Source organism: Somniosus microcephalus, chromosome 5, assembly GCF_052327205.1.
Source record: "Somniosus microcephalus isolate GS21.2 chromosome 5, FLI_Smic_1.0, whole genome shotgun sequence".
Lineage (NCBI taxonomy): Eukaryota > Metazoa > Chordata > Chondrichthyes > Squaliformes > Somniosidae > Somniosus > Somniosus microcephalus.
Genome location: NC_140991.1, coordinates 258,294,506 through 258,438,684, shown reverse-complemented (window position 1 = coordinate 258,438,684; position 144,179 = coordinate 258,294,506). Strand labels below are relative to the sequence as shown.

Here is a 144,179-nt window from a genome sequence, read left to right as displayed (position 1 = left end):
CAGTTTAGACGATGCTGACAGTATTTTCTCTTTCTGTATTCCCCAGTTCATGAATTTCTACTTCTTCATTTAAATGGGTGAAAAATCTTAGGCTGGGGAGCACAGAAGTGGAGAATTCCAGCCAAGAACTCTAATAACATTTGGTAGATGGCCCGGGCCTAATGCTGGTGCCGTTGTGGGTGTTTCCATCCCAGTCCCTGCATAACACACTCGCGCCCTCAGTTAAAATTGGGGCTAGAGAGAGAGCTAATGGGGCAAGAAAGAGATTGCCAGATGTAAGAAAGATAGTGTTCAATCTGTGATTCTTAAAGTATGATGTTTTCCAATAACTAGACGGAGGCTGTAAATTAACAATCAACAGGTGTTTACTGGAGGAGGGTAGTCTAAAGACTAACAGTACAGGGGCATGCTCAAAGCTTATATACAGGTGTGGTCACTGCCGGTACTACAGTATACAGGAGCTGTAAAAGCAGTTCTCTCTTAAAGGTACATACACTACAATTCCTCCCCTTTTAGATTAACAGTACCCATAACATTCAAATAACAGTTAACACTTTAACATGCACATTAAACTGAAATAGTCCATTTATAGATTCAGTCTTTGGGGCGGCTTCCTGATCCTTTCTGGATAGCGCCTTTCCTGAGGTTCTTGTTCTTGGTGCGGAGGCGATTCTGGCCCCCTTTCGTCGGTTAGTTCATCAGTTTCCGCTGCTACTGTTTCTGGAGTAGATGCTACTGGTATGTCGGGTTCATCCCCAGGTACGTGAGCCATGGGGTTGACTCGTTCCTGTGACGCTAGGATCTGGTCGACGTGGCATCTCACAATGTTCTCCCCGGCATCCACTGTGTACATTAGTGGCCCCTGCCGTGTGCATATCGTTCCGGGTTGCCATTTCTCTGTTCGGTAGTCGCGGGCCAAGACTGGTTGTCCTACATTGAAGCTCCTTGTCGGCTTCTCATTGATATGCTGGAATTGCTTATCCTCAACATTTCTTCGCACATTTGGTCTGAGCAAATCCAGACGAGATCTCAACCTTCGGTTAAAGAACATCATCGCCGGGGTCTGGTTGGTAACTGCATGTGTCGCATTTCTGTAGGCTAACAGGAAATTGTCCACCTTATGCTGTAGTGGAATTTCATCATCGCACATGGCCCTTATCGGCTTTTTAAAGGTTTGTACGAACCTCTCAGCCAATCCATTTGTGGCTGGATGATACGGAGCGGATGTGTAATGCCTTACCCCATTCCTTCTCATAAATTTCCGAAATTCTTCGCACACAAACTGTGGTCCGTCATCAGAGCAAATCTGCTCTGGCAAGCCGTTCCTGGCAAATATGGTCCGTAGGACTGCAATCATTTTCTCTGTAGTGGTTGAGGACATTTTGATCACCTCAGGCCATTTTGAGTGCGCATCCACTGCTATTAAGAACATTGAGTCCATGAATGGACCAGCAAAATCAATATGCACCCGTTGCCATGGAGAGGAGGGCCACTCCCATGGGTGTAGAGGGGCATGTGGTGGTGCATTTTGGACCTTCTGGCATCCTGAGCAGCTCTTTGTTAGGTCCTTGATTTGTTGATCGATCCCCGGCCACCACACATAAGCCCTAGCAAGGCTTTTCATTTTCACCCCTCCCAGATGGCCTTCGTGAAGCTCATTGAGCACTCTCTCCCTTAACTTGGGTGGAATTACCACTCGGGATCCACACATCACTGTCCCCTGGCATACTGACAGCTGTTCTCGTCTGGATGAGAATGCTGGCAACAGTGAGTCGCCATGTGTTGGCCATCCCTTCACCGTCAAATCATATACCCGAGACAGTGTCGGATCATTGCGGGTCTCCTTCTCTATATTCGCGTTAGTTACTGGCAATCGTTCAATTATCGATGAGTAAAATATTTCGATAGGGTCCACTGCTGGTGCTTCCTCCACAGTAGGCAGTGGCAGGCGTGATAGCCCATCAGCGTTTCCATGCTGTTTCGTGCCCTTATACTCTATTTCATATTGGTTCGCCCCTAGAAAAAGGGACCATCTTTGTAGCCGTTGTGCAGTCATCACCGGAACGCCCTTCTTTGGATTAAAGATGGAGACCAGTGGTTGGTGGTCAGTCAGCAAGGTGAACTTCTGCCCATGCAGATAGTGGTTGAATTTTTTTACTCCCCATACTAGGCTGAGGGCCTCCCTGTCGATCTGGGCGTAGTTGCGCTCGGCTGAGGTTAGTGACCGAGACGCAAAGGCTACTGGCCTCTCCAACCCGTCTGGGAATTTGTGCGACAGCACCGCTCCAATACCATAGGGTGATGCATCACATGCCAACCGAATTGGTAGTGCTGCGTTGAAATGGGCCAACACCTCTTTTGATGTGATCAATTCTTTGCACTTCTGGAAAGCTCGTTTACATTCGTCATTCCAATTCCATGGTACCCCCGTTTGCAGTAAGGTGTTCAGTGGGTGTAATACTGTAGACAAATTTGGTAAGAACTTATGGTAGTAGTTCACCAGCCCGAGGAACGACCTCAGTTGTGACACATTTTCCGGTGCTGGAGCCTTGACTACTGCCTCAATCTTTTCAGGGGACTTATGTAACCCCTCTTCATCAATAACGTGGCCACAATACGAGATCTGCTTCTGGAAAAACTCGCACTTGTGGCGATTAGCTCGGAGCCCATATTCCTTTAATCTAGCAAGCACCTTCTCCAGGTTGGCGAGGTGATCACTGTCATTTTCGCCCGTGACCAGGATGTCGTCCAAATAACACTGGATCCCTGGAATCCCTTGCAGGACTTGATCCATTGCCCTTTGCCAAATAGTCGGAGCCGATGCTACCCCGAACACCAGCCGGTTGTATTGGTAGAGGCCTTTATGAGTGTTGATCGTGAGGTATTGTTTCGAGGCTTCTTCTACCTCCATTTGCAGGTACGCCTGGGCCAGATCAATTTTGGTGAAGTGTTTACCTCCAGATAGCGAGGCGAAAATATCCTCAATCCGTGGAAGTGGATATTGTACCATGTGAAGGACTGGGTTCACTGTCACCTTAAAATCCCCACAGATGCGAACCTTCTTTGGTTCCCCAGGCATATTACTCAACGACCTCTTTATTACAGGAACGATGGGTGTAGCCCACTCGCTCCAGTCTACTTTGGACAGTACTCCTGAACGTTCCAACCCTTCCAGCTCTGCTTCGATGGCTGGTCGGATCGCATAAGGCACCGGTCTGGCCTTAAAAAACTTTGGGCTTGCATTTTCCTCTATTTTAATCGTCGCTGTTATGCCTTTTAGTGTTCCGAGTCCCTCCTGGAACACTTCTTGTGCGTCAGTTAGCATTTTTGACAGTCGTCCAGGTGTGACGTCGTCATCCTTTTTGGCCTCAACCTTCAGTGCTTGTATGGAATGCCAATCTAATTGTATCTTCCGGATCCATTCACGTCCTAGTAGTGGTGGTCCTCCATCTGGCAATACATATAGGTCCATTTTGGGTATTTCCTGGCCTTTGTATATCACGTTCACCCTTATTTTTCCTTTGGGGTAGACTTTTTGCCCCGTGTACGTCTTCAAGACAATCTCTGTAGCTTTCAAGGGTATATGTGAAAATAGCCGCTTGTAGTCCCTTCGGTTTATGACTGTTAGGGCTGATCCTGTGTCCAATTCTATTTTCACTTGGACTCCGTCTATCTTGAGCGTGACCCAGATAGTCTGGTGATCCTCCATTTTGATTACCTTATGTAGTTTCAGACAACCCAGCTCCTTGCTTCCAGAGTCTGTATCACTTTTCTGTTCATCTGAACTACTGTCTATCACCTTATGTACCTTTTTGTACTTCGCCTGTGGAGATTTCTTGCTGCTGGTTTTCTTCCCTGACCTGCAGACTCTTGCTATGTGTCCTGCTTTTCCACACTGTCTGCACACTTGGTCCTTGAACCAACAATCCTTCTGGTCGTGTGTTGTTCTGCCGCAGCGATAACACTTCCCTGCTCCATATGACATTTCATTGGTGCCATATTCTTGCGGTCTCCGTTGTATCCCTGCAGCGCCCCGTGCGGCTGCTTTGTGTGATACTGCCATGCTGAAAGCCTTGTCCAGCGTAAGATCCTTTTCTGATAGAAGCCGTTTCTGGGTTCCTTCACTTTGAAGCCCACACACAAACTTGTCCCTTAACGTATCTGCTAGTCCCATTCCAAACTGGCAGTGTTTCGATAGCTTGCGCAGTTCTGTTAGATACTCAGCATTACTTTCGTCTGTATGCTGGTTCCTTTTGTGGAACTTAAATCTTTCTGCTAGCAGCAGCGGTGTGGGGTTTAAGTGGTCCTGTAGGATTTCCACTATGCTTTCGAAATTCTTATCCACTGGCTTCTCTGGGGTTATTAGGTTTTGCAGTAAGCCATAAGTTTTTGCACCCATGGAATTCAACAAAACCAGTGCTTTCCTAGCATCTGGCACTTCATTCGCCTTGCAGTACACCTCAATGCGTTCCACATATGTCGCCCAATCTTCGACTTCATTGTCGAACGCAGTGATACTGCCACTCTTCGGCATCCCTGGGTGTGATTAAACTGTCTAAAATGGCGTCTCCCGCGCTCTCCCTTCTTCTCCGCTGGCACAAAATGGCGTCTCCCGCGCTTTCCTTTCTTCCCGCGCTCGCCCTTCTTCTCCGCTGCGGCTTCTAAAATGGCGTCTCCCGCGCTCTCCCTTCTTCTCCGCGGCTCAGTGGCATCTCCCGCGCTTCCTTTCTTTCCCCGCGGACGCTGTTCAGCCCTTGAGCCCTGGCTGCGCTCTGCGCGTTCTCCTGTGTGCCTCTCTCGTTGCCGCCGCTCGGTCCTGAACCCCGGCTGTGCTTTACCCTCTCTCTCTTTTTGTTTTCCGTCGACGCCGCTCGGTCTTCAACCCCCGGCTGCGCCCTATGCGCTTCACCCTCTCCCTTACCCCGTCGATGCTGCTCGGCCTTTTCTGTGCCGTCGGTCGGCTCCAGCCGCCGCTGTCCGGGAAAGGTCTGCGCTGTACCTGTTGCCAGTCTGTTGCTGGATCGTCGTGGCTGGAGAACTAAGCTCAGCTCTCAATAGCCTCCCCTGCGATTTTCACTCTGTGCCGGATGACTGGGCGGTTGCTCGTGGTCGACGCCCGTGCTTCTGGCCTCGACTTTCTTCCACCGTCCTCCCGGAGCGAATCCTTGAAAGGAAATGCAGAGTTGCAGGTAGATTCGAATCGACCTCGTCGCCACTGTTGAATCCGTGATTCTTAAAGTATGATGTTTTCCAATAACTAGACGGAGGCTGTAAATTAACAATCAACAGGTGTTTACTGGAGGAGGGTAGTCTAAAGACTAACAGTACAGAGGCATGCTCAAGGCTTATATACAGGTGTGGTCACTGCCGGTACTACAGTATACAGGAGCTGTAAAAGTAGTTCTCTCTTAAAGGTACGTACACTACAGATAGCATTGAAGAGAGTGCGAGGGCTCTGTGTGAGGGAGAAAGAGAGCGAGAGAGAGAAAGATAACAGAAAGTGCAAAGAACAGGCAGAAGAGAAGGCTTGCTTGTGATCAGATTCAAGAGCTACTCTTGTAAGAGAAAAAAAGAAAGGCTTGCATTTATAAAGGCCTGGATATTCCGATGCCTATGGGTGTGTACGCGCTGTGTACCTACCCGTAGGGACATCGGAAATGCCGGTTTCAGGCATGCACAGCACATGCACTGAAAACCGGCATTTCCAATCTGTCAAGAATGCTCTTGACAGATCCTCTGGCTGCCCTGGAGAAGGGCCTCTGCGGGCGGATAGTTCCGCTTTCTGGAGACCCTCCGCCCGCAGAAAATCCTTACAATTCTTACACCTGGTAAAAGCAGGCGTAAGGCCTGCTTTTACCAGGATAAGAGTCGAAAAAAGTTTTTTTTTTAAATTTCACTGATTTATCATTTAAAAATACATTTAAAAACGTAATTTAATTTTTGTTTAAAATACTTAATTTATTGTAATTTCAAGTCATTTTAAAAATATGATTTAAAAAAAATGTATTTAAAGTTTTACTATGTTTTTTCATTGATCTCCATTCATATATTTGACAGGTCTTCCTGTCAAATGTATGAAGGGAGATTCCCTTCTGTGATTGGCCCCCCATGGTCCACATGATCCCAGGGACGCTGAGAACTACATGCGCCCCTGGGATACGTGGGCCCTGCGCACTTGGAGTTTGGAGAGGCCCAGGAGTGGAAGCGTGTGCGTCCTGGGAGCCCTCAGGTAAGGGCGCAGATTTTTCCAGATCGCAGGCCTCTGCCCGCGGGAGGCCTGTGATCGGAAAATATGGGCCATATTGCCCTGCACAACCTCAGGACATCCCAAAGTGCTTTATAGCCAATGTAGTGTAGTGTAGTCATTGTTGCAATGTAGGAAACGCAGCAGCCAATTTGTACACAGCAAGATCTCACAAACAGCAATGTGATAATGACCAGATTGTGGCCGCGAAACTTGGTTTCGTAGCGTCAGGTTTTTCGGCGCTACCGTGCAATTTTCGATCTTTTTTTTTAAATTCATTTTTATGGGATGTGGCATCACTGGCAAGGCCAGCATTTATTGCCCATCCCTAAAATGACATCCGTGCTGCATGTGACATCTCAGTGCGGCTGCACCAGACGTCATTTTGGTGAGGTCGTTAGCGCAGGCGCTGGGAGCGTGTGCCGGAAGTATGCAGAGTATACAGATCGTGACGTCAGTCAGCATGTAACGCTGGTTTGACCACACACTACCATTTTTGACCTCAACGCTCCAGTTAATGCCCTCTTTTAAACACGCACAGCTGAACATGCATTCAGCAGCAGGAAAGACCCCCCACTAGCTCTATTTAAAGGGATCATTAACTGCTTTCAGGTAAGTTGCTGATTGATTTCTACTGGCTCTTGGTGAGTTTGTAGCAGTGTTTGCTGGTTTGTTATCTTATTCAAAGTTGCTGAAGTGTCCAGGGAGTGGTGTGGCAGGTTACTTCTGCTCAAGGCTTCTGCTCAGACCCGTTGCTCTCAGACATGGGTGCTGTAGTTTGTATCCCCCTTGGCCTGCAGCATGACAGGGAGAATGAGCAGAGATGACACAGAGGAAGGCAAACTATTTGAAAAGGGAGGAGGGGGAGACGGGCTCTCAGCAGGAGGCCATATCCACCCAGGGTCTTCAGGGAGCAATTCTCCTACCTCAACCTCAGCGACAAACAGTGTATGTGACATCTCCGCTTCACTAAGGAGGTGTTCACTGAAATCTGCCACCTGTTGCAGGCAGAATTGCAGCCTCAGAGCAGGGCGAGGACAGCATTGCCAGTGGCTGTTAAGGTGAGCATGGCCATGAACTTTTATGCATTGGACTCTTTCTAGACTGGAGCAGGCAACATTTCCAACAACTCCCAGTTTGCCATGCACTGTTGCATAAGGGAGGTCACTCTATCCCCTGTTGTGCCATTAGTATGTCTTCTTCCTGCTCAGAATGTCTTCCCCAGCCACTTCCAGGAACTGCACCTGCCAGAATGCACCACCCCTTTAAGAGATGCAAGCTGGCTTTAAGTAGTGCAGTCTAGCTTTAAGTGGTGTTAGCCTCACACAAAACTTGAGCTCCCTGCTGAGGTGTGCAACCACTCAACAACGCATTCAGCGCTGGGCTACATGCTACTATCATTTAAATTAGCAGGCAGCACAAAGTTTACGTTCTATCTGCATCGGACTCAATGGGCGCAGGCTAATAGCCCCCAATCTGTTTTAGTGATGTTGGTTTAAAAATACATACTGCATTGGTTAATAACCTACAGGAATCATACACAACCCATGATTATGTTTGTAGTGTTCTGAGATGTGAGCTGCAGCTGCGAGTTTAAAACTTGTAACTTGGCAAAACAATTTTTTTTTGAGCCCAAATAAGTTTTCATGTAAAATTAATGCTTTTTTTTACATAAAAAGGGGCAATATTGAACATAAATTGAGGGTTTTTTCTCTGCATTCTCATATGGATTCACATTCTGAAGTCTCCTTAAATCCTGAGCACTTTTGCCTGATTTTCTTAAAAAAGTTTAGTTTGCTCCAGAATGCAAATGCTTCTACTTTTCACATTTAAAAAGGGAGTTGGATAAGTACCTGAAGGAAAAAATGTGCAGGGTTACGGGAAAGGGCGGGGGAGTGGGACTAGCTGAAGTGCTCTTGCAGAGAGCAGGCATGGGTTTGATGGGCCGAATGGTTTCCTTCTGTGCTGCAACCATTCTATGATTCTATAAGGGTTGATTTCCTGAATTCACATTCCAGGTGTGGAGCTTCACACACCACAAGGTGCACACATCAGGAATGCAGGCACCACAAAAATTAAAACTTATGGGGCCGAAATTCTTAGGGTGGGAGAGGGCGCAATGGAGGGGGGCGGTTGTAGGGGCAGGAATTTGGGGCAGAATCTGTATCCACTAGCTTTCGCCACGGAAACATCCCATCCTAAATTCTGTTGGGTGTCTGGGCATGTCATCTGTCCACTGCCAGCTTTAGGTATGTCTCGGAGGCTGTTCCTCAGCTGCCCTGGGAATTCTGGCCAGTGCATCTTGAGAGCAAGCACAGGTTCCATTGTGTGCCTAGAAATGGCTCGAAAAATGTCAGGAGACAAAGGTAATCCATCCCACAGAGATTACTTACCTTTTGCATGCTACCCAATAATAAAAATGTTTTACTTTTCATCTTTGGCACCTTAAGGCCCTCAGATACACCCATTAGGAAACGATGGGACCACTCTGATTCGTCACTGGCCATTCAGGGCGGCCATTCCTGTTGCAACTCCGAGGTGCAGACCATCCACCCTGATCATTAAGAAGACCCCATCCCCAGAATTTGGGACGGGGTCAGTGTTAGATCCGTGTATTTTGATGTTGTGTGTCCTTCAATAACTAGACATGAGACTGCAGGGAACAATCAACAGGTATTTACTGGATGAGGGTTACTCTAAAACTAAACGTACAGATCCCTACTCAGGGTTTATATACAGGTGTGGTCACTGCCGGTACTACAGTATACAGGAGCTGTAAAAAGTAGTTCTCCCCTTAAAGGTACATACACTACAATTCCTCCCCTTTTAGATTGACAGTACCATAACATTCATTTAACAATTAACACTTTTAACATGCACATTAACTGAAAATAGTCCATTTATAAATTCAGTCTTTGGGGCGGCTTCCTGATCCTTTCTGGATAGCGCCTTTCCTGAGTGTCTTGTTCTTGGTGCGGAGGCCCCCTGTCGTCAGTTGGTTCATCAGCTTCCGATGCTACTGTTTCTGGGGTAGATGCTACCTGTATGTCGGGTTCATCACCAGGTGCGCGAGACATGGGGTTGACTCGTTCCTGTGACTCTAGGATCTGGTCGACATGGCGTCTCAAAATGTTCTCCCCAACATCCACTGTGTACATTAGTGGCCCCTGCCGTGTGCATATCGTTCCTGGTTGCCATTTCTCTGTTCGGTAGTCGCGGGCCAAGACTGGTTGCCCTACATTGAAGCTCCTTGTCGGCTTCTCATTGATGTGCTGGAATTGCTTATTCTCAACATCTCTTCGTACATTTGGTCTGAGCAAATCCAGACGAGATCTCAACCTTCGGTTAAAGAACATCATGGCCGGGGTCTGGTTGGTGACTGCATGTGTCGCATTTCTGTAGGCTAACAGGAAATTGTCCACCTTATGCTGCAGTGGAATGTCATCATCACACATGGCCCTTACTGCTTTCTTAAAGGTTTGTACGAACCTCTCAGCCAATCCATTTGTGGCTGGATGATACGGGGCGGATGTGTAATGCCTTACCCCATTCCTTTTCATGAATCTTCGAAACTCTTCGGACACAAACTGTGGTCCGTTATCAGAGCAAATCTGCTCTGGCAAGCCGTTCCTGGCAAATATGGTCCGTAGGACTGCAATCGTTTTCTCCGTGGTGGTGGACAACATTTTGATCACCTCAGGCCATTTCGAGTGCGCATCCACGGCTATTAGAAACATTGAGTCCATGAATGGACCAGCAAAATCAATATGCACCCATTGCCATGGAGATGAGGGCCACTCCCATGGGTGTAGAGGGGCAGGTGGTGGTGCATTTTGGAACTTCTGGCATCCTGAGCAGCTCTTTGTCAGGTCCTCGATTTGCTGATCGATCCCCGGCCACCACACATAAGCCCTAGCAAGGCTTTTCATTTTCACCCCTCCTAGATGGCCTTCGTGAAGCTCATTGAGCACTCTCTCCCTTAACTTGGGTGGAATTACCACTCGGGATCCACACATCAAGGTCCCCTGGCATACTGACAGCTGTTCTCTTCTGGATGAGAATGCTGGCAACAGTGAGTCACCATGTGTTGGCCATCCCTTCACCGTCAAGTCATATACCCGAGACAGTGTCGGGTCATTTCGGGTCTCCGTCTCTATATCAGCGTTAGTTACTGGCAAGCGTTCAATTATAGTCGAATTAAATATTTCAACAGGGTCCACTGCTGGTGCATCCTCCACAGTAGGCAGTGGCAGGCGTGATAGCCCATCAGCGTTTCCATGCTGTTTCGTGCCCTTATACTCGATTTCATATTGGTTCGCCCCTAGAAAAAGGGACCATCTTTGTAGCCGTTGCGCAGTCATCACCGTCACGCCCTTCTTTGGATTAAAGATGGAGACAAGTGGTTGGTGGTCCGTCAGCAAGGTGAACCTCTGCCCGTGCAGATAGTGGTTGAACTTTTTCACTCCCCACACTAGGCTGAGGGCCTCCCTGTCAATCTGGGCGTAGTTACGCTCGGCTGAGGTTAGTGACCGAGACGCAAAGGCTACCGGTCTCTCCGAGCCGTCCGGGAACTTGTGCGACAGCACCGCTCCAATGCCATAGGGTGATGCATCACACGCCAACCGAATTGGTAGTGCTGGGTTGAAATGAGCCAACACCTCTTTTGATGTGATCAATTCTTTGCACTTCGGGAAAGATCGTTTACATTTGTCATTCCACTTCCATGGTACACCCATTTGTAGTAGGGTGTTCAGTGGGTGTAGTACTGTCGACAAATTCGGCAAGAACTTATGGTAGTAGTTCACCAGCCGGAGGAACGACCTCAGTTGTGACACATTTTCCGGTGCTGGAGCCTTGACTACTGCCTTAATCTTTTCAGGGGACTTATGTAACCCCTCTTCATCAATAATGTGGCCACAATACGAGATCTGCTTCTGGAAAAACTCGCATTTGTGGCGATTTGCTCGGAGCCCATATTTCTTCAATCTAGTGAGCACCTGCTCCAGGATGGCAAGGTGAGCACTGTCATTTTCGCCCATGACCAGGATGTCGTCCAAATAACACTGGGTCCCTGGAATCCCTTGCAGGACTTGATCCATTGCCCTTTGCCAAATAGCCGGAGCTGATGCTACCCCGAACACCAGCCGGTTGTATTGGTAGAGACCTTTATGAGTGTTGATCGTGAGGTACTTTATCGAGGCTTCTTCTACCTCCATTTGCAGGTACGCCTGGGCCAGATCAAGCTTAGTGAAGCGTTTCCCTCCAGATAGCGGAAGCGGATATTGTACCATGTGAAGGACTGGGTTCATTGTCACCTTAAAGTCCCCACAGATGCGAACTTTCTTTGGTTCCCCAGGCGTATTACTCAACGACCTCTTCATTACAGGAATGATGGGTGTGGCCCACTCGCCCCAGTCCACTTTGGACAGTACTCCTGACTGTTCCAAACCTTCCAGCTCTGCTTCGACGGCTGGGCGGATCGCATAAAGTAGCGGTCTGGCCTTAAAAAACTTTGGGCTTGCATTTTCCTCTATTTTGATCGTCGCTGTTATGCCTTTTAGTGTTCCAAGTCCCTCCTGGAACACTTCTTGTGCGTCAGTTAGCATTTTTGACAGTCGTCCAGGTGTGGCGTCATCATCCTTTTTGGCATCTACAGTCAGTGCTTGCATGGAATGCCAATCTAGCTGTATCTTCCGGATCCATTCACGTCCTAGTAGTGGTGGTCCTCCATCTGGCGATACATATAGGTCCATTTTTGGTGTTTCCTTACCGTTATATACAACGTACACCCTTATTTTTCCTTTGGGGTAGACTTTTTGCCCCGTGTACGTCTTCAAGACAATCTCTGTATCTCTCAAGGGTATATGTGAGAATAGTCGCTTGTAGTCCCTTCGGTTTATAACTGTTAGGGCTGATCCTGTGTCCAATTCCATTTTCACTTGGACTCCAGCTATCTTGAGCGTGACCTAGATAGTTTGGTGATCCTCCGTTTGGATCACCTTATGTAGTTTCAGACAACGCAGCTCCTTGCTTCCGGAGTCTGTATCACTTTTCTGTTCGTCTGAACTACTCTCAGTCACCTTATGTACCTTCTTGTACTTCTCCTGTGGAGATTTCTTGCTGCTGGTTTGCTTTCCCGACCTGCAGACTCTTGCTATGTGTCCTACTTTTCCACACTGTCTGCACACTTTGTCCTTAAACCAGCAATCATTATGGTCGTGTGTTGTTCTGCCGCAGCGATAGCACTTCACTGTTCCGTATGACATTTCATTTGTGCCATATTCTTGCGGTCTCCGTTGTATCTCTGCAGCGCCCCGTGCAGCTGCTTCATGTGATACTGCCATGTTGAAAGCCTTGTCCAGCGTAAGATCCTTTTCTGATAGAAGCCATTTCTGGGTTCCTTCACTTTGAAGCCCACACACAAACTTGTCCCTTAAAGTATCTGCTAATCCCGTTCCAAACTGGCAGTGTTTTGATAGCTTGCGCAGTTCCGTTAAATACTCAGCATTACTTTCATCTTTATGCTGGTTCCTTTTGTGAAACTTAAATCTTTCTGCTATCAGCAGCGGTGCGGGGTTTAAGTGATTCTGTAGGATTGACACTATGGGCTGGATTTTGCTACGGGGGCGTGTTGGGGTCGTGTTCCCCACATTTCGTGTTTCCCACACGAATCCTGAACGATGTGGGAAATTGATGCAATTTTGATTTTATAGCCCAATTGATTCCCCACGTGTGGGAACCCCTAGCCGGAGAGCTTTTCAGGTGGGAAGCTCGCCTCCGATGACATCATCACTGCTGCTTCATTTAAGGGCTTCCACAAGCCTTGCTCACTTCAGCAGACTGCCAAGCTTCTGGCCCTGGCAGCTGCTGCTACCATCATCAATCATGGTGACACATCGGAGTAAGGAATCCCCCAGATTTGACGAGGCAGCCCTCCAGGCATTGGTGGAGGGAGCGACAGAGAGCAGGGAGGTGCTCTTCCCCTCCTCGGGGAGGAAGAAGCCACCCCAGCAAACCAAGGCTGTGTGGCTGAGGGTGGCAGAGCAGGTGAACGCCAGCTCGAATACCAGCAGAACATGGATCCAGTGTCGGAAACGCTTCCATGACCTTCTGCGCACTGGAAAAGTGAGTATGATGTTCCCATCACTCTTAATCTGATCCCCATTGCCTTTCCTCACCAGCTCTCAGCTTTACCAATCTCTTCCTCCACATCCCACTTGACACTGACATCCATGCACCCTTTCCCACTCCCTCTCTCTCTATGGTCACATTCACCTAACTAATGGACTATGCAGACCTCACACTCCCTATCACTGTCATGCTATGAAAACAACTTACATCACATAGGGAGGGCCCTTGGTCTTGCCATCTCACTCCATCTTTCTCTCCTTCTAAGCATCTATGCCATCGATTCTCTACACTCACTCCTTCATTCTCGCTCAAACTCCACTTGTCTCCCCCATTGCAGGAAAAGAGAGCTCACAACCGAAGAGAGCAAGCCAGGACAGGGGGAGGGGCAGCCTCCTTAGCCCAGCTGACCCCATGGGAGGAGGCGATCCTGGAGATCGTCGGCATCCAGGACGACACACATGTGGGGGACGGAGAGACCGGTGCAGCAGAGCAAGCTGGTGACAGAAGAGTTTTCCAACTCTCTCAATTGCATTGCATGACTCGCTGATAATGACTTGGAAGCTCTAGCAGATGGACCTCTGATCATCTGCAATAAGCACTGTGCAGGTAACCCTGGCCTCTCATCTCTGACACTTTCCTTTACTCCCCCACAGGACCATCGCAAGCTCCCGTCTCCAGGACGCAGGAGGAGGTTCAGCCTCAGCATCCAGACTCCTCAGAGGAAGCTGCAACCTCTGAGGGCGCAGCGTCAGCACCAGCGCAGACACTCACACCTTGGTGGGACCTTCGGGACATAGAGTAGTGTTGTCACCTGGTGTATCACAGCTCACAAGTGAGCCTCAGCAGATGGTGGAGACAGGGACAGCAGTGGAGAGTCCTAGTCGGAGGGCGCAGCACTCTCCCAGCTCGGCTCAGCTGCATGCCGACCCTCTGCCTCTGGGTCCATCCACAGTATCAGCGGTGATGGCACTCCAGGAAAATATGCAGGAGTCTCTGGCAGGTTTTGTCTCCAGGGTTGCTGCGAGTGTGGAACGAATGGAGGAGTCCGTCGCTAACATGAGCAGAGCCTTTGTGGAGTCATTGGCGCATCAACGCATTACCACGGAAAGGATGGCAACCTCCGTGGAAAGGCTGGCTACGGCCATGGAGGAGATAAGTCGCGCGAGTGTTGAAAACATGGTGAGTGTTCAGACTAGACTGACATCTCTGGAGGAGCGATGGGCAGCTATTGAACAGAGAAACCAGACCTTCATGGCAGTCCCTCTGAGAAGGACTGCCAGTCCCGACGCGGGTCCCCATGGCTCCCCTGATGTGCAGCAAGGTGCTCTCTCGCCACTTGCAAGCGCTGAGGGGGACCTGACCCATGAGAGGGATGATGGTGGCAGAGAACAAGGAGGTGGGGGCTCCTCTCCAAGCGCTCAAACTTCCATGCCACTGACAAGTCCTCGGTCAGTGCCCCACCTGAGTCAGCACCCAAGTGAGATCGGCGTTTCAACCCCTGCACAGCCGCAGGAGCAGCAGACTGTTGCGCAGCCCTTACAGGCTCGCAACCCCAGAGGACGCCCGCCAAAGGTGTCCAGACAGGAGCAGCAAGGAAGTGAGCAGGGGGCCTCCACATCTGCTGATGCCACTGGGGAACCACTACGTAGGAGCACACGTAAGAGAAAGAAACTGCACAAATAGTCACAAGGGTAGTCACTTGGGTGGAATTTAATGTGTTATGGTTGAAAGCCATCAGAATAATGGTAATAAATCATCTGTTGGCTACTGCTGTAGTTGTGGCGTGTGTCATTTTGCGAATGGGACTTTCACTTTGAGGTCAGTATGGTGGTCACATCGCTAGAAGTCAGCTGGTTCCTGGCTATTGTCAGTGCTCAGGTAAAAGGATGCGAGGCAATAGTCCCTCATGGGCGAGGCTCAGCAAATCTGCCCAATATGAGCGCGTTCCTTGCATGCCGGCCACCAATGTTCTCGCGCACTGCTGCCGCTGGTTGATGAGCCTCTGCAAAATGTTCGTCTTCGCTCTCCTCCTCCCCCTCCTCCTCCTCCTCATCTGAGGAGGATATGTCAGGAGCCACTTGGTCCTCGGCCATCTGCAAGCCACGACGCTGTGCCATGTTGTGAAGCACACAGCAAACCACAACGATTCTGGAGACCCTGGCTGCTGAGTATTGCAGGGCTCCACCTGATCTATCCAGGCATCTGAAGCGCATCTTCAGCAGACCAATGGTCTGCTTGATCATGGCTCTGGTGGAAAGGTGGCTGGAGTTGTAGTTCTCCTCAGCTGCGTTGGCTGGCCTCCTCAGCGGCGTCAATAGCCACGTCCTCAAGGGATAGCCCTTGTCTCCAAGTAGCCATCCATTAAGTTGGTGTGGCGGACTGAATAGCGGAGGCACAGTAGACTGGCGCAGTATGAAGGAGTCATGGCAACTGCCAGGGTACTTGGCACAAACATGCAAAATTTCCTTCTTGTGGTCACACACCAGCTGAACGTTGAGGGAGTGGAAGCCCTTGCGGTTGACAAAAATACCAGGATTACGATGGGGAGCCTTAAGGGCCACATGTGTGCAATCAACGATGCCCTGCACCCTTGGAAAGCCTGCAAGATTAGCAAATCCAACCGCTCTCGCCATGACACTTGCTCGATCCTTGGTGAAATGGATGTGATTGTGCGCGATGGCAAAGAGGGCATCGGTTACCCGCTTGATACAGGTGTGTGCGGCCGCCTGGGAGATGCCGCTGATGTCTGCCGCTGATCCCTGGAATGAGCCTGAGGCAAAAAAGTTGAGTGCGATGGTGACTTTGATGGCCACTGATAAGGGGTGTCCAGCTGCTCCTCTGGGCTCCAGGTCTTGCTGCAGCATTGCGCAGATGTCAGCCACTATCCCTCGCGAAAGTCGGAGCCGCCTTTGGCACTGCTGCTCAGACATGTTGAGGTAGCTGACCCTGCGTCTGTAGACCCTGTTTGGGGGGTATCTCCTGCGCCGACGGCCTTCCATGCGCTGGCCCCTTCTGGCCTGTGCATCCTCAGGTGGGGCAGCAGCAGCTTGGCGCAACTGTTGTTGCTGCTGCTGTTGGGCGGCCTCATGTAATATCCAGAAGGGCAGGACAAAAATGGCTCCCATGCTTCTGGTAGATGCCTCAGTTGAGGAAGCGCTCAGTGAAGGTGGCGAAAGGGTTTCCCAGGAGGTCACACTGGAGATGGTTGTCAGGCTGCAAACTTCCAGAGCTGTGGGTATGCCTTCTGAAAGATCCCCCAGACCTGAGAGAGCAAAGTTATGCCACCTGCAATTAAAGCCTGTTCAAATCTGCCATTTAATGGTTGAGCTGCAGCTGCTACTCCACAAGCCAGTTGTGCTCCCGCCACGTTTCAGATGTGTGTTTCCCACCAGGCGTGTTTCACGTGGGACAACGATTAAACTTGCAACTGGTTAGGAAATTGGGATTATAGAGCCAATTGAGGGCTTGTTAAGGGCCTTAAGGGCCTATCCCGCCTCTTGGAGGCGGGACGGAGTCGGGACCAGCAGACACGAATTTAGGAAAATTGCGTGGAGGCGGGATGGAGGCGGGTTTGGGCCCGCATGCCAGTTTTGCGATTTTTATCCCCCACACGCCTCCAATCCCGCCTCCCCGGCCCTAGCAAAATCCAGCCCATGTCTCCAAAATTCTTTTCCACTGGCTTCTCTGGGGTTACTAGGTTTCACAGTAAGCCATACGTTTTTGCACCCATGGAATTCAACAATACCAGCGCTTTCCTCTCATCTGGCACTTCATTTGCCTTGCAGTACACTTCTATGCGTTCGACGTATGTCGTCCAATCTTCGACTTCATTGTCGAACGCTGTGATACTGCCACTCTTCGGCATCCCTGGGTGTGGTTAGACTGGCTCAAAATTGTGTTTCCCCGCGCTTTCCCTTCCTCTCTGCTGCGGCTCAAAATGGCATTTTCCCGCGCTCTCCCTTCTTCTCCACTGCAGCTCAAAATGGCGTTTCCCGCGCTCTCCCTTCTTCTCCGCTGTGGCTGCTCGGCCCTTGAACACTGGCTGCGATCTGCTCGTTTCCCTTTCTTCCCCACTGATGCTGTTCGTCCCTTGAACACCGGCTGCGCTCTGCGCATTTTCCTTCGCGCATCTCTCTCTTCTCCCGTCGACGCCGTTCGGTCCTGAACACCGGCTGCGCCCTGTGCGCTCTACCCTCTCTCTTCTCCCGTCGACGCCGTTCGGTCCTGAACACCGGCTGCACCCTGTGCGCTCTACCCTCTCTCTTCTCCCGTCGACGCCGCTCGGTCCTGAACACCGGCTGCGCCCTGTGAGCTCTACCCTCTCTCTTCTCCCGTCGACGCTGCTCGGCCTTTTCTGTGCCGTCGGTCGGCTCTAGCCAGCGCTGTCCGGGAAGGGTCTGCGCCATACCTGTTGCCAGCCCGTTTCGCTGGACCACCGTGACTGGAGAACCAAGCCCAGCTCTCAATAGCCTCCCCTGCGATGCTCAAATCTCTGCTGGATGACTGGGCGGTTGCTCGTGGTCGACGCCCGTGCTTCTGGCCTCAACTTACTTCCACTGTTCTCCAGGAGCGAATCCCTGGGAGGTAATGCAGAGTTGCAGGTAGGTTCGAACATGCCTCGTCGCCAATGTTAGATCCGTGTATTTTGATGTTGTGTGTCCTTCAATAACTAGACACGAGACTGCAGGGAACAATCAACAGGTATTTACTGGATGAGGGTTACTCTAAAACTAAACGTACAGATCCCTACTCAGGGTTTATATACAGGTGTGGTCACTGCCGGTACTACAGTATACAGGAGCTGTAAAAAGTAGTTCTCCCCTTAAAGGTACATACACTACAGTCAGCATCTTCTCCAGGGCATAACAGGACAGGAGCCTCACCTCACCCCACTGCACTTCCAGCAGTGAAGCCGGACTCCAGGAAGTTTAGACCCTTAATGTCTATTTTCAATGTTGCCTACCATTTTTGAATCAGTCTCCCTCCCTTCTATTTCTTTGTGTTTCTCTGATATCCTTCTGCACTTGCATACCCTGTATCTTTATTTCTTTTGACTCCTTTCCTGAGTAGCTATTTTGCCTGCTTTTTAGGTAATAGGAATATGCTGGAAATCTGAAATAAAATCAGAACATGCTCAAAGTGCACTGAGCTCTGTCTATCCATAGAAACATAGAAACATAGAAGATAGGAGCAGGAGTAGGCCATTCGGCCCCTCGAGCCTGCTCCGCCATTCAATGAGATCATGGCTGATCATCCAAATTCAGTACCCTGTCCCTGCCTTCTCTCCATATCCCTTGATCCCTTTAGCCTTAAGAAATATATCTAACTCCTTCTTGAATATATTTAATGAATTGGCCTCTACTGCCTTCTGTGGTAGAGAATTCCACAGGTTCACCACTCTCTGGGTGAAGAAATTCCTCCTCATCTCTGTCCAAAATGGCTTACCCCTTATCCTTAGACTGTGACCCCTGGTTCTGGACTCCCCGGCCATTAGGAACATCCTTCCTGCATCTAATCTGTCTAGTCCTGTAGAATTTTATAAGTTTCAATGAGATCCCCTCTCATTCATCTAAACTCCAGTGAGTATAAGCCCAATCGACCAAATCTCTCCTCATATGTCATTCCTGCCATCCCAGGTATCAGCCTGGTGAATCTTCGCTGCACTCCCTCCATGGCAAGAACATCCTTCCTCAGATAAGGTGACCAAAACTGCACACAATACTCAAGCTGTGGTCTCACCAAGGCCCTGTACAACTGCAGCAAGACATCCTTGCTCCTGTACTCGAACCCTCTCGCTACAAAGGCCAACATACCATTTGCCTTCCTAACTGCCTGCTGCACCTGCATGCTTACCTTCAGCGACTGGTGCACAAGGACATCCAGGTCTCGTTGCACTTCCCCTTCTCCCAATCTATTGCCATTCAGATAATAATCTGCTTTCCTGTTTTTGACACCAAAGTGGATAACCTCGCATTTATCCACGTTATATTGCATCTGCCATGCTTCTACCCAATCACCCAACCTGTCCAAATCATACTGGAGTTTCTCGGCATCCTCCTCACAGCACACACGCCCACCCAGCTTTGTGTCGTCTGCAAACTTGGAGATATTACATCTAGTTCCCTCATCTAGATCATTAATATATATTGTGAATAGCTGGGGTCCTAGGACCGATCCCTGCGGTACCCCACTAGTCACTGCCTGCCACTCGGAAAAAGACCCGTTTATTCCAACTCTTTGCTTTCTGTCTGCCAACCAGTTCTCTGTCCAAGTCAATACCTTGCCCCCAATCCCATGTGCCTTAACTTTACACGCTAATCTCTTATGCGGGACCTTATCGAAAGCCTTTTGAAAGTCCAAATACACCACATCCACTCGTTCTCCCTTATCTATTTTACCAGTTACATCCTCAAAAAATTCCAGTAGATTAGTCAAGCACGATCCAAAGATGTGCGGGTTAGGTTGATTGGCTATGATAAATTGACCCTTAGTGTTAGGGGGATTAAATACGTGGGGTTACGGGGATAGGGTGGGCTATGTGTTGGTATAGGGGTTACGGGGATCGGGTGGGATATGTGTCGGTGCAGGCTTGATGGGCCGAAATGGCCTCTATCTGCACTGTGGGGTTTCTGTGATTTCTGTGATTTACCTTTTGTAAATCCATGTTGACTTTGTCCGATCCTGTCACTGTTTTCCAAGTGCTCTGCTATTACATCTTTTATAATGGACTCTAGCATTTTGCCCACTACAGATGTCAGGCTTACCGGTCTATAATTCCCCATTTTCTCTCTACCACCTTTTTTGAATAGTGGGGTAACATTAGCTATCCTCCAATCCATGGGTACTGTTCCAGAGTCTATCGAATTTTGGAAGATGACCAGCAATGCATCTACTATTTCTAGGGCCACTTCCTTAAGTACCCTAGGATGTAGATTATCAGGCCCTGGGGATTTATCAGCCTTCAATCCTGTCAATTTCCCTAACACCATTTCCCTACAGATACTGATTTCTTTCAGTGCCTCCCTCTCATTAGACTCTATGTTCCCCGACATCTCTGGGAGGTTATTTGTGTCCTCCTTTGTGAAGACAGAACCAAAGTATGTATTTAATTGGTCTGTCATTTCTTTGTTCCCCATTATAAATTCCCCTGATTCTGACTGCAAGGGACCTACGCTTGACTTCACCAATCTTTTTCGCTTCACATATCTATAAAAGCTTTTACAGTCAGTTTTTATGTTCCCTGAAAGCTTACTCTCATACTCTATTTCCCACTCTTAATTAATCCCTTTGTCCTCCTTTGTTGAATCCTAAACTGCTCCCAATCCTCAGGTTTACTGCTTTTTCTCACCAATTTATATGTCCCCTCCTTGGATCTTATGCTATCCCTAATTTCTCTTGTTAGCCACGGTTGAGTCACCTTTTTTGTTTTATTTTTATGCCAAACTGGGATGAACAAATTCTGTAGTTCATCCATGCGATCTTTGAATGTTTGCCATTGCCTATCCACCGTCAAACCTTTGAGTAACATTCCCCAATCAATCCTACCCAACTCGCGCCTCATACCATCCTAGTTTCCTTTATTTAAATTCAGGACCCTAGTCTCTGAGTCAACTACTTCACTCTCCATCTTAATGAAGAATTCTATCATATTATGATTGCTCCGACCCAAGGGGCCTCGCACAACAAGATTGCTAATTAATCCATTCTCATTACATAATACCCAGTCTAAGATGGTCTGATCTCTAGTTGGTTCCTCGACATATTGGTCCAGGAAACCATCCTTTATACACTCCAGGAATTCCTCCTCCACAGTATTGTTAGTAATTTGGTTAGCCCAATCTATATGTAGATTAAAGTCACCCATGATAACTGCTGTGCCCTTATTGCACGCTTCTCTAATTTCCCTTTTAATGCCATCCCCAACCTCCACGTTACTGTTTGGAGGTCTATATACCACTCCCACTAACGTTTTCTGCCCCTCGGTATTTCTCAGTTCTACCCATACAGATTCCACATCATCAGAGCTAATATCCTTCCTTACAATTGTGTTAATCCCCTCTTTAACCAGCAATGCTACCCCACCTCCCTTTCCTTTTTGCCTGTCTTTCCTGAATATTGAATACCCCTGGATGTTGAGTTCCCAGCCTTGGCCACCCTGGAGCCATGTTTCCGTAATCCCGATCATATCATATTTGTTTACCTCTATTTGCACAGCTAATTTATCCACCTTATTATGAATGCTCCTCACATTAAGACACAAAGCCTTCAGGCTTATTTTTTTTAACGCTCTTAGACCTTTTAGAATTATTATTTGCTGTGGCCATGTTTGATTTAAACCCTTGATTTCTCTGACTGCCACCTTTGTTTTTCTCCTTCCTGTCTTTTGCTTCTATCCTTGTTTCCCTTTCCTCTGTCTCCCTGCTCAGGTTCCCAACCCCCTGCCATTTTAATTTAAACCCTCCCCCAGAGCACGAGCAAACACTCCCCCTCGGACATCGGTCCCGGTCCTGCCTAGATGCAAACCATCCGGTTTGTACTGGTCCCACCTCCCCCAGAACCAGTTCCAATGTCCCAGGAATTTGAATCCCTCCCCGTTGCACCATTCCTCTAGCCACGTATTCATCTAAAATATCCTTCTATTTCTGCTCTGACTAGCACGTGGCACTGGTAGCAATCCTGAGATTACTACCTTTGAGGTCCTATTTTTTTTTACACTGCCTCTTCTCTTCCAGTCTTCATAAATTAGATCTCTATTTATGTCTGTTAGCTTAGCATTTCCCATAAGTGTCCCACATTTTGGGTCCAATTTCCATCTCTCTTGCTACCCACAAGACCACATCCAAACCTTAACCTACATCCTCATATTTAATCTACTGACGCAGTTTCACACAGCAGGCATGGTAGTTCTTCAGATCTTAACTCTTAACAGCTCCAGGGAAGTGGGTAAGCACAAACTTGCAGTTTTTAGGTAGCTTATGAGGTCTTCAAGTTGGGTGACGCTCGCCGATACATTTCAATTCCTCTTTCTTGGCTCTTCATTGTAGTATCCCCCCGACCTCGTGAGTACCGTGTACTAAAACCCTTGTGCTGGTATTGCAGTCACAACTGGAAACCAGAGAGTGGCACAAACCAGACAAACAAACATGAGGAAAATGTCCATATTTAGAAGAGTTCCAGACTTGCATTAAGTCTGATCGTGGCTGGTCCTCCTCCAGTTTTTGTACATTTGAAAGAAATGAAAGCTATTGGCGATTGCATCGCAATACACTGGCAAAACAAAATAGGATGATCAAAAATATAACTCTACATGGGTAATACAGAACTGGAAAAGCAAAATACTCTGGATGCTGGAAATCTGAAATAAAAACAGAAAATGCTAGAAACACTTAGCAGGTCAGGCAGCATCTGTGGAGGGAGAAACATTTCAAGTCAATGACCTTTCATCAGAACTGGAAGAAGTTAGAGATTTAACAGTCTATAAGCAAGTGCAGTGTCAGAGAAAGGGGGAGGGGCGGAAAGAACAAAAGGAAAGATAGGGTGGAAGGTAGGAATAACAAAATGGTGGTGCAAAGCCAAGGGGGTGGTAATGGCTCAAGTAAAGAAACAACAGATGGGTCCAGAGGAGGTGTAAATAACAACAGAACCATTACCAGCACCCGCTGTCGGAGAAAATGGGAATGGTGGTTATGATTTAAAGTTGTTGAACTCAATGTTGAGTCCAAAAGGCTGTAAAGTGCCTAGTCGAAAAGTGAGGTGCTGTTCCTCAAGCTTGCGTTGAGCTTCATTGGAACAGTGTAGGGGGCCGAGGACAGAGAGGGTAGAGTGGGAGTGGAGCAGAGAGTTAAAGTGGTACTACACAGGTAAAACAGAACAGGATTGATCCAAACTACAACACTGCACAGGTAAAACAGAACAGCACATGTTACTATTTTAACAAAGCACTACTTTTAGGCAGCCAAGGTGTCCACCAGAAACAGGTGGGTCCTTCATGAATGCATGCAATTCAGGGTCCTGTGATGTTATTAGGGCCCTGATGCGATTTTTATTTGCAAAAATAGAAGTTCGCCAGTAGTCAACGTGCTGAGTAAAACGTTGTGGCCGAGAAATTCGGGGGTTTAGCACCAGCCGTTAAGGCCCATTTTGTGGTGGGTCCCATGGCAGCCGCCATTTTCAGCAGGTTGGCAGCGCTGCCATTGCCAGCTCACGCTGCAGAACTGGAAATGAGGCAGATCGTGATGTCAATGAGTGTGCAACGATCATTTGATGCACGATCTGTCATTTTCGACGTCGCCACTTCACTTACTGTCCTCTCTTAATCACGACCAGCTGACCAAACATTCAGCAGCAGGAAGGAGCCCCCAGCAGCGATATTTAAAGGGATCATCAGCAACACTTGCAGCTGACATGCTTTTTCAGTTCTACTGGCTCTGTGTAAGTTTCTGCAACTTTTGCAATTTTCTAAACTTGTTTAAAGTTCCTGAGCTCACAGGGAGTGTTGCTGCAGTTGAGAATGCCTCCATTCTTATTTAAAGGCTTCTGCTCACACCACTTGCTCACAGTCATGGGGACTCTACTTGCATTCCCCCATGCACTCAAGTATCTTTGGGAGAGGGAGCCGAGGCAATGAAGAAGAGAAGATGCACACAAAGGTGAGGAGGAGGAAGGGCAGGAGGGCTTTCAACAGGAGGCCTTACCCACCTAAGGTCTTCCGAGAGCATTTCTCTTACCTCCACTTAAGCGAAGAGCAATGTATTACCAAGGAGATGGTCACAAAACTCTTCTACCTCCTGCAACCAGACCTGCAGCCTCAGAGCAGGAAGACCACGGCTCTCCCAGTGGCCCTCAATTTCTTCCAGTCTGCAGCAAGAGACATAGCTAACATTTCCAAGTTCGCCATCCATTTCTGCAACCGGGAGATCACAGAGGCTCTCTATCCAGGAGAAGGGATTATATTGTCTTCTTTCTGAACAGAGAAAAGCAGGGGGAGCACGCATGTGGCTTTGCCATGATAGCGGGCTTCCCCATGGTGCAGGATGCTATCGACTCCACACACGTGGCTTTGCGGGCACCGCATAACAAACCTGAGATGATCCGTAACCGCAAAGGCGACCACTCAGTTAATGCGCAGTTTCTGTGCGACCGCGCCCAGTGTATCATGATGGTGAATGCCCGCTATCCTGGCAGCAGTCATGATGCCTTCATCTTGCACCAATCCGGTGTGCCAGCAATCCTCCAGTCACCATGTCGAACCTGAGAGTGGTTGCTCAGAGACGAGGGTTATCCGCTCTGCACCTGGCTCATGACTCCCCTCCGCAACCCCAACACTTGTGTCCAGCACTCATTTAATGAGAGCCATGCTGTCACCCGGAACATCACCGAGCAGACCATTGGGGTACTCAAGCAACAATTCCGCTGCCTTGACCACTCAGGAGGAGCCCTCCAGTATGGAGCGGGTGTCCAATTTCGTGGTGGTCTGCTGCATGCTCCACAACTTGGCCATCATGAGGGTGCAGCTCTTGCCACTAGGGATTGCGGGAGCAGCTCAGGAGGAGTAGGAGGGCAAGGAGGAGGAGGAGGAAGAGAAAGAGGACAAGGAAGAGGAGGGAGGGAGGGAGGGAGGGAGGCAGGCAGCAAATCCTCATTTCGGGCGGGCTGTTCATGAACATCTCATCAGACTGGGATTCCAGTGAATGAAACCCCAGATCCCCATTGCTCACCACTTCCCCATCATACCATCCCTCTGTCACGTAACATCACAGCATCCTACTGGGCATAAAGCTGAAATGAAAGCCACCACAAAACAAACATTCCAAATCAAAATTACAATATCAACTAATCACCCTTGTGCATTCCCTTAGTGCCTTTACCTACTCTAGTGCTCCTATGCAGTGTTTCCCCAGTGGCTGCAGAATGGCAGGTGGAAGGCTGCTGACTTTCCGTGGAGGAGACTATAGATGACCTTGCACGATGACCTCAACCAGCTGTGCACCTTGAAGGCCCGACTGCAGACTGCAACACCATGGCATGGGCGTCAGCAGTCGAGGCTGGCTGGCTGAAAGGCAGTGGCAAGGGCAATGTTGGAGTGGCAGTTGTGGGAGTAGGAATGCTGTCATCATGGACCCACTGCCACTCCCCCGGGACGGCACCTCAGCATTCCTAGCAATCTGTTGGAGCACAGATTACTCGCCTGCTGCAATACCCTGCAAGCCCCTTTCCACACTCATAAACCCAACGATGATGGCAGCAATCTGAGGTTCCACTGCAGCAGTGAGATTTTGGGTCACTTCCGCCTGTGCTGCAATGGAAGCTGTGACATCGCCCATCACACGTAGCATCATGGCAGAGTCCACAAGGTCTCTCCTGGAGTTGACAATCAGTTCCATCCTGGAAATCATGGGCTCCAAGCTCTGTGCAAAGCCCCATCTAATGTTGGAGCTGGACTCCTCTATGCTCCTTGACACTGACAAGAGGGTCTCTGGCAGACTTGCCATTGCACCTAGCATTTCTGTGTGCCCATCAGCCTTCTTCTGAAGGCCACCCCATCGAGGTCATCATCTGAGTCGTGTGCAGCAGAACTCGTGCACGACCTCGCCCTCCGGGAAGCTGGTAAACGATCTACCCTTTCCCCCTGGCCTGGCTGCAGCCCACTCGTGCCCGGTGACTCACCACGTGCATATCCCGCCTCTGTACTACCCTCCAACTTGCACGCAGTGCCTTTTTCTGAGCTGGTGTCTGTGAGTGTCAGATGCAGCACCAGTGTGTCTTCTTCTCCTCCATCACTTTCCTCCACAAGTTCAGGGACAGGTTGGCCTGCTGGCAGTTTTTGAGTATCTGAAATCAGAAAGGGACAAGGGTCGGGTTGTGGTGAAGGGAGGTGGGGGAAGCAAAATATCCATGCATACACCATCAGCAGCTTGTAAGTGAGAAGAGATTGTGGGATGAGGGGGAAGTGGGATGTGAGAAGAAGGAGTAAGTATGGCCATACCATCATTATCAGCAATGGCTTCAACTTCTCCGGTGTCAACGGACTCCATCACTGCCCCTCCAACAATTTCAAGCACCGATTCCTCCAGGTAGGTGAGGTTTTGTATTGCGGCTTGGTCGCCTCCTGTCTGCCATTGCTCCCTCCTGTTATGTGCCACCTTTGCCTGTAAGAGAAAGGGCAGTGTTTCAGTGAGTGTAGTGCAATGTGTTTTGGTGATGTGCCTGCCATAGTTGAATAGCTGTCAGTGTGTGCAAGGTGTTAGATGTGGGTGTGAGTGTTTCAGCAGTGGTAAGGTTGTGAGGGTGAAGTGAAGCTATGATTGTGAGGTCTGAGTGATGATAAGTAGCAATTGTTGGTAGGTGAGTGATGGGGATGTGGTGCATTGAGCAGTGTGCGAAGCTTGTGGTGCAGATGGTGGGATATGGTATTTGCTGAAGCCTTCACTCACCTTGACCTGCCGTGTGAGGTTATTAAACTGTTTTCGGCACTGGATCCAGGTCCTTGGGACCACACTGGTGGCTGTGACGGAGTCAGCTATCTCCTCCCACAGCCTTCTGCAAATGGCCTTGGATGGCTTCCCGCCACCCTGTGGGAATAGGGCAACCTGTCTTCGTTGCAGCGCCAGGACCAAGGCCTCCAGTACAGCATCTGAGAGTCTTCGTGCTCGCTCCCTGGTGGTTGAGCCATGTTTTCATCCACACTGACAATGAGGTGCTTTTGCAACAAAGCACCTCCCCTTTAAGTATTGCAGAGAACCTAGGCCAATCATTATTGGCTATTAGACTGTACCCGATATTGCCCACCCCTCCCCCCACCCCGTTCAGCGCTAAGCCAATCAGCATCGCGTTTAGCGCTGAGAGCAACGCTCCAATAATTATAATGAGCAGCCAGCATGAATTTTGCATGCTGCCTGCACACGTTTGAATGGGCACAGGCAAATAGCACTGGCCCGTGACACCACTCGTTTTCGGGTCATATCCAATTTCTAGGCCGGTGGGTCTGGATTCCAGGGGCAGTTGGAACCAGCTGAAAGCCTGCAAACACTCAAATCATTGGTAGCTGTTTTGTAATGTATTTTTGGATTTCCACCGGTGAGTTTGCCTTGGGAGAGATTGTATTTTTTTTTGCATTTATTCTGCTTACACACCCTCAATAGATGCACAGCCTTTCTCGCTACATTGATTTGGTTGCACAAATAGGAGGAGAAAGAAGAGCAGCAACAGCAGCAGTGTGCCCTACCACAAGGAGCAGCAGTTGGGCCTCTTAGGAACTAGCGGGAGAGGGAGGCTGCTCGAAGAAGGCTGTACCCAGTCCAAAGCATTTACAGGCCCAGAGTGAGTTTCCTGGTTCTGTCAGAAGAGAAGTGTCTGAGGAGGCTGCACTTCTCCAGACTGGGTGTTACAGACTTCTTCAGACGTTTGCAACAAGATCTACTAGCTGGTGGTCAGGTAGCCATTCTTTGCACGTGACAGTGAATCTCACTACTGCCCTTAACTTCTTTGTCACGGGTCCTTTCCAGGGTTTTACAGGGGACATTCACACATCTTGCAATTCATAAGTGCATCAAGCAGGTTACCAATGCTCTCTTTGCCAGGACCAATGACTGCATACCCTTCCCAATGGGGCCAGCAGTCAGAAGGAATGGGCTCTGGGATTTGCTGCAGAGGTTGGCTTCCCTTGTGTGCAGGGGGTTATAAAATGCAGATGTGTAGCCATCAGGGCACCAGGAAACCAGCCACGAGCATTCATTAACAGGAAGGGATTTCATTCATTTAAGAAAAGATATACTTGCTCTCGAGGCGGTTCAGAGAAGGTTCACTCGGTTGATTCCAGAGATGAGGGGGTTGACGTATGAGGAAAGGTTGAGTAGGTTGGGACTCTACTCATTGGAATTCAGAAGAATGAGAGGCGATCTTATCGAAACATATAAGATTGTGAGGGGGCTTGATCGGGTGGATGCGGTGAGGATGTTTCCACTGATGGGTGAGACTAGAACTAGGGGGCATAATCTTAGAATAAGGGGCTACCCTTTCAAAACTGAGATGAGGAGAAACTTCTTCACTCAGAGGGTAGTAAATCTATGGAATTTGCTACCCCAGAGAGCTGTGGAAGCTGCAACATTAAATAAATTTAAAATGGAGATAGACATTTTCCTAGCAGATAAGGGAATTAGGGGTTACGGGGAGAGGGCAGGGAAGTGGACGTGAGTCTAGATTCAGATCAGCCATGATCCTATTGAATGGCGGAGCAGGCCCGAGGGGCCGTATGGCCTACTCCTGCTCCTATTTCTTATGTTCTTATGTTCTTATATGCAGCTGGTCAGTGATCACCACCACTGAATAATACAGGTCTGTGCCAGGTTTGCAGGCAGCTGTCACAATGCCTTCATCCTGCTTCAGTAAACTATTCCCCTACTATTCCACCCATCAAGGAAGGTCAGAGGATGGATGATAGGGGACAAGGGAGACCCCTTCCTCATGTGGCTGAAGACAACCCTCAGTAACCCCAGCACAGATGTGGTACAACCAGAGCCATGGGACCACCAGAATAATTACTGAGCACACAATTGGGCTCCTGAAACAAAGGTTTAGGTGCCTGGATAGGTCAGGGGCCTCGCTGTAGTACCACCCAGAGTCTCATGTATTGTGTAGTGTGCTGCACAACCTTGCTATCCAAAGAGGTTTGCACATTGAGGGGGAACAGCAAGAAGAACTCCCTTCATCTAACTAGGAAGACTTGGGTAAAGGTGAGGAAGAAGCAGAAGAGGGAGGAACACTACAACACTTTGCAGCCGGAGATGCCAGGAATTAGATCATTGCTGAGTGTTTCAGTTAGCCTGCTCATTCCCCTGAAATGTTACACAATCTCCCTTTACATTAACAGACCTTGTTACCGCCTTCAGCACTCCCTCAACCTTGCAATAAAGAACAATTAAACCATTCAATCAACTATCATATTTATGACAATGCAGACTCATAACCTGCTAAGAAACCACACAGCAGGCAAAAGTGCCCAATGTGAACAGGTTAATTCTTTAATAGCAAAAACAATAATTGTCAGGAAATCAATTTTCACTCAAGTGTCAAACCCCATATGCCTTTCTTCAATTATTTTTTACTAACTCTACTCCTCATATGAGGTGCTCCACCACTGGCATGAGCATAGCTGGTGCAAGGCTCCTGTTGCTCAAGGACCCTAGAGATACTCGTGAACAACTACCTCTGGGATCTTGGGCCTGAGTTTGGCCTGGCTGCAGACTGCAATACCTTGGCTGCAGCTGGAGCAGTCTGGCCCAGTTGGCCTCCTGGTGGGTGTTGGATCCGTGATTCAGAGGATATGCTGTTATAAAATAATCACACGGATGCTGTACATCAACAATAAACAGGTCTTTACTGGAGGAGGGTAGTCTCACGACTGGGGGTACAGAGGCATGCGCAAAGCTTATATACCGGTGTGGTCACTGCCGGTACTACAGTATACAGGAGCTGTAAAAGTAGTTCTGACTTAAAGGCACATACACTACAATTCCTCCCCTTTTAGATTAGTAGTACCCCTAATATTCAAATAACAATTAACATTTTTAACATGTACATTAAACAACAAAAGTCCATTTATAGGTTCAGTCTTTGGGGCGGCTTCCTGACACTTTCGGGATAGCGCCTTTCCGGAGGTTCTTGTTCTTGGTGCAGAGGCGATTCTGACTCCTTTTCATCGGGTAGTTCATCGGGTTCCACTGCTACTGGGTCTGAAGTAGATGCTACCGGTATGTCAGGTTCATCCCCAGGTACTCGAGACACGGGGTTGACGCGTTCCTGTGACGCTAAGATCTGATCGACGTGGCGTCTCACAATGTTCTCCCCGACATCCACTGTGTACAATAATGGCCCCTGCCTTGTACATATCGTTCCGGGTTGCCATTTCTCCATTCGATAGTCACGGGCCAAGACTGGTTGCCCTACATTGAAGCTCCTTGTCGGCTTCTCATTGATGTGCTGGAATTGTTTGTCCTCAACATTTCTTCGCACATTTGGTCTGAGCAAGTCCAGAAGAGATCTCAACCTTCGGTTAAAGAACATCATGGCCGGGGTCTGGTTGGTAACTGCATGTGTCGCGTTTCGGTAGGCTAATAAGAAATTGTCCATCTTATACTGTAGTGGAATTTCATCGTCGCACATGGCCTTTATCGCCTTCTTAAAGGTTTGTACGAACCTCTCAGCCAATCCATTTGTGGCTGGATGATACGGGGCAGATGTGTAATGCCTTACCCCATTCCTTCTCGTAAATTTTTGAAGCTCGTCGGACACAAACTGTGGTCCATTATCAGAGCAAATCTGCTCTGGCAAACCGTTTCTGGCAAATATGGTCCGTTGGACTGCAATCGTTTTCTCTGTAGTGGTTGAAGACATTTTTATCACCTCAGGCCACTTTGAATGAGCATCCACTGCTATTAAGAACATTGAGTCCATGAATGGACCAGCGAAATCAATATGCACCCATTGCCATGGAGAGGAGGGCCACTCCCATGGGTGTAGAGGGGCATGTGGTGGTGCATTTTGGACCTTCTGGCATCCTAAGCAGCTGTTTGTTAGGTCCTCGATTTGTTGATCGATTCCCGGCCACCACACATAAGCCCTAGCAGGGCTTTTCATTTTCACTCCCCCCAGATGACCTTCATGTAGCTCATTTAGCACTCTCTCCCTTAACTTGGGTGGAATCACCACTCTGAACCCACACATCAACTGTCCCCTGGCATACTGACAGCTGTTCTCTTCTGGATGAGAATGCTGGCAACAGTGAGTCGCCATGTGCTGGCCATCCCCTCACCGTCAATTCATATACCCGCGACAGCGTCGGGTCATTTCGGGTCTCCTTCTCTATATCCGCGTTTGTTACTGGCAATCGTTCAATTATTGACGAATAAAATATCTCGATAGGGTCCACTGCTGGTGCTTCCTCCACAGTAGGCAGTGGCAGGCGCGATAGACCATTAGCGTTCCCATGCTGTTTCGTGCCTTTATATTCTATTTCATATTGGTTCGCCCCTAGAAACAGGGACCATCTTTGTAACCGCTGTGCAGTCATCACTGGAACGCCCTTCTTAGGATTAAAGATGGAGACAAGTGGTTGGTGGTCAGTCAGCAAGGTGAACTTCTGCCCATGCAGATAGTGGTTGAATTTTTTTATTCCCCATACTAGGCTGAGGGCCTCCCTGTCAATCTGGGCGTAGTTGCGCTCGGCTGAGGTTAGTGACCGAGACGCAAAGGCTACTGGCCTCTCCAACCCGTCTGGGAATTTGTGCGACAGCACCGCTCCAATACCATAGGGTGATGCATCACATGCCAACCGAATTGGTAATGCTGGGTTGAAATGGGCCAACACCTCTTTTGATGTGATCAATTCTTTGCACTTCTGGAAAGCTCGTCTACATTCGTCATCCCACTTCCATGGTACCCCTGTTTGCAGTAGGGTGTTCAGTGGGTGTAATACCGTAGACAAAGTTGGTAAGAACTTGTGGTAGTAGTTTACCAGCCCGAGGAACGACCTCAGTTGTGACACATTGTCCGGTGCTGGAGCCTTGACTACTGCCTCAATCTTGTCAGGGGACTTATGTAACCCCTCTTCATTGATGACGTGGCCACAATACGAGATCTGTTTCTGTAAAAACTCGCACTTGTGGCGATTAGCTCGTAGCCCATACTCCTTTAATCTGGTGAGCACCTTCTCCAAGTTGGCGAGGTGATCACCGTCATTTTCACCCGTGACCAAGATGTCGTCCAAATAACACTGGGTCCCTGGAATCCCTTGCAGGACCTGATCCATCGCCCTTTGCCAGATAGCCGGAGCCGAGGCTACTCCAAACACCAGCCGGTTGTATTGGTAGAGACCTTTATGAGTGTTGATCGTAAGGTATTGTTTCGAAGCTTCTTCTACCTCCATTTGCAAGTACGCCTGGGCTAGATCAATTTTGGTGACGCGTTTACCTCCAGATAGTGAGGCGAAAATATCCTCAGTTCGTGGAAGCGGATATTGTACCGTGTGAAGGATAGGGTTCACTGTCACCTTAAAATCCCCACAGATGCGGACCTTCTTTGGTTCCCCAGGCACACTACTCAACGACCTCTTCATTACAGGAACGATGGGTGCAGCCCACTCGCTCCAGTCCACTTTGGACAGTACTCCTGAACTTTCCAACCCTTCCAGCTCTGCTTCAACAGCTGGTCTGATCGCATAAGGCACTGGTCTGGCCTTCAGAAACTTTGGGCTTGCATTTTCCTCTATTTTAATCATTGCTGTTATTCCTTTTAGTGTTCCTAGTCCTTCCTGGAACACTTCTTTTGCGTCGGTTAGCATTTTTGACAGCCGTCCAGGTGTGACGTCGTCATCCTTTTTGGCCTCAACCTTCAGTGCCTGTATGGAATGCCAATCTAATTGTATCTTCTGGATCCATTCACGTCCTAGCAGTGGTGGTCCTCCATCTGGCAATACATATATATCCATTTTAGGTATTTCCTGGCCTTTATATGTCACTTTCACCCTTATTTTTCCTTTGGGGTAGACTTTTTGCCCCGTATACATCTTCAAGACAATCTCTGTAGCTTTCAAGGGTATGTGTGAAAATAGCCGCTTGTAGTCTCTTTGATTTATGACTGTTAGAGCTGACCCTGTGTCCAATTCCATTTTCACTTGGACTCTGTCTATCTTAAGTGTAACCCAGATAGTCTGGTGATCCTCCATTTCGGTTACCTTATGTAGTTTCAGACAACCCAGCTCCTTGCTTCCGGAGTCTGTGTCACTTTTCTGTTCGTCTGAACCACTGTCCATCACCTGGTGTACCTTTTTGTACTTCTCCTGTGGAGATTTCTTACTGTTGGTTTTCTTCCCAGACCTGCAGACTCTTGCTATGTGTCCTGCTTTCCCACACTGCCTGCACACTTGGTCCTTGAACCAACAGTCTTTCTGGTCATGTGTTGTTCTGCCACAGCGATAGCACTTCCCTGTTCCATAGGACATTTCATTGGTGCCATATTCTTGCGGTCTCCGTTGTATCTCTGCAGCGCCCCTTGCGGCTGCTTCGTGTGATACTGCCATACTGAAAGCTTTGTCCAGCTTAAGATCCTTTTCTGATAGAAGCCGTTTCTGGGTTCCTTCACTTTGTAGCCCACACACAAACTTGTCCCTTAACGTATCTGCTAGTCCCGCTCCAAACTGGCAGTGTTTCGATAGCTTGCGCAGTTCCATTAGGTACTCAGCATTGCTTTCGTCTTTGTGTTGGTTCCTTTTATGAACTAAAATCGTTCTGCTATCAGCAGCGGTGTGGGGTTTAAGTGGTCCTGTAGGATTTCTACTATGCTTTCAAAATTCTTGTTTACCGGTTTCTCTGGGGTTATTAGATTTTGCAGTAACTCATAAGTTTTTGCACCCATGGAATTTAACAGAACCAGTGCTTTATTAGCATCTGGCACTTCATTTGCCCTGCAGTACACCTCAATACGTTCCACATATGTCGCCCAATCTTTGACTTCATTGTCGAACATAGAGATACTGCCACTCTTCGGCATCCTTGGGTGTGAATTAACTGTCAAAAATGGCGCCTCCCGTGCTTCCCCTTCTTCTCCGCTGGCACAAAATGGCGTCTCCCGTGCTTTCCTTCCTTCCCGTGCTCGCCCTTCTTCTCCGCTGCGGCTTCTAAAAATGGCATCTCCCGCGCTCTTCCTTCTTCTCCGCGGCTCAATGGCGCCTCCCGCGCTCCCCTTTCTTCGCCCCGCGGACCCTGTTCAGCCCGTGAGCCCTGGCTGTGCTCTGCGCGTTCTTCTTTTTATTTTTTTTGACGCCGCTCAGTCTAGAACCCGGCTGTTTCTTTACCCTCTCTCTCTCCGCTTTGTTTTCTTTTTCTCGACGCCGCTCGGTGTTCAACCCCCGGCTGCGCCCTGTGCTCTTCACCCTTTGTCTTACCCCGTTGACGCTGCTCGGCTTTCTCTCTGCCGTCGGTCGGCTCCAGCCGCCGCTGCTCGGGAAGGGTCTGCGCTGGACCTGTCGTCGGTCTCTTGCTGCTTGTCGTGGCTGGGGAACCAAGCCCGGCTCTCCACAGCCTCCCCTGCGAAGTTCAATCTCTGCCTGACGGCTGGGCGGTTGCTCGTGGTCGACGCCCGTGTTCCTGGCCTCGACTATTTTTTTTTTAATGTTGCAGGTAGATTCGAATCGACACTCGTCGCCACTGTTGGATCCGTGATTCAGAGGATATGCTGTTATAAAATAATCACACGAATGCTGTACATCAACAATAAACAGGTCTTTACTGGAGGAGGGTAGTCTCACGACTGGGGGTACAGAGGCATGCGCAAAGCTTATATACCGGTGTGGTCACTGCCGGTACTACAGTATACAGGAGCTGTAAAAGTAGTTCTGACTTAAAGGCACATACACTACAGTCGGCATTGGTTGAGGGGGTAGCGAGGGACCAGAGAGCTCAGATGTTTATCGCTAAACATAGACTGATATTCTTTGGTTTCAATCAATCAGTTATTACATTTCATGAGATCCACAAGAAGCTATCATTGAATAGAAATTCCTGTCCTTCATGAACAGCCTTTAAGCAAATACAGAGATGAGAAAAGGAGGGCATGGAAAGAACAAAAGGGAGAGGTATGTGATAGGGTGGAGGTTTTTCTTTCCTGATCCCCCAACCCTTCCCCTGCCACCCCCTTTTTCCTGGCTCTGTATTTGCTTAAAAGCTGCTCATCTCCAACATCTTCCAGTTCTGATGAAAGGTTATTGATCTGAAACTATGTTTCTCTCTCCATAGATGCTGCCTGACTGGCTGAGTGATTCTAACACTTTCCATTTTTATTTCAGGTTTCCAGCATCCACAGCAATTTTGCTTTTGTTCTCTGTTAAAAATCCTGGACTTGAAAATGTAAATAAGCCATTCCAGGGAATTCTTCTGAGGCTGTACTTTTAGGGATCATTTCTACCGTTTGTAACTTGAGAAATATGTTCTAAAGTGTCTAAAGTTCCTATTTTTTTCAGTTCCATAATTTTCCACCAACATGGCAACAACTCCATAGATCTTACTTTTAATAAAAACACCCCATGTATATTTTTTGGATTTCCTTGCAAAGTGGTCACATTTCCCACAATAAGGTTTCTATTCAGTCGCTGTCCACGTGAACAGCTGAGAGCGTTTGTGTCAGTCCACTTCCAGTTTTTTTTGTGTTACTCCAGGTCAAGTTGGGTCCAATTCAAGTTTAGGTTTATGGAAACTCTGAAGAGAAATAGAAGGTCCCGGAGTGTACGGTACCTGTGTTCATCCTTTTAAGTGAACTGCCATATTTTCTTACCACTGCTCTATAAATAGCTTGTTTACCAGCAGTCACAGTTTAACCAAATGCTAACACTTAACTCAAGCATTCACAAGCTTGATTTATCTCTCTCTCTCCCCCTCCCCTAGAAGGCCTGATTTCTTTACAGCAATGTAAAATCAACCATCTTAAATTGAAAGACCATTCTCCACAGATTCTTTTGTCTGGATTGAAATATTTGATATATATAAACCAATCTTCAATCTTATTATTTTCCATACAAACAACTTAAACTATCCAAATGTGGACTGATAATTTTTAGGCCACCCATGATTGTGTGAACAAACTTGTTTAAGGAATGCATTCTATTCTACTGAATACAATGTGTTTAGAACTGTACTGAAAACACGGATTGTTTCAAAAGGGTTGTGTTCCAGATTTTTAACCAGGAGTTAATTAGTCACTTGCTAAACACTGCTTTAATGTATTAAAGCTGGTGAATCTTACATTTTGTTACTAAGGGCCAAAGGATTCAATTGAACAAAATAGAAGGGCATAAACACAAAGATGGCAAAATTAAACACAACCATCAGAAGTGCTGCCACAGAGGCAATGTTTAAAAGGATTAATTTTGCCAGGCCAAGCTCCAAGCATGGAGCCTCACTAGATAAAGGCCTAGAAATTCGCTTGCATAGAGCCTGTTGTTTGGGCGCTACGGGGCCGAATTGGGACCAAAGTGTTGTCTGAGCAGTGCGCATACACTTCTGGTGCGGGCCCCATCTTGGTGAGGGTGGTAGGGCACCATTAAGAACGTGCACTAGTAGTATGGTATGTAGGCAGATCGTGACATCAATCATTTTCGTCGTCATCGCTGAAGCTAACGCCCTCTCTTAACCTCGCACAGCTGAACATGTGTTCAACAGCAGGAAGGACACCGCACCAGCGATATTTAAAGGGGTCATCACCAACTTTCAGGTAACTTGCTTTTTGATTTCTACTGGCTCTGTGTAAGTTTGTGGATGCGTTTGGAGCTTTCCAAAGTTATTTAAAGTTGGTGAGTTGACAGGGAGGGGTGCTGCAAGTGGAGAAGGTCTTGCTTCTGACTTCAAGGGTTCTGGTTAGACCACTTGCTCCCAGTCATGGGTGCTCTAGTTGTCATCCCCCTTGGCCTGCAGAATGACAGGGAGATGGAGCAGAGACAGCAAAGAGAATAAGTTGCTCGCAAAGGGAGGAGGAGGAGGAGGAGAAGGGCTCTCAGCAGGAGGCCTTATCCACCTAGGGTCTCCAGAGAGCAATTCCCTTACCTCAACCAGTGTCTGAGGCGTCTACGCTGATATGCCATCAATGACTCAAAGACAAGGATTCAACTGAAGGCTTTTAATCACTAAGAACATAGCAGCATAGCAGGTCTTCCCACATCAGGTTCGTCTGGTAGTGAGTGACTCATGCAGCTCCTGAGACCTTTATATGGCAAAAGACAGGGGCATAGCCAATACACACAATAGGAACAAAAGGGTGCGGTTCACACAATACAAGCAGGTAAAATACAAGCAGGTCTGATGAAGGCATATTTCATCACATACGCATTACGAAGGAGGTGCTCGCAGAACTCCGCCACCCAAACCTGCAGCCTCACACCAGGGCAAGGAAATTGCAGCCAGTGGTTGTGAAGGTGACTGTGGCCCTGAATTTCTTCGCATCAGGACCCTTCCAGGCTGGAACAGGCGATATCTGTAACATCTCAGTTCCCCGTCCGCTGTTGCATAAGGGAGGTGACAGACGTTCTTTATGACAGGAGAGGGGACTTCATTGTCTTCTGTCTGACCAGAGGAGCAGGCAGAGTGTGCACGTGGCTTTGCCAGGATAGCGGACTTCCCCATGGTGCAGGGCGCCATCGACTGCACGCATGTGGCTTTGCAGGCAGCATATATAAATGCTGAGATATACCGCAATCGCAAAGGTTACCACTCGCTGAATGTGCAGTTGATGTGCGACCACGCTCAGCTCATCATGATGGTCAATGCCCAGTATCCTGGCAGCAGCCGTGATGCTTTCATTCTGTGCCAATCCACTGTTCCCTCAGTCTTTCAGCCACCAAGACAAACCAGAGGATGACTACTGGGCAGCAAGGGCTATCCCTTGACCACCTGGCTCATGACTCCGCTCCGCAACCCAACCACACGTGGCCAACATGCGTATAATGAGAGCCTCGCTGCCACATAAAACATCATAGAGCAGCCCATTGGGGTGCTCAAGCAACGGTTCCGCTGCCTGGACTGCTCTGGAGGAGCCCTACAGTACTCACCGGTGCATGTGTCTCGATTCATGGTGGTCTGCTGTATCCTCCACAACCTGGCCATCATGAGGGCACAGCCCTTGCCGCCAGGGATACGGCCACCAGCTCAGGAAGAGGAGGAAGGGAAAGAGGTGGAGGAGGAAGAGGAGGAAGAAAGAGGAGGAAGAGGAGGAAGAGGAGGAAGAGGAGGAGGAAGAGGAGGAGGAAGAGGAGACAGAAGGAGGAAATGGGACAGAAGGAAAGAGGCAACCCAGACAGCCCCTTTCTGGCAAGGTTATCCGGGATCGAATCATCCGCCTGTGGTACGAGTGAATGCAATCCCAATTCCCCATTCAACATTAGTCCTACACCTTACCTTCCCTCTGTTACTAACCATCACAATGTCACCTTGGCCACAATGCTGAAATAAAAGCCACCACAAAACAAACTTTCCAATCCAACTTTATCCATCTATCCATCCAATATTACAACAAAAATTCAACTAATCACCCTTGTGCATTCCCTTAGTGACTGTCTTGCGTGTGCCTTTGCCTATCCTAGTGCTTCTATGCAGTGCTACCCCAGTGGCTGCAACATGGCTGGTGGAAGACTGCTGACTTTCAGTGGGGAAGACTGCAGATTTCCTTGCAGGATGACCTCGAGAAGCTCTAGGCCTAGTAGGCCCGAATTGCACTGCACCACCTCAGCATGGGTGGCAGCAGTCTGGGCTGGCTGGATGACAGGTAACAGCAAGAGCACTGGCGGAGTGGCAGTGGTGGGAGGACGAATGCTACCATCCTGAGAGGGGACAGCAGGGTCATCCTCCATGGATCCATTGCCTCTCCTCCGGGGCAACACCTCAGCAATCCTAGTAATCTTATGGAGTACAGACTGCTGGACTGCTGTGACATCCTGCAAGTCCCTTTCAACACTGGTAAACCCAGACATGATGACAGCAGTCTGAGCTTGCATGACTTCAGTCTGAGCTTCCATTGCTGCACTCAGATGTTGGGTGGCTTCTGCTTGTGCTGCAAATGAAGTTGAGACTTCCACCATCAAACGTGGCATGATGTTTTTTTTTTAAATTTATTTGTTTATGGGATCTGGGCGTCGCTGGCAAGGCCAGCATTTATTGCCCATCCCTAGTTGTCCTTGAGAAGGTGGTGGTGAGCCGTCTTCTTGAACCGCTGCAGTCCATGTGGGGTTGGTACTCCCACAGTGCTGTTAGGTAGGAAGTTCCAGGATTTTGACCCAGCAATGATGGAGGATCGGCGATATATTTCCAAGTCAGGATGGTGTGTGACTTGGAAGGGAACTCGGAGGTGGTGGTGTTCCCATGCGCCTGCTGCCCTTGTCCTTCTAGGTGGAAGAGGTCGCGGGTTTGGGAGATGCTGCCAAAGAAGTCTTGGCGAATTGCTGCAGTGCATCTTCTAGATGGTACACACTGCAGCCACGGTACGCTGGTGGGGGAGGGAGTGAATGTTTAAGGTGGTGGATGGGGTGCCAATCAAGCGGGCTGCTTTGTCCTGGATGGTGTCGAGCTTCTCGAGTGTTGTTGGAGTTGCACTCATCCAGGCAAGTGGAGAGTATTCCATCACACTCCTTACTTGTGCCTTGTAGATGGTGGAAAGGCTTTGGGGAGTCAGGAGGTGAGACACTCACCACAGAATACTTAGCCTCTGACCTGCTCTTGTTGCCACAGTATTTATGTGGCTGGTCCAGTTAAGCTTCTGGTCAATGGTGACCCCCAGGATGTTGATGGTGGGGGATTCGGCGATGGTAATGCCATTGAATGTCAAGGGGAGGTGGTTAGACTCTCGCTTGTTGGAGATAGTCATTGCCTGGCACTTCTGTGGCGCGAATGTTACCTGCCACTTATCAGCCCAAGCCTGAACGTCGTCCAGGTCTTGTTGCATGTGGGCATGGACTGCTTCATTAGTGAGGAGTTGTGAATGGCGCTGAACACTGTGCAGTCATCAGCGAACATCCACATTTCTGACCTTATGTTGGAGGGAAGGTCATTGATGAAGCAGCTGAAGATGGTTGGTCCCAAGACACTGTCCTGAGGAACTCCTGCAGTGATGTCCTGGAGCTGTGATGATTGACCTTCAACCACCACAATCATCTTCCTTTGTGCTAGGTATGACTCCAGCCAGTGTAGCATTTCCCCCTGATTCCCATTGGCTTCAGTTTTACTAGGGCTCCTTGATATCAAGGGTCACTCTCACCTCACCTCTGGAATTCAGCTCCTTTGTCCATGTTTGGACCAAGGCTGTAATGAGGTCGGGAGCCGAATGGTCTTGGCGCAACCCAAACTGGGCATCAGTGAGCAGGTTATTGGTGAGTAAGTGCCGCTTGATAGCACTGTCGATAACACCTTCCATCACTTTGCTAATGATTGGGAGTAGACTGATGGGGCAGTAATTGGCCGGTTTGGATTTGTCCTGCTTTTTGTGGACAGGACATGCCTGGGCAGTTTTCCACATTGTCGGATAGATGCCAGTGTTGTAGCTGTACTGGAACAGCTTGGCTAGAGGCACAGCTAGTTCTGGAGCACAAGTCTTCAGCACGATAGCCGGGATGTTGTCGGGACCCATTGCCTTTGCTGTATCCAGTGCACTCAGCCGTTAGGTCCACTAGTGTGTTAATGAATCTGCCTAGCCCTTTCTACATTGAAAAGGATGGGCTCCAAGCTCTGCCCAAAGCCCTGTGCAAAGCTAGAGCTAGACTCCTCCATGATCCTTCACACTGTATTCAGGCTTTCTGGCAGGCCTGCAAATGCACCAAGCATTTCATTGTGCATACCCATCAGCGTTCTTCTGTTGACTGCAACATCAAGGTCTTCTTCAGAGTCCTGTGCAGCATAACTCGTGTGCGATCTCATTCTCTGGGGATCTGGCACCTGAGCTACCCTTTCACCCAGCCCTGGCTGCGGGCCACTCGTGCCCCGTGTCTCACCACGTGCAGATCCCACGTCTAACCTAACCTCTAAAGTACGCGGAGAGTCAGTATCTGAGCTGGTGGCTGGGAGTGTGAAATCAAGTGACAGTGTTTCTTATTATTCTTCTTCACTCTCCTCTCCCTCTTGTTGTTCAACCACTGGCTGGGCAGACTGGATTTCTTGGGTGCCTGAAATGAAAAAGGCACAAGGGTTGGGTTGTGGTGAGGGGAGGGGGAAAACAAGAGGTACATGCTTACACCATGTGCAGATTGTAAATCAGAAGAGATTGTGGGATGAGGGGGAAGTGGGATGTGAGAAGGAGGATAACGTATGAGGATACCAGCATTTTGTATCCTTTCAGCCTCGAATGCTCAGCTATGCCCCTGCCAAGAATCGCCAGCACTGTCTCCTCCAAGTGGGTGAGGTGATGCAGGCAAGCCTGTCCCCCGTCAGTTAAGGTCTACTGGCATCTGTTATGCGCCACCTTTTCCTGCAAGAGAAATGGAAGTATGTCAATGAGTGTGGTGAAATGTGTTTGGGTGATGGGCCTGTCATGGTTGAATAGCTGACTGTGTTCAAGCTGTGAGATGTGGGTGTGAGACTTGCAGCAGTGGTAAGTGTGTGCGGGTGAGGTGAAGCCATGAATGTGGGGAGAGAGTTGTGTTTAGTAGAGATTCTTGGTAAGTGAGGGGTGAGGGTGTTGTGCATTGAGCATTGTGTGAGGCTAGTGGTGCAGATGGTGTGATATGGCATTTGAAGATGAATTCACTGACCTTTACCACTCGTGTGAGGTCATTAAACTTCTTTCTGCACTGAGTATAGGAACGTGTGGCAACACTGCTGGCATTGATCACATTGGCTATCGCTCCCACTGCAGTCCTGTCTGTTGCCTGGAGGGCCTCCTGGCCCCCTATGGGAAGAGGACTTCTCTCCTGGTGTTGGCCTCCTGGACCAACACCTCCAGTGCTGCATTCGAGAACCTTGGAGCCTCTTGTTTATGGCAGTAGCTTCCATAAGCAGCTCCAGCACCATTTGCAGGCAGAAGGCACCTCCCCTTTTAGAGGTGCAGGCTGCCTTTAAGTAGTGCAGGCTATCTTTAATTGGAGCTAGCCTCACACGAATACTTTGGAGCCAATTCCAAGTCTTGCTCCCACCTAATGAGGCTACAACCCGGTAGTACTGATTCACAAAATTACCACTAAGGACTCTTGTGGTTGAATGTACCATTGAAAGAAACATAGTAATTGGAAGCAAAAGAAAGAAAAAATTGCATTTATATTCTGTCTTTCATGTCCTCAGGATATCGCAAAGCGCTTTACAACCAATGGAATTTTTTGAACTGGGGTTGCTGTTGTTACATAGGCAAATACAGCAGCCAATGAATGCACAGCATAACCCTACAAATGGAAATGAGATGGATGACCAGATATGCTGTTTTTGATTTTGTTGGTTGAGGGAGGAATCTTGGTCAGGACACCAGGAAAACGCTACTGTTCTACTTCAAATAATGTCATGGGATCTTTTACACCACCTGAACATGTAGAAGGGCCTCAGTTTAACATTTCATCTGAAAGGTGACACCTCTGACGTGAAACACTCCTTCAGATTGTGTGCCCAAGCCTGAAGTTGTATTTGAAGCATGAAACTTCTGACCCAGAACCAAGAGTGCTAGCAACTGAGCCAAACTGACACAAGCATATAGGTACAATAATCCACATCTATAAAAGGATTTAACAATAAGAACTTAATGTTTTCTAAAGCATTGGATGGAGTGGAAACTGGTTCCCAGTTTAATGTCAATGGTACTTTATAATTGACAACTACAAGCCATGTGCAAGCACCTCAGAGCGATTCTCTCTTTAATAATCTCTGTCCCTGTAAGAAAATTCCTGGCCTTCACTTGGCGCACCCTGATAATGGCACAGGTCAACTCTGTAACTCACTCTGCAGGGAACAGTAAATCACAGCACCTGTTAACAAAATTAACATTTTTCTGATGAAAAGCCAAACAAACCCTTCCAATACTGCGGTATTCTAATCTGGCTGAAAGGCCTTAGCGATTGTTTTTCAATTTTTCTTGAGATGTGGGCAACACTTGCGATGCAATATTAATTGGCCATCCCGAGTTGCCCTGAGGGCATTAAGAGTCAATTGAATAATGCCTGGCTGAAGTCACATGTAGGTCAGACTGGGTCGGGGTGGCAGGTTTCCTTCTCTGAAGGAAATTAGTGAACAAGTTAGGTCTTTTACTGCAATCCGGCAGGTTTCATCATTAGTTTCCAGCTTCCACCCACAAACGAGACACTATGGCCTGAAGTTCTGTGGAGGCTCCCCCAGTCTCCCACTATAACTCCGGCAGGAGATTGGTAGAACCCCCAGGGAAAAGTTGTAAATGGTAATTTCCAGCAATTTACACTGTTTCGCTGGGTGGTCCACCGGCATAATAGCAGAAGACCATAGAATCTCCATGGAATTTCAGGGCCTATTACAGTAAGTGAGAGTATCTTGTCCTGGTCAGAAATAGAGCAGTTACATTACACATCCCAATGTGGTGATGACTATTCCAACCAAGAAATTGTAACAAATAGAATCATAGAATGATACAGTGCAGAAGGAGGCCTGTGTTGGCTCTATGAAAGAGCTATCCAATTAGTCCCACTCCCCTCTCTCTCCCCATAGCCCAGCAAATGTTTCCACTTCAAGTATTTATCCAATTCCCTTTTAAAAGTTTTTATTGAATCTGCTTCCATCACCCTTTCAGACAGTGCAATCCAGATCATCTGTGTCCTTTGGTTACCGACCCTTCTGCCACTGGAAACAGTTTCTCCTTATTTACAAAACCGTTCATGATTTTGAACACATCTGTTGAATCTCATCTTAACCTTCTCTGCTCTATGGAGAACAACTCCAGCTTTTCTAGTCTCTCCACGTAACTGAAGTCTTTCATCCCTGGTACTATTCTAGTAAATCTCCTCTGATCCCTCTCTAAGGCTTTGACGTCCTTCCTAAAGTGTGGTGCCCAGAATTGGACAATACTCTATCTGGGGCCTAACTGGTGTTTTAGAAAGGTTTAGCATAACCTCCTTGCTTTTGTACTTTATGCCTCTGTTTATAAAGCCACAGATCCTGTATGACTTTTTAACAGCCTTCTCAACTTGTCCTTCCACCTTCAAACACTTCAGTACGCACACCCCCAGGTCTCTCTGTTCCTGCACCCACTTTAAATTTGCACGATTTAGTTTATATTGCCTCTCCTCATTCTTCCTACCAAAATGAATCACTTCACACTTGGCTGCGTTAAATTTCATGTGCCCATTGTCTGCCCATTTCACCAGTCTGTCTATGTCCTCCTGAAGTCTGTTACTATCCTCCTCACTGTTTACTACATTTCCAAGTTTTGTGTCATCTGCAAACTTATGCCCTGTATACCCAAGTCCAAGTCATTGATATATATCAAAAAGAGAACTGATCCCAACACCGACTCCTGGGGGACACCACTGCAAACTTTCCTCCAGTCTAGAAAACAACGGCCCCGATTTTCTGCCAGCCGTCGGGCGGCTTTTCAGGTGGCCGGGGGCCGAAAATCGCAGAAAAAGCGGGTCGCGACCCACCCCCCCCCCCCCGCCTGATTCCCCGCCCCGTCCGACTTTCGGACCGCCGTTTCTCCGCGACCCGCTTCAGTCCCGCCCGCCGCTGGCGGGACTGGCTGTCGGAACACTAATGAGCAATTATTACCTTGTTTAAGTCGATTTTCAGGGGCCGTTGTGATTTTGGGGCTTTCCCCACATCAAACACGCCTGAGGGGAACCCCGCTGATGAAACCTGGCGTGAAGCTTACCGGCTTGCTTGCTGTCAGCTGCGGGTCAATCGGAGAAGCTGTGATTTAAAGGGACAGCACTTGTATGTTGAAGGACCTTGTTGTTGCAGGTTTGGGGCTACTTCTTCAAGGCTTAGGCACAGCTGTGGAAGGTTGGAGCCTCACACACTTCTCCAATGTGATCTCCTGGGAAGCCCCTCTCGCCACCTTCACTCAGCACTTCCTCAGCGGAGGCATCTACCAGAAGCATGGGATGCCTTTTTTTCTTTCCCTTCTTGCCATTAGAGGATCTCCAGCAGCAGAGGCAGCAGCAGCAGAACCAGGAACAGCAGGATGAGCACCAGGAGCACCAGGCTGCTGCTCACTCACCTGAAGCTGCACAGGCCAGAAGGGGCCAGCGCTTGGAAGTGGCTTGAGAGCACCTTGCTGCGCTTTAGGGGGCCGTGGGGACCCGTTTCTGCACTGGCAGTCCTACTCAAAAGGACTTCCATGAAGATCTGGTTTCTCTGTTCAATAGATGGCCAACACTCCTCAAGAGATGTCATTCTCTTATGAGCACTCACCATGTTTTCCGTACCCTGGCGAGTTATCTCCTCCATGGAGGTTGCCAACCTTTCCATGGTGATGCGTTCATGTGCCAATGACTCCACAAAGGCTCTGCTCATGGTCGCTATGGACTCCTCCATTTGCTCCACACTCGCAGCGACCCTGGAGACAAAACCTGCCAGAGACTCCTGCATCTGTGCATGGAGATCCATCACCTCTTCTCTTGCGGATGGACCCAGAGGCAGAGGGTTGACATGCAGCACAGCTGAGCTGGCAGAGTCCTGCGCCCTCCGAAGAGGACTCTCCACTGCTGTCCCTGTCTCCAGAATCTGCTGGGGCTCACTTGTGAGCTGTGAAACACCAAGTGACAACACTACTCTATGTCCCAAAGGTCCCCCCAAAGTGTGAGTGTCTGCGCTGGTGCTGGGTGCGCTTACTTCTGCTGACGCTGCGCCCTCAGAGGTTGGAGCTTCCTCTGAGGAGTCTGGCTGCACAGCCTCTTCCTCCTCCACAGTGAGAACGGGGGCTCTGGGTGGTACTGTGGGGGAGTAAAGGAAGGAGTTAGATATGTAATGCCAAGGTTCTTCTGGTGACTCCCAGCGAGTTGGCATCTGCTGACACCTGCATCCATGCAGCATTGGTCTCAGTGGGAGGCCTCTTCCTCCCTGACCTAGGGAAGAGGACCTCCCTGTGGGCCCTAACCCCATCCAATAATGCCTGCACTGAAGCCTTGTCGAATTTGAAGGCAGCTTGGGGTCTGGCACTGGCCACAGCTGCTGCAGGCTCCTCTGCCATCCTGTATGGTTCATTTGGAAGCCTTCAGAGGATGCAGTGCTTGCCATGGACCTTGAAAGCACCACGAATGATGACATCATACTGTGGGGCTTTCTGACTAGAAATGGACAATTAGCAAGGCTGCCCACATGCTGGGAATTAATTGGCCACTTGAGGGAAAATTGCGTGGAGCTGGCTGACACATTTTTTTGTGTGTCAGAACCCCACATTCGGGGGAATCCGACCATTTCCCACACAAGCCACAAAATCGGGCCCAACTACTCTGTTTTCTGTCCCTTGGCCAATTTCGTATCCACATAGCCACTGCCCCTTTAATCCAATGGGCTTCAATTTTGCTAACAAGTCTATTATGTGGTACTTTATTAAATGCCTTTTGAAAGTCCATATACACAACATCAACAGCACTATCCTCATCAATCCTCTCCATTACTCCATCAAAAAACTCAATCAAGTTAGTCAAACAAAATTTGCCTTTCACAAATCCGTGCTGGTTTTTATTTATTAGCCAATATAATTCCAAGCGCCAATTAATATTGTTCCGAATTAATGGCTAGAATTTTGTTTACCTGGGTGCGGGCAGTCAGTGTGGCGGGTTGGGACCCCAATCCCCATTTCATGCTGCTCCTCAGGGCATCTTTCCCTTAATGAGGCCTATTAATGAGGCCTGCGCATTTCCCGGCCCTATTAAATGGTGCAGGTCTGATGACATCATCAATGACTCATTTCCAGCCGAGATATTTAAAGGAGCCTTGGCCACATTGCATTTGAAGGTTCATCTAGGATTGCGTAGGTACTGAATTGGAGCATTTGAGTGTTGCTAAGCATTGGAAACATGACTGCACAGAGGCAGAGGGCTGCACCCAGCTTCTCCAATGACTCCCTCCATATGCTTGTGGAGGGAGTCAGAGCATGCAGGGAGGTCCCCTTCCTTTCTGATGGGTGGAAGAGACCTCCCCAGGAGACAAAATTGCAGAGGAGGTGAACAGCAGGGATGTTGTCAGGAGGACTTGGGTGCAGTGCTGGAAACACTTCAATGATTTCATTAGGTCAGAAAAGGTGAGTGCAAAGCCACACTCAACTTCATCCTGCTGTGCCTCTCATCACATCCCCATCACTCTGCTTACCCAAGCCTGCTCCTGCACATCATTACTCACACCAACATACCTTGTACGTCCACCCATCCCTCTCTGTCTATCTACATTATCACATCCCCATCTGACTAGCCATCCCTCACACTCACCCTCATCCTAATGCAATCATACCAACTAACAACACACATGGTGGCCATTTGGAATTGGCACCCCACTCCATCATAGTCACCCTCTACAGATGTAACCCATTCATTCCTTATACTCATTTCATCACTCTCACTCAAACGTCTCTTCCTTCCCTCCTTGCAGGAGAAGAGAGACCACAATAAGAGGAAGAGGGAGAGAACCAGAGGTGGCCCTCCACCATTGGTCACATTAACTGCAGCAGAGGAGGTCACCCTGGATATATCAGGAGTCGCAAAGCAGCTGGAGGTGGAAGACAGAGAGACAGGGACATCTCAGCAACCTGGTGACAGAATTACATCTCATGCAGTCACATGGCATATAGCAGTCATTCATATGGGGACTGATGTCAGCAGCCAGTGAATGTTCATCATGTGCATAATGGTACCGTTACCCATGCTTGATGAGGCGATTCTAAATCATCTCTTTACTCTCCCACAGGTCCATCAAGAGCCCCCAAGACTCTCCAGAAGGAAGAGGAAGACGACTCCTCAGAGGAGTCTCCAGCCTCTGAGGGTGCATGGTCAGCAGACATAAGCGCGCCCAGCACCAGCGCAGATACGCACACCTCGGTGGGTCCCACACAAGATAGAGTGGTGTTGTCACCTGGTGTCTCACAAGCCACAAGTGAGGAAGAGGAGATGGTGGAGATAGGGACAGCAGCGGAGACTCCCTTCCCCCTGCAAAAAGTTCTGCACCTGTTCAGTGATGTCCTTTACCCTGGCACCAGGGAAGCAACACACCATGCAAGACTCATGTCAATGGTTGCAGAAATGCCTGCCTATCCCCCTGATTATCAAATAACCTACGACCAATTCATTTCTACACTTTGCTGTGCTCCCCGTGCACTCACTTGCCCCATGGTGGCATGGATGTGCTTTAGACTGCACTCCCCTGAGGTGTCAACCGGTTTGACTGTGCCACACTCCAAAAGGATCCCTGAACTTCCTGCTACTTCCTACCCTGCCGGACGGCCCCCCACTTACTATTCTTCTGAACTCTCTGTAGCTGTGGGGTGACCACCTCCTGGAATGTGCACTCCAGGAAATTCTCAGTCTACTGTATGCTGTGCCATGACTCCAGCCGCTCCTCAAACTCAGAAACCCTGAGCTTGAGTTGAGTTCAAGCAACTGGAGGCACTTCTTGCACACCAGGTTATCCAGCACACATGAGGCACCCTGTAGTTTCCACATGGCACAGGAATTGCAAGCAAGGGGTCTCAGCTGTCCCATCATTTTGCTTAAAAGTCTGTCTACTTAAGTTTTATATATATGTCTCATGTTAAATCTATATGTTTTTAGCTTAATATCCTCTTACTCCTATTTATTATTTATTTATGATTTACGTGTACTAGATTTTTATTAATTGCAATTCAGATCCCTTTAATGTTGGGATGCTCTACTTAGATAAGTTTAATTTGATCCCCTTAGATCTAATTAATCACTCTGATTATTTACATATTTACTTATTTACTGTTGGCTCTTGGTTTAAATTACTTAGTACCTCTTGCCCCCTCTGCACCGAATTCCTGCTCTCACCAAATTCCCATCATCACTCTATTTAGCAAACCACTCTGTTTAGCAAATTCACCCAACTCTCACCAAGTTCTGTGCTTAAAGCTTTGATTCTTTTCATATTTCAACCAGCTAAGAATCTACAGTGCAGAATTACCTAGTGATAGTTTTAAAAAAAAGCAAAATTCCGTTAACAATCTCAAACCAATTAACTATATATATAACCCTTTAGAAAGCACAGTCACATTTGGGTGTGGTCTGCATATGTTTCGGGGTCTTTTTACCCTATTTTTAATGTGATTCAGATATTTTTAGCCTCCGTGTTTCACACTCTCATCAGTGGGCCCTCACTCCCATCATCCTTGAGAGCTTTACACTTGCCCTGATTTCTAAGTAGTGTGTCCAGGAAAACAAACAGAAAACCCTTCTTTAGAGTGCTTTAGCTACTGGTTTTCCCCCATGTCTGGGAGTAGTAACAAAATTACATTACACTTTACCTTCTTTTAGGTGAATGGCTGTGCAGGAACTGCCAAACAAATTTACTAAACAGTAATAGAACAAGTGAATACATCATAGAAATTTAACATATATTAAACTTTGCTAACTCATGGGGCGCGATCTTGCCAGCCCTGGGGAGGCGGGTATGGAGGCGGGACTGCCGGGAAAATGGCAGAATTTGGGGGCGGGTGCCCAACCCGCCTCCGTGCCATCTTGCCAGGAGGCGGGTAGCTGACCCGCGCCAGGTCCCGTCTCCTTGGAGATGGGATGGGGATTACAGCCACTTAACTGCCTGTTAACAGGTAGTTAACAGGCAGATAAGAGGATTACCCCCATTTTACCCACACAAGTGTAGGCTTCCCGAAGGCTCCGAACCCTGCCAGGATCACCGAGGTGAGCAGTGGGTCGGAGGGGGTCGGAGGGGTGCAAAAGTGTGCTGTGAAGGTAAGTGATGGGTGCAAGTGTGCAGAGGTGAGTATGTGAGATAAGTGAAAAGTGTTAGAAAAAGTTTACTTACCTTTGTTTCTTCCTGCAGGCTTCAAGATATGGATATGCGGAGAGTCTCGCACCCCCGCGGCAGAGATGACAGATGGCCGTTGCATTCTCCAATGCAACAACCATCTAATTTCTGCAAAAGAAAGAGGTTTGATGAGGTCTTGAATTCAAGAACTCATCAAACTGCAGAGAATGTCAGTGTTTGACAGCTTCACAGAGCTGTCAAACAATGACAATTCATCTGTCAAAAATTTTTGACAGATGAAACGTCATACGCTGACATTCTCTGTGACCGGTTTTCCCTTATTTGGCCTGCTAAGCCTGCTGGGCGGGCTTAACAAGACCAATCAAGGGAAAATAGCGTGGGTTGGCCAGAAGTTGATGGAGGCGGGACTGAAACCCGACAAGTGGGAGTTCCGCCTCCAAAAGCTCCGCATTGGCAAAATCCAGCCCTTCGTATAGTAGAATATCACAAATAGTTTGCAACTCTGGGTTCAACTAATTGTAATCAATCATCTTATAGAGTGCGTTTTTCCCTTTATCCATCAACTATGACAGTTATCTATCTTAACAAATACTCATTAGAAATACCAAATTGTGTTTGAAACCTCCAGCTAAAGCTCATTAATTAGAGAAGTCCAGGTTAATAAATACCTGCAAAATAGTCACCAGATTAAAGTAATTGTCTGACTATTTTCACACAGCATATTTGAATTGTGTGCCTTGGTTCCGCCCTCTAAACAAACTGCTTGGATACAAACAGCCCGTTGGCAAAACATTGGCCAGAATTTTCCGTACCTGGACAGGTCAGGTGCGGTCTCCGTGGCGGGTCGCGACCCTATTCCTGATTCCATGCCGTTCCTCAGATCAGCTTTGCGTTAATGGGGCCTATTTAGCCTGCCCTGCGTGTTGCCTGGCCATATTAAATGGTGCGGGCCTGATGACATCAGCGATGATGCATTTTCAGCTGGGATATTTAAAGGAGCCATGGCCACATTGCTTTTGAAAGTTCATCTAGGAGTGTGCAGGCAGCACACTGCATAATTGGACTGCTGGAAAGATTGCAAAATATGACTGCACTGAGGCAGAGGGCTGCACCCAGGTTCTTCGATGTCTCCCTCCATATGCTTGTGGAGGGAGTTAGAGCATGCAGGGAGGTCCACTTCACTTCTAATGGGTGGAAGAGACCTCCCCATGAGACCAAAAGAGCCTGGCTCCGAATAGCTGAGGAAGCAAACAGCAGGGATGTGGTCAAGAGGACCTGGGTGCAGTGGCAAAAATGATTCACTTATCTCATTAGATCAGCAAAGATGAGTACAAAGCCACACTCAATTTCATTCTGATGTGCCTCTCATCACATCCCCATCACTCTGCATTGCCAACTCTGCTGCTGCACATCCTTACTCACACCAACATACCTTCCATGTCCACCCATCCCTCTCTATCTACATTATCACATCTCCATCTGACTAGCCACCCCTCAAACTTACCCTCATCCTAATGCAATTATACCAACTAACAACACACAAGGAAGCCACTTGGCTTTGGCATCCCACTCCATCATGGTTTCCCGCTAAAGATATAACCCATCCATTCCTTACAACCATGCCATCACTCTCACTCAACCTTCTCTTCTTTCCCTCCTTGCAGGAAAAGAGAGCCCAGAATAAGAGGGAGAGGGAGAGAACCAGAGGTGGCCCGCCATCATCAGCAGAGGAGGCTGCTTTGGAAGTTTCTGGAGTCGCAAAGCAGCTGGAGGTAGGAGATGGAGAGATGGGGACATCTCAGCAACCTGGTGAGAGAATTACATATCATACAATTACATGGCATACAGCAGTCACTCATATGGGGACTGATGTCAGCAGCCAGTGAATGGTCATCATGTGCACAATGGTATCTGTACCTATTCTTCATATGACATATCCAACTCATCTCTTTGTTCTCCTACAGGTCCATCAAGAGCCCACCCACCCCCCGCCACTGTCCAGGAGGAAGAGGAAGACTCCTCCTCAGAGGAGCATCCAGCCTCTGAGGGTGCACTGTCACCAGACATAAGCGCACCCAGCAGCAGCGCAGATATGCACACCTCGGTGGGTGCCACGCGAGATAGAGTAGTGTTGTCACCTGGTGTCTCACAAGTCACAAGTGAGCAAGAGGAGATGGTGGAGACAGGGACAGCAGTGGAGACTCCTCGCCGGAGGGCTCCAAGCAGGCAGCTGGAAAGTCTGTTTGGTGGAGCAAAGAGCTGAGAGAGGGTGGATTGGCGCAGGACGAAAGAGTCACGGCAGCTGCCAGGGAATTTGGCGCACACATGCATGATGATCTTCCTATGGTTGCAAACCAGCTGCACATTGAGGGAGTGGAAGCCCTTACAGTTGACAAAGACTCCTGGGTGATGATGGGGCGCCCTGATGGCCACATGTGTGCAGTCGATGATGCCCTGCACCCGTGGGGAGCCAAGCGCACGCTCAGTAACACTGGCTTCATCAGTGGCAAAGTTGATATAATTGGTTGACTTGTCAAACAACAACAACTTGTATTTATATAGTATCTTTAACATAGTAAAACATCCCAAGGTGCTTCACAGAAGTACTATAAGACAAAAAATTTGAGGAGTGTCTTAAAGGAGGAAAGAGAGGTAGAGGGGTGGTGAGGTTTAGGCAGGGAATTCCAGAGCTTAGGGCCAAGGCAGCAGAAGGCACGACCACCAATGGTTGAGTGATTATAATCAGGGTTGCTCGAGAGGGCAGAATTAGAGGAGTGCAGCTATCTCGGGGGGTTTGTGGTGCTGGAGGAGATTACAGAGATAGGGAGAGGCGAGAACTTGAAGAATTTAAAAACAAGGATGAGAATTTTGAAATCAAGGCATTGCTTAACCGGGAGCCAATGTAGGTCATCGAGCACAGGGGTGATGGGTGAACAGGACTTGGTGCGAGTTAGGACATGGGCAGCTGGGTTTTGGATAACAGAGGGCACAGCGTGTGAGACCAGCCGGGAGTGCATTGGAATAGTCAAGTCTAAAGGTAACAAAGGTATGGATGAGGGTTTCAGCAGCGGATGAGCTGAGGCAAGGGCGGAGACGGGAGATGTTACGGATATGGAATAAGGCGGTCTTAGTTATGCTGCGGATATGTGGTCGGAAGCTCATTTCAGGGTCAAATATGACACCAAGGTTGCGAACAGTGTGGTTCAACCTCAGAGAGACGTTAGCGAGAGGGATGGATTCAGTAGCTACGGAATGAAGCTTGTGTCGGGACCAAAAACAATGGCTTCAGTCTTCCCAATATTTAATTGGAGAAAATTTCTGCTCATCCAGAACTGGATGTCGGAGAAGCAGTCTGACAATTTAGAGACTGTGGAGGGGTTGAGTGAAGTGGTGGTGAGGTAGAGCTGTGTGCCGTCAGAGTATATGTGGAAACTGACGCTGTGTTTTCGGATGATGTTGTCAAGGGGCAGCATGTAGATGAGAAATAAGATGGGGCCAAGGATAGATCCTTGGGGGACACCAGAGGTAACGATGCGGGAGTGGGAAGAGAAGCCATTCCAGGGGATTCTCTAGCTACGATTAGATAAGAATGGAACCAGGCGAGTGCAGTCCCGCCCAGCTGGACGACGGTGGAGAGGCATTGGAGAAGGATGGAGTGGTCAACCATGTCAAAGGCTGCAGGCAAGCCAAGAAGGGCAAGGAAGAATAGTTTACCTTTGTCACAGTCACAAAGGATGTCATTTGTGATTTTGATGAGAGCCATTTCGGTGCTGTGGCAAGGGCGGAAACCTGATTGGAGGCATTCAAACATGGAATTGCGGGAAAGATAGATACGGATTTGGGAGGCGACAACACGTTCAAGAGCTTTGAAGAGGAAAGGGAAGTTGGAGATGGGGTGGTAGTTTGCAAGGACAGAGGGGGTCAACAGTTGTTTTTTTTAGGAAAGAGGTGATGACAGCAGATTTGAGGGAGAGGGGGACAGTACCTGAGGAGAGAGAACCGTTAACAATATCAGCTAACATGGGAGCCAGAAAAGGAAGTTGGGTGGTCAGCAGTTTGGTGGGAATAGGGTCGAGGCAGCAGGAGGTGGGTCTCATAGACAAGATGAGTGCAGAGAGGTCATGAGGAGAGATCAGAGAGAAACAGGAGAAAAATATGAGTTCAGGGCTGGGTCAGGGGGGAACCTTAGAGAAAGTTTTACCTGGTGGGCTAAGGGACGTGGCAGAGACAGCTGAATGAATGGTCTCAATCTTAGAGACAAAGATGTCTATGAACTCCTCACACTTGTTGTCGGAGGAAAGGGTGGGGTAGACAGGAGAGAGGGGTTTAAAAAGACGGTTAGCAGTAGAGAATAAAAGCTGGGATTTATCTTTCTATTCCAGAATGATTCTGGAATAGTGAGCAATTTTGGCAGAAGAAAGCAGGACCCAATAATGCTTTATGTGGTCCAGCCAGATCTAGCGGTAAATGGCTAAACCAGTTATCTATTATATCCATTCAAGTCTGCATCCCTTGAAGTTAAGGGAATGAAGATAAGGGCCATACTGGGGAAATGGCCAGGGTGAGAGATAGTAATTGTTTTAATAGGGACTGGGCTGGTGCAGATGTGGTTGAGCAGATCAGTAGCTGCATAAATGCCATGGTGAATGGAGGACCAAAGGCTGGACAGTTGGGATTTTGTAAGTACAGTTGTAAGAGAGTTGGGACAGAGTCTTTTCCAGGGGCGGACACAGAAGGAAGTAGGGTTGGAGGGTTGGGGGGGTGGGTGGGCGGATGTGGGTGGAGAGCGATACGAGGAAACAGGGCATCGGTGACATGTGTGATGCATCTGTGGGTAGCTGACTGCGAGATGCCGCAAATGTCTGCTGCAGATCCCTTGAAACAGCCTGAGGTGAAGAAGTTGAGGGCACTGGTGACTTTGACAGCCAGTGGTAAGGCATGTCTACCCGCTCCTCTCGGCTGCAGGTCTTGCTCCAGTAATGTGCCAATGTCTGCGACAACCTGGCGCAATAGCCTGAGCCTCCTTTGGCACTGCTGCTCAGTCATGTTGAGAAAGCTCATCCTCTGCCTGTATACCCTGTATTGGGGGTATCTCCTGTGGCGAGGTGCAGCCCTGCACTGATGCTCTCTGTCCTGTGCAGCGTCAGGTGGTTGAGGAGAAGGTTGGTGGTGTTGTTGGTGCTGCTGGTGTGCCTGGTGCTGATGATGTTGGGTCTCATCGTGGTCTGATTACGAGGACCAAGGTGAGACAGTATAAATGGCACTCATACTGATGAAATAGATGGCAGGTCAAGTAGAGATGACAGAAGCAATCTGTCAATGATGTGACAGATTCTAACAATGAGGTGACACTGGATGGCGACTTTGCTGGAAATACTTGCAGCCTGCAGAAAGCTAAGTCTGTGCTGGCAATGCAGTCAGCATTAGCTTCTGCCTGAGGAAAGTGATCAGCTGTGAGGTGGGAGTTTTTATTGTACTTTCCATGCTGTGCACTAATCAGCTGGATCAATGGCCACTCAACTTCCGCCTCAGGTTGACAGACATGGTTCCCGAGCTGTTTGATTCCTGAGGTTATCCAGTGAAATTTGAAAGGTAGAGTTAAAAAGACTCTTAAGGATCTGCCAAGTACCTAATAATGATTTAAGTTAACTCATCCGCCTCTGCTGTTCAGGTCGCTGCCGCGCTGACAAACGCGCCCGAGGGAAAGTTGCATGGGGGAGGGATGATGGTGGGTTACCGACCCGCTGCAAGATATTTCAAATTTCCCACCCGACCCGCCTCCGATCACATCCGCATGGACCCCAAAAAATTCCGGCCATTGTATTGAGTTAAGCAAGGACATGATTTCCATAAGCAAAGCTGGTGTTAACCCCTTATGTACCATGATGATTGAACTAAAGAAACCCACAGCAAGCTAAACCTTAGACAAAAATGCATCACTTTGTCACAAGATCAGACAGATTAAGAGAAAGACTATGAAAGAGTCTGAGAAAATCTGTCTTTGATCCACAATAGTTTCAAATTACAATTCACCGCATATGTTAACAAGGTTATGCTGTCTCCAGAAATGGAAACATATCTTTAGGAAAAGTCCTGTTAATTAACAATGTGTAAAATAAACTGAACAGGCAAGCCAAAGGAAAGTTTAAGATCCATTCCATCAAATATTTCCATGTATCAGACCCTGTTGATACTTTTTGCAGGTCTGATGTAACTATTCTACCACCATTTGTGCACTCCTGTGTTATCAAGTTATAAAACTTATGGCCAATAAAGTCATGGTTCAACCAGTTGACTTACAGGGCTGGTTTAAACTGTATCAATGTGCAGTTGGAGCAGGGAGCGTGCTTGTGTACCATCCAGGCAGTAGCCAGCTCGAGTTACTACTTGATTAATGGCAATATAGAGTGTCAACTTATAGGAGTAATTAAAAGGGATTGTTGGAAAAATCCAACAAAATACTCACAGATGGAGAGTCCATCTCTATCAATCATCACTACAGTTGGGCATTTACAAGATTGATAGTTTACCTTTCACACCAGTGAGCGTCTAATTCTCTTAGAATCATAGAATCAGAGAATAATATCACACAGAAGGAGACAATTTGGTACATTATGCCTGTGCCGGCTCTTTGAAAGAGCTATCCAATTGGTTCCACTCCCCTGCTCTTCCCCTGTAGCTCTGCAAATTTTTACCTCTTTAAGTATATATCCACTTCCCTTTGAAAATTTAAATCCGCTTCCACCACCCTTTCAGGCAATGCAGTCCGGATCATAATAACTCGCTGAGTAAAAAAATGACTCCTCGTTTCCCCCTAGCATTTTTGCCAATTATCTTAAATCTGTGACCTCTTCTGGTTAAAAATCTGAAACACAACCCCTTTGAAACAATTGTTATCAGCACTGCTCAAACAATCTAGGCACAATACAGATCCCAAAGATGACCACTGACTGAATATTTCACTCAATTATGTTATTATTGAGCTTTAAACCTGTACAGTTTCTTATTTAGAATTCAAGATACGTTCTGCTTTTCTGTGGTGAGCGTGTGTATACTGTTCATCTATGAAAGGGCAGAGATAACGTTTTCTTCAGTTTGTGGAAGGAACAGCACGATTAGATGCTTCGATGCCTATCAACCATCAGTCAAATCAGACAGTTTGATGATTTATTGTTCAATGAATCCTCATTTATGTAACATGACTGACATGCTAATGTCACATTTTTGAAATAAATTATGTATCGTGTTGGATATTAAAAATCTGCTAGAATATAATTCAAAACTTTACAGATTTTAATGATCATCATAGAACCTGCTGCCACATTTGGTAATTATAAGTATTTTAACAAATTGACAATGCCTTGGTGTAATAGCCTGGTGTAAATGTTTTTTCTATTGGTACTAAGGAACCCTCCATCACTGGTTCTTGGCTGATATATTTTTTCCACGGTTTTTACAGTGCCAGATTTTCACTTTAGCACACTGCGACAGTTGAAAATAATACTGCCTGGTGTTATTAAAGTAAAGAAGTACATTAATTAGGGCTTGTGATTTCCTTAACAGTGCTGCACTAGAATTTCCCCCCCTCAATTGCTGAGTGCAATTCGCTGCTGTTAATAAAACCAATTAGTTCTCTCTCGTAATGTAGCCAGACTGCCCTACAGCACGTTAGTCAACACTTGCAGCTATCGTTAAGATGGTTGAGGAATATGTGGTCATGCAGGAGAAAGAAGATGATTTTATGCAATTTATACTTTTATTATCTCCGTGCCATTCAATTTGCCCTGTTTTACCTGCTTATGTCCTGAAGGCATTAACTCTTGCTGAAGTATGATTCCACAGCCTCTAGCTGCTCCTCTGTTACCTCATCCAAGTGACCATTTTTCATGTGGGAAGATGTAAGATATATATGGATGGAAGAAGGTTATTGAACATCAACTGGGGTTACAGGACTAGAGGACGGAAGCGCATACAGCAAACTTCAAGTATGACCACAGATCTTCTAATCTTGATGCCTTCCTAGTCTTTTGATGACAAAATAGCTGCAAGTGTTAGTTTGGCGATGAAAGGGCATCTCACCCAGTTGCCATCTGCCAGATCCTTGAGTGTCTTTGCTCCGGTACTGCCATAGTCAATGTTCTGTTTAATTTGCATGGCCACGCAATGCTCTGGAGGCCCCACGCAGCCAGCTCCTCAGCTTTTATAGGGGAAAAACCGAACATGCATGGAATTTTCAATGGGTTGCACAGCCTGTTAAAGGGGCCACGCGGCCTAAATAAATTAGAGGGAACATTGGCCACAATGCAGTCAAATGTTGAAAAGTCACAGCAACTTTCAGATGATCTATCGTTGGCCCCCTCCTATTTCTCATCTAAATGCTGCCCCTTGGTGAAATCATCCGAAAACACAGCGTCAGTTTCCACATGTACACTGACGACACCCAGCTCTACCTCACTATCACTTCTCTCGACCCCTCCTCCGTCTCTAAATTGTCAGACTGCTTGTCCGACATCCAGTTCTGGATGAGCAGAAATTTTCTCCAATTAAATATTGGGAAGACCGAAGGCATTGTTTTCGGTCCCCGCCACAAACTCCGTTCCCTAGCCATTGATTCCATCCCTCTCCCTAACACCTGTCTGAGGCTGAACCACACTGTTAGCAACCTTGGCATCATATTTGACCCCGAGATGAGCTTCCGACCACATATCCGCAGCATAACTAAGACCGCCTATTTCCACCTCCGTAACATCGCCCATCTCCGCCCTTGCCTCAGCTCATCCGCTGCTGAAACCCTCATCCATGCCTTTGTTACTTCCAGACTTGACTATTCCAATGCACTCCTGGCTGGCCTCCCACATTCTACCCTACGTAAATTTGAGGTCATCCAAAACTCAGCTGCCCGTGTCCTAACTTGCACCAAGTCCCGTTCACCCCTCACCCCTGTGCTCACTGACGTACATTGGCTCCCGGTTAAGCAATCCCTAGATTTCAAAATTCTCATCCTTGTTTTCAAATCCCTCCATGGCCTCACCCCTTCCTATCTCTGTAATCTCCTTCAGCCCCACAATCTCCCGAGATATCTGCGCTCCTCTAATTCTGCCCTCTTGAGCATCCCTGATTATAATCGCTCAACCATTGGTGGACGTGCATTCTGTTGCCTAGGCCCTAAGCTCTGGAATTCCCTGCCTAACCCTCTCTGCCTCGCTACCTCTCTTTCCTCTTTTAAGGCGCTCCTTAAAACCTACCTCTTTGATCAAGCTTTTGGTCACCTGTCCTAATTTCTCCTTATATGGCTCAGTGTTAAATTTTTTCATCTTATAATACTCCTGTGAAGCGCCTTGGGATGTTTTACTATGTTATAGGTGCTATATAAATACAAGTTGTTGTTGTTGTCAAAACCATATATTTGCACAAAGTCTTCTAATGGCTTAAAGAAGCATAGAGATTCCCCCTTCTCCATTCACGAAGACCACAAGGCAAGTTTGCGAATAAACACCTCAATTCAGTCTTTAACAGTGATATTCCATCCCAGAAATTAAATATTGAGTGAATTCAGATATTCGAATGTGTCAGCCAGATACCACAACAGACCAACCTGCTAGGATTTTCAAAATGTTGAAGATGTTATGCGCTTTCTGCAAGAAAGATTCAGACTTCCTCATAAAGCAAGTCAAGATTTCTTCTCTGAGCAGCCAATGAACCTCACTGTGCAAGAACAGCTGCTGTTGCTCCAGCCCATCTCTTTGCACATGAACTGGATGTGCTTTGATGGAATTCTCTATTTCATCTGAACTGTTAAGGACATTACAGAGATCGTCCGGCATATTATTGGCTGCAAGTGGTGCTCGATGGACCATGCAGTGAGCCAACAACTTTGTGGGTCAGAGTCTGCACCGAGGCATGATTAGGAAGCGGTTAATAGAAGAGTCTTCTTTCATTTCTCTCTTTACGGTATAACAAAAGTTCACCAGAAGCTGTGCAACATTGGAAATGTCAATTTACTCATCACTCGAAGAGTGGGTTTTCCTGTTTGAGGAGCTCAGTGACCTGCTCATTTACAGGAATAGCTGTATCGTCAATATTGCAGAAGACTATTGTTGGAAAATGAGATCTAATCTAGATGCTTGGCTAATTTCACACCCAATGTAACATTAGCCTGGGTTTTGCTGTCAGCGGCTAATGAATGGTGCCAGCCATTCATTACACTTGCACTTGCCCACAGACTTTCTATGGGCTTCTGCACTGGAACTTGTGATGATTAGAAATCTATTTCGGCGCAGTACCCTCTACAGGGGATTTGAGACCTGTGTGAACAAGGAAAGCAACTGTGTATCTCCTTAACCAATCAGACTGAAGAATTGTTACTGCGACACGCAGGGCTGAATATTAATCTGCAGGAGCGTGCAGGTTTGGGTGTGGGTGGGGGATGAAAACCGACGAAACTGACAGCGCGTCGGGAAGCCAGCTCCAACCCGCCGACTTCCGCATTTCACTGGAGTGGGTTAGGCTGCGGCGAGCAATCCCTGGGGAGAGGAGGGTTACCAATTAACATATGGTAATTGCTTAATTAAAGCGATATTTCAACACACTTTAGAGTTTAACGTTGGGTCCATGGGTTTCCCGGGCTTCCTGAAACTCGCCAGTGAAAGTAAGATGAGTGTACCAGACTGATACCTGGAATGACGTATGAAGAGAGATTGGGTCGATTCGGCTTATATTCGCTGGAGTTTAGAAGAATAAATGGGGATCTCATTGAAACTTATAAAATTCTAACAGGACTAGACAGACTAGATGCAGGAAGGATGTTCCCGATGGCAGGGGAGTCCAGAACCAGGGGTCACAGTCTAAAGATAAGGGGTAAGCCATTTAGGACAGAGATGAGGAGGAATTTCTTCACCCAGAGAGTGGAATTCTCTACCACAAAAGGCAGTTGAGGCCAATTCATTAAATATATTCAAGAAGGAGTTAGATATATTTCTTAAGGCTAAAGGGATCAAGGGATATGGGGAGAAAGCAGGGACAGGGTACTGAATTTGGATGATCAGCCATGATCTCATTAAATGGCGGAGCAGGCTCAAGGGGCCGAATGGCCTACTCCTGCTCCTATCTTCTATGTTTCTATGTTTCTATGTACAGCGGCAATTGAGGGGGTCAATCAATCTCAGGGGAATATGCCAATCAGTACTCAGTAGTCACAGATGCTTTCTTACCTGCTAGTGGGAAAGGGTTTGTTCACAGTACTTTTGCTATGAGGTTACTTTCTACACTTTAGAGGTTTGCTCTATCACATGAAAATGGGTGCCACGTATGTTGCCTCAGATTGGATCTCAGATAAGGACCAAGATGACCAGCAACGGCATCAGCAACTGAAACCTGCTGGTCATAGGCCTGTAGCTGCACAGCAGCGAGGGGAGCAGCAGAGAGATGGCCAGCAGAGAGGGGACCAGCAAGGAGGGGTCCAGCGGAGAGAGGACCAGCGAGAGGAGACCAGCAGAGAGGTGCAACATGCAGGAGGCACTATGCACGAATCAAGGTCTACAGGCAAAGGTTCAGTTTCCTTGACATGTCTGAACACTACTCTCGCAGGAGGCTCAGGATGTCATGTCAGGTGGTGGCAGACATCTGCAGCCTCCTAGAAGAAGACCTGTTGCCTGCTGGAGCTGGTGGCCACATGTTACCAGTGGCTGTCAAAGTCACCACCACCCTCAACTTTTTGCCTCCGGATCCTTCCAGGGCTCTGCCGCAGACGTATCCAGGTTCTCCCAGTTAGCCGCCCACAAATGCATAAGACAGGTGGTTTGTTTGCCAGGGCCAACAATTATGTCAACTTTGCCTGCGATGATGCCAGTCAGAATGAGTGGTTGCTCGGCTTTGAAGCTCTGGCAGGCTTCCCACAGGTGCAGGGCGCCATTGACTGCACACACGTGGCAATCCAGGCACCCCCCGAACAACCAGGAGTATTTGTCAACCACAAGGCTTCCACTCTATCAATGTGCAGCTGGTGTGCAATCACAAAAAGATGTTTATGCAGGTGTACGCAAGATTCCCGGGCAGCTGGCATGATGCTTTTGTTCTGCATCAATCCAAGCTCCTTGATCTGTTAGGACCTGGAAACAGACTTAAGGGAGACTTAATGACTGCTAGGCAACAAGGGATATCCACTGCAAACTTGGCTCATGGCACCCGTCAGAAACCTCAACACTGAAGCCCAACATCGCTAAAAGGAGGAGGAGGAGGGTGATGAGAGCAATGTACCCCCAGCTACTCACATTGCTGCCAGGGATGCCCTTATTAATGCAAGGTTCACTTAGGTTACACCAGTGGACCCATGTCACCAGAAAATGCAACAACCACTCTACCCCTCCCACACCACCCCCCGCCACCCCCCCCCTCAATGCCACTAACACAAAGTAGTCCTGCAACCAACCACCCGTTGAACATCCCTCCATTGGTCCCATCAATTCATGTCTTCCCATTCATCATCAAACAAGATAGAAGGCCACTTACCACCCAGCATCCATGAATGGACAAGATAGGAAAGTGGTGAAAATGAATAACATTTATGTGAGCTAAATAAAGAACAAAAATATTTCAAAACAAAATTTTCTCAGACACCCATGTGCATACCCTTGTGCAGCTACAAAGCCTTACTCTTCCTTTTTCTGCTTCTGCTACATGGTACAACCTGTGTGGCATCAGCAAAGGTAGAGGCAGGCTGCTCAGATTCCTGCTCTGTCTGCTGAAATGCTCTTGGCCGATGTCCTCTTGATATTGGAACCTGTGAGGGCCCCGCCAAAGGCTGCTTCACCTCCTCCTGCGCAGGGGCAGACTTGGCCTTCGAGAGACGAGGCAGCACGTGGGCTACCGACTGAGAGGTGGGCTGTGGGTGAGAAGTGGAAGCGGTTTGAGTGGAGTTCTCACTTCCATGACCCTTTTCGCCATCATCCCTCTCATGGCCCAGCTGCACTTCACTGCTACAACTGTACTAGGGAACACTTTGGTGCAGATCAGTCTGGCTCTGTAAGACCAAGGCTAAGGTATCAACCTACTTAAGGTGGCAGACATGTTGGCATTCATTGTCTGCACAGTGATGTTCATGGCAGTTGTGAGTTGCATGATCTGCGGAGGGCCCTCTCCAGTTCTCTCCCTCTCCCTGGTGTTCTCTTTTCTCCTGCAAGGAGGGAAAGAACAGACCTATGAGTGACTGTAATGGCACGTGTTCACCCAATGGATGCAGTGCATTTGTTGATCTTGACTATGAGGGAGAGGCATGAAATTGCATAAGGATGAGTGTGGGAGTAGAGTGGTGGATGGATAGATGAGGATGTGAGAAAGTGCATAGAAAGAGAAGGATGGGTGCACCTGCAAGGTAACTGGGTGTAAGGAGTGATGTACTGGTGTAGGCTGGAGAAGACAGAGTGAGAGGGTGGGCTGATGAGCACAGCAGGATATAGGTGAATGTGCCACTGTACTCACCTTTCCTGACCTGCTTAAACTGATTCTTACAATGAATCCAGGAGTGTGGAACCACACTCCTGCTGCCGACCTCCTCCGCAACATCCAACCATGCCTTCCTCGTCTCAGTTGCAGACTTCTTCCTCCCATTGCTGGGGAAGAGTATCTCTCTCCTACTCCTCACAGCCCCCAGCAGCATATCCAGGGCAGCGTCAGTGAAATGGGATACAGTCTTTGCCCGTCTGGACTCCATTCTTATACTTGCTTCTCTCTTCTTCCCAACTCCAAACTCCTTCAAATTGCATGTTTGGATTGTCCCTTTAAATACGAGAGTCGAGATCGCATCATGCGAGTCTACATAATGCCCGCAAATGACATTGGGCCAGAAATTGCTGAACGGGGCTTGCAGCCCCGTTTTTGCACTTACCCCGCGCTACTGCCGATCAGCTCCAGGGACGCCTGCACTTGCTGAAACAGAAAGAAGAATCCCGGGCAGCGTATGACGTCACGCCGCCCAGGAGTGCAGCCAGCGCGAAGCCAGGAGCGTGCAGTGCAAGTGAGACACGCCCCTTGAGGTCTCAGTTTCACTGGACACGCCCCCAATGTTTCTGTCAAGCTGCTAAGCATTTTTACATGCAAAGCAGCAGTTTAAATAGGTTTTTGGAAGTTTTTTGAAGATTTTGGTAACTTTTATAAACTTTTTTAAATGTTTACATTATTTTGAGTAATCTGAAGTAGCTTTAAAGAGAATTAAAGCAATTTAAAGACTTTTAAAAGCCCCAAAAGAATTTTTTTAATTCCATTTATTTATTTAGCAATGTCGTCGTCATACGTGTCTTCACACTGTTCCCTTTGGGGAACTGTATGAAGTGGTGGAAGGATTTATGGCCATGATTAACGCTCATTCCGTGACCGTAACCATCTTTGAACCAGCCATTAGGGCGGTTAGTCCTATGGCGGGAGGGTTTTACGGGCTCCCACAAGCTATACAAGGAGGGGGGGCCACCCACACCCACGGACGCAAATATCCCACTGGATGTCAACCCAGAATTTAGAGCCGGAGCTCCGACTCCACTTGCCGGGACTGTCTGGAGCGGGGTTCGAAACCCTACCCTAATCTGGCCCAGCGGTGGGGATCCTACCGCTATGACAAAGGCCCAATCCGATTAGCAACGTGAAATGGCAGCATAGGGCTCCAGTCACGGGGAGGGAAAAGGCGCAGGAAACGTATGGGTGTCACCTTTTGTGCGGAGTGGGCCTTTTGCGTAGCAGTAAGCATCCCCGCCACTGGGCCAGAAGGAGTAGGGTTTTAAACCCCACTCCAGACAGTCCCGGCAAGTGGAGTCGGAGCTCCAACTTTAAATTCTGGGTGGACATCCAGCGGGATACTTGCGTCCATGGGTGTTGGTGGCCCCCCCCCCCTCAGATGGGTTGTGGGAGCCCGTAAAACACTCCCGCCATAGGACTAACCACCCTAATGGCTGGTTCAAAGATGGTTACGGTCATGGAATGAGCGTTAATCACGGCCATAAATCCTTCCACCACTTCATACAGTTCCCCAAAGGGAACAGTGTGAGGATACGTACGATGATGACCTCTTGCGCAATGCACCTCCTTGGACCCTCAGTCGCAGATGCGAGGGGGCAAGTTGTGCAATTGTTAAATTTTTCATTTTATTGACATGTAAAATGTTGGCCCAGTAATTCCCTTCCAAATGCGCGAGTACGGTCCGGGTACTTACGCATCTGGCTGGATGAAATGCCGGTTTTCAGCATGCACAGTGCATGTGGGGAAAACCGGCATTTCCTGTCCTCTGAACGAAGGGGTTCAGAGGCAGAACGCGTGCAACTGCACAGGCAGCGCGTGCGCAGTATAATTCGCCGCTTTCATTAATGCTTTCAGTGAGGTCAAGTCATTACAACTTACACATGAAAAAAGCATGGGTACAGTTGCTCCACAGGCTGCGGAGGAAGATATTTATTATCGTGGAGCTTCTGAAAGTATGTATGTCTGTATATATTCCTTTGCGTGTTATGTATATATTCCTTTACTTATGTGTATGAATGTATTATTTAATTATGACTTTCAGAGAAAGTAACTTATTGGAAAATCATAATTAAAAACATACATTCATACACATTAGTAAAGGAATATAAAACATACATACATATACGTAAAGGAATATATGTGGACATACATACATAACTCATTCTCACATTCCATTCACACAGCCACAATTGCTCCTTCTACCTACCGTTCTGAAAACCCTTTTAAAAAAAAAAAAAATTTTAACTTTAAAACTTACTTAAAATTTCTTAAAATAACTTCCCTCCCTTTCCCAAACAAAAATATTGCATTTCAGAAGCTCCACGATAAAATATATCTTCCTCCGCAGCCAATGAACAACTTTACACTTGCTTTTTTCAAGTGTAACTTCTAAGGACTTACCCTCACTGAATCCATCATTGAAATCCACAAAGTTCACTGCGCAAGCGCTGCCTGTGCAGTCGCACGCGCTGTGAATAGACCTCGGGTCTGGAAATGCCGGCGTTCCCCGCATGCGCTGTTCCTGCTGAACGCCGGCATTTCCAACGGCCAGATGCGTGAGTACCCCGACCGTACTCACGCTTCTGGCCGCGAATTTCTGGCCCAATGAGGTTGTTGTGTTAAAAAGTCACTGACAGACGCACTTAACGTACTTCCAGGTTTCTCGTGTGCTATCGGACACCCCAGCTCCCAATGCATTGCAAACTTAAAATCGGGGCTGTAGAGTCTGAACCAGGAAGTGTCAGAATATTTAATTCTATGCCAAATCATGTACAGAAAGCAAAATAAAGAGAGGGAAAGGAAGATGGGATTAAGAGAGAGAGAGATAAAAGAAACAGAAAGAAAAAGTTAAAAAAATTATTTACATTTTTTTATATCTCCAACAATAATTAATATCTGAAGGAATGAGACTTCACATTTGTAAAAGTTATTCTCAGTGCCAGAGAGGTTGTTTGACAGTAATTAAAACTTATCACACTGTTAAAAATTTACTTACACTGAAATGGACAAGCCCTAACTTTTTCTGGTGTGTTTAGTGGGTATCTACCACGAAAGTACAGCAACTTCACGTCGTTCCATGTATTTCAATGCCGACTCTCTCGGTGAGATACAGTTACAGCAAAGTTTCTGGAGGAGCAGGACAACTTGGACAGCAACTTCCTGATTTCTGCCTTTAACTGCGCGTGTGTGGTCACTGGAAGTTGCTGTCCAATTTACTCTTTAATAAAGGTGAGCGCTGATAACCTCACCATTACTTTTACTGCAAAATCCAGGTCAATGCACATATCTTGTACAGTGGGAAGAATTAGAATCTTTGCTAATGTTCAGTAACTTTGACAATATGCAACAGGACATGGTAGGAGAACTCCTGCACTTTTCCAACAACTGTACTCTACAGTTTGAACTAATTTGGCAGGGGGATGGGGACCAGGATGTAGCATTAGAAAGGAGAAACAAAATGCACAAAGGATTGGGAGAGACAGATAGCATTAGAGTAAGAAATAATATGGTATTAGGTGGGGTCAGACTAAGAGAGAATACAAAAAGGTCTAAGATAGGGTTACAGTGCATGTGTGTAAACGCACGAAGCGTGGTAAATAAGGTTGGTGAGCTGCAGGTGCAAATAGCCTCATGGGAATATAATGTCGTGGCGATAACGGAGGCTTGGCTAAAAAAAAAGGGCAGGATTGGGTACTAAATATTCCTGGATATAAGGTGTTCAGGAAAGATAAGGAAGGAAAGAAAGGAGGTGATGTGGCAGTATTGATTAAGGAAAATGTTACAGTGCTGGAGAAAGAGGATGTCCTGGAGGGGTCAAGGACAGAATCTATTTGGTTAGAGTTAAGAAACAATAGAGGTGCCATTACACTACTAGATGTATTCTATAGGTCACCAACTAGTGGGAAGGATATAGAGGAGCAAATTTGCAGGGAGATTACAGAGAGGTGCAAGAACTATAGAGTAGTGATAATGGAGGACTTCAATTATTCTAATATAGACTGGGATAGTAATAGTGTAAAGTGCAGAGAGGAGGAAGAATTTCTGAAGTGTGTTCAGGAGAACTTTCTTGATCAGTACATTTCCAGCTCAATGAGGAAGGAGGTATTGCTGGATCTGGTTCTGGGGAATGAGGTAGGTCAAGTGGAGCAAGTGTCAGTAGGGGACCATTTAGGGAACAGTGATCATAGTATCATAAGGTTTAGGTTAGCTATGGAAAAGGATTGGAGCAATCTAGAGTAAAAATATTTAATTGGAGGAAGGCAAATTTCAGTGAGTTGAGAACAGGTCTGGTCCGGGTAAATTAGAATCAAAGATTGGCAGGCAAAACTGTAATAGAACAATGGGCTGCCTTTAAAGAGGAGATAGTTCGGGTACAGTCGAGATACATTCCCACGAGCGCTCCCTGGATGATAAAAGAGATAGAGAGTAAGATGAAGCAGAAAAAGAGCGTGTATGACAGATTTCAGGTTGAGAATACAAGTGAGAATCAGGCTGAATATAGAAAGATCAGAGGGGAAGTGAAAAAGAAAATAAGAGGGGCAAAGAGAGAGAATGAGAATAGATTTGCAGCTAACATAAAAGGAATTCAAAAGTCTTCTATAGGCATATAAATAATAAACAGGTAGTAAGAGGAGGAGTGGGGCCAATTAGGGACCAAAAAAGAGGCCTACGCATGGAAGCAGAGGGCATGGTTGAAGTACTAAATGAGTAATTTGCATCTGTCTTCACCAAGGAAGAAGATGCTGCCAAAGTCATAGTGAAAGAGGAGGTAGTGGAGGACTGGAGAATTGCAAATGTTACACCCTCGTTCAAAAAAGGGTGCAAGGATAAACCCAGCAACTACAGGCCAGTCAGTTTAACCTCGGTAGTGAGGAAGCTTTTGGAAACGATAATCAGGGACAAAGTTAACAGTCACTTGGACAAGTGTGGATTAATTAAGGAAAGCCAGCACAGATTTGTTAAAGGCAAATTGCATTTAACTAACTTGACCGAGTTTTTTGATGAGGTAACAGAGGCATTTGATAAAGTGCCACATAATAGGCTTGCCAGCAAAGTTGAAGCCCATGGAATAAATGGACAGTGGCAGCATGGATACGGAATTGGCTAAGTGAGAGGAAACAGAGAGTAGCGGTGAACGGTTGTTTTTCAGACTGGAGGAAGGTATACAGTGGTGTTCCCCAGGGGCGGGTACTAGGACCACTGCTTTTCTTCATATATATTAATGACTTGTACTTGAGTATACAGGGAACAATTTCAAAATTTGCAGATGACACAAAACTTGGATATAGTAAACAGTGAGAAGGATAGTGATAGACTTCAAGACATAGACAGGCTGGTGGAATGGTCAGACACGTGGCAGACAAAATTTAACGCAGAAAAGTGCGAAGTGATACATTTTGGTAGGAAGAACGAGGAGAGGCAATATAAACTAAAAGGTACAATCCTAAAGGAGGTGTATGAACAGAGAGACCTGGAGATATACGTACACAAATTGTTGAAGGTGGCAGGGCAGGTTGAGAAAGCGATTAGAAAAGCTTACGGGATCCTGGGCTTCATAAACAGAGGCATAGAGTACAAAAGCAAAGAAGTTATGATGAACCTTTATAGAACACTGTTTGCTCTCAACTGGAGTATTGTGTCCAATTCTGGGCACCGCACTTTAGGAAGGATGTGAAGGACTTAGAGAGGGTGCAGAAAACATTTACGAGAATGGTTCCAGGGATGTTCTCCTTAGAGCTGAGGTTGAGAGGAGATTTGGTAGAGGTGTTCAAAGTCATGAGGGATCTAGACAGAGTAGATAAAGAGAAATTGTTTCCATTGGCAAAAGGATCGAGAACCAGAGGACACAGATTTAAGGTGATTGACAAAAGAACCAAAGGCAACATGAGGAAAAACTTTTTTCGCAGCAACTGGTTAGGATCTGGAATGCACTGTCTGAAAGAGTGGTGGAGGCAGATTCAATCGGGAATTGGATAAGCACTTGAAGGAAAAAAATTTGCAGGGCTACGGGGAAAGGATGGGGGAGTGGGACTAGCTGAAGTGCTCTTGCAGAGAGCTGGCACGGGCTCGACAGGCCAAATGGCCTCCTTCTGTGCTGTAACCGTTCTATGATTCTACATGAACCATAGCTTTTTGCCCCTTCAGCAGCCAGGGTGTTACTGACAGCAGCTTAATGCTTAGCTTCCAGATGGTGATGAAGCCTGCATGGCTGCACGCCATCCTTTACCAGCACTTTAGCATACAGAACACTTTGAGGTTCCATGTCATCACTGTATTCTATACAAGTGAATCCAAATTCCAAGTGGCTTCCTGTTCCTGGCCTAGGTTGATGATCCATGCTCTTTGTCAGCACTATGATTTGTCCCCCCTCACCACAATTAACAGCACTAAAAGACCATGGGCGTTGTTTGGGCGCTACGGGTACCCAATTGGGTCCAAAATGGTGTCCGAACAGCGTCTGCACACCTCAGGTGCGTGCCGCACTGGACGCCATCTTGGTGAGGGCAGTAGGGCGGCCGTTAGGAGCGTGCACTGGAGGTATGGTATGTAGGCAGATCATGACATCACGCTGGTTTGACGCTAGCACTGCTATTTCCGTCATGATCACTGGAACTAATGCCCTCTCCTAACCTCGCACAGCTGAACATGCGTTCAGCAGCAGAAATATTTAAAGGGATCATCAACAACTTTCAGGTAGCTTTCTTTTTGATTTCTACTGGCTCTATGTAAGTTTGTGAAACTGCTTGGAGCTTTCTAGAGTTGTTTAAAGTTGGTGAGGTGACAGGAAGTGGTGCTGCCAGTGGAGAAGGCCTTGGTTCTGAGTTCTGGTCAGACCACTTGCTCCCAGTCATGGGTGATCTAGTTGTCATCCCCCTTGGCCTGCAGCATAAGAGTGAGATGGAGCAGAGGCAGCAAAGAGGACAGGCTGCTCGCAGAGGGAGGGGGAAAAGGGCTCTCAGCAGGAGGCCTTACCCACCTAGGGTCTTCCGAGAGCAATTCTCTTACCTCAGCCTGAGCCAGGAGCAGTGTCTGAGGCGTGTGCGATTTACAAAGGAGGTGCTTTCAGAACTCTGCCACCTCTTGCAACCAGACCTGCAGCCTTACACCAGGGCAAAGACAATGCTGCCAGTGGCTGTGAGGGTGGCCGTGGCCCTGAATTTCTTCGCGTCATGATCCTCCCAGGCCAGGGCAGGCGATATCTGTAACGTCTACCCCAGTACTTGAAGCACTCTCCCCTCACTTCAGTGCTCGAGCCTACTATCCTCGTCATTAAGGCACTATGTTCTCCCCTAAGTCACTCTTCGCTGCTTCCCTCCTCACTGCAGCATCTTTCCCTCTCTGTTGCAGTCCTCGCTACCAGGGGTCAACTCCTACCTGGAGCTGCTACTTGGTTCTGGGAGTGAACTCTCTGCTACTTGCTGGGTATGGTAATTCCTGACTTCCCAATGAAGAAAAATCCTGAGAATCTGAGTACATTCCAGGGTCGGATCTGCCAAGTGCATTCATAGAATCATAGAATCATATAGCATCGTGCTTGAGCCAGGTCTCTGAAAGAGCTACCAATTAGTCCCACTCCCTTGCTCTTGCTCCACAGCCCTGCAAATTTTTCCTTTTTAAGTAGAGATTCAATTCCCTTTTGAAAGTTAGTATTAGATCTGCTTCCCCCATCTTTACAGGCAATACATTCAATATCATAACAAAGCATTGAGTAAAAAAAATTCTCTTCACCTCCCCCCTAGGTTTTTTACCAATTACCTTAAATCTGTGTCCTCTGGTTACATTCGGAGGTAAGAGTTGATTATTTAATTTTTTTTAGAAATAGCTGGCAAAATAAATCATCTTCAAAACTACTCCTTTCAGATCTAATGGCCTAGAAATTCAGTTGTTTGCACCAGCCGCTAGCACCTTAGGAGGAGGAGAAGTGCGGCGCTAAGCGGCTAGCGCCCGGGCGCGGCGCGATCTGCGCCTCTCGCGAACTTCAGTTAAGATTTAGCGGTGGCGCAAAACCTTTGTGCGCGCGCAGATCCTGACGTCATTTCATGGTGCAACGCCCTTTGTGCGCCCCGAACCGGAAATTCAGTGGCGCCGGCCTATTGTGCGCCTGGCGCCCCTAGCGACTGGTAGAGGGGAACGGTTCCCAGTTGCTGCGGGGTGCGGGGGGCGCTAATTAAAGGGGACTCCTCCTGCAGTATAAATGGCAGCCATTTTGCACCACTCCTTCTTTGTGAGAGACGGATCTTTGGAGCGAGACAAAGGTAGAGAGCTTTCTGGTTTGGCTCAACACTCGCACAGGTACTTGTGGCTTCAGGCCACAGCTTTGCACTTGTCTTTAACTTCAGTGTCATAGCATTGATTGGAAACATATAATGGGGGCTACAATGGGTGGAAACGTTGCGTTTCTCCATTGCATTCAAAGGGCTCAGAGACGCCGTGAGAGAGTGCCAGTCATGGCCAGACGGAGAAGGGCCAACAGGTGTCGGCAAAGGAGGCCTTACCCACCCAGGGTATACCGCCAGCAGTTCTCATATCTGAACATGTCTGAGGAGCAGTGTGTTCGGAGGCTGCGATTCAGAAGGGCGGTGGTCACTGAGATCTGCCACCTGCTTCATGGAGATCTGCAGCCACAGCTGAGGAGCAGGACGTCTCTGTCGGTGGCAGTGAAGGTGACGGTGGCTCTCAACTTCTATGCCACCGGCTCCTTCCAATCTGCTACTGGGGACATTTCCAACATCTCCCAGTTTGCGGTACATTGCTGCATCCGCCAGGTGACCAATGCCCTTTTCAGAAGGAGACGTCAGTTCATCTCCTTCCCCATGACCGTTGACAAGCAGCAAGAGCGTGCAATGGGCTTTGCAGCATTAGCGGGCTTCCCCATGGTGCAGGGCGTCATTGACTGCATGCATGTGGCTTTGTGGGCACCTTTAGAGAATGCCGAGGATTACCGCAACCGGAAGGGCTACCATTCGCTCAACGTGCAGTTGGTGTGTGACCACAGGCAGCTCATCCTAGCTGTCAATGCCCGCTTTCCAGGCAGCAGCCATGATGCCTTCATCCTGCGCCAGACTTCTGTGGTAGACATGTTCGAGGCCCAGCCTCACCCACGAGGATGGCTTCTCGGGGACAAAGGCTATCCTTTGTGCACCTGGCTGATGACCCCGCTCCGTGCACCCAGCACCCCTGCTGAAGAGCGATACAATGACAGCCATCAAGCAACCAGGAACATCATTGAGCAAATAATCGGCGTGCTGAAGCAACGGTTCCGCTGTCTGGATCATTCCGGGGGAGCCCTACAGTACTCGCTTGAGCGAGTCTCCCATTTCGTTGTCGTGTGCTGCATGCTGCACAACATGGCTATCCGCAGAACTCAGCCACTGCCACCAGAGATTGGAGGACCACCAGAGGAGGAGGAGGAGGAGGAGGAGGACCAGCACAGGAGGGAGGCAGAAAGTGCAAGGGCCGCCCGTCAGCGGCTTATTGCAAGTCGGTTCTAGGCCCCCTCTCAGGGAATGGCTTGTGCCAATGGCAGAAGATGAATGTAGCCGCTCCACAAGCCCTCAGCCGAGCAGGGCAACCAGGACTTCCAAAAGAAAGCATGGACAGTGCGATTTAAGAAATTTTTACTGTGATACCTCTGTGCCCTTCCCACATGACAAACTAATGGAGAGAAACCCCCCCCAAAAACACAAATACACCAGTCTCGGCCTTTACAAGTAAAACAAATGTACCAGTCTCGGCCTTTAAATATGAGACAAATACAGCAGTCTCGGCCTTTATATATGAAACAAATACACCAGTCTCGGCCTTTATAAGTAAAACAAATATACCAGTCTCGGCCTTTAAATATGAGACAAATATAGCAGTCTCGGCCTTTATATATGAAACAAATACACCAGTCTCGGCCTTTAAATATGAAACAAATACACCAGTCTCGGCCTTTATATATAAAACAAAACATTTGGCCATACCTTCTACTTTTTCCCCTGCGAGGGTGATCCGTTTCGCTTCCGTGACTGGCCCCTACCCGCCCTGCAGCTCCTCCTCAATGGGACCCCAGTGGCTGCAGCAAGGCTGGGGGAAGGCTGCTGAGGGTCAGATGGTGAGACGGCAGATGCCCTTGGGGGTCGGCCTGGACCAGCTCTGGGCCTGGAGGGGCCGGCTGCTGACTGCTCCAACTCTGCTTGGGCGGCAGCAGTCTGTCCAACAGCTGGTGGCAGCTGCAATGGAGGAGTGACAGTGTTGGTTGCAGGAATGCTGCCAACCTGACAGATCACAGGCACTCCCTGGTCGGCTGATACATTGGCACGCGCACGGGCCAGCACTGCAGCATGCGCAGCAATCTGCTGCGGCACAGACTGCTGGGCTGCTGCGGCACGGCGAGTGCCCCGGCGATGCCTGGCCGATCCAGCGAGTGTGGCAGCAGTTAGTGCCCGTGTGGCCCTGGTCTGTGTCTGCATGATAGCAGCCAGTGAATGCACGGCACGACTGAGCACTTGGCTAGAAGCTGCCTGTGAAGCAGCGAAGTCCTGCTGACTCCTAGCCTGTGCTGCCGCGACGTCCTGCAGACTCCTGGCCTGTGCTGCACTGAATTGTTGCAGACTCCTGGCCTGTGCTGCACTGAATTGTTGCAGACTCCTGGCCTGTGCTGCACTGAATTGTTGCAGACTCCTGGCCTGTGCTGCCGCGACGTCCTGCAGACTCCTAGCCTGTGCTGCCCCGAATTCCTGCACACTCCTTGCCAGTGACTCTATGGAGTCAGGCATCCTTGCCACTGCAGTCATGAGCTCAGTGTGCCTGCGCTCAGCCTGGGCGCCCATTTCCGCTAGGAGCCGCACCTCCTCTGCGCTCACCGTAGCAGGACTGGAGGCCGCACTCACCCTCCGGGGAGAAGGCCGCCAAGCTTCCCCACCCCTCCCACGTTGCTGCAGCCCGCTGGTCCCCGGAGCTTCACTATCCTCCGACCCTTCCCCCCTGCCCCCCTCCAGGGAAGACGTGTCACCATCATGGCCATGGGCTGCCTCGGCTGAGGGTGTCCCTGATGGGCTGGCTTCCTCTTCCTCCTCATCTATGTCTGACTCGGACACAGTGCCAGCTTGAGGGGCCGCCTCCTCACTTGGCGAGTCACCATCTGAAAGCAGGGAGGCACAAGAGTTGCTTTAGAGTGAGGACAGGGCGGCAGCGAGGGAGGCATGCGTGCTGCTGTGCACTGCATTGGTTCGATAGTGGCAAAGGATGCTGGTATGAGGCGCAAGTGGAAAGGGAGAGGTCAAAAAGGTGATGACCTTACCATTGGTGCCCAGAACAGGGTTAGCATCTCCAGTGGCGACGGGGCCACTCAGCCGGCCTGCCATGATCCGCTCCACTCGCTGCTCGAGGTCGCTCAGCTGTTTCAGGTCAGGACGGCCTCCCCCGGTCTGTCGCTGCTGTCTTCTGTTTTGCGCCAGCTTGGCCTGCAAGAGAAAGGACAGCCTCTAAGTACAGTGTCAAGCCCTGATCTTGCCCACACTGCCTCCCATGGTCGATTAGCTCTGACAGTGTCAAGCCCTGATCTTGCCCGCACTGCCTCCCATGGTCGAATAGCCCTGACAGTGTCTAAAGTCCTGAATGCGCAAGTACTTTTCATGACAGTCCCATAGCTGCTGGATGAGGGCTGGCCATTAGGGCTTTCAGACCCGTTTGGTCATAAAGTGAGGTGCACATGCAGGTATGAGGAGGATACTGGAAAGGGTACTCACCCTGACAACCCGAGTGAGGTCGTTGAATTTTTTCCGGCACTGGGTTGGTGTCCTGCCAACCACGCTGTAGGACATGACCCTGTTTGCCACATCCCTCCATGCTTTCCGATATTCGGCGGGCAGCGGCCTCCTGCCACCCTCAGGGAAGAGGATATGGCGCCTGCGATCCACTCCGCCAACCAGCGGCCTCAGGTCACCCTCGCCGAAGCGCTGCGCTCTCTCCCTGGCCTTCTCCATTCTCCTGGGCGTGGAGCTGTTCCAGAAGCAGTGTTCAGGCCTTGCCTTAGGGCTGCAGTGTGCAGGGTGTGGCAGCCAAGCAATTCCACCCTCCCCCTTTAAGTGCTGACCGGTGCCTGACTGTCTGCCCTCAATGAGCAACTCGCTGCACCTGCGCTGCGCCTGCCTTCGGTGTTTGCGCTCCAGATCGCCGGCTTAGCGCCTAATGATAGTCGTGCATCGCCTGCTTTAGCGCAGCAGCAACCTCTTGGGGTGATGCAATTGAATATCGGCGAAGGTGGCGCTAAGTTGCGCCGGGCGCAAAAGTTAGCGAACGCCATGCTGTAGCGCCCCAAACGTGGCTATACTGAATTTCTAGGCCAATAAGTTTACCTGGTTACTCACCTTCAATAATCCTGGTCACTTCACCCTTCAGGACAATACAAGTGCAAAACTCAATCAGCAGCTGGAGCATGACCACAACATTCCAGATGTAAGCTGAGTGCTCTACTGGTGATATCCTAAAGTGTGAAGTGACCAGAATTAATGGAAAGGAGTAATCAGGTGAGCTTAATATTTCTGAAGATGACTGTACTTTCATATTCTAAAGTGTCTGTTTTCTAAACTCTGTGGTCGCGCCTTGGGAAGTTTAAGAACTGTTGGACGAGTGAGTGCTGATGGGCCATCAACCTTTGCAGGCATCGCAGCCAAGTCCAATTTTTCCAAGTCCAACATCCACATATGCACACTTTCCATCGGGGTTTATTGGATCCCGAGCTGACTCTTTCCCCTCCTCAGCCAAAGTGCAGCTTGGCCAATTTTAGTGCCCAAGCCTCTCTAATGTCATCTTCCTCAGCACAGACCAGGTTTCAAACCTAAAGCTTTCCTGGCCTCTTCAGGCTAGTCCTTCTTTTCTCCAATGAAAACAATATCAGCTCTTCATCTCCCCCTTCATGCCTTAGAGCCATAAATACATTCAGAATACACCCTTTCTGTTCCCTGAGCTGTCTGAGTGAATCAATGCTTTGAAGATAAGGCACCCAAAACTGAATACTCAGCATTCCCAATTCCCCAGCCTACCCAATTTCCATCACTGAAAATAATAGACAGAAAACATTGAGCACTGTGAACTGGGCTCACCTGATCTCCTCACCTGATTCTCCACTCCAGGTGAACAAGGCTTCGTACCAAAAACTCTGGCCTCGATTTTAATCAAATCAAATCAAATCAAATCAACTTTTATTGTCATTGTTAGTGCACAAGTGCAGTACAACGAAATGTAGGCTTGCGGCTCCCGAGAGTGTACATTTAGATGAAGACATTTAAACATTCAACATACATTTGGCTTGTAGTATATTAACATAAACATAACCATAATAAAGTGCATTGGCAGATGTGCAGGCTTTAGAGTTTATTTGTGGAGTTCAGTAGGATGACAGCCCTGGGAAAGAAGCTGTTCCTAAATCTGGTCGTACGGGTGTGAATGCATCTGTAGCGTCTCCCAGATGGCAGGAGGGCGAACAGATTGTGGCTGGGGTGGGTAGGGTCTTTGATGATGGACCGTGACCTCCGTAGACAGCGTTTCTGGTATATGTGCTCTATGGTCAGTAGCCGGGTGCCGGTAATGCGTTGGGCAGTTTTGACTACCCGCTGCAGGGCTTTCCGGTCATAGTAGCTACAGCTGCCATACCATACTGTGATACAGTTCGTCAGGATGCTCTCTATTGTGCAGCGGTAAAAGTTAGAGAGGATCAGGGGTGACAGGTTACATCCAAAGATGTGCAGGTTAGGTTGATTGGCTATGATAAATTGACCCTTAGTGTTAGGGGGATTAAATACGTGGGGTTACGGGGATAGGGTGGGATATGTGTTGGTGTAGGGGTTATGGGGATCGGGTGGGATATGTGTCGGTGCAGGCTCGATGGGCCGAAATGGCCTCTATCTGCACTGTGGGGTTTCTGTGATTCTGTGATCCCTTCAGCCTCCTTAGGAAATATAGGCGCTGCTGGGGGGGGGGGGGAACAGTGCGGGCGAGCCCCAAAGTGGACAGCGCACCCGGGGAGTGTGGGGCATGGAGGCCTGGCCAATCTTAACGGCTGTGCCTCATTAGTAGAACTTTCATTGGAGTTTTGCCCGAACCTGGCCAGATGCACTACCTGGCCGGCGGGCGAGAGCAGAAGACCACAGGCAGGAGGCCACAGCCAAGGACCCACAGGATCGGTCCCCAGCATTCAGGTAAATGGTAAGGGGATGGGTCGGTAAGTGAAGGTGTTTATGGATTGGGGAGCCCAGGACAAAGAAGGCTTTCTTGTGAGGACCAGAGGAGCATTCCTGCTCCTCAAGGCCCACAAGGAAACCTAAACATAAATTGCAAACTTACTTGCCTGGGCCTCTTCTGACCCACATTCCCCCATCCCGACAGGTTTGGCCTGATGGGGAAGCCGTCACTGCTCACCCACTCAGGCCTCAGACTAAAATAGCATATCTGCATATTTAAAGAGGAACCCACTGGCTTGGGACAGGTTTCCTGTTCGCCTGTTCAAAAGAGCAGGTAAATATTCAAACCCGTTGGGCATGTAGCGGGATCGGAGGGGGCAAGTTGTTATTCCTCATTTAAACTGCCCTTCGCGCCCGGTTTCCACCAGGCAGGGGGAATTAAAATCGGGGCTCTTTGTATCACAAGATTACCCTGTTACTTCCTTTCATAGCCTCCCCAGAAAAATAAATCAAGGAGTGCTGTTAATATCTCGATAACCCTCTTTTAAAGAGATATCAATCCAGCTCCTTCTTTAAAGGTGCAAATTGACTTCTAAACCAACGACCTCCTCTGTTCACCTCTAAACCATCTGTTCCACATGGTCCAGTGACATTACTCACTAACATAAGGTTGGGTGCAGAAATGATAAAAGAACCCTATTAACTAGGTAAAGAAATATATCCATCATCAACTAAAGTACAAAAACTGCTACTCACCATTTTTGGGCCAATTTTCCAAGTTTGCACTGTGGTGAGCAGCCTTGCACCAGCTGCAAGCATCGGGAAGTCGGGTCGGGGATCGGGATTGCGGAGGCCGGGAATTGAGGGCTAGGGCTCGGAGAGGGAGATCGGTGGTCGGAGCTAGGAGCCGCGGCGACGGGAGAATATGGACCAGTGTCAATGGGGAGGGGCGGAGGGGGGATGGAGAGCGGGGGCGATGAGTTACTTTAATGTGGGGTCAGCAGGAGCATTCCTTTGCATATGCCTAACGCCTGTTTCAAGTGTGGGTAAAGAACGCATATATTTTATCCTTACCCAATATGGCGTTGGGCGCATTTGTGGCCGGAAATGTGCGCGTGCTTCCTGTCTGCCATAGTGGGGCCTTAGTAGAAGCACTCGAAAAATGGGTGTTGCACGGACCAAATTCTGGGCCATTGACTGCTGGGGGCTGGTATAATTTGTTAGAAAAATCCTGCACCAGGTTTCTGCCAGAAACAAAACTCACCATTTATTTTGCTGGCCTTCCACCAAGCTAGACGCTAGCGCTGGAGACAGTGCAAATGAGGCTAAAATCATGTTTGCGTTCACCCTATCATGCCAATCAGTCTAAAAACAACCAACAAGAATCAGAACTGCAGTATTATAATTCTATCTCTGCCCTTTGCTCCCTACTGGAAGCTTGGAATCACAGAATTACCCCTTAAAAGGTCACGGTACAAGGACAGTTTCATCAATGAAAATGTCAAGAACTAATTGGACTCATCACTTTAGTCATTAAATACAATGTAAGCATGAGATATGTTATCAAACCTTTGAAACTGTCTATAAATAAATAATTAACAGTTCCACCATTTGGTCCAACATACGCGTGGAACAGTTTATACTCCAAATTAGTAAGCCTCACAAAGGTGTCATTTTGCAAACAAGGCTCCAGAGGAATCTCAAATGAGTAGCACTCTGTGCTGTCAATTTGGTATTGATAAATTAATTTGCATTTATGACTAATAATGCTTTTGATCTGTGTATGACAGATTGATATTTCACAAAAAGTTTAATTTTCGAAGGGTTGAAGTCTGCCTGTAGACAACACTGATCAATTTAGTTTACATTTCAAAGGGGAAAGGTGGTGTGATAATCAGGTGTAAGCCAAAATCAATGATGGGCTCCCTTCTTGGATATACAGACCGTGCTGATTATGGATTTGATCGCTATGTTGTCCTGAAAATTTTCCAACAAACATCATTTAGAGTGCACAATTCTACATTCACTAGTAATGCCTCCAAGCTTTACCTCTGTAAAATGGGAGCAACGAGGTCCAATTTCTGCCCCAAAACCTGCATTTATTAGCATCTCATTGGTGTTGATTTTAATTGTGCCCACTGGTCAGGAAATGGGTGGCAGTGGGTCGGACGCCCGTTTTACACTCCACCCGATTTTCTTTTCCATTGAAAAGTCGGGCAGGATGTAAAATGGGCAGCCAACCCGCTTTCGCCCATTTCTTGCCTGACAGGAACTGTTAAAACTGTTAAAAATCGACTACTGATGTGAGGCTAATAGGTCTGTAGTTCCCCGTTTTCTCTCTCCCTCCTTTCTTAAATAGCGGGGTTACATTTGCTATCCTCCAATCTGCAGGAACCATTCCAGAATCTATAGAATTTTAGAAGATGACAACCAATGCATCCACTATCCCAATGGCCACCTCTTTCAAAACCCTAGGATGTAGGTCATCCAGTCCTTGGGATTTATCAACTTTTAGTCCTATTAATTTTGCTAGTACTGTTTTTTTACTAATAATAATTTCTTTAAGTTCCTCATTCTCGCCACACCCTTGGTTTTCTCATATTTCTGGAAAGTTTTTTGTGTCTTCCACCGTGAAGACAGAAACAAAGTATTTATTTAATTTCTCAGCCATTTCCTCATTCCCATTATAAATTCTTCCATCTCTGACTGTAAAGGACCTACATTTACCTTCACCAGTCTTTTCCTTTTCACGTACCTATAGAAGCTTTTACAATCCGTTTTTATATTTTTTGCTAGTTTGCGCTCATATTCCATTTCCCCTTTCTTTATCAATTTCTTGGTCCCCCTTTACTGAAAAGATCCCAATCCTCAGGCTGACCGCTTTTTCTGGCAACTTTATAAGCTTCCTCCTTTGATTTAATACTAGCTTTAATTAATTTTGTTAGCCATGGTTGGATCACTTTTCCTTTTGGGTTTTTATGCCCTAGAGGAATATATGTTTGTTGCAAATTATGCATTATTTCCTTGAATGTTAGCCATTGTATGTCCACCTTCATACCTTTTAGTGTAGTCTCCCAATCTACCATGGCCAACTTGTCCCTCATACCCTTGTAGTTTCCTCTGTTTAGATTGAAGACCTTAGTTTCAGATTGGACTACATCACTCTCAAATTTAATGTAAAATTCAATCATATTATGGTCACTTGTCCCTAAAGGCCCCTTTACCACAAGATTATTGATCAGCACTTTCTCATTACACAGTACCAGATCCAGAATAGCCTGTTCCCTGGTTGGTTCCTGCACATACTGATCCAGGAAACCATCTCGCACGCATTCCAAGAATTCGTCCTCCACACCATTAGTGGTAATTTGATTTGCCCAGTCAATATGTAGATTAAAGTCCCCCATGACTACCGTATTGCCCTTGTTACATGCACTTCTAATCTCTTGATTGATACTGTGCCCTACATTACCACTACTGTTTGGTGGCCTGTACACAACTCCCACCAATGTTTTCCGCCCTTTGCTGTTTCTTAGCTCCACCCAAACTGATTCCAGCTCTACATCAGGATCTGCCGAGCCAAGATCTTTTATCTGTACTGTACCGATCTCATCCCTTATTAACAGCACTACGCCACCTCCTTTTCCTTTTTTTCTGTCCTTCCTAAATGTTGAGTACCCTGGAACATTCAGTTCCCAGCTTTGATTACCCTGCAACCATGTCTCTGTAATGGCAATTACATCATACCCATTTGTAAGAATTCGCAATAATTTACAGTTCTGAAGATTCATTTTTTTGATTAAAGAATCCCTGGGCGTTGTGCTTTTAAATTTCCAGGGATAAAAATGGCTGTCACACCACATGGCCGAAGACAAAGGACTTGGAAAGCAGCTTTCTGTGTCTGGAAGTAAGGTTAAATGGAGCTGCCAATCAAAGGGGAGTCCCCATCCCCCCTGCAGCAGGACAATCGATGCCTGTTTACAAAACGTTACCACAGGACAATGCTTTGTTTACAAAGCAATTGAATGCTATTAGCATTTGTTTGTATGTCGAGTGGATACATCTAAACTGCAGAAGAGACTTTTGGATCTTGAATGGGGACCGTTTAAGAACTGAATGGGTCTAAATCACCTAGCATTCTGGACAATAGAGCAGTTGTATTTCCCTTTTGTTTCAGCCCAGGGAGCTCCGGAAGACACATTAACCCAGTCCAACCACTCTGAGTTAGCCAATCACAGCTTTCTCTTGTGTATTGGACCCTTTGGGCGGGGAATTTTGCACACAGCCCTGGCAGGGCAGAACAGCAGGAGCTCACCAGGTATAAAAGATAGCTGCTGAGAAGCTATCACTCTCGCTCTCTCTTTACTTCGCTGGACCACAGGTGAGCAGGGTGTTCTGACTCCTCGGCAAGGCAACCTAGCAGGAGTTAGGGGGTGGTGATTTGAGGGTAATGGCTAAGATTGTTTAAGTAACATTGGAGCCATTTTATCCCTCATTTTCGCCGTCTGCAACCCCCTGTTATATAGTTTTACTGTAATTACTGTGTTCGTGTGGCATAGTTTATTCTTTTGATTGTAGTTTATTTGGGTAATAAAACTTGATTTTTCTCTCATCCAAACCACTTGTCCGTTTTAATATCATTAATTATAAGTTCCTCCACTCAGAACTGAAGGAGGGGTAGCGATTCGAAACCGCTGTTTGTAAATTGGTTTAGAGTGCAGCAGCAAAAGGCTGCTGGCCAGGTAAATTACCATAGACCAGTTAAAAGATGCCCCCCTTACACATTTACTTCTATTTGTGCCATTAATTCATCCACCTTGTTGCGAATGCTACGTGCCTTCAACTTTGCCTGTTTAATATTTTTCTGCACTTTGATCCTCTTTACTGTTGGCCTTTGTTTCTGCTCCCTACTAGTTTTGCTGACTACTTTTCTAACCTGCACTTCCAGCTTTGTTTCTCTCTGTTCTAGGCCCACAGTTAGGTTCCCAGCCCTCTGACAAACTAGTTTAAATCCTTCCCAACAGCACTAGCAAACCCCCCTGCGAGGATATTGGTCCCGGTTCTGCCGAGGTGTAACCCGTCCAACTTGTACAGGTCCCACCTTCCCCAGAATCGGTCCCAATGCCTCAGGAATTTAAATCCTTCCTGCCTACACCATCTCTCCAGCCATGCATTCATCTGGTCTATTCTCCTATTTCTGCTTTTGCTAGCACTTGGCACTGGGAGTAATCCTGAGATTACTACCTTTGAGGTCCTGCTTTTTAACTTATTTCTTAGCTCCCTATATTCTGCGTGCAGGACCTCGTCCCTCATTCTACCTATGTCGTTGGTACCGATATGGACCCTGACCTCTGGTTGTTCACCCTCCCCCTTCAGAATATCCTGCAGCTGCTCAGTGACATCCTTGACTCTGGCACCAGGGAGGCAACATACCATCCTGGAGTCACGTCTGTGGCCACAGAAACGTCTATCTGTTCCCCTTACAATAGAATCCCCTATCACTATTGCTCTCCCACTCTTCTTCCTCCCCTCCTATGCAGCTGAGCCACTCATAGTGCCACAGACTTGGCTCTTGCTGCATTCCCCTGAGAAACCATCTCCCCCAGCAGTATCCAGAATGGAAAATCTGTTGGAGAGGGAGATGGACCCAGGGGACTCCTGCACTACCTTCCTAGTTCTTTTACTCTGTCTGGCGGTCACCCATTCCCTTTCTGCCTGTGCACTCTTTGCCTGTAGTGTGACCACCTCGTTAAATGTGCTATCCACGTAGATCTCAGCCTTGCAGATGCTCCACAGTGACTCCAGCCACTGCTCCAGATCCAAAATGCGGATTTTGAGTAGCTGCAGGACACCGAAAGTGTCCCTGACTTCCCACAGAGCACAGGAGGAGCACTCCATGCTGCTGAGCTGCCCTGCATTGTCCTACCCTTAATTTACTCCCTTTACTTCCTCTAAATTAAAGAATATTAAATACACTAGGGACCTTACTTCACTTTACACACTACTTACTCTAAACTAGAGACCTTACTTTTACTTTAACGACTGGACTATAGAAATACTCACCAGCTCCTACTTACCAATCAGCTCCTTCCCTGGTTGTGACGTCACTTTAGCGGTTTTGTGGTTGTTGTTGTTTGACTGCTCCCGCTCTCGGACTCTTTCCTGGGTGTAAAGTAAGAACCAAATCCTACTCCCCAGTGACGTCACTCTTTGTTGTTGTTTTGAATCGGAGCCTCGCGCTGCCGCTGCTTTAATTCAGGTCCGCTCTCAGGCCGCTCTTTATCTTCTCGCTGCTGCCGCTGCTTTAATTCAGGTCCGCTCTCGGGCCACTTTTTATCCTCTCGCCGCTGCTGCTGCTTTAATTCAGGTCCGCTCTCGGGCCGCTCTTTATCCTCTCGCCGCTGCCGCTGCTTTAATTCAGGTCCGCTCTCGGGCCGCTCTTTATACTCTCGTCGCTGCCACTGCTTTAATTCAGGTCCGCTCTCAGGCCGCTCTTTATCCTCTCGCCGCTGCCACTGCTTTAATTCAGGTCCGCTCTCAGGCCGCTCTTTATCCTCTCGCCGCTGCCACTGCTTTAATTCAGGTCCGCTCTCGGGCCGCTCTTTATCCTGTTGCTGCTGCTGCTGCTTTAATTCAGGTCCGCTCTCGGGCCGCTCTTTATCCTCTCGCTGCTGCCGCTGCTTTAATTCAGGTCCGCTCTCGGGCCGCTCTTTATCCTCTCGCCGCCGCTGCTGCTGCTTTAATTCAGGTCCGCTCTCGGGCCGCTCTTTATCCTGTTGCTGCTGCCGCTGCTTTAATTCAGGTCCGCTCTCGGATCACTCTTTATCCTCTCGCCGCTGCCGCTGCTTTAATTCAGGTCCGCTCTCGGGCCGCTCTTTATCCTCTCGCCGCTGCCGCTGCTTTAATTCAGGTCCGCTCTCGGGCCGCTCTTTATCCTGTTGCTGCTGCCGCTGCTTTAATTCAGGTCCGCTCTCGGGCCGCTCTTTATCCTCTCGCCGCTGCCGCTGCTTTAATTCAGGTCCACTCTCGGGCCGCTCTTTATCCTCTCGCCGTTGCTGCTGCTTTAATTCAGGTCCGCTCTCGGGCCGCTCTTTATCCTCTCGCCGCTGCTGCTGCTTTAATTCAGGTCCGCTCTCGGGCCGCTCTTTATCCTGTTGCTGCTGCCGTTGCTTTAGTTCAGGTCCGCTCTCGGGCCGCTCTTTATCCTCTCGCCGCTGCTGCTGCTTTAATTCAGGTCCACTCTCGGGCCGCTCTTTATCCTGTTGCTGCTGCTGCTGCTTTAATTCAGGTCCGCTCTCGGGCCGCTCTTTATCCTGTTGCTGCTGCTGCTGCTTTAATTCAGGTCCGCTCTCGGGCCGCTCTTTATCCTCTCGCCGCTGCCGCTGCTTTAATTCAGGTCCGCTCTCGGGCCGCTCTTTATCCTCTCACTGCTGTTGCTGCTTTAATTCAGGTCCGCTCTCGGGCCGCTCTTTATCCTGTTGCTGCTGCTGCTGCTTTAATTCAGGTCCGCTCTCGGACCGCTCTTTATCCTCTCACTGCTGCCGCTGCTTTAATTCAGGTCCGCTCTCGGGCCGCTCTTTATCCTCTCGCCGCTGCCACTGCTTTAATTCAGGTCCGCTCTCGGGCCGCTCTTTATCCTCTCACTGCTGCCGCTGCTTTAATTCAGGTCCGCTCTCGGGCCGCTCTTTATCCTCTCGCCGCTGCCACTGCTTTAATTCAGGTCCGCTCTTGGGCCGCTCTTTATCCTCTCACTGCTGCCGCTACTTTAATTCAGGTCCGCTCTCGGGCCGCTCTTTATCCTGTTGCTGCTGCCGCTGCTTTAATTCAGCTCCGCTCTCAGGCCGCTCTTTATCCTGTTGCTGTTGCCGTTGCTTTAATTCAGCTCCGCTCTCGGGCCGCTCTTTATCCTCTCGCCGCTGCTTTCCAAAACTCTATCAATCTCAGCCTTGAATATACTCAATGGGCCAGAAATTGGTGAACGGGGCTTGCCGCGCGTGCAAGCCCCGTATATGCACTTACCCCGCGCTACTGCCGATCAGCTCCAGGGACGCCTGGACTTGGTGTTTGAAAAAGAAGAATCCCGGGCAGCGTATGACGTCACGCCGCCCAGGAGTGCAGCCAGCGCGAAGCCAGGAGCGTGCAGTGCAAGTGAGACACGCCCCTTGAGGTCTCAGTTTCACTGGACATGCCCCCAATGTTTCTGTCAAGCTGCTAAGCATTTTTACATGCAAAGCAGCAGTTTAAATAGGTTTTTGGAAGTTTTTTGAAGATTTTGGTAACTTTTATAAACTTTTTAAAATGTTTACATTATTTTGAGTAATCTGAAGTAGTTTTAAAGAGAATTAAAGCAATTTAAAGACTTTTAAAAGCCCTAAAAGAATTTTTTTAATTCCATTTATTTATTTAGCAATGTCGTCGTCATACGTGTCTTCACACTGTTCCCTTTGGGGAACTGTATGAAGTGGTGGAAGGATTTATGGCCATGATTAACGCTCATTCCGTGACCGTAACCATCTTTGAACCAGCCATTAGGGCGGTTAGTCCTATGGCGGGAGGGTTTTACGGGCTCCCACAAGCTATACAATGAGGGGGGGCCACCCACACCCACGGACGCAAATATCCCACTGGATGTCAAGCCAGAATTTAGAGCCGGAGCTCCGACTCCACTTGCCGGGACTGTCTGGAGCGGGGTTCGAAACCCTACCCTGATCTGGCCCAGCGGCGGGGATCCTACCGCTATGACAAAGGCCCAATCCGATTAGCAACGTGAAATGGCAGCATAGGGCTCCAGTCACGGGGAGGGAAAAGGCACAGGAAACGTATGGGTGTCACCTTTTGTGCGGAGTGGGCCTTTTGCGTAGCAGTAAGCATCCCCGCCGCTGGGCCAGAAGGAGTAGGGTTTTGAACCCCACTCCAGACAGTCCCGGCAAGTGGAGTCGGAGCTCCAACTTTAAATTCTGGGTGGACATCCAGCGGGATACTTGCGTCCGTGGGTGTTGGTGGCCCCCCCCCCCCCTCAGATGGGTTGTGGGAGCCCGTAAAACCCTCCCGCCATAGGACTAACCACCCTAATTGTTAAGTCTGTGGGTTGTATTATAAATAATCACAGACTCCACGGTTAACAAAATAAAACACGTCTTTACTATTCAGAGGCTCGGGCGATTCTGATCTAGTTAACGTATCACAACCCTTATATACTGGTGTGGTCACTATCGGTATTACAGTATACATGAGCCAATAAATAGTGCCACCCTAAAGTAATGCTCTTAAAGGCGAACGGTCACATTCTATAGTTCCCTTAAAGGTAAACGGTTACATACACAACACTCCTCCCTTCCTAGCTTATTACTTACAGAATCCCGTTAAACATACAATCTTCAATTTTATATAAACAGTTTGCAGATATACTCTCGATGGAGTCAACGTCATATAACAATTTACAGATATACTCTCGATGGAGTTAACGTCATATAACTTCATGTTTAACATAACATAATAACATATATAACTTCATGTCAAAACAGATCACAGATTCAGTCTCTGTGGAAAACAGTTCATATTGCTGGAGTGACTCATTCAATAGTCCTTCCATGGATTTAACAGTTTGAACTTCCGAACTGAATTGGCTCCGTTCGGAGGGACCACGTGTGTGATCTGGTAGAGGTAATAATGGTTCAGATGGGTCATCTTCTGTTTCGACTTTTCCTTTTCTGCTTCTTGGAGACTCTCTGGGCTCCACTGTCAGCTGCCAGCTGCATGCGCAGTTCCTCCTTCTCTTCCTCCTTTTTCCGTAGTAGAGCCACCTTCTCCCGATGTTCCGTAGACTTTCGGTGCTCCTCCATGATTTCTGTATGGTGGGAGTCGAAGTTACAAGTTGGGCAGGACAGGACATAGTAATATTCGGAGTCATCCGACAGGTCAGCGAGAGGGTCTTCTATGTCCTCCCTACCCAGCTGGACGTCAGCCAGCTTTTGTTCCAAATCCAGACATCTTTCCTGAAGAGACTTCTTCACGTGTTCCGCTTCCTCTAACTTTTTCTGGGCTTTCAGCAAGTTGTTTACTAATGACCTCATTTGTGATTTTAATACTTCAACTTCCTTTGGAGATTGATTGATCGGACTATTCAATCCCTCTACCGGAGCAGTTGTTTCAGCGTTCTGTTGTTCAACCTTGACATGAGTCAGCGTACTTTTGGTATCTAAGGGTTGCTCTGCTGCCATCTTCTCAGTCTGTGTTGCAACCTCGGCTATTTCAATAACTTTTGAGAGCTCCAAACCCTTCTCCTCTGACGATTTAAGCTCATGTTCATGGCCCATTCTTACGGTCTCTGTGTTTCTTACAGTTCCCTTTTCTTCCACTGAAAAGATTTCCAGTCGCATCTGTTCTTCAAGTTGTTGGACCTCGGCCATTGCCGCTTCATATTTATTTTGTGTTTCCTTTAATAATTTAACGAGTTCTTGGACATCCTGTATTCCCTGTTCTGGTATGTTTTCCACCACTAATTTTTTTTCTATGGATTGAATCCCTAACGATGAGTCAGCCTTGGCCTGAAGCTCATCAAACATTTCCTGCAGACTTTGTAATTCTTGCTTATGGTCAACCTTTAGTCGTTCATGTTCAACCTTTAGTTGCTCATATGCTTTCACTAACACGAGCTTTTCGGAAGTTGCCAAGTTAACCCCTTCCAGGATTGTAGTCCGAGCCTGTTCATACTGTTCTTTCAACTCGTTACACTCTGCTTGCAACAAGCCGTAGAGGTGAACTGGAATACCATCCTGACTTCCTGAAGATTCCTCTTCCTTTGGATCGTTCTGTGTATATTCTAGTTCCTGAACAGCCTCAGGGAGATGTGATTGGTACTTGGCCACGATGGCTCTATGGTCGCTCTCTGCTTGAGCGAGCTGTCTCTGTTGTCTTTCCAGGGACTCCCATTCGGTGTCCCAGAACTTTTTCATCTTTTCCATCTCTTGTACGAGACGGGCACTCAACTGTTCTAATTGTCGTTGTACTTTGACATAACGTTGAGTTCTAGCCCGGTGTTCCTCCGTAATGCATATGTCTGTAGCTTGAACAGACTCAGAATTCTCTGTCTTTATGCACGCCATCGATTTCCCAACCTTAGTCCGTGAGTTCATGTTAACCTTGTTTTTCATACATAAGCTGGACTTATCGTCTTCCGGCTCGGAGTCTGAGCTGCTTGTCTGCACCGAGTCCTCACTCGTCATTGCTTGTCGGTAGTGCCATTCCATGTCTATTTTCTTGATCCACTCCCGTCCCAGAAGTGGTGGTCCTCCCTCAGGTAGTACGTACAGATACATTCGTGGGTGTTCTTTACCCCATCTCTCACCTTGACTCGTATTTTTCCCAGGGGGTATACATGATGCCCCGTGTATGTCTGTAATACGAATTTGGTATTTCTTAAGGGTATGTGAGAGAATAGCCGGTGATAGTCCTTTTGGTTGATGACTGATACAGCTGATCCCGTGTCCAGCTCCATTCGTACTTGGACTCCAGCTATTTTTAGTGTGACCCAGATCGTCTGTAGATCAGTTACCTTACCCACATTGTGGATTCTCAGACTATCCAACTCCTGGCTGTTTGGGTCTGAGTCTGAATTTTGTTCGTCTGAACTCTTTTCAGCCACCTGATGCACCTTGTTGTACTTTTCTTGTGGTGGTGGCTTCCTTTGTTTGTTGGTCTTCTTTCCGGACCTGCATACCTTCGCGATGTGACCCAGTTTGCCACATTTCCTGCACTCTTGATTCTTAAACCAGCACTGATTCTGGTCGTGCGTTGTCTTTCCACAACGGTAGCATTTGGAAATGCTTGCAGTCATTTGGTCCACCCCGAGTGCCGCCGCCTTTAGCTGCATTTCCGCCGTTCCTTTCGCTGCGGCTTCGTGCGATGAAGCTATGAGGACAGCCCTGTCCAGTGTGAGGTCGTTTTCCTCCAGAAGTCGCTTCTGCGTTCCTTCTTTGGCCAAGCCGCATACGAACTTGTCCCGCAGCGCCTCTGTCAAATTCCCTCCAAACTGGCAGTATTTCGCTAGCTTACGCAGTTCGACTAAGTATTCCGCATTGCTTTCATCTTGCCTCTGGGTTCTGGCGTAAAATTTAAATCGTTCAGCCAGCATCAACGGTGTGGGGTTCAAGTGATCCTTCAGCACTGCTACGATCTCTTCGAAGGTCTGGTCCACTGGTTTAACTGGTGCTATTAGATGTTTCAAAAGCCCGTATGTTTTTGCTCCCATCGAATTTAACAAAGTTATTGCCTTGTCGTCATCCTCAATGTCGTTGGCTACGCAATATATTTCTATGCGTTCCACATACGTGGCCCAGTCTTCTATTTCAGCATTAAAATCATTAATATTTCCTCGCTTAGGCATCTTCTTCTCTTTTCGAGAACAGTACAAGTATTTCTTTACTTATTATTAATTTTCTTCTCTTCTTGAGAACACCACAAGTATTGCTTTACTTATACTTATTTTTCCTCTCTTCTTGAGAACACCACAAGTATTGCTTCACTTATTTCTTGTTTCTGAAAATTCTTATTAATTTTCTAAGATGGCGGTTTCCCGCTTCTGCCATCTTCCCCAGCGGTTTTCCCGCGAAAAATGGCGGCTTTCCCGCGCTTCTCGCTCTCCCCGCCCACTTCAATGGCGGTTTTCCCGCGCTTCTCGTCGCTCTCCGCCCACTTCAATGGCGGTTTTCACCCGTTCCCCGACGCTGACTTTCAGCCCGACTGCGGCCCTTATCTCCTGTGCGATCGCTGGTGCGCCGCCCGCCTCTGGCTCACCCGCTCGCGCGGCTCTTGCTCGCTCCCTCCCGGGCTCTGGCTTACCCGCTCGCGCGTTTCACCGCGGCTCTTATCAGGGATTGCGATCGCCCTTATCTCCCGATCGGTGGCCCTGTCTTTGCAGCCAACGCTGCTCGGCTTACCCACGAGGTTATGGAGGCTTCAGGGTCCTAATGCCTGTCGCTTCCAGTCGCTGGAAGCTGTCAGGATTTCTGCTGCCCTTCAGTTTTCAGTGGGGTGTTGAGGATTGAAACCTCTCTTCAACGTCCTGTCTTTGGACGAAGCCGCCGTGGAATAACTGCCGCAGGGTTCGAACCAACTCGTCGCCAATGTTAAGTCTGTGGGTTGTATTATAAATAATCACAGACTCCACGGTTAACAAAATAAAACACGTCTTTACTATTCAGAGGCTCGGGCGATTCTGATCTAGTTAACGTATCACAACCCTTATATACTGGTGTGGTCACTATCGGTATTACAGTATACATGAGCCAATAAATAGTGCCACCCTAAAGTAGTGCTCTTAAAGGCGAACGGTCACATTCTATAGTTCCCTTAAAGGTAAACGGTTACATACACAACACTAATGGCTGGTTCAAAGATGGTTATGGTCACGGAATGAGCGTTAATCACGGCCATAAATCCTTCCACCACTTCATACAGTTCCCCAAAGGGAACAGTGTGAGGATACGTACGATGATGACCTCTTGCGCAATGCACCTCCTTGGACCCTCAGTCGCAGATGCGAGGGGGCAAGTCGTGCAATTGTTAAATTTTTCATTTTATTGACATGTAAAATGTTGGCCCAGTAATTCCCTTCCAAATGCGCGAGTACGGTTGGGGTACTTACGCATCTGGCCGGATGAAATGCCGGTTTTCAGCATGCACAGTGCATGTGGGGAAAACCGGCATTTCTTGTCCTCTGAACGAAGGGGTTCAGAGGCAGAACGCGTGCGACTGCACAGGCAGCGCGTGCGCAGTATAATTCGCCGCTTTCATTAATGCTTTCAGTGAGGTCAAGTCATTACAACTTACACATGAAAAAAGCATGGGTACAGTTGCTCCAGAGGCTGCGGAGGAAGATATTTATTATCGTGGAGCTTCTGAAAGTATGTATGTCTGTATATATTCCTTTGCGTGTTATGTATATATTCCTTTACTTATGTGTATGAATGTATTATTTAATTATGACTTTCAGAGAAAGTAACTTATTGGAAAATCATAATTAAAAACATACATTCATACACATTAGTAAAGGAATATAAAACATACATACATATACGTAAAGGAATATATGTGGACATACATACATAACTCATTCTCACATTCCATTCACACAGCCACAATTGCTCCTTCTACCTACCGTTCTGAAAACCCTTTAAAAAAAAAAAATTTTAACTTTAAAACTTACTTAAAATTTCTTAAAATAACTTCCCTCCCTTTCCCAAACAAAAATATTGCATTTCAGAAGCTCCACGATAAAATATATCTTCCTCCGCAGCCAATGAACAACTTTACACTTGCTTTTTTCAAGTGTAACTTCTAAGGACTTACCCTCACTGAATCCATCATTGAAATCCACAAAGTTCACTGCGCAAGCGCTGCCTGTGCAGTCGCACGCGCTGTGAATAGACCTCGGGTCTGGAAATGCCGGCGTTCCCCGCATGCGCTGTTCCTGCTGAACGCCGGCATTTCCAACGGCCAAATGCGTGAGTACCCCGACCGTACTCACGCTTCTGGCCGCGAATTTCTGGCCCATTGACTGAGCATCCACAGCCCTTTGGGGTAGAGAATTCCAAAGATTCAAATCCCTCTGAGTGAAAAAATTCCTCCTCATCTCAGTCTTAAAAGGCCGACCCCTTATCCCGAGACTACACCTCCTAGTTCTAGACACTCCAGCCCGAGGAAACAACATCTTAGCATCTACCCTGTCAATCCCCCTCAGAATCTTACATGTTTCAATGAGATCACCTCTCATTCTTCTAAACTTGAGAGTATAGGCCCAATCTTCTTAATCTTTCCTCATAGGACAAACCTCTCATCCCAGGAATCAATCTAGTGAACCTTTGCTTAGCCGCCTCTAAGGCAAGTATATCCTTCCACAGATAAGGAGACCCAAAACTGTGCCCAGTACTCCAGGTGTGGTCTCACCAAGGCCCTGTACAATTGTAGCAAGACTTCACTACTCTTGTACTCCAACCCACTTGCAATAAAGGCCAACATGCCATTTGCCTTCCTAATTGCTTGCTGTACCTACATTCTAAATCTCAGGCCGCAATTTTGCAAATGGATGCAGCTTGGGAGCGGGTCAGCTGGTTTCCGTGTTCCAGTCCCGCTCCCAACTGCATCCGGCCAACGGATGTGATTTTACGTTGACTGACCTTGTTAAGCCAGCCCTGCGGGCTTGCTGGCCAATTAAGAAGAAGCCGGTCAGATGACGTCATTTGATGACGCGTCATCAGCCGGTTTTCTTAAAGGGACCACGCACAATTTTTCTTTGACAACAGCATTGAGGTGCTGCAAAGACTGACAAAGACTGTTCACAGGTGAGCTCTTGCACCCAGGTTCTCCAGTGACTCCCTCCTAGGCTAGAATAGATGGCAGCTGTAGGTGAGGTTACAGAAGCGATCTGTCACTGGTGAGAGAGGTTCTCCCAATGAGGTGGGACTAGACAGCCAATGCAAAACTTGTTACTTACAGAAAAGAGTAAATACATTAAAAATAATTTTCCCAACATTTTCTTACCTCTGAAACTCACCAGTGCACCATTGGATCCTTCACACCACTTCTGCAGCTGCCATCAATGCAGAAACATTACAGCAGACTCACAACATGCCACACTTACCTGGCGTGGTGTCCGGATGTTGGGTAGCCCGAGGCAGAAGTGGCAAAATTGAAAAAGAGCCTGTTAACAAGTATCAAGTACCTGTTAACAGCCAACTAAGTGGCTATAATCCTCTTCCCGCCGCTAGGCGTCGGGTCCATGCGCAAATCGGGGACCTGACACTTGGGAAGATTGATTGGAGGCGGGTTGACAGCAGGTTTCCTGCCCGCTGTCAATCTTTGCGATTTTGACAGCGGTCCTGCCTCCAATCCTGCACTCTGAGGACCAGCAAAATTCCGGCCTCAGTGTTTGCTGTACGAGGACACCTAAATCTCTCTGACCACCAACATTTAATAGTTTCTGACGAAGGGTTCAACCCGAAATGTTGACTCTGTTTCTCTCTCCTCGATGCTGCCTGACCTGCTGAATGTTTCCAGCACTTTCTGTTGTTATTTTTAATAGTTTCTCACCATTTAAAAAATATTCTGCTTTTCTATTCTTTCTACCAAAGTAAATAACCTCACATTTCCCCACATTGTACTCCATCTATCACCTTATTGCCCACTTACTTAACCTGTTTATATCCCTTTGCAGGCTCTTTGTGTCCTCCTCACTATGTTCATTATGTTCCCACCTAGCTTTGTATACAGCAAACTTGGATACATTACACTCGGTCCTTTCATCTAAGTCATTAATATAGATTGTGAACAGCGGAGGCCCAAGCACTGATCCTTGTGGCACCCCACTAGTTACAGCCTGCCAACCTACTCCCTGTTTTCTGTCCGTTAACCAATCCTCTATCCATGCTAATATATTACCCCTAACCCCATGAGTGCTTATCTTGCATAACAACTTTTTATGTGGCACCTTATTGAATGCCTTTTCGATATCCAAATATACTACATCCATTGGTTCCCTTTTATCTACCCTGTTAGTTATATCCTCAAAAAACACTAATAAATTTGTCAAATACGATTTCCCTTTCATAAAACTATGTTGACTCTGCCTAATTATGATTTATAATATTATGATTTTCTAAGTGCCCTGTTACCACTTCTTTAATAGTGGGTTCCAACATTTTCCCGACGACTGATGTCAGGCTAACTGGCCTGTAGTTCTCTGCTTTCTCTCTCCCTCCTTCCTTTCTTTTAGTTCCCCAGGACTATCCTGGCAGCTGTTGTTGCATGGTAGTAAGGTAGGATTCTAATCTGCCAAGACCCAGTTGAGGAATTGCAAAAAAAAAACCATGCAGACTCGATAACCCAAAGTAGTTTATTGAGTCAAAGTACAGTATACATTACAGAAAAACAAATCTCCACTTAATGGAGTAGAAATTGGTCCTTCATGCGTCCATTTTCCAAGTGGAAACTGGAGGCACAAAGGACCAATTTTGGTGTGCAACGTCCTGCTTCTGATCAGTGCCTGCATTATGGTGCTGGCATTTTAGTATAGTCGGCTTTGCAGGTATTCAGAGCGGCTGCCTAAAACAGACGTTAAGCACTCTACATATGAAAATGAGGGGTCAAACACTTGTTTTAGGTCCCCTTGCTGAAATTGGTTAGCGATCAGCAGAGCAGGTGATGGGCCTGGTCTGCTTAGGATTCTTCAGCAGCCTGTGCGACTGCCAACAAAATGTAAGTAATTTTCTTTTAAAAAAGATCATCGTTGTGTGGAGCCAGGAGAAGCAGGAGTGCTGCCCTGACTCCACAGCACTCACGAGAGTCTAACCACCTCCCTTTGACATTCAACGGCATTACCATCGCCGAATCCCCCACCATCACTATCCTGGGGGTCACCATTGACCAGAAAGTTAACTGAACCAGCCACATAAATACGGTGGCAACAAGAGCAGGTCAGAGGCTAGGTATTCTGCGGCGAGTGTCTCACCTCCTGACTCCCCAAAGCCTTTCCACCATCTACAAGGCACAAATCAGGAGTGTGATGGAATACTGTCCACTTGCCTGGATGAGTGCAACTCCAACAACACTCAAGGAGCTCAACACTATCCAGGACAGAGCAGCCCGCTTGATTGGCACCCCATCCACCACCTTAAACATTCACTCCCTCCACCACCGGCGTACCGTGGCTGCAGTGTGTACCATCTACAAGATGCACTGCAGCAACTCACCAAGGCTTCTTCGACAGCACCTCCCAAACCCGTGACCTCTTCCACCTAGAAGGACAAAGGCAGCAGGTGCATGGGAACACTGCCACCTCCAAGTTCCCCTCCAAATCACACACCATCCTGACTTAGAAGTATATCGCCGATCCTTCATCGTTGCTGGGTCAAAATCCTGGAACTCCCTACCTAAGCACTGTGGGAGTACCTTCACCACACTGACTGCAGCGGTTCAAGAAGACAGCTCACCACCACCTTCTCAAGGGAAATTAGGGATGGGCAATAAATGCTGGCCTTGTCAGCGACGCCCACATCCCATAAACGAATAAAAAAAAAAAATCAGTCCCACTTGCGTTGCTGGACCACCACTCCCCGCCCCGGGACTTAGCTTTGGGCCACTGCCAGAGAGGCAAGGGGCCCGAGATTCATTTCTTCGAATGGGCGAGCTGCCTGTGATAGGCCTGATGGTCACCTGCAGCTCACCTAAATTATTGAGATGAGGCCCGAGGCCCAAACTTAGGCCAGCCTTGGGCCTCCTGGTGGAGGCGTGTGCTGGATTCATAGCGCTGATTCTGGATACCCTAAACGGGCCTAGGTGAATTTCTGCTCCAATGTCTTTTAAGAACTGATATATGTTTGAGCCAATCATCCACTGAGTTTTCAGTCTCAGCCATGCTGCACAAGAAGAGCAAGCATGCCCGTGGGCATTGGTACTGATGTGAGAACTAGCTGTTCATCCACCATAGAATTTTGAAGTTTATAGCAGAGAAGGAGGTTACTGCCAGCTGTTTGTAAGAACATTTTAAACTAATCCCACTGCTCTGCTCTCTCCTCATAGCCATGTATCTTCCTCTGTGTCAACCGTTTATCCATTTTTCCCTTAAAAGGAACAATTGTCTGCTTCAACTATTCCCTGTAGCAAATCATTCCATGCTCCAACTCTCTGCATAAAGAAATTTCTCCTCACCTCTCTCATCACTCTCCTGGTGACAATTTTAAATTATGACTCCTTGTAACTGACTCCCAACAATATTATTCACCATCACTTTATCAAAACACTTTATAATTTGAGCCATGGGAGTTTTTCCCAGTGTCCCAGCCAATGTTTATCTCTCAACCAACAACACTAAAACAGATTAACGGGTCATTATCTGATTGCTATTTTGGGACACTGCTGTGCACAAGTTGGCTGCCGCATTTCCTACATTACAGTGACTACACTTCAAAAGGACTTCATTGGTTACAAAGCACTTTGCGACATCCTGAGGTTGTGAAAGGTGCTGTATAAATGCAAGGTTCCTTTTGGATGTAAGTTGGGACTAGGTTTGCCAACCCTCCAGGATTGGCCTGGAGTCTCCAGGAAGTGAAGATTAATTTCCAGGACACTGTTGCAAGCAATGCTGGAGAAAAATCATAGGGGTATTAACAAATGATTACATGTTTTTTCATTTTAGAATCATAGAATAGAATCATAGAATGATACAGCACACAAGAAGGCCATTCAGCCCATCGTTTCTGTGCCGACTCTTTGGTAGGACTATCCATTTAATCCCACTCCCCTGCTCTGTCCCCATAGCCCTGTAATTTTTTTCCCTACAAGCATTTATCCAATTATCTTTTGAAAGTTGCTATTGAATCTGCTTCCACCACCCTTTCAGGCAGCATTCCAGATCACAACAACTCGCTGTGTAAAAAATGTTTCCTTATGTCGCCTCTGGTTCTTTTGCCAATCAACTTAAATCTGCGTCCTTTGAACACCTCTATCAAATCTCCTCTTAACCTCTCTGCTCTAAGGAGAACAACCCCTGCTTCTCCAGTCTCTGCACATAACTGAAGTCCCTCAAGATACTATGATATTAATATTTTCTTTGAACACTTCTGCTTATTAGTTATAAAAATATTGAAGATGGGAAAAAAGGCTGTTTGACTGACAGTCAAGAATCATCCAATTGGGTAATAAAGACTTTTCTCGCTTTCTAATCGGCATGGGAAGGCGAAGCCCCACAAGGGTGGAAGTGTTGGGCGACCAATGGTGGGAGCGTGGGGGCGGGCAGGTGGAGGCAGCAGGTCATGTGATGAAACCTCGAGGAGTACATTCAACGAAAGTTGGCAACCCTAGTTGGGACATGATCATTTCATCCACAGGATGGGTGATGCCAGCAAGACAAACTGGCCAACAAAGCCTTGCTCCATAAATTTTACTAGTGTCCACTATACCAATTAACACAGGGCAAACACTCTGTGGACACTAATAAGGCCATTTTTTTTTGGATAGCAACTAAGAGTTGCTGCTGTCCCAAATTTACAATGCAGTAGCGTAGCTGGTCGATCACTCAACCGGTGGCAGAGTGCATTTCATGGGTCACACATGAGCAGTGCTGCCGTGGCAGCCTGGCCGCTATGTGTGTGCAACACCATTGACTTATGGCGACATTGTCAGGTGAGGTTAGTGACTCGCCAAACGCCACAGGCTTTCTGCAGTGCATTATGTCATTGCTGCCTCCAGGCCGGGGTGTAGAACTCTTTGCTCTGTGCAGCATTTATCATGACTAGAGTTAGACTGCTGGCAGGCACTAAGACCCAGTGGAAAATGGCTCTCCCTGATCACCAGTCTAACAAACACCAGTAGTTCAAAGTTCATCTGACCACCAGAGATCCAGGCAGGCATCGGGCCTGTCCCACTTAAGATTCATCAGTAGCCACTGTGACCGCCAATTAAAAGTACTTTTTTTTAATGCCACTGCCCTGTGCAAATGCTACAGTAATGACACAGTGGTGATGCAATGAAGTGTCCAGGGTTGCTAGGCACTGAACTTTATTCACAGAAGTAAGTTTAATGGCTAGTTACAAGATTCATTCAACTTAATTTTTGCCCATTCCTGGTCCACTTTTCTTCATCCTTTTCCTCTACCTGAGCACTTATGTTTGCATGAAGCTTTGTGTCAGTTGCTTGAATTTTGTTTCCGACCACTTCCACCCCACCCGCCACAACCAGCATTAGTAATGACAACAATGGGTTGTCCAATAGGAATCCACCTGTCTGAGGTGCTTGGAAGAAGAGGACGATTAGGACCAGCAGACAGGTCAGGATGCACAACAGGTGCGCTGTGATCATCCATTGGTACTCACATATGCTCAGAGCTGAACTTAACCTCACTTTAGCAAACAATCAGTGCTACAGCTTCATAATTCTTTAGTGGCCACTTCAAAAAGCATTTAATTGGCTGTAAAGCCCTTTGGGGTGCCCTGAGGTTGTGAAAGGCACTATAGAAATGAAAGTCTTTTTCTTTTACTCACCACACAGATGCAGACACAAGACACCTACTGCACAGTATCATAGCTGACATCAGTCACTTTCTTGTTATCCTTTCAGATTTCAAAAGGGATCAATGACTTGTGGCTGTTACCAGAATAATTGGCATGTGTATCTAAGGTGTTGATAGATGGAAGCCTTTCCTGTTCAGATAGATGCATCCATTCACATCAGGTGTATTTTGGGCTACACCGATTTGGTACTGAGACAGAGGAAGCTGATAATGAGGTGTCCTCCTGAGAAAGGTGGCGGAGACTTCAAGTCGCTGCTGAGTAACTGATACAGCAACACCCGTTCATAAAATAGCATAGAACGTGACAGCAGCAGTCAGCTTCACTGGCACCAGAAGTGTGAACATTCTGATAACCCTAGCGCTTACAACGGCACTGTCATCTCCTCAAACAGGCCATTAAAAACATTTGCGTATTGAACTTAAATCTGTGAAATCTATGGGGTCGAAATTCCTTCACGTCCCACCAAGTTTCTGAGTGCAAATTCAGCGTTGGACTTGCAAATTTCACAGCCGGACGTCTGGTGCCGAAAATGGGCACAAAGAGTGGCCGCCGCCATATTAATAAAGGTGAACGTTGGGCGTCCTTGGCAGCCACCTGATTGGAACGCTGACATCATTACAATATGTTAACAGGGGTCCTGCGGTTGAATTACGATCCTTAGTGTACTTCTTAGTTTGTGAGGGTGAAATTGCAGTGAGAATGGACAGAGTGTAAGATAGCCAAGAACCCTGCAGGATGTGTCCTCCAGCCTGGCACTCACGAGGGCCCTGACGCGACCCATCCCCAAGATCTCCATTTCTTGCTCCTCGAGTGGGGAGAGGACCTGACAATGCTCTGCCTCCTCCTGTCCTCGCCTCCTTTCTATTGTTTGCCAGCTTTGTCTGCAAGAAAGAAGGGAGTGTTAGTGGTCTCCTAGTGAGATGGTTTGAGGATGTACACGTCACGGTCGAATAGAGGTGAAGGGTAACAAAGGTATTAGGAGGTGAAGACAGTACTTGTGAGCAGAGTAGGAGGTGCAGAGTGTGGCATTAGGAGCAGAAGTAAGTGGAGTGAGGTGTGCTGCAGTGAACGGAGGAGAGTGCTGATACTCAGGGAAGGGAATGGTGGTGAATGCTGGAACTTCAGGTAGTGCAGGGTTATGCAGAGAGTGATGCAAGATTAGAGTTAGGAGTCTTACCTTAGCAACCCTGGTCAGGTCATTAAACTTCTTCCTACATTGGAGCCAGGTCCATGGGATGTTATCCCTGTTGCTGACACCCTCCGCCACTTGTGCTGGCGAGCAGCTTAGCAGAATATCTTCTTGCCGCTTGGTGGGAAGAGGACATGCCTCCTCCTGCCAATCTCCTCCATCAGGACCTCCATTGCACTGTTGGAAAATCAAGGGTCCCTTGAAGCATCTGCTTCTCCTGCCATCGCCTGAGCTGCCTTCAGGTTGCCTGCAACCAAAGTGCACCTTGCCTTTAAGAGGTGCAGGCTACCTTTAAATAGCAACAGGAAGGACAGAAATTGAAGGCTTCAATTAGGCGAGTAGTCAGTCAACAGTTGGACTAACGCTAGCAGCCCACCTATTTAATCATAATGAGGGCCCCTGACCAATTTACCAGTCTTGTCCCACCCATACAATTATGCATGGCGCTGAGTCTTGGCCCGAAAACGGGCCTACACAAATTTCTACCCCTGTGTGTCAGACCCATCAATAAAAACAATGCAGGATCTGTAGATCCTTGAGTCACAACACATTGGTGTTGCCAATACCAATATACCATTTATTCCAATTTACTGAAATGGCAGCTATTTATACTTAGCTTAGCACTGTTCTTAAAACATAGGAAGTAGGCCATTCAGCTCCTGGAGCCTGTTCCACCATTCAATTCTAACCTGTATCTTAACTCCATTTACCCGTCTTGGTTCTATAACCCTTAGGGCTAGAAATTCATGGCCCTAGCGCCACTCCGTAGTGCCATTAAATGATGCTGAAACAGTGGCCGCTGCTTTTCGCCAGCTGGCAGTTCACGCAGCAGCCACCGTTTTCGTCCTTAACTTTGCGCTGCCGGTAACTGGTGTGTAAGCAGGCTGACAGTGGGGATGTCTGGACCTCTGAAAGGGACACACACATCATTCAGGTAAGTTTGACAGTTTGCCTGGGTTTTTTTGATTTTATTGAACTGGTGGCTTGCTGCAATAGATGTGAAAAGTTTTTTTAACTGTGTAGGGAGTGCTGCTGGACGCTTGCAAGGGCTCGGATGGTAAATGAAGGCCTTTGAGAAGACAGAACATGCTGCAAATACTCAGCAGGTCACACAATATCTGTGGAGAGAAAAACAGAGTTCAGTCTCAGGTTGACATGCTGCCTGAGCAACTGAGTGTTTCCAGCATTTTATGCTGTCATTTCACATTTACACCATCCACTTGCAGAGGGAAGAGGAAGACGCAGAAGAGGAGGAAGCCGCAGAGAAGGAAGCTGAATACAAGGAATCTGAAGAGGAGAAATCAGACGGAAGGATGCATCCCAGACAGCCCCTTTGTGGCCGGGATATCTGGGATGGAATCATCCGCCTACGATCCTAGTGACCACAATCCCAATTCCCCTTTCAACATTAGTCTCACACCTTACCTTCCATCTGTTATTGACCATCACAACATCCTCTTGGCCAAGATGCTGAAATAAAAGGCAGCACAAAGCAAATTTTCCAATCCACCTATATGCGTCTGTCAATCCAACGTGATATCAAGGAATCAACTCATCACCCTTATGCATTCTCCTAGTGACTGTCTTGTGTGTGCCTTTGCCTATTCTACTGATGTCATGCAGTGCTACCCCAGTGGCTGCAGCATGGCTGGTGGAAGGTCACTGACTTTCAGTGGGGATCACTGTAAATGTCTTTGCTGGTTGACCTTGAGGAGCTGGTGGCTGGGATGGTCAAATCAATCCTCTTCTGTTCTTATTCTTCTTCACACTCTTCTCCCTCTTCTTGTTGACCCACTGGCTGGGCAGGATGCATTTCTTGGGTGTTGTGAAATGAGGAAGGCACAAGGGTAGAGTTGTGCTGACGGGAGGGCGGGAAAGCAAGTGGTGCATGCGAGAAGGAGGATAACGTACGAGGATACGACCACCTTATATCCTTTCAGCTCCGCCGCTGGCCAAGGGCTCAGCCACGCCCCTGTCAATAAGGGCCTGCACTGTCTCCTCTAAGGGGGTGAGTTGAGGTGAGGAATGCGAGATGTGCCTTGTCATTGGTGTAGAATGTTGGTAGGTGAGTGATTGGGGGTCGTGCATTGAGCAATGTGTGAGGCTAGTGGTGCAGTTGATAGAAGGCGGCTTTTGAAAATGCATACACTGACCTTCACTAGTGGTCTGAGGCCATGAAGCTTCTTTGGGTACGGGAGCCAGATGGCGGGGGCGATGCTGCTGGCAGTGACGGCCTCGATGATGTGATCCCACATCCTTCTTTCTGGAGGGCCTCCTGGCCCTTGTGGGTAGAGGGTCTGTGTTGCAGTGTTGACCCCCTGCACAAAGCTGGAACGCTGCATGCGAGACCCTCGGTGCCCTTTCCCTGGCTTGCTGAGCAATTTGTGTTAGTGCTGAGGCAGTTTTCCCATTTGTTGAGGTTAGAAAAGCAATTCAGCTTCAAGAGCTGAATATTCACATTTGGAACTTCTTTTAAATGTTGAATATTTTTTAAAAGGCAGTAAGGGTTGAACAATTTATTGACGCACTTCATTTTATTTTGTATTGCTCCAGTGTGCATGGCCCCTTTAATTCTCAGACCTCTTTATTACCCACAACTCCTTGCGAGCTCTACAGCTTCGCTCCCAGAGGCTGTGGGAATCTCAACGCCAGACCTGAACAGAAACTTTGTCCCGGATCCTTCTTCAGTATCAGGAAGGTGAGCACTGCGCCACCTATCTCCATGCCCCCCCAGACCAATTTCACTCGCTTAGTGTTGCGTACATCATCCAGCGGCCGTTAACTGCAGTTGCCGGTGAAACCAGCAACTTTGCTGGCGAACACAAATTTTTCCCCCTTAGTACCCTTACCTAACAAAAATCTATAAATCTCAGTTTTGACATTTTCAATTGACTGAGCCTGTACAGCTTTTTGGGGTGTGAGGTCCAGATTTCCACCACCCTTTGTGCGAAGAAGTGCTTCCTGACATCACCCCTGAATGGCCAAGCTCTAATTTTAAGGTTATGCCCCCTTGTTCTGGACTCCTCCCAACACAAAAGTGGCTTTACTTTATCTACCTTATCAAATCCTTTAATCATCTTAAATGCCTCAATTAGATCACCCCTTAATCTTCTATACTGGAGGGAATACAAGCTGAGTCTTTGTAACCTTTCCTCATAATTTAACCATTTTAGCCCCAGTTCTTCACCTTACCTCACAATTCTCGAAGTGAATTTATTAATTGTATTTGTTCTAAGGACATGGGTGCTGCCTGGGAGGCAGATGATACTGAAATCGGCTGTGTGGTTGATACTGAAGGAGGAAGCTGTGGACTGCAGGAAGATATCAATAAATTGGTCAGGTGGGCAGAACAGTGGCAAATGGAATTCAATCCAGAGAAGTGTGAGGTTGCAGCGGTACCACCGAGTGTCTCTTACTTGCTGTACATAATTCCCTTTAACTATGTTTATTTAGAGTTTGCATGTACGGGGCATTGCCCCTTTAAGAACGCAACCTAATGCGATGACGTCACGTCGCACATCACGTGGCTACCCAAACGCGGGCAAATGCGATGACGTCACGTCGCACATCACGTGACCGCCCTAAGCACGGGCAAACGCGATGACGTCACGTCGCACATCACGTGACTACCCAAACGCAGGCAAACGCGATGACATCATGTCGCACATCACGTGACCGCCCTAAGCACGGGCAAACGCGATGATGTCACGTCACACATCATGTGACCGCCCCAAGCGCGGGCAAATGCGATGACGTCACGTCGCACATCACATGACCGCCCCAAGCGCGGGAAAACGCGATGACATCATGACGCAATCCACGGGACTGCCGAGTCAGTCCTCGTGGCGTCCCCGTTGGGTGAAGACCTGCTCCACGGCTCTCCTGCATCGATCTCTGTTGTTCTCTGCAATTCGGCTAATCTTACATTAAAGACCTATTTGATTCTTCTCCTGAGTCGACCTCAGTTATTAGTTAGGAATACATCAATACCTACATTGGTGACCCCCGAATTCCTACATCGGTGACCTCCGACATTGGTGAATTCCTACATTGGTGACCCCGTTTTTCATGAACGTTTTTCGTGAAAGAAGCACAGCCGGACCCCGATTTTTGTGAACATTTTTCACAAAAGAAGCACGCCATGCAAGCAACAGCCGTTTCGCTAATGCTACCGCAGTTCTGGGAGCAACAACCACCCTCGTGCTTTATTCTGGTAGAAGCCCCATTCGCCCTGTGCAACATCGATGCGGCGCAGACCACGTACCTGTATACAGTCTCCATACTCGACAGCTCTACCGCCTCTCAGATCGTCCACCTCCTCAACAACCCCCAACGAAACAGCAAGTATGAAACCCCTCAAAGCGCGGGTACTGCAGGTTTTCGGGCCCACAAGATCGGAGCGCGCCCCGGCGAAGATGCCACGAGGACTCAGTCCACGCAAACCACGCCTCGCAACGCACGAGGACTCACCCCTCGCAACCCACGAGGACTCACCCCTCACAACCCACGAGGACTCGCCCCTCGCAACCCACGAGGACTCGCCCCTCGCAACCCACAAGGACTCACCCCTCGCAACCCACGAGGACTCACTCCTTGCAAACCACGAAGATTCACCCCCCCGCAAACCACGAGGACTCACCCCTCGCAACCCACGAGGACTCACCCCTCGCAACCCACGAGGACTCGCCCCTCGCAACTCACAAGGACTCGCCCCTCGCAACCCACGAGGACTCGCCCCCCGCAACCCACGAGGACTCGCCCCTCGCAACCCACGAGGACTCACCCCTCGCAAACCACGAGGACTCACTCCTCGCAAACCACGAAGATTCACCCCCCTGCAAACCACGAGGATTCACCCCTCGCAAACCACGAGGACCCATCCCACGCCAACGCCGCACCAGCCCATCAGCCTGCTGGTCTGTCTTTTCTACCATGCTTTTCGGCGGAAGGCACAACATTGCCGCCCTCCCTACAGTTGTCCCCAATCGCACCAATCAACAACTGATGCTGCAACCGCTGAGGAATGGGTCTACGGGTATCCCACGGCTGCGATCGGCCACGCGGGACTATTGCTGACCATCTCTGATCACTGATCAACGCAGCAACTGTTAACTCGCTTCGGTGTTACCATTGTAACACTACGTCGCGCACCATCTCCAGTGCGTTTTCAACTTTCGATGAGTTCGCTCGCCTGCTCGGCGAGTTCCCCGACCGACAAGACCCACGTTCATTTCCTCCTGGATCGCCCGTTTTGGCGTTCCCACAGATTTCGTCAGACAGGGGACTTCCTACCTCATTTCCTACCATCATCGACAGAGCCATGGTCCATGTCTGCCCAGCCTGCCAGTTGCTAAGAGGCGGCCAGATGTTTCACATGGGTGCCCGCTTTGAACCACGGGCTGCAGAGGTCACACGTTTCCACGGTCCTTCGCAAGGCTGAATACGTTTTATTCGCCACGACGCACGTAAGGATTCACTCATGACCAGCACATTTAGACCTCGCCCGCCACGTCGAGACAGCACAGCCGCTGAGACAGGGTCGGACACCCATCGTCGTTACGGCAGACCAACTTCGACCGCCCGCCAGACCGCCAGCCGCCCAGCAGCCTCCGCCTTGACACTACAGGAGTCCTTCGGACAGGCTCGTCAGACCACCTCATCGTTTGACGTTGTCCGTTAAAGCGAATTCTGGGGGGGCGTATGTAGCAGTACCACCGAGTGTCTCTTACTTACTGTACATAATTCCCTTTAACTATGTTTATTTAGAGTTTGCATGTATGGGGCGTTGCCCCTTTAAGAATGTGACCTAACGCGATGACGTCACGTCACACATCACGTGGCTACCCAAACGCGGGCAAACGCGATGACGTCACGTCGCACATCACGTGACCGCCCTAAGCGCGGGCAAATGCGATGACATCACGTCGCACATCACGTGACTACCCAAACGCAGGCAAACGCGATGATGTCACGTCGCACATCACGTGACCGCCCTAAGCGCGGGCAAACGCGATGACATCACGTCGCACATCATGTGACCGCCCCAAGCACGGGCAAACGCGATGATGTCACAACGCAATCCACGGGACTGCCGAGTCAGTCCTCGTGGCGTCCCAGTCGGGTGAAGACCTGCTCCACGGCTCTCCTGCATCGATCTCTGTTGTTCTCTGCAATTCGTCGAATCTTACATTAAAGACCTATTTGATTCTTCTCCTGAGTCAACCTCAGTTATTAGTTAGGAATACATCAATACCTACATTGGTGACCCCGAATTCCTACATCGGTGACCTCCGACATTGGTGAATTCCTACAAGGTAATGCATTTGGAGAGGGCTAACAAGGAAAGGGAATACACATTAAATGGTAGGACACTGAGTAGTGTAGAGGAACAAAGGGACCTTAGAGTGCATGTCCACAGATCCCTGAAGGTAGCAGGCCAGGTAATAAAGTGGTTAAGAAGGCATACAAAATGCTTGCCTTTATTAGCCATGGCATAGAATACAAGAGCAGGGGGGTTATGCTTCAACTATATAAAACACTAGTTAGGCCTCAGTTAGAGTACTGTGTGCAGTTCTGGTCACCACATTACAGGAAAGATGTGATTGCACTAGAGAGGGTACAGAGGGGATTTACAAGGATGTTGCCAGGAGTAGAGAATCTTAGCTATGAGGAAAGACTGGATAGGCTGGGTCTGTTTTCCTTGGAACAGAGGAGGCCGAGGGGAGACCTTATTGAGGTGTATAAAATTATGAGGGGAATAAATAAAGTGGATAGAAAGGACTTATTTCCCTTAGCAGACGGCTCAAAAACCAGGGGGCACAGATTTAAAGTAATTGGTGGAAGGTTTAGAGGGGATTTGCGGGGAAATTTCTTCACCCAGAGGGTTGTGAAGGTGTGGAACTCGCTGCCTGAAAGGGTGGTAGAGGCAGGAACTCTCACCACATTTAAAAAGTACTTGGATATACACTTGGGATGCTCTAACCTGCAGGGCTACAGACCAAGAGCTGGGAAGTGGGATTAGGCTGGATCTCTCTTTGTTGGCCGGCACGGACTCTATGGGCTGAACTGGCCTCCTTCCATGCTGTAACTTTCTATGATTCTAATGCCAGTCACTATTTGCCCAAGTGCTGATTTACAACTGAGGGGGTTGGTGGGACACTTTATAGGCCATTAAGAGTCAATGAGGGTGAAGTTCAACTTCCTGCGGGGGCACGGTGAGCAGATCGGCCGCCCGTTATACACCCCACACAATTTTCCTTTTATTGAAGTCATTTGCGCCTTGCCGAAGGTGAATTTCACTGTCAACCACACTTGCCTGAAGGACCAGTTGTTTTTTTATTAACAACAATCCAGAAGCTATCATGATCATTTTTTTCCGATGTATAGATGTTGTTAAACCGTTGCATGAGAAATCGATTGAAATAAAAAAATTTAAAAGGGGGAACATGAACCTGTTGGTCAGGAGTTTATTGATGTAAATGGTGCAGAAGAGAGTTCAATTAAATTTTTAACAACACCAGACTTTTGATGAACTATTGGTGAGAATGTGCTGTCAAGCCTTTTAAAAACTGACTTCCAAACTTTACATCTTATTTTATCAGTGCCTAAACTAGAAAACCCAATGTATAAAATTTAAGGAAATGTAGCTTTGATTGTTTCCTGAGATTATTACAACTGTAGTACAGTATAGTTTATTTTAAAAGTATTTACCTCGTATAATGTTTGACTGACCAGGAGGGAGATTTGATGCATCTTTCACTCCAATTACATAGTCTGAGCTCTCCCTAGTTACCAGTTATCCCCGCAGCTGTTTACTGTATGGGTTATAGCTCACCGCCTCTTTCTCCCGGCTCTACGTGCTGTCAACGGCTGTACGCACGGGCATGCTTTGGAGAGGGCGGTAAGAGGAGTGACAAGCTCTAAAATGGATGAGTGTGCGTCAATCCAGCGTTGCACGCCGATTGACATCATGCTCCTGGTAATTAAAATACTTGCGGTGCGCGCAGGCAACGGTAGCGCTGCCAACCCGCCCAATATGGCGGCCACCATGTTCCATGCCGGAAGTGGGCAGAAGTGGGACAGCCACCATTTTTTCCACAAAACCGACCTTAAAGGCCGGTGTTAAACCATCAAATTTCTAGGCCTATATGTTTTACAAGGACTGGAGTCATGAGCCCATGAGGTAACAGACATAAGATATCATTTACTCTGAATATTTCTGCTCTGACATTATTTATACACAGTTTTTTAACAATTTAAACTATGTTCTATATTTATAGAATGGATACATATTTAAATATAAACAGAAAACATGGCAGAGAGCCATTGGATATATTTATATAACAAGTGGACCCAGTGTCATACACAGTAATGAATATTTAATGACCTAGAAATTGGGCCACATAGCGCCTGCTTTTCAGGCACTACGTGGCCTCCTAAGTGCCCAGAATGGCGAACAGAAAGCGCGAGTACACATTCGACGGGAAGTGCACCCCCCGCCATATTGGTTAAGGACAAACAAGAGGCGTCCTTTACCCATGCCTGAAGCAGGCATTAGGTTCTTTGCATATGCAAATAAGGGCCTTATGCCTGCTTGAGGTCCTCGCTGCAAGATTGGTTTGTCCTGAGGCAGTCAGCGCCATCATGGGCCACACTCAAGAAAATCATCCCTACAGAACGGTTAAAACAAAAAGGGTATGTTACATCCTCCCAACCCTGCATTAAATCACCCTCTCGATCGTCGCTCCCAGCCACACCCCTGGCCCCAAGATCCCCAACCTCCAGGCTCCCTCAGACCTCTCAATTTATGCGCAGAGTAAGTACCCTATGTGGGTGGGGGGGGCACCTGGAAATGGGCGCTCTCGAAGTTCTAGGCTCTTGTGTGTGATATTCAGTCACGTTGCCCAGTTGGGTAAGTACCATAGCCAATGGGTGCTGTGCATAACATAATCCTTTTACAGGACAAGAAGAGCAGGATTCCTGCTCCTTATTGGAGAATGTCACTGTGATGGAGATATATCTGAATGTGAGAGATAGATAGCTTCAGTCTTCAGAATAATGAGAGGAATCAACAAAGTGCACAAGCTGATACTAGAAGGATTGACAGTTGCAGGGAGGCTGAAGAGCCATTAGGGTAATTGCATTTGGATTGAATATTTTGAAGGTTAAGGCAGTCAAAAGTCTAAAGAGAGAAGGTTGGCCTTTCATAGTATAGGAGTCATATAACGAGTGCCCTTCCGGCAGCTTTAGTCACAGAGCAGGGCCGGATCAATAAAGTTCAAGCAAAAGACAGACAAAGGTGCAGGCATAAGCACTGGCAGTTTATTCACACATGATGTATCAAGATCCCCAGAACCAGCATTATACTTCACAAAAGTACCCTCCTAATTCCATGCTATCCTTCATAGTGGAACTCATATCAGTCTGTATGGAGAAAAGTTGCAGATTAGAGTAATAGGTAAGTACAGTATTGAACAATTAATAACCTTGTTTTCCTGCTGAATGCTCCCTTCCTCATTATTCTGTGTAGCATAGGCTTGATTTTGGCCTAATCTTGTTGCACTCTCTCAGGCCTGATTTCTGCATTTCAACTTCTTTGGCAGTGCCCCCCCACACCTGCGACCTCCACCATCTAGAAAAACAAGGGCTGCAGGTGCATGAGAACACCATCGCCTCCAAGTTCCACTCCAAGTCACACAGCATCTTGAATTGTACACATATCGCTGTTCCTTCATCATCACTGGGTCAAAATTCTGGAACTCCCTACCTAACAGCACTGTGGGAGTACCTTCACCACATGGACTACAGCGGTTCAAGAAAAATGCTCACCACCACCTTCTCAAGGGCAACAATATGGGGTGGACAATAAATGTTGGCCTTGCTAGCGATGCCCATATCCTGAGAATTAAATTTAAGGCTCTTCGCTCCACACAAAATGACACAGCTCTGCTTGCATTCCTTTGTTCCCCTGTGGTACCTCAAGAGGGTGGAGCCTATTGTTATAATAACATCAGTGGAGGTCAAAGGTCCCATCTAGGAAATGCCTTGCTGAGCTCATAGCAAGAGGCTGTTCCATTGTAATGCATTATGAAGGATCCATCATGCGACATGATCTCCTGGCCGGCCTCACACCTTGCACTCTCTGTAAACTTGAGCTCATCCAAAACTCTGCTGCCCATATCCTAACTCGGACCAAGTCCCATTCACCCATCTCCCCTGTGCTCGCTGACCTACATTGGCTCCCGGTCTGGCAAGACATCAATTTAAAAATTCTCATCCTGGTTTTGAAATCCCTCCATGGCCTTGTCCTTCCCTATCTCTGTAAACTCCTCAAGCCCTACAGCCCTCTGTGATCTCTGCACTCCTCCAATTCTGGCCTCTTTGTGCATCCCTGATTTTCATCACTTCGCTCAATTAAAACTATTGCCAGCAATGCCTTCAGCTGTCTGGACCCTAAGCTTTGGAATTCCCTTCTTAAATCTCTCCGCCTCTCTGCCTCTCTATCCTCCTTTAAGATACTCCTTAAAACCTACCTCTTAGACCAAGCTTTTGGTCACCTGCCCTAATATCTCCTTATGTGGCTCGGTGTCAAATTTTGAGTGATAATACTCCTGTGAAGAACCTTGGGATGTTTTACTATGTTAAAGGTGCTATATAAATGCAAGTTGTTGTTGTTGATATAGGCCCACCCATTTTGTACAGATATTTGGTTTTGTTACATTTTAACAAAGCTCACTATTAAGATTATCAATTAGGTTAGTCTCAAGATTGTGGGGGTGTAAAACGGGTGCAAAGCATACTAATATCACAATGGGACAGCCTGCCCCCAATCTGCACAGGCATTGGTCCCACTGCTAAATTAGTGAGGCCCATTTTTTAGGCGTCCTGGGTTGGCCCCCTTTAAAATGTAAATGAGAGGCCGAGCACATGTTGAGGAACCCCTTTAGAAATGTATCTCCGATGAGGAGGTTGGGACCTGCCCTGATCTGGAATCTTCAGTGGCCCGGCAGCCACCAACCAAAAGTAGGTTGTGAGAAAAACTTGATTTTTTTTTTTAATTCCTGTGGAGCCAGAGGCTTACCCCATAGTGTAAAAAAGCCTTATGGAAGAATACCATTTAATCTTCCACTTGAAATTCCTGGCCCTTTGAGATATTACTAAACTGAAACTTGCTGATAATGATGATGCTGGAAGTCAGCCATCCACAGGTACTGATCTCCGTTAATGTATACAGACATGTGTATAGGAAAGATGCACGCTGCGACTTGCCAAACCTACAAACTACAATTTGTCACCAGTATGACCATTTAAAATAACGACACAAACTACTGAGGGAAATAATGGTTTGTTAGACGGGTGTCAAACGCTCTGAGATGTGTTTCCAATTGATTTTGGTCAACATTTGACATCCCTAAGGGCAATATGGGATTAGGTTCAATGTCCATGGCGTAGTTATCGATTGGAAAGAGCAAGTACCAACATCCCTCAGCTGAGATGTCTTAATTACTGCATCAGACAAAGCAGAAAGCTGTGAGCAATATCCTCAGTTCAACTTTCAGCAACCAGACTACTGCCTCCAGGGGAAAGGAGAAAATATGGACAATGAACAAAAGTGCATCCAACACTGAGAAAAGCAACCCTAACCTCATCAGCGTAGTTGAGTGCTGGGCCCAAAGAAGAAAGACCTGAGTTCCGGTGCCAATCTACACTAACAGTCAAGCTTGCGATTTCGGGGTTTCCCAGGCACAGTTAGGAGGTGTAGGGGGAAACTGGCCAGGGGTGGGGAGGAATTTCTGTTCCTTACTCTTCCAGCACATTTTCCGAAGGGCTGACTGAGGAGCAGTTGGGTTAGACACGGGATCTCCACGTGCTGAGACACCGTGCATGAATGGCCTGCAGCCAGGATAGGGGGCAAGGGTACTGCAGGTGGCAGCTCCCCGGAAAGCGAGATCGCACACTAGTTGTGCTGCAAAGGACTCAGATGAGGACTTAGATAGGGTGGCCTACAGAAGAAGGCTGATGGGAATGCACAATGAAATGCTTGGTGCATTAGCTGGCCTGCCAAAAAGCCTACATGTAATGTCAAGGAGCATGGAGGAGTCCGGCACCAACCTTGCACAGGGCTTTGCGCAGAACTTGGAGCCGATCTTTTCCAGCATGGAAGGGATGATAGATCAATTAGCGCACTTGTGGACTCAACCATGATGCAGCGTCTGATGGTGATGTCTCAGTTTCCATTGCAGCGCAAGCAGAACCCACCCAATGTCTGGGTGCTGCAGTGGAAGCTCAGACTTCTGTCATGCAAGCTCAGCTTGCTGCCATGCAAGCTTTTACTGCTGCCATCGTGGCTGCGGTTACTAGTGTGGAAAGGGGCCTGCAGAGTGTCACAGCAGTCCAGCAATCAGTCCTCCGACAGATTATAATGATTGCTGAGTTGCCACCCCACGGGAGTGGCAGTGGCTCTGTGGAGTACGAACCTGCTGTCCACTCTCAGGATGATAGCATTCCTCCTCCCACCACTGCCACTCTGCCAGTGCCCTTGCTGTTGCCTGGACTGCTGCCGCCCATGCCGAGATGGTGCAGTCTGAAGCCGGGCCTTCTACGCCCAGAGCTACTCGAAATCATCCTCCAAGGCCTTCTGCAGTCTCCCCCCACTGAAAGTCAGAAGCCTTCAACCAGCCATTCTGCAGCCACTGGGGTAGCACTGTGTAGAAGCACTAGGACAGGCAAAGGCACACAGAAGACAGGCACTAAGGGAATGCACATGGGTGATTAGTTGACTTTGGTATGTAATATTGATGGTTTGATTTATATATTTGGTTTGCAATGTTTGTTTTGTGGTGGCTTTTATTGTAGCTCTGTGGCCAAGAGGAAGCTGTGATCGTCAGCAATAGAAGGGAAGGTAAGGTGTGGGACTGTTGGTGAATGGGGAATTGGGGTTGTGGTCACTGGTACTGCAGTCGGATGAGTCGATTATGGACAGAGCGGCCAGAAAGGGGCTGTGTTGGGTACCTCCTCCCTTCCTCCTCCTCTTCCCCCTACTCTTCCTCCCTCTTCGAGCAGCTTGTCCTCCTCTGTGTCGCCTCTGCTCATTCTCCCTGTCATGCTGCAGGCCAAGGGGGATATAAACTACAGCACCATGTCTGGGAGCAACTGGTCTGAGCAGAAGCCTTGAGGTAAACTGCCGCACCACTCCCTGGAGACTTCAGCAACTTCAAATAAATTAACAAACGAGCAAATACTTCTACAAACTCAACAAAAGTCAGTAGAAATCAAACAGCAACTAACCTGAAAGCAGTTGACGATCACTTTAAATAGCGCTGGTGGAGGTTCCGTCCTGTTGTTGAATGCATGTTCAGCTGCTCATCTTTAAGAGAGGGCATTAGCTGGAGCATTGAGGTCGAAAATGGCAGCGCTGGCGTCAAGTCAGCGTGACGTCACGATCTGCCTACGTGTCAGCGTGACATCACAGACCCAGCACCTGCGCTAATGACCTCACCAAAATAGCGACTGGGGCAGCCAGCACCAGAAGTGTGCGCGTGCAGCGTGGATGGCAGTTTGGACACAAAATGGCACCGGTAGCGCCAAAAAAACGGGCGCTACGGATCAAAATTTTGCAGCCAATAGCTTCCACAGACTCCAGGTCAGCACAGAGGAAATTGCACAGCTGTGCATTAGAAACATAGAAACATAGAAGATAGGAGCAGGAGTAGGCCATTCGGCCCTTCGAGCCTGCTCCGCCATTCAATGAGATCATGGCTGATCATCCAAATTCAGTACCCTGTCCCTACCTTCTCCCCACATCCCTTGATCCCTTTAGCCTTAAGAAATATATCCAACTCTTTTTTGAATATATTTAATGAACTGGCCTCCACCGCCCTCTGTGACAGAGAATTCCACAGGTTCACCACTCTCTGGGTGAAGAAATTCCTCCTCATTTCAGTCCTAAATGGCTTACCCCTTATCCTTAGACTATGACCCCTGGTTCTGGACTCCCCGGCCATCATAAACATCCTTCCTGCATCTAGTCTGTCCAGGCCTGACAGAATTTTATAGGTTTTGATGAGATCCCCTCTCAATCTTCTAAACTCCAGTGAGTATAAGCCCAATCGACACAATCTCTCCTCATACGTCATTCCTGCCATCCCAGGTATCAGCCTGGTGAATCTTCGCTGCACTCCTTCCATGGCAAGAACATCCTTCCTCAGGTAAGGCGACCAAAACTGCACGCAATACTCAAGGTGCGGTCTCACCAAGGCCCTGTACAACTGCAGCAAGACATCCTTGCTCCTGTACTCGAACCCTCTCGCTATGAAGGCCAACATACCATTTGCCTTCTTAACCGCCTGCTGCACCTGCATGCTTACCTTCAGCGACTGGTGCACAAGAACACCCAGGTCTCTTTGCACTTCCCCTTCTCCCAATCTATTGCCATTCAAATAATAATCTGCCTTCCTGTTTTTGCCACCAAAGTAGATAACCTCACATTTATCCACATTATAGTGCATTTGCCATGTTTCTGCCCAATCACCCAATCTGTCCAAATCGTACTGGAGTTTCACGACATCCTCCTCACAGCTTACCCTCCCACCCAGCTTTGTGTCGTCTGCAAATTTGGAGAAATTACATCCAAATCCCTCGTCCAGATCATTAATATATATTGTGAACAGCTGGGGTCCTAAGATTCTGGCCATATGCTGCGAGGAAATCTGCACCCAACCTCTTCCATGGGGACAACACTACCAATGGCAGTTACGGTCATCTCCTCCCTCAACATTTCTGCCTCTGCCTCCTTCCAGGCTAGGAATCATCTGCAGTATCAACTAATTTAGTTGTATGTAGATGTATCAAACAAGTGACTGCTGCAGCATTGGGCAGGGCCAGCACTTCCATCCCACTGATTAGCAACAGTAGCATGATATGACTACCCAATTCCACCACAGTACTGCATTTCCCAAAGTACAGTGGGTTATTGATGGTATCTGTGTGACTGTGCAGTAGTTCCCCATTCCTCATCTGACACCACCACATGCGCCTCCTCATCTGTGCACTGTGACTCATCTGGTGCTTGAGGTCTCTGACTGCATAATGTGGGGTATGTGAAGCTATGGCTGATGCTTGCAAATGTTGGTGAGAGTGACACACGGGGCTGTAAGATGCTGTTTTGTTCTAGGACACCTACAATGCTTCTTCCAGATCCACAATAACAGAAGAGGGGCATGTTAAATCCGTGTATCTTTAGGTAGTGTGTCCTTCAATCAATAGACAGACTGTAGAGGAACAATCAACAGGTGTTTACTGAATGAGGGTTACTCTAAAACTACAGTACAGATCCCTACTCAGGGTTTATATACAGGTGTGGTCACTGCCGGTACTACAGTATACAGGAGCTGTAAAAAGTAGTTCTCCCCTTAAAGGTACATACACTATAATTCCTCCCCTTTTAGATTAACAGTACCATAACATTCATTTAACAATTAACACTTTTAACATGCAACATTAACTGAAAATAGTCCATTTATAAATTCAGTCTTTGGGACGGCTTCCTGATCCTTTCTGGATAGCGCCTTTCCTGAGTGTCTTGCTCTTGGTGCGGAGGCGATTCTAGCCCCCTGTTGTCGGTTGGTTCATCAGCTTCCGATACTACTTTTTCTGGGGTAGCTGCTACCTGTATGTCGGGTTCATCACCAGGTACGCGAGACATGGGGTTGACTCGTTCCTGTGACTCTAGGATCTGGTCGACATGGCGTCTCACAATGTTCTCCCCAACATCCACTGTGTACATTAGTGGCCCCTGCCGTGTGCATATCATTTCTGGTTGCCATTTCTCTGTTCGGTAGTCGTGGGCCAAGACTGGTTGCCCTACATTGAAGCTCCTTGTCGGTTTCTCATTGATGTGCTGGAATTGCTTATTCTCAACATTGCTTCGTACATTTGGTCTGAGCAAATCCAGACGAGATCTCAACCTTCGGTTAAAGAACATCATGGCCGGGGTCTGGTTGGTGACTGCATGTGTCGCATTTCTGTAGGCTAACAGGAAATTGTCCACCTTATGCTGCAGTGGAATGTCGTCATCGCACATGGCCCTTACTGCCTTTTTAAAGGTTTGTACGAACCTCTCAGCCAATCCATTTGTGGCTGGATGATACGGAGCGGATGTGTAATGCCTTACCCCATTCCTTTTCATAAATTTCCGAAACTCTTCGGACACAAACTGTGGTCCGTTATCAGAGCAAATCTGCGCTGGCAAGCCGTTCCTGGCAAATATGGTCCGTAGGACTGCAATCATTTTCTCCATGGTGGTGGAGGACATTTTGATTATCTCAGGCCATTTCGAGTGCGCATCCACGGCTATTAAAAACATTGAGTCCATGAATGGACCAGCAAAATCAATATGCACCCGTTGCCATGGAGAGGAGGGCCACTCCCATGGGTGTAGAGGGGCATGTGGTGGTGCATTTTGGACCTTCTGGCATCCTGAGCAGCTCTTTGTCAGGTCCTCGATTTGCTGATCGATCCCCGGCCACCACACATAAGCCCTAGCAAGGCTTTTCATTTTCACCCCTCCCAGATGGCCTTCGTGAAGCTCATTGAGCATTCTCTCCCTTAACTTGGGTGGAATTACCACTCGGGATCCACACATCAAGGTCCCCTGGCATACTGACAGCTGTTCTCTTCTGGATGAGAATGCTGGCAACAGTGAGTCGCCAGGTGTTGGCCATCCCTTCACCGTCAAGTCATATACCCGAGACAGTGTCGGGTCATTTCGGGTCTCCTTCTCTATATCCGCGTTAGTTACTGGCAAGCGTTCAATTATAGTCGAATAAAATATTTCGACAGGGTCCACTGCTGGTTCTTCCTCCGCAGTAGGCAGTGGCAGGCGTGATAGCCCATCAGCGTTTCCATGCTGTTTCGTGTCCTTATACTCTATTTCATATTGGTTCGCCCCTAGAAAAAGGGACCATCTTTGTAGCCGTTGCGCAGTCATCACCGGAACGCCCTTCTTTGGATCAAAGATGGAGACAAGTGGTTGGTGGTCAGTCAGCAAGGTGAACTTCTGCCCGTGCAGATAGTGGTTGAACTTTTTCACTCCCCACACTAGGCTGAGGGCCTCCCTGTCAATCTGGGCGTAGTTACGCTCGGCTGAGGTTAGTGACCGAGACGCAAAGGCTACTGGCCTCTCCGAGGCGTCCGGGAATTTGTGCAACAGCACCGCTCCAATACCATAGGGTGATGCATCACACGCCAACCGAATTGGTAGTGCTGGGTTGAAATGAGCCAACACCTCTTTTGATGTGATCAATTCTTTGCACTTCTGGAAAGCTCGTTTACATTCGTCATTCCACTTCCATGGTACCCCCGTTTGCAGTACGGTGTTCAGTGGGTGTAGTACTGTAGACAAATTCGGCAAGAACTTATGGTAGTAGTTCACCAGCCCGAGGAACGACCTCAGTTGTGACACATTTTCCGGTGCTGGAGCCTTGACTACTGCCTCAATCTTTTCAGGGGACTTATGTAACCCCTCTTCATCAATAACGTGGCCACAATACGAGATCTGCTTCTGGAAAAACTCGCATTTGTGGCGATTAGCTCGGAGCCCATATTCCTTCAACCTAGTGAGCACCTGCTCCAGGTTGGCGAGGTGATCACTGTCATTTTCGCCCGTGACCAGGATGTCGTCCAAATAACACTGGGTCCCTGGAATCCCTTGCAGGACTTGATCCATTGCCCTTTGCCAAATAGCCGGAGCTGATGCTACCCCGAACACCAGCCGGTTGTTCAGTGTTGATCGTGAGGTACTGTTTCGAGGCTTCTTCTACCTCCATTTGCAGGTACGCCTGGGCCAGATCAATCTTAGTGAAGTGTTTTCCTCCAGATAGCGAGGCGAAAATATCTTCAATCCGCGGAAGCGGATATTGTACCGTGTGAAGGACTGGGTTCACTTTCACCTTAAAGTCCCCACAGATGCGAACCTTCTTTGGTTCCCCAGGCATATTACTCAACGACCTCTTCATTACAGGAATGATGGGTGTAGCCCACTCGCTCCAGTCCACTTTGGACAGTACTCCAGAACGTTCCAAACCTTCCAGCTCTGCTTCGGCGGCTGGGCGGATCGCATAAGGCACCGGTCTGACCTTAAAAAACCTTGGGCTTGCATTTTCCTCTATTTTGATCATCGCTGTTATGCCTTTTAGTGTTCCGAGTCCCTCCTGCAACACTTCTTGTGCGTCAGTTAGCATTTTTGACAGTCGTCCAGGTGTGACGTCGTCATCCTTTTTGGCATCTACAGTCAGTGCTTGTATGAAATGCCAATCTAGCTGTATCTTCCGGATCCATTCACGTCCTAGTAGTGGTGGTCCTCCATCTGGCCAATACATATAGGTCCATTTTTGGTGTTTCCTTGCCGTTATATATAACGTTCACCCTTATTTTTCCTTTGAGGTAGACTTTTTGCCCCGTGTACGTCTTCAAGACAATCTCTGTATCTCTCAAGGGTATATGTAAGAATAGCCGCTTGTAGTCGCTTCGGTTTATGACTGTTAGGGCTGATCCTGTGTCCAATTCCATTTTCACTTGGACTCCAGTTATCTTGAGCGTGACCCAGATAGTTTGGTGATCCTCCATTTTGATTACATTATGTAGTTTCAGACAACCCAACTCCTTGCTTCCGGAGTCTGTATCACTTTTCTGTTCGTCTGAACTACTCTCCATCACCTTATGTACCTTCTTGTACTTCTCCTGTGGAGATTTCTTGCTGCTGGTTTTCTTTCCCGACCTGCAGACTCTTGCTATGTGTCCTACTTTTCCACACTGTCTGCACACTTGGTCCTTGAACCAACAATCCTTATGGTCGTGTGTTGTTCTGCCGCAGCGATAGCACTTCACTGTTCCGTATGACATTTCATTTGTGCCATATTCTTGCGGTCTCCGTTGTATCTCTGCAGCGCCCCATGCGGCTGCTTCATGTGATACTGCCATGCTGAAAGCCTTGTCCAGCGTAAGATCCTTTTCTGATAGAAGCCATTTCTGGGTTCCTTCACTTTGAAGCCCACACACAAACTTGTCCCTTAAAGTATCTGCTAGTCCCGTTCCAAACTGGCAGTGTTTCGATAGCTTGCGCCCTTCCGTTAAATACTCAGCATTACTTTCATCTTTATGCTGGTTCCTTTTGTGAAACTTAAATCTTTCTGCTATCAGCAGCGGTGTGGGGTTTAAGTGGTCCTGTAGGATTGACACTATGTTTTCAAAATCCTTTTCCACTGGCTTCTCTGGGGTTACTAGGTTTCGCAGTAAGCCATACGTTTTTGCACCCATGGAATTCAACAATACCAGTGCTTTCCTGTCATCTGGCACTTCATTCGCTATGCGTTCGACATATGTCGCCCAATCTTCGACTTCATTGTCGAACGCTGTGACACTGCCACTCTTCGGGATCCCTGGGTGTGGTTAGACTGGCTAAAAATGGCGTCTCCCGCGCTCTCCCTTCTTCTCCGCTGTGGCTCAAAATGGCGTCTCCTATGCTTTCCTTTCTTCCCGCGCTCTCCCTTCTTCTCCGCTGTGGCTCAAAATGGCTTCTCCCGTGCTTTCCTTTCTTCCCGCGCTCTCCCTTCTTCTCCGCGGACGCTGCTCGGCCCTTGAACACTGGCTGCGCTCTGCACGTTTTCCTGCGCGCCTCTCTCGTTGACGCTGCTCGGTCCTGAACCCTGGCTGTGCCCTGTGCACTTTACCCTCTCTCACTTTTTCCGTCGACGCTGCTCGGTCTTTTCCTGTGCTGTCGGTCGGCTCTAGCCGCCGCTGTGCGGGAAAGGTCTGCGCCGTACCTGTTGCCAGCCCGTCCCGCTGGAGTCTCCGCTGGATGGTCGACGCCCGTGCCTCCGGAATCGGCCCTCTTCTGCAGAGTTGCAGGTAGGTTCGAATCGACTCGTCGCCAATGTTAAATCCATATATCTTTAGGTAGTGTGTCCTTCAATCAATAGACAGAGACTGCAGAGGAACAATCAACAGGTGTTTACTGAATGAGGGTTACTCTAAAACTACAGTACAGATCCCTACTCAGGGTTTATATACAGGTGTGGTCACTGCCAGTACTACAGTATACAGGAGCTGTAAAAAGTAGTTCTCCCCTTAAAGGTACATACACTACAGAGCACATGCTAAAATATTGGATCCAAGAGACTCCTGCAAACAGAAATTGACTTTACAATGCTGTATAGTCATTTTGTAAGAGTTTTCACTTTTAGAACTGCCTGTGCATTCCCTTAATTCCTCAAACATACTTGCCTGCTACTGTAACCTGCCTATACCTTTTATGATGCTCTCCTGTAAGCTCTAGTTACACCACCTCCCACCCTGCCACCCACAGACAACTTCACTTTTCCCATGCATCTTCTAAAGACTCCTACATCCACCTTATCCAAATAGTGACCACCCCTTAATACATCCTTTCCTTCTCTTACTCCTTTTCTCTCTGGTGCTCACTATGCTGGGAATAATCTGTACATAATACTCACTAGCACTGAATACTGATATGGGCAGAATCTATAATAGCTTTTCCAAGGGAAATGGATTATTTTTGAAGAACAATTTAACAGGATATGTGAAAAAAGCTGGGGAATTGGATTAAATTAATAGTTCTTTCAGAAATTTAGCACAAGCACAATTGGCTGAATGGCTTCCTTCTGTGCTATGAAATTCTGATTCTACAATTCTTCATCTACCTTCCACGTCACAAATGACATCCAAATTGGGCAACGGAGAAATGAAAGTTAAACTTGGGAAATATTTAGCTGAAGGCAAACAGGTGACAGAACATGATATTAAATCCATGCCAAGTTGTTGTGGGTGTTAAATAGGGGTCAGCCACTTCCTCACAGGGTGCACGTAAGACCTTCCTGGTCCTTTCAATAGTGGGCCCAAACCCAAGGTGGCAGCCATGAGCTTCCATGTCAGCAGTATGTGCTGCCATGAAAGCTGTCAGAGCTATCATAACAGGTGCCACCATGGTGTTGATGTATCTGACCACTTGGTCCATGTTGGACAGAATGGTCTCCTTGCTCTGCACAAAGCTTTGAGACAAGTTGGAGCTGTACTCCTCCATGCTCTGTGACATTGTGACACAGGGTGAGCTTAGGTCCTTCCTCGGCTATAAAGCATAGAACCGTACTGTGCAAGGTAGTTACTGACTTGGGGGAGCATACTGCTGACTATCTATGTTTTTAATTATTTTTGTTACGTATACAGCTGGAATCAGCTTCTTATTGTCTCAGGATCCCTGCTCTGTGAGTCATCACCTTCTTCTCCTCCATGATGACAATATTCAACATTTCGAATGTTAAATATTACTACTAAACGCTTGTCCGATGGGGCCAAATGAATTCACTCGGTTCTGAACTAGTCAGGTCACTTCAGTCATCTGTATCCTTTCTGTGACAAATCACTCTTGACCTTGTCTATCCAGCGCTTCCTTGGTCTTCCGATGCCAAAAGCTTGTGAAAAATACAAATAATGAGAACATGAATCTCGTTCAGTAAGGTTAAAAACTATTTTTCACCAGAGGTAAATCCATATTCCAGGCAGATATCAAATTCCTGGCCAATAAGTTCAAAATATTTCATTTCAGTTTAAAACAAATCAAACTGGGAACTGGATGGTCCAATGGGTTAGACATTCACATTTCACTTCTGGGACTTGAGCTCAAATCCAACCCAGACTGATGGGATGACAGTTTCGTTTATCTGCTGCCAGTAAGGGTCCTATGTGAAATGAGTTTGGGCTCAGTTCCCCGTGAGCATGGGTGTACAGAACAAAACTGCCCCTAATTCAGCAACTATTGGCAATCTCACTCAGAGGCCACAGTACGAACATGCCTTGCCCTGATTAGCACAAACATTTTAAAAAGGAGAAAAAAAAAATCAAACCAAATAAATGCAGAATCAACACGTGGCTGATTCCCAGTCTAGTGCATTCCCAGTCTCAACCATGCAACTGCAGGAAAGGGTTCAGCAGAGGTTGGGGCCTAGAAATACAATGGGGCCGCACCTGTCTTTCAGGTGCAAAACCAGCCCCTATCAGCCAAGATGGTGGTGGGGGGGCACACGCACATTACATACCGGATGTGCAGAAAAAGAGGCATTCAGGGCCTGTGTCTGAAACAGGCGTTCGGCCCTTTGCATGAGCAAATAGGGGGCCTTGTGCCTGTTTGAAGCCCACTTTTTAAAATTGGGCTGCCCTGAACGTGGCCAGCGCCAGGCTGACTGCGTTCAGGAAAAAGTAGCACCAGGGATAAATCCATATTCCATAAAAGAACAGCTGCAGGTCACAGCTAAAAAGGAAGCTTTTTAAAAAAAGTACATACCTAAATTGGGAGCTGGAGTGCTCCACCTGGCTCCACTGCAATGTCAAAGACCATTGCCGGCCCCGACTTGGCCCCCTCCCAATCACCTTTCTCCTCTCTCCCGATCGCTGACCCCTCCCTCTCCCAATCACCTTTCTCCTCTCTCCCAATCGCTGCCCCCTCCCTCTCCCAATCACCTTTTTCCTCTCTCCCGATCGCTGCCCCCTCCCTCTCCCGATCGCTGCCCCCTCCCATTCCCATTCACTGTTTCTCCCTCTCCCTATCATTGCCTCTCCCGATCGCTGCCCCCTCCCTCTCCCGAATGCTGCCCCCTCCCTCTCCCTATTGCTGTTTCTCCCTCTCCCTATCATTGCCCCCTCCCTCTCCCGATCGCTGCCCCCTCCCTCTCCCAATCACTGCCCCTCCCTCTCCGAATCACTGCCCCCTCCCTCTCCCAATCACTGCCCCCTCCCTCTCCCAATCACTGCCCCTCCCTCTCCGAATCACTGCCCCCTCCCTTTCCCAATCACTGCCCCTCCCTCTCCGAATCACTGCCCCCTCCCTCTCCCAATCACTGCCCCCTCCCTCGCCCGATCGCTGCACCCTCCCTCTCCCAATCACTGCCCCCTCCCTCTCCCAATCACTGCCCCCTCCCTCTCCCAATCACTGCCCCCTCCCTCTCCCAATCACCTTTTTCCTCTCTCCCGATCGCTGCCCCCTCCCTCTCCCGATCGCTGCCCCCTCCCTTTCCCATTCACTGTTTCTCCCTCTCCCTATCATTGCCTCTCCCGATCGCTGCCCCCTCCCTCTCCGAATCACTGCCCCCTCCCTCTCCCAATCACTGCCCCCTCCCTCTCCCAATCACTGCCCCTCCCTCTCCCAATCACTGCCCTTCCCTCTCCCAATCACTGCCCTTCCCTCTCCCAATCACTGCCCTTCCCTCTCCCATTCACTGTTTCTCCCTCTCCCGATCGCTGCCCCCTCCCTCTCCCAATCACCTTTCTACTCTCCCGATCGCTGCCCCCTCCCTCTCCCATTCACTGTTTCTCCCTCTCCCTATCATTGCCTCTCCCGATCACTGCCCCCACCCTCTCCCGATCGCTGCCCCCCTCGCCCTTTCATTGTCCCTCCCTCTCCCGATCGCTGCCCCCTCCCTCTCCCTATCACTGCCCCTCCCTCTCCCAAACACTGCCCCCTCCCTCTCCCAATCACTGCCCCCTCCCTCTCCCAATCACTGCCCCCTCCCTCTCCCAATCATTGCCCCTCCCTCTCCCAATCATTGCCCCTCCCTCTCCCTATCATTGCCCCTCCCTCTCGCGATCACTGCCCCCTCCCTCTCCCAATCATTGCCCCTCCCTCTCCCTATCATTGCCCCTCCCTCTTGCGATCACTGCCCCCTCCCTCTCCCAATCATTGCCCCTCCCTCTCCCTATCATTGCCCCTCCCTCTCGCGATCACTGCCCCCTCCCTCTCCCGATCACTGCCCCCTCCCTCTTCCAATAACTGCCCCCTCCCTCTCCCGATCACCGCCCCCTCCCTCTCCCAATTACTGCCCCTCCCTCTCCCAATCATTGCCCCTCCCTCTCCCAATCACTGCCCCTCCCTCTCCCTATAATTGCCCGCTCCCTCTCCCAATCACTACCCCTCCCTCTCCAAATCACTGCCTCTCCCTCTCCCGATCACTGCCCCCTCCCTCTCCCAATCACTGCCCCCTCCCTCTCCCAATCACTGCCCCTCCCCCCTATCATTGCCCCTCCTATTATGTCCGTGAATGATTGAGACACGGACAGCAGGAGTTGAACAAAACAAGTCTTTACTGATTGAAGTCAATCGGGAAACTGAAACTACAGAGGCTCACTAGCGCCTTTTATACAGGGTTGGTCACTGCCGGTGCTGCAGTCTGAGACCAGTTATTCTCTTAAAGGTACATACAGAACAATTCCTCCCCTTTTAGATAAACAGTACATAACATTCATTTAACAACTAAATGATAACTAATTACAATCACAATTACGGTTGCTAGATACATTGGTTAAGTTTAAGCAATTATAAGTTCAGTCTTTGAGGAGGCTTCCTGATTCTGTCTGAATAACGCCTCTTTGGGGTATCAGGTTCTTCTGGCAATGTTGAGTCGAGATCAATGTCGTTGTTTGGTTCATCTGCTTCCAATATCACCGATTCTGCGGTAGATGCAATTGGTACGTCGATTTCATTTCCAGGTGTATCAGATCGTGGTGTGGAGTTGACGTTTTCCAGTGACTCTAGAATCTGGTCAGCATGGCGTCTTACAATGCTCTCTCCAACGTCCACGGTATACATGAGAGGTCCTTGCCGTGTACAAATCGTTCCTGGCTGCCATTTCTCAGTGCGGTAGTCCCGGGCCAAAACTGGTTGACCTATCTTAAAACTCCTGGTCGGCCTTTCATTCATATTCTGAAACTGCCTGTTCGCCACATCTCTTCGGATGTTTGGCTTAACCAAATCCAAGCGGCATCATAGTCTTCGATTGAAGAACATCATGGCTGGGGTTTGGTTGGTAACCGCATGTGTCGCATTCCGGTAGGCAAACAAGAAGTTGTCCACCTTGTGTTGAAGGGGTATATCTTCATTACACATTGCCTTGATAGCCTTCTTGAATGTTTGGACAAACCTCTCGGCCAATCCATTAGTGGCTGGATGATATGGGGCAGATGTGTAATGCTTAACGCCATTGTTCTTTAAGAACCTCCGGGACTCTTCAGACACAAACTGTGGTCCATTGTCAGAGCAAATCTGTTCAGGCAGCCCATTCCTGGCGAATATGATTCGCAAAACTGTGATAGTTTTTTCCGTGGTGGTTGAGGACATTTTTATTACCTCTGGCCACTTTGAATGTGCATCCACCGCAATTAAAAACATCGAGTCCATGAAGGGACCAGCAAAATCAATGTGCACCCGTTGCCATGGAGATGAGGGCCACTCCCATGGATGCAGAGGAGCTTGTGGTGGGGCATTTTGGACCTTCTGGCATCCTGCACAGCTCTTGGTCATCTCTTCGATTTCTCTATCGATTCCCGGCCACCACACAAACGCTCTGGCTAAGTTCTTCATTTTTACCCCACCCAGATGACCCTCATGAAGCTCATTGAGCACTCTATCCGTCAACTTAGGTGGAATTACTACTCTGGATCCACACATCAAGGTTCCTCTGCACACTGACAGCTGTTCTCTTCTCGGCGAGAATGCTGGCAGCACTGGTTCACCATGTGCTGGCCATCCCTTCACTGTTAAATCATAGACCCGAGATAGTGTTGGGACATTCCGTGTTTCCTTTTCTATGTTTGCATTCGTCACAGGGAGACATTCGACTATGGTCGAGTGGAATAACTACATTGGATCCACTGCAAGGTCTTCTTCTTCCACCGTCGGCAACGGTAGGCGTGACAATCCATTAGCATTCCCATGCTGTTTAGTTCCTTTGTACTCGATGTCATATTGGTGTGCCCCTAGGAAAAGGGACCACCTCTGCAGCCGTTGTGCTGTCATTATCGGTACGCCCTTCTGAGGGTTGAAAATGGAGACAAGAGGTTGATGATCGGTTAGTAGAGTAAATTTTTGACCGTACAGGTAGTGATTGAACTTCTTCACCCCCCACACTAGGCTGAGGGCCTCTCTGTCAATCTGGGCGTAGTTACACTCGGCTGAAGTTAACGAGCGTGACACAAAAGCTATCGGCCTCTCTAAACCATCAAGGAATTTATGTGACAGTACCGCCCCAATGCCGTAGGCAGACGCATCACACGCCAGTCTGATCGGCAGTGCTGGGTTGTAGTGAGCCAATACTTCTCTTGAAGTGATTAAGTCCTTACTCTTCTGAAAGGCCCGCTTACAGTCATTGCTCCATTTCCATGCTACTCCCGTTCGTAGCAGGGCATTCAGTGGGTGCAGAATTGTCGACAAATTGGGCAAAAACTTATGGTAGTAATTCACCAATCCGAGGAATGATCTCAGTTGCGACACATTTTCAGGCGCTGGGGCCTTAACAACCGCTTCAATTTTGTCAGGGGACTTATGTAACCCCTCTTCATCAATCACGTGGCCACAATACGATATCTGTTTCTTAAAAAACTCGCACTTGGGGCGGTTGGCTCGTAACCCATGTTCCCGTAGTCTAGTGAGCACCTGTTCTAGGTTGTTAAGGTGTTCACTGTCATCTTCACCTGTCACAAGGATGTCGTCCAAGTAACACTGAGTCCCCGGAATCCCTTGCAGGACTTGTTCCATCGCTCTTTGCCATATCGCCGGAGCCGATGCTACTCCGAATACCAATCGATGATACTGGTAAAGACCTTTGTGAGTGTTTATCGTGAGATACTTCCTAGAGGATTCTTCAACCTCCATCTGCAAATATGCTTGTGCTAGGTCAATTTTTGTAAAACGCTTCCCTCCAGACAGTGAGGCGAAGATGTCTTCTATCCTTGGAAGAGGATATTGTACTGTGTGAAGGACTGGGTTCACCGTCACCTTGAAATCCCCACAGATGCGAACCTTCCTTGGCTCCTCAGACGTATTGCTTAACATTTTCTTCATGACAGGAACGATGGGTGTCGCCCACTCGCTCCTGTCGACCTTAGACAACACGCCTGCCTCCTCCAGATTCTCCAGCTCTGCCTCGATGGCTGGGCGAATTGCATATGGTACCGGTCTTGCTTTGAAAAACTTGGGAATTGCATTCTCTTCTATTTTTATCGAGGCAGTTACGCCTTTAAGAGTGCCCAGTTCTTGTTGAAATACCTCTTTGGCGTTAGCTAAGATTGTTGACAATCGTCCAGGAGTGACGTCTTCATCTTTTTTACCGTCCGCCGTCATTGCATGAATGGAGTGCCAATCTAAGCTTATCTTCCTGATCCATTCATGTCCCAATAATGGTGGCCCACCATTTTGCAGTATGTAGAGATACAATTTCCGTATTTTCTTGCCGTTGTATTCAACAGGCACCCTTATTTTTCCTCTGGGGTATACTTTTTGCCCCGTATACATCGTCAAGACGATGGATGTCTCTCTCAAGGGTATGTGTGAGAATAGCCGCTCGTAGTCTCATCGATTCATGACGGTTAGCGCTGATCCTGTATCCAATTCCATTTTAACTTGGGACCCTGCTATCGTGAGGGTGACCCAAATGGTTCGGTGATCCTCTTTTGCGATTACATTGTGAAGTTTGAGACAGCTTAGTCCCCTGTTCCCGGATTCACTATCGCTCATCTGGTCTTCGGAACTACTGTCCGTCATCTTTTGTACTTTCTTGTACGGTTCCTTAGTAGCCTTTTTGTTGTCGCTGGTCTTCTTCCCAGACCTGCAAACTCGTGCAATGTGTCCCATCTTCCCGCATTGCCTGCATATTTTGTCTTTGGACCAGCAGTCCTTCTGGTCATGGTTAGTTCTGCCGCAGCGATAACATTTTGCAAATCCCCGTGTCATTTTGTGGGTGCCGTATTCCTGTGGCTTTTGTTGAATTTCCGCAGCTCCCCTGGCTGCTGCTTCGTACGATACTGCCACGCTGAAAGCCTTATCTAGCGTCAGCTCTTTCTCTGAGAGTAACTTCTTCTGTGTTCCTTCACTCAGGAGTCCACAGACAAATTTGTCACGTAGGGTATCTGCCAGTCCTGCTCCGAACTGGCAGTGCTTTGATAGCTTGCGTAGTTCCGTAAGGTACTCAGCATTGCTCTCATCTTTATGCTGAGTTCTCCTGTGGAATTTAAATCTTTCTGCTATCAACAGCGGTGCGGGGTTTAGGTATTCCTGTAGGACAGCAACAATTTCGTTAAAACTCTTCGCCTTCGGTTTGGCTGGAGTAATCAGGTCCCGCAATAGGCCGTACGTTCTAGCGCCCATTAAGTTTAGCAATACCGATGCCTTTTTCTCATCGGCTATTTCGTTTGCCTCGCAATATACCTCGACTCTTTCCACATACGTGCTCCAGTCCTCTATTGTATTATCAAAGGCAGTGATACAGCCAGTCTTCGGCATCTTGAAAATATAAAATGGCGCCTCCCGCGCTTTGCCTTCTTCCCCGATTTAACAAAATGGCGCCTCCCGCGCTTTGCCTTCTTCCCCGCTGATTAAGATGGCGCCTCCCGCACTTTGCCTTCTTCCCCGCTGTTGCTAGCGCTGCTTTCCGCGGTTCCGGTTGCAACCTGCAGCTCCTCGCGGTTTCTTGCGCGTTTAATATTTCTTTTTTTATTATGTTCCCGTCGTGGAACAACCCTGTGGGACTCTTGCCTCCCTCTTCTCGGGTCTATACGCAGCCCGGCTTCATAGCACCGGCCGCGCCCTGTGTGCTCCACCCTCTCACTCTCCTCTTCCCGGCAACGCTGCTCGGCCCCGTTGCAAGCCACCCGCTCGAGTTCGTGAACGCCGCAGCCCAGGAAGGATCAGTGTACTACCTGCCACCAGCCCGATTAGCTGAAGCACCATCGACAGGAACCAGGCCCCGCTTTCGACAGCTTCTCCAGCAATCTTCAACTCCGCTAACACAGGGGCAGATGCCCACAGTCGACGCCCGTTTCTACTGCTTCTTTCTTCCTTCTGGCCTCGACCTCTGCTCACTTCGCTGCAGGAATGGATCCCAGGAGGTGGTGCAGACTGTAGGTAAGTTCGTATCTGCTCGTCGCCAGTATTATGTCCGTGAATGATTGAGACACGGACAGCAGGAGTTGAACAAAACAAGTCTTTACTGATTGAAGTCAATCGGGAAACTGAAACTACAGAGGCTCACTAGCGCCTTTTATACAGGGGTGGTCACTGCCGGTACTGCAGTCTGAGACCAGTTATTCTCTTAAAGGTACATACACAACACCTCCCTCTCCTGATGACTGCCCCTCCCTCTCCCAATCACTGCCCCTTCCCTCTCCCAATCACTGCCCCTCCCTCTCCCAATCACTGCCCCTCCCTCTCCCAATCACTGCCCCTCCCTCTCCCGATTGCTGCCCCCTCCCTCTCCCAATCACTGCCCCCTCCCTCTCCCAATCACTGCCCCCTCCCTCTCCCAATCACTGCCCATTCCCTCTCCCGATCACTGCCCCTCCCTCTCCCTATCATTGCCCCTCCCTCTCCAAATCACTGCCCCTCCCTCTCCCGATCACTGCCCACTCCCTCTCCCAATCACTGCCCCCTCCCTCTCCCTATCATTGCCCCTCCCTCTCCAAATCACTGCCCCTCCCTCTCCCGATCACTGCCCACTCCCTCTCCCAATCACTGCCCCCTCCCTCTCCCAATCACTGCCCCTCCCTCTCCCAATCACTGCCCCTCCCTCTCCCAATCACTGCCCCTCCCTCTCCCGATCACTGCCCACTCCCTCTCCCAATCACTGCCCCCTCCCTCTCCCAATCACTGCCCCTCCCTCTCCCAATCACTGCCCCTCCCTCTCCCAATCACTGCCCCTCCCTCTCGCAATTGCTGCCCCCTCCCTCTCCCAATCACTGCCCCCTCCCTCTCCCAATCACTGCCCCTCCCTCTCCCAATCACTGCCCCCTCCCTCTCCCAATCACTGCCCCCTCCCTCTCCCAATCACTGCCCCCTCCCTCTCCCAATGACTGCCCCTCCCTCTCCCAATCACCGCCCCTCCCTCTCCCGATCACTGCCCCCTCCCTCTCCCAATCACTGCCCCCTCCCTCTCCCAATCACTGCCCCCTCCCTCTCCCAATCACTGCCCCCTCCCTCTCCCAATCACTGCCCCCTCCCTCTCCCAATGACTGCCCCTCCCTCTCCCAATCACCGCCCCTCCCTCTCCCAATCACTGCCCCTCCCTCTCCCGATCACTGCCCCTTCCCTCTCCCTATCATTGCCCCTCCATCTCCAAATCACTGCCCCTCCCTCTCCGGATCACTGCCCCTCCCTCTCCCAATCACTGCCCCCTCTCTCTCCCAATCACTGCCCCTCCCTCTCCCAATCACTGCCCCTCCCTCTCCCAATCACTGCCCCCTCTCTCTCCCAATCACTGCCCCTCCCTCTCCCAATCACTGCCCCTCCCTCTCCCAATCACTGCCCCTCCCTCTCCCAATCGCTGCCCCCTCCCTCTCCCAATCACTTCCCCCTCCCTCTCCCAATCACTGCCCCTCCCTCTCCCAATCACTGCCCCTTCCCTCTCCCGATCACTTCCCCCTCCCTCTCCCAATCACTGCCCCCTCCCTCTCCCAATCACTGCCCCTTCCCTCTCCCATTCACTGTTTCTCCCTCTCCCGATTGCTGCCCCTCCCTCTCCCGATCGCTGCCCCCTCCCTCTCCCAATCACCTTTCTCCTCTCTCCCGATCGCTGCCCCTCCCTCTCCCGATCGCTGCCCCCTCCCTCTCCCAATCACCTTTCTCCTCTCTCCCGATCGCTGCCCCTCCCTCTCCCGATCGCTGCTGTTACATAGTTATGTTGGGACTACATTGTACAAGTGTACTAACACTCAAATCAAGTGTAGCAGCACTACAACTCAAATAAAACAGTAGTTTATAATTACAAACTACCAAGTCCAGAGGCGTCTTTACAAAGCACTACGAGTGCTAGAAGACATAACATGGTGGCAGCAGTATAAGTGAGTAAAACTTAAGCAAATAAAAACGTTATCAGATTGAAGAAAGAAATTTAAAAGTAAACTCTGCAGCATTTTAACTGCGAATCGTACGAGCAGCTAAAATGGCGGTGTCCAATGCACTGACCGCGAATATGCTCCCCATCATGAACTGGGAAGCCGACGATATCGTGGAAGCTTTCTGGAAATTTAAGCAAAAATGCGAGCTTACATTTAAAAGTTCCCTGAAAGGCTCCTCCGATGAGGAAAAAGTCAGTTACATTCTACTGTGGGTGGGAGAAAAAGGCTTAGATCTCTATAACAGCTGGAGTTTATCTGAAGAGGATAAAACGAACCCTACGGAGATTTATGAAAAGTTCAGTAACCATCTCGAGCCTAAATCAAACCACCGCATACACAGGTATAAATTCCAAAGCTTAAGACAGGAACCTGGTGAAACGGCTGACAATTTCCTGACGAGATTAAAAAACGAAGCCAGGAAATGCAAGTTTACGGAACTAGAAGAAAGGCTGGTAGACCAACTAATATGGGGATCAGCACATACAGAAGTGCAAAAAGAACTAATAGGAAAAGAAAAGCTCGGAATATCAGAAGCCATAGATACAGCGAGGGCTCACGAAGCCACGAAACATGGCTGCAGGGTGACAATGCCTGGGAATTAAACATACCAGGTTATTTAATGATCAGGAAGGACAGGCAGGAAGGAAGGGGGGGTGGGGTGGCTATGTTAATAAAGGAAGGAATCACTGTAATACAGAGAAATGATATTGGGTCAAAAGATCAGGATAATGAAACAGTTTGGGTGGAGATAAGGAATAACAAGGGGAAGAAAACACTAGTGGGCGTAGTCTATAGGCCTCCGAACAGTTGCAACTCTGTTGGACGGAGTATCAATCAGGAAATAGTTGAGGCTTGTAATAAGGGAACATCTATAATTATGGGGGATTTTAACTATCATATTAATTGGACAAATCAAATTGGGCAGGGCTGCCTTGAGGATGAGTTTATTGAATGTATGAGGGATGGGTTTCTTGAGCAGTATGTAACTGAACCGACCAGGGGGCAAGCAACCTTAGATCTGGTCCTGTGTAACGAGACAGGATTAATTAAAAATGTCCTAGGAAAGGATCCCCTTGGAATGAGTGACCATAACATGGTTGAATTCCATATTCAATTAGAGGGTGAGAAGGTTGGATCTCAAACAAGCGTGCTAAGCTTGAATAAAGGAGACTATGAAGGTATGAGAGCGGAATTGAGTAGAGTGGATTGGGAAAATAGATTAAAGGGTAAGACGATACATGATCAGTGGTGTACATTTAAGGAGTTATTTTACAACTTCCAAAAAATATATATTCCATTGAGAAGAAAAGGGTGTAAAAGAAAAGACAGCCATCCGTGGCTAAGTAAAGAAATAAAGGATAGTATTCGACTAAAAGCAAGGACATATAAGGTAGCCAAACCTAGTGGGAGGATAGAGGATTGGGAAAACTTCAAAAGACAGCAAAAAATAACAAAAAGATTAATTAAGAAAGGGAAGATAGATTATGAAAGTAAATTAGCGAAAAATATAAAAACAGATAGTAAGAGTTTTTATAGTTATATAAAAAGAAAAAGGGTGGCTAAAGTAAATGTTGGTCCCTTAGAGGATGAGACCGGGAAATTAATGGTGGGAAATATGGAGATGGCAAAAACACTGAATGAATATTTTGTATCGGTCTTTACAGTAGAGGACACTAAGAATATCCCAACACTGGACAAACAGGGGGCTATAGGGGGGGAGGAGCTAAACACGATCAAAATCACTAAGGAAGTGGTACTCGGTAAAATAATGGGACTCAAGGCGGATAAATCACCTGGACTGGATGGCTTACATCCTAGGGTCTTGAGGGAAGTGGCGGTAGGGATTGTGGATGCATTGGTAATAATTTTCCAAAACTCCCTGGACTCGGCAGAGGTCCCGGCAGACTGGAAAACTGCTAATGTAACACCCTTATTTAAAAAGGGCAGTAGACAGAAGGCTGGAAACTATAGACCGGTTAGCCTAACATCTGTGGTAGGTAAAATGTTGGAGTCCATTATTAAGGAGACAGTAACAGGACATTTGGATAATCATAATTTAATAGGACAAAGTCAGCATGGTTTTATGAAGGGGTAGTCATGTTTGACAAATTTGCTGGAGTTCTTTGAGGAAGTAACACATAGGGTGGATAAAGGGGAACCAGTGGACGTAGTGTATTTAGACTTCCAAAAGGCATTTGACAAGCTGCCACACAAAAGATTATTGCTTAAGATAAAAAATCACGGGATTGGGGGTAATATTCTGGCATGGATAGAGGATTGGCTATCTAACAGAAGGCAGAGAGTTGGGATAAATGGTTCATTCTCAGACTGGCAATCAGTAACTAGTGGTGTTCCGCAGGGGTCGGCGCTGGGTCCTCAACTCTTTACAATCTATATTAACGACTTGGAGGGGGGGACTGAGTGCAACATATCAAAGTTTGCAGATGATACTAAGATGGGGGGGAAAGTAGTGAGTGAGGAGGACATAGAAAACCTGCAAGGGGACATAGACAGGCTAAGTAAGTGGGCAGAGATTTGGCAGCTGGAATATAATACTGGAAAGTGTGAGGTTATGCACTTTGGCAGGAAAAATCGTAGAGCAAGTTATTATCTTAATGGCAAGAAACTGGAAAGTACTGAAGTACAAAGGGATCTGGGGGTCCTGGTGCACGAAACTCAAAAGGTGCAGCAAGTGATTAAGAAGGCCAATGGAATGTTGGCTTTCATTGCTAGGGGGATAGAATATAAAAATAGGGAGGTATTGCTTCAGTTGTACAAGATATTGGTGAGACCGCACCTGGAATACTGCATACAGTTTTGGTGTCCATACTTAAGAAAAGACATACTTGCTCTCGAGTCAGTACAAAGAAGGTTCACTCGGTTAATCCTGGGGATGAGGGGATGGACATATGAGGAGAGGTTGAGTAGATTGGGACTCTACTCATTGGCGTTCAGAAGAATGAGAGGCGATCTTATTGAAACATATAAGATTGTGAAGGGGTTGGATCGGGTGGATGCGGGGAGAATGTTCCCGATGATGGGTGAAACTAGAACTAGGGGGCATAGTCTTCGAATAAGGGGCTGCTCTTTCAAAACTGAGATGAGGAGGAACTACTTCACTCAGAGGGTGGTTGGTCCATGGAATATGCTGCCCCAAAAAGCTGTAGAAGCTACATCATTACATAAATTTAAAACAGAAATAGACAGTTTCCTAGAAGTAAAGGGAATTAAGGAATTTGGACATGAGTCTAGGTTCGGATCGGTCATGGCCCTGTGGGTAGCAGAGCGGGCCCAGGGGCCGTGTAGCCTGATCCTGCTCCTATTTCGTGTGTCTAATTCTGTTAGATTCAGGAGATGGTTCTGTGATAGTAGATTGGCAGTTAGGATCAGATCAGCCATGATCTTATTGAATGGCGGAGCAGGCTCGAGGGGCCGATTGGCCTACTCCTGCTCCTACTTCTTATGTTCTTATGTTAACGACAGATGAAAACGCTGAATACTCATACGGCTGACGTGTGGACAACTCCGGAACCGGATCACAGAGTAGATGCAGTGCACGAAAAGCACAGCACACAAAAACAAGTATATGACAGCGGGAAGAATATGTGTAGAAAATGCGGAAGACAACACGACTACACAGACAGAAGAAAATGCCCAGCGTATGGAACAAGCTGCAACACGTGTGGTAAAGCAAACCACTGGCAAAAGGTGTGCAGAGCTAAAAGAGAGGGGCTACACACCAAAAGCAGAGGTGGACAGCAGAACCAACAAAAGAAAAACAAAATCCATACCATGGGTGAGCAAGATGACGAAGACTGCAGGTACGACAAAGCTCTGAACATTGAAACCATAAAGGTTCTCTTACACGAAACGTCCAGAGCGGAAAGTACCCCAAAGAAAGAATGGCACACTATCATCCAGATTAAAAAGAGGATCGAAGGACAGCCCACAACCGTCAATCTAAAAGTAAAGTTGGACACAGGAGCTCAGAGCAACATCCTTCCATTGAGGCTATACCAGAGGATCTTCCCCGAAAACTTGGGCGAAGATAGATACCCGAAAAGAGGATGTTTAAAAGCAAACAACGTCATGCTGACAGCGTATGGGGGGAGCGAGATCAGACAACTCGGAACAACCTATATAAAAGGAACACACAAAAGCAGAAACATCAACTGCATGTTCTATGTGACCGACTCCGAGGGATCGGCGATCCTGGGATTAAACAGCTGCGAGAAGCTGGGGTTAATCTCGGTAAACCACGAACTAACAAAAACATCACTGAAAGTCGACAGCAACACCCCACTGGAAAATTGTCCACAAATCATGGACATGAAACATTTGATGGACATGCATCCAGAGTGTTTTGATGGCACTGTAGGATGCTTCGGGGAGTTCAAGTACCATATAACAATAGATCCAGAGGTAAAACCCGTCATCCACGTTCCAAGAAAAATACCCATCGAGCTAAAAGAAAAATTACACACCGAACTAAAAGATATGGAAGAGAAAGAAATAATCGCAAAGGTCACTGAACCCACAGACTGGGTAAACTCGATTGTGGTACGGGAAAAGCCGAATGGGCGGCTTAGAATCTGTCTGGACCCCAACGACTTAAACCAGGCAATAAAGCGGGACCACTATCCCACACCAACATTAGAAGAAATCACACTAGCACTGGCAGGAGCCAAAGTCTTCTCCAAACTGGATGCCAGGAACGGCTACTGGAACGTAAAATTGGACGAAGAATCAACTAACCTGACGACTTTTAATACACCATTGGGGCGTTATAAATTCCTGCGGCTGCCATTCGGGTTGAAAGTCAGCCAAGACATCTTCCAACAAAAGATCGATGAAACATACAAAGGCTGTGAAGGAGCCATTGGAATCGCTGATGATATCCAAGTTTACGGAACAAATGAAAGAGGCCACGACGTGCACTTGCACGAGGCTGTAAAGTCTGTGAGTTGTTTAGTTAATTAATACACAGACTACCAGAGTAACTTAAAACAGGACTTTACTATTCGAAGGTCAGGGCGAATCTGCCAAATAAATCCTGACACAGCACTTATATACCGGTGTGGTCACCGTCGGTATTACAGTATACAGAAGCCAACAAAGTAGTGCCACACCTAAAATAGTTCTCTTAAAGGTGAACGGTTACATACAATGATTTTCTTAAAGGTAGATGGATACATACACTACAATCCTCCCTTTTTAGCTTACAACATACTTAGTCCCCCATTAAACATAACATATATTCAACTTCATGTAAAACAATTCACAGGTATAATCTATGCGGGAAACAGTTTACAGATTCAGTCTCTGCGGGAACAGTTCACAGATTCAGTCTCTGGTCTTGACTCGGTCCGAACAACATCTCTGTGGTGTAGCCGGTTCACATTGCTAGCGTGACTCATCCAATAGTCTTTCCCTTGACTTAACAGCTTGAACTTCCGTCCTGCTGAACCAGCAGTGCTGACTTTTACAAACAGCTGGACTGCCTTGGTAATTTTTCCTACTTGCCAACTGATTTGGCTCCCTTCGTAGGGCCCACGTACATGATCTGGTAGAAGTGATAATGATTTAGATGGTTAGCACCTTCTGCTTCGTCTTTTTCTTTTCTGCTTCTTGGAGACTCTCGGGGCTCCCTTATCAGCTGCCAGCTGTAGCGCCACCATCTCCCTATGTTCCTTAGACTTTAAGTGCTTCATCCTGATTTCTGCACTTTGGGAGTTTTCATCACAAGCTGGGCAGACCAAGTCCTCGTAATATTCCGTGTCACTCAACAGGTCATGGTAATATTCGGTGTCGTCCTGAACTAGTCTAGCGAGAGGGCCTGCTACTTCTTCCTTACCCAACTGGACGTTAGCCGACTGTTGTTCCCTCCCTAGACATCTTTCCTGAAGAGACTTCTTCATGCGTTCATATTCATCCCGCTCTTCCTGGGTTGCCTGCAAATCCTTCACTAATGACCTCATTTGTGATTTCAATACTTCCCCTTCCATCGGGGATTGATTGATCGGGCTATTCAATCCTTCTACTGGAGCAGCTGTTTCAACATTCTGTTGTTCACATAGACGTGATTCAGCGTACTTTTGGCATCCCAGTAAAATCTGTGTTGCAACCTCAGCTATTTCCATAACTTTTGAGAGCTCCGAACTCCTTCCCTTTGAAGATTGAAGCTCGTGTTCAGATTGTTCCCATTGCAGAGTCTTGTCCCTTATCATATGAAGGAGTTGGCTGACCGTTAACTCTTCCACGGGAACACTGTGGATCAGAGTCTTCTCCATTTCATCCACCTTTTCCTCCAATGCTTTCACCTTCTTTTCCTCTTGTACTTTGGCTTTCAGCGCTCGGAGAAGTTGCGCCTTGATGCTCTCTAGCTCATGTTCAGGGGCCATTCTTACAGTCTCTGTGTTTCTTACAGTTTCCTTTTCTTCCACTGAAAGGATTCCCAGTTGAATCTGTTCTTCAAGTTGTTGAACCTCGGTCATTGCCGCCTCATATTTGTCTTGGGTTTCCTTCAATATTTTTATGAGTTCTTGGACATCTTGTCTTTCATGTTCTGCCATGTCTTTCACCTCTAATTTCTCATCTATGGATGGAACTTCTACCGATGAGTCTGTCTTGGCCTTGAGCTCATCAAGAATTTCCTGCAGCCTTTGGACTTCTTGCTCATGTTCAACCTTTAGTTGCTCATATGCTTCTACTGAAACTAGCTTTTCGGAGGTTGCCGAGTTAATCCCCTCCAGGATTGTAGCCTGGGCCTGTTCATACTGTTCCTTCAACTTCTCAAACTCTGCTTGTAAGGAGTCGTAGAGAAGAACAGGAATAAAATCCTGGCTTCCTGAAGATTCCTCTTCATTTGCTCCTTCCTGCAAATATTCTAACTCCTGAACAGCATAAGGGAGATGTGATCGGTAATTGGTCACAATGGCTCTATGGTCGCTCTCTGCTTGAGCTAGCTGCTTCTGTTGTCTTTCCAGATTCTCCCATTCGGTGTCATAGAACTTTTTCATTGTTTTCATCTCTTGTTCGAGACGGTAACTCACTTGTTCTACTTGCTGTCGTAATTTGAAATAAAGTTGAGTCCGAGCTCGGTGTTCGTCAGTCATGGATATGTCCGTAAGCTGAACAGACTCAGAATTCTCTGTCAAACTATGTTGTCGTTGTTCGGTGGAGTTCTGTTCTGAAACTTTGTTCTTCTCTGGAGCATAAGCCTTTATGCATGCCTTCGTTCTTCCAACCTTAGTCGGCAAGTCCATTTTAGCCTTGTCTTTCATATTTGGGTTGGTCTTATCATCATCCGTTTCAGAATCTGAGCTGATTGTCTGCACCGAGTCCTCACTCGTTATGGCTTTTAGATAGTGCCATTCCATGTCTATTTTCTTGATCCACTCCCGTCCCAGAAGTGATGGTCCTCCCTCAGGTAGTACGTATAAGTTCATTCTTGGGTGTTCTTTACCCCCATCTCTCACCTTGGCTCTTATCTTCCCCATGGGGTATACTTTATGCCCCGTGTATGTCTGCAATACGAACTTGGTATCTCTTAAAGGTATATGTGAGAATAGCCGGTGGTAATCCCTTCGATTTATGACTGATAGCGCTGATCCAGTGTCCAACTCCATTTTCACTTGGACTCCAGCTATTTTTAGCATGACCCAGATAGTTTGTAGGTCAGCTTTCTTACTCACATTGTGAATTCTCAGACTGCCCAGCTCCTGGCCGTTTGGGTCTGAGTCCGAATTCTGTTCGTCTGAACTCTTCTCAGCCACCTTGTGTACCTTGTTGTACTTTTCCTGTGATGGCTTCCTTTGGTTGTTGGTCTTCTTCCCTGACCGGCATACCTTAGCTATGTGACCCAGTTTGCCACATTTCCTACATTCCTGGTTCTTAAACCAGCATTGGTTCTGGTCGTGTGTTGTCTTCCCACAACGATAGCATTTTGTTGTACTCGAGGTAATTTGATCCACACTGAGTGCCGCTGCCTTTAGCTGCATTTCCGCAGTTCCCTTCGCTGCGGCTTCGTGCGATGCTGCAATAAGGACAGCCCTGTCAAGTGTAAGGTCGTTCTCTTCGAGTAGTCGCTTTTGCGTTCCTTCCTTTGACAACCCGCACACGAACTTGTCTCGCAATGCCTGTGTCAGATTCCCTCCAAACTGGCAGTGTTTCGCTAGTCTACGCAGTTCGACCAAGTATTCTGCGTTGCTTTCGTCTTTCCTTTGCGTTCTCGCATAGAATTTGAATCGTTCCGCCAACATCAACGGTGTGGGGTTCAAGTGATCCTTCAGAACAGTCACAATATCATCGAAAGTCTGATCCGCCGGTTTAGCTGGTGCTAGTAGATGCTTCAAGAGCCCGTATGTCTTCGCGCCCATCGAGTTTAGCAAGGTTATAGCTTTGTCATCTTCTTCTATTTTATTGGCCTCACAATAGATCTCAATGCATTCCACATACGTGGCCCAGTCTTCTACCTCGGAATTAAAATCGTCGATGTTACCATGCTTAGGCATCTTCCTCTCTTCCTGATAACACCACGAATTATTTCTTTAAATTTTCTTTTATATATTTTTTTTTCCAAGATGGCGGTTCCCGCGAAACTGGCGGTTTCCCGCGCTTATCTTCTCTCCCCGCCCACTTCAATGGCGGTTTCCCGCTTCTGTCTTCTTCCCCGCCTAATGGCGGCTTCCTGCGTTTCTTCCCTAGCGGGAGGGGTACACTTTCCCCACGGGCGACGGCCGCTGGCTTTCAGGTTCACAGCCTGCGCGTCGGCTTCAGGGCTTTCCCTTTTCTCGGCAGGGCAACCGGCGCTGGGTACACCCCGTTGACGGCGAACAGTTTCAGCCGCTGGGCTGGCTCTCGCTCGGTTCCCCTTGCTCGGGCTCTGTCTCTCTCCCGCTCGCTCGGCTCTACCGGCGCTGGGTACACCCCGTTGACGGAGAACAGTTTCAGCCGCTGAGTGGCTCTCGCTCAGTTCCCCCTTGGTCGGCTCTGCCTCTCCCGCTCACTCGGCTCCCAATCGCACCTCCCAGCCCTCTTGCAGTCCGGTGCTTCCCTCCCCGGCTGCGGCTGAGTTTATCTCTTCCCGCGCCTACGCTCCCGGTCGCAGCGCTTCATGGCTTCGGTCGCTGCCCGGCCTTTTTCGCCGGTCGCGGTCTAGCTGTCTCACGACGCCGTTGCGTCCCCCAGCCTGTCTGTACCGCGGCTTCCTTGCTCCACGCTGCCCCAGTCTCAGCGCCTCTGGACCCGACTTCTGTCCGGCTCCTTTCCCCCTCGACCGTGGTCGAGTGCACCGCCCTTATCCTCCGGTTATTCTTTTTACTTTCCCTTACTCACAGTCACCGTGGCCGCCTTGCTTCTCGTGCTGATCGGCTCACTCCTCACCGTGGCAGAAGGGACAGTCAGTGCCTGTTGCTGATGGAAGTCTTTGTCTCTAACTTCTTCTTCCTTTCTAGTTCTGCAGCCTCAAGTTTTCTCCCAGCAGAACGACGAGGGCGGTTGCCTCTTCTCGACGCTCGTTAACTGCTTCGGAAGTATTGTTGCCGCAGGGTACGATCGGACTCGTCGCCACTGTAAAGTCTGTGAGTTGTTTAGTTAATTAATACACAGACTACCAGAGTAACTTAAAACAGGACATTACTATTCGAAGGTCAGGGCGAATCTGCCAAATAAATCCTGACACAGCACTTATATACCGGTGTGGTCACCGTCGGTATTACAGTATACAGAAGCCAACAAAGTAGTGCCACACCTAAAATAGTTCTCTTAAAGGTGAACGGTTACATACAATGATTTTCTTAAAGGTAGACGGATACATACACTACAGAGGCCATTTAGCGCACCAGAACGGCTGGCATCAAGCTGAACGCCGAGAAGTGCATCGTTAAAAGTACGAAATGCAAATTTTTTGGCAATCAGGTCGACACCTTTGAGAGCAGACACGAAATCACCAGCAGAACTACTAAACGGTAGAAAATACAAAACAACTCTACCAGCAAAGATATATCCTCCCCAGGACCAAGAGGACGTTCGGCAGAAGCTAATGGAAACACAAGCTATGGGCAGCACACACTATAACAAGCATGCAAAACCACTACCGGAGCTGCTAAATGGGCAATCAGTGCATATACAAGATCTGTTGTTGAGAACATGGAGTCCAGCCAAGGTTATTGGAAAAGCTGATACTCCAAGATCTTACTTGGTAGAGACAGAACCTGGAAACCAATACAGGCGAAACAGGATCCATATCAAACCCTCACCTGAAGCTGTCAAACAGCGGACAAAATTAACAGCAGTTACGGTACCAGAAACGGAAAACAATATAACACCAGAAACAACTGCAAACATGCACTCTCCAGAGCCAAACATGACAGCACCGGCAACAAGAAATGAACACACCAAAACACCGCAGAAAGGAATAGTTACAGCCAAGTCCACAAGATGGAGGAGTAACATACAACCACCTGAGCAGTATCGCGAATAAATATAAAGACAATTATAATTCGCACAGAACAGTAAAACAACATGGACAAATATCTGTATATAAATTGAGCAAAGAAAGCTCACGTTCTGTATCTTGTTAACGTTATTCAACTGGAAACATTGTAAAATAGAAAAATTGATGTAATTAGTTTTGTTGGGAAAGAGGGATGTTACATAGTTATGTTGGGACTACATTGTACAAGTGTACTAACACTCAAATCAAGTGTAGCAGCACTACGATGCTGGGAAAGTAGTGCGCAGGCACCGCACAGTGCACTTGAAAATATCACCCCGCACCATGCGGCAGGCAGCCATTACAACTCAAATAAAACAGTAGTTTATAATTACAACCTACCGAGTCCAGAGGCGGCTTTACAAAGCACTACGGGCGCTAGAAGACATAACAGCTGCCCCCTCCCTCTCCCAATCACCTTTCCACTCTCACAATCGCTGCCCCCTCCCTGTCCCATTCACTGTTTCTCCCTCTCCCTATCATTGCCTCTCCCGATCACTGCCCCCTCCCTCTCCCGATCGCTGCCCCTCCCTCTCCCGATCACTGCCCCCTCCCTCTCCCGATCGCTACACCCTCCCTCTCCCAAACACTGCCACCTCCCTCTCCCGATCACTGCCCCTCCCTCTCCCAATCACTGCCCCCTCCCTCTCCCAATCACTGCCCCCTCCCTCCCCCTATCACTGCCCCCTCCCTCTCCCAATCACTGCCCCCCTCTCCCGATCACTGCCCCTTCCTCTCCCAATCACTGCCCCCCTCTCCCGAACACTGCCCCCTCCCTCTCCCTATCATTGCCCCTCCCTCTCCCGATCACTGCCCCCTCCCTCCCCAATCACTGCCCCTTCCTCTCCCGATCACTGCCCCCCTCTCCCGATCACTGCCCCTTCCTCTCCCAATTACTGCCCCCTCCCTCTCCCAAACACTGCCCCCTCCCTCTCCCGATCACTGCCCCCCTCTCCCGATCACTGCCCCCTCCCTCTCCCAATCACTGCCCCCTCCCTCTCCCAATCACTGCCCCCTCCCTCTCCCAATCACTGCCCCCTCCCTCTCCCAATCACTGCCCCCTCCCTCTCCCAATCACTGCCCCTCCCTCTCCCAATCACTGCCCCCTCTCCCAATCACTGCCCCCCTCTCCCAATCACTGCCCCCTCCCTCTCTCAATCACTGCCCCCTCCCTCTCCCAATCACTGCCCCCTCTCCCAATCACTGCCCCCCTCTCCCAATCACTGCCCCCTCCCTCTCCCGATCACTGCCCCCTCCCTCCCCCAATCACTGCCCCTCCCTCTCCCAATCACTGCCCCTCCCTCTCCCAATCACTGCCCCTTCCTCTCCCAATCACTGCCCCTCCCTCTCCCAATCACTGCCCCTTCCTCTCCCAATCACTGCCCCCTCCCTCCCCCAATCACTGCCCCTCCCTCTCCCAATCACTGCCCCTCCCTCTCCCAATCACTGCCCCTCCCTCTCCCAATCACTGCCCCTTCCTCTCCCAATCACTGCCCCCTCCCTCCCCCAATCACTGCCCCTCCCTCTCCCAATCACTGCCCCTTCCTCTCCCAATCACTTCACCCCCTCTCCCGATCACTGCCCCTTCCTCTCCCAATTACTGCCCCCTCCCTCTCCTAATCACTGCCCCTTCCTCTCTCGATCACTGCCCCCTACCTCTCCCAATCACTGCCCCCTCTCCCAATCACTGTCCCCTCCCTCTCCCAATCACTGCCCCCTCCCTCTCCCAATCACTGCCCCCCTCTCCCAATCACTGCCCCCTCCCTCTCCCAATCACTGCCCCTTCCTGTTGTGTATGTAACCTGTTCCACCTTAAGAGAGCTTAAGCCTGTTCCACCTTAAGAGATGTACTACTTTCTCAGGCTGCTGTAGACGTAATACCGGGGGTGAACACACCGGTATATAAGCACTGTGCAGTAATCTTGTATTCAGTGTAGTCCCTACCTCCAACCAGTAAAGACCTGTTTTATTGTTACTGATTAAGTCTGAGTATTAATTACTTGAACAACTCACAGACTTAACACTGGCGACGAGTCAGGTTCTTACCCTGCAGCAGTTATTCCACGGCGGCTTTGTCCACAGACAGGACGTTGAAGAGAGGTTTCAAATCTCACCACCCCACTGGAAGCGACAGGCATTAGGACCCTGAAGCCTCCATCAGCGACTGAAAACTGGAGGACAGAAGACATCCTGCAGCTTCTTTTTTCAACCTCGGTGGTGGGTAAGCCAAGCAGCGTTGGCTGCAAAGACAGGGCTGGGGGAAGTCGGAGGTAGAAGGGCCATCGATCGAAATCCCTGATAAGGGCCGCACTCGGGCTGAAAGGCGCAGCGTCGGCAGACACTGAAGGCGCGAGAGCCGCGGTGAAAAGCGCGGGCCATCGATCGCGGCGGAGATAAGGGCCGCACTCGGGGCTGAAGGGAGACGGCGTCGGGGGACGGGTGAAGACCGCCAAGCGTGGGAAAACCGCCATTTTGTGGGCGGAGGACGACGGCAAGAGCGGGAAGCCGCCATCTTGGATAGCAGTAAAAAAAAAAAAATCTGAGAAATTGCAAATCTGATAAAGTACTATAATGCCTAAACACGGGAATATTAGCAACTTTGATAGTGACATCGAAGATTGGGCCATATATGTTGAACGAGTCAAAAATTATTGTAAGGCCAATAAAATTCGTGAGGCTGATAAAGCACTAACATTATTAAATTTAATGGGTGCGAAGACATACGGGCAATTGAAACACCTGTTATCACCAGATGAACCGGCGGATAAGACGTTCGATGAGATTGTTACTGTCCTGAAAGATCATCTAAACCCCACGCCGCTGATGCTAGCGGAACGATTTAAATTTTACGACAGAAGGCAGCTACAGCATGAAAGCAATGCTGAATATTTGCTGGAATTGCGTAAATTAGCGAAATATTGCCAGTTTGGAACGGGACTGACAGATGCACTACGAGACAAATTTGTGTGTGGTTTATTTAAACAGGATACACAAAAGCGACTGCTCGAGGAGAA

The 144,179-nt window shown here is 48.2% G+C and overlaps 1 pseudogene; it reads right to left on the bottom strand.

Moving 5' to 3' along the window:
* Positions 1 to 25,554: 25,554 nt before the first annotated feature.
* Positions 25,555 to 120,831, bottom strand: LOC147117671 (uncharacterized; annotated as a pseudogene).
* Positions 120,832 to 144,179: the final 23,348 nt, after the last annotated feature.